The sequence below is a fragment of the Carassius auratus genome, chromosome 8, assembly GCF_003368295.1.
Source record: "Carassius auratus strain Wakin chromosome 8, ASM336829v1, whole genome shotgun sequence".
Taxonomy (NCBI): Eukaryota; Metazoa; Chordata; class Actinopteri; order Cypriniformes; family Cyprinidae; genus Carassius; species Carassius auratus.
The window spans coordinates 29,348,702-29,466,230 of NC_039250.1; the positions used below are offsets into that span (position 1 = coordinate 29,348,702).

Here is a 117,529-nt window from a genome sequence, read left to right on the forward strand (position 1 = left end):
TATATCATTAGAAGAATGGCATCTACTCTAATATTAGTCTGTTTCTCTCTTGTTCCGAGGTCACGTGGCCACCATATCCAGTCTGTATCCAGATCAGAGGGTCACTGCAGTCACCCGGATCCAGTACTTATCCAGACCAGATGGTGGATCAGCACCTAGAAAGGACCTCTGCTGCCTGAAAGAAAGCGGAGACCAGGACAGCTAGAGCCCCAGATACAGATCCCCTGTAAAGACCTTGTCTCAGAGGACCACCAGGACAAAACCACAGGAAACAGATGCTTCTTCTGCACAATCTGACTTTGCTGCAGTCTGGAATTGAACTACTGGTTTCGTCTGGTCAGAGGAGAACTGACCCCCAACTGAGTCTGATTTCTCCCAAGGTTTTTTTCTCAATTCTGTCACCGATGGAGTTTTGGTTCCTTGTCACTGTCGCCTCTGGCTTGACCAATTCACTTTATTGAGGCATACTGCCCCCATCTGTTATGGAATGTGGAGTATGACTTGATTTTTTTTGCCAAACATTACAGATGGCACCTTTAAAGCGCTATATAAATAAAGGTGACTTGACTTGACTTGACTTGCAGAGAGTTTGGTTTATATGCATGAGTTCAGAGGCTAAAAGCTTTGGGTTTTAGCCAAGGAAGGTGCATAGTTTTTTTACATTCAATGAACCATGATTCATTAATTCAGCTTGTGTACGGTCTGTAGGGGCTCAGAGTGGTGGATGCCTCCATTATGCCCAGCATGGTGAGAGGGAACCTGAACGCTCCCTCCATAATGATTGCTGAAAAGGCAGCGGACGTCATTAAAGGCATTCCCACGCTCCGTGACCCTGGAGTTCCTGTTTACCGGCCCACAGCTCTCGAGATGCAGAGATAAGATGGATTTGACCGTGCTGGTAATGTGGGAGAATGAAACACTTAAATAATGTTGGGAGGCCTAATTTTCCTGGTTAAAGTGAATAATTTTGTCAGATGTGCATGATTACAAAATCTCATTCTTAATGCATTTAATGAAGTATGAACTGACATGATCTTGATCATTTTCATGAGATTCTCTCCATAATTATCTTAATGAAACTTACCTATATCACACGCTTTAAAGAAGAGACATTTGCAGAATAGATTTTTCCAGTTTTCATCTCCACACGATTAGTCTGACACAATTATGTTTATAATTAGAAATAATATATTTCAGCTTCTGAGCCTACAGTAGGAACCAAGTATCTGTGCATATAACTTTAATCTTTACACTGAGAGAGAAAAAGATAATTTTTAGACTTCTTATGTGTTCTTTATTCTGGTGGAATGGCTTTTTTATATTTTATTCAGTTATAATGGAGTAAGAAAAAGAAAGTAACAAACAGTCGACAAATTTTAACAGATTGAAAACGCTTGTAAAATCACTACAACAGATGATTATCTTTTAAATAATAACTGTACCTTTCAAAAAGAATAAAAGTATTAAATTATAAAAGTTTCCTGATGGTTGACTTGTCCTAATAAATGTCCAAATGTAGTCCATGGAGATGACTGACACTAGCACGACCTGAAATAATCATTCACACAACACAAATGACCTTCACTTCATTGCAATAATGCCAGTAATCTACACACAATCTTATGATGCATATTTGCATTTGATTATAGGTAAAATACCATTTTAAAAAAATGAATATAATTGTTTTAGTTCATGCCTGGATAATTCTCAAACTACGACAGAAACCATACAGACATGTTCCTTCGAAATGAAAGGAAATCAGTTTTGTTTCTCAAAACACTGACATAATTTATCCATTCATTCAACATACACAACTTTTAAAGCCTTTGTAATCAGACATTTTGTCAAAAATAGATTATCACTTTTAAGATACTAGATATTAAAGATGAAGGCAGTTGAAATTTATTCTAAGTGCTAAATTTAGAAAGGAAAGGTTGGTGGTTTACATCAAACAGTTTAACATCACAAAGACAAACATACAGTAGTTTAGACACAGCATGTGCTAAATTACCCGTTATTCCTTACAGACTCAAAAATCAACATTCTGTCATCATTTACTCTCTGAACCTGTACGAGGTCACATCTGCCTTTAAGCTTAAAAAAAGATTATAGAAGTAGTACAGCCAGAGCGATTAGCAAATCATTCTGACCAAAGCATTTGTTCACAAACTTAACATCGCACATTCATGAACACAGCTGGAGTGTCTAGGCTTGGGCTGATGTTACGATTCCATCAAATGGTCTACTGTCGTCTCAATGCTGTTGAGCGACAACAATATAGCACACAACCTGTGGACTATTTTCATATTATGCCTTTTATATCACTGGTTCTTTTTGAATCACTGACATGAGTCTCTATACAGGTTTGGTCAGAACATGATGAAAATATATGTTGGGTGAACTATTTATTTAATTTATATAAGCCTAAATGTCATCGGGTGTGTGAGACATAGACTTCATCATCAATTAAAAAACCAATGAGACGGATTAACTCTGAAAATAAAAACAAGTTGCTGTCTGACCAGCTGAAGGAACTGGAGGACCAAAGCAGTTTAATCAGCATCGAGGCAGATATGCTCACACTAATAGTTAAGCACAATCAAGCAGACTCTACAACTCGAGCGTTCATAGTTTTGATATGTTTAGTAACTACTCTTAGAGAAAGAAGCTGCTGTTTCTGGGAGGTCAGAGAGTCAGATGGCAGTGAGACTGGCTCCCGATAAAGGAAGCAGAAACAGCTTTTGGACAGTAAAGCCCTTTGTAAGATCAGTTTGAGTACCTGAAATCTACAGTATGTGTCCACTTAAAATGGTGAGTCTGTGATGCAGTAATATTTGAACATTAAGGGTGTCATATTTTATTGACCTACAGTCTAATTAGTGATTATTTAAATGCCTTAGTTTGTGCATTTTACAGCCATATATACTCAACAGACCAGTGTAGGGAAATATCAGAAATTTACTTTTCTTCCACCACCAAAACTGGCATCTTGCATTATTTCATCAAGTGAAAACGGGGGTATGGATAATTTACCTTTCCATTTATGTGTTAACCCAAAAATTATTCACTCACTTTGTTTCCAACTTTTTTCTTTCTATCTGAAACACAAATGATGTCAGAGCTCTTTAAGTTCAGAGTCTATATCATTTGTGCATAATTTAAATTTGCATTTGTGTATGCAAACAAAGATGTGATGCAGCAGATGTTAAGTCAAAGATGGCAAATGTCACCAACTTAGACACTTTGAATGTGGAAAAACTGGAAAATTTTAATTTGAAATATTTAAAATATATGTATTTCAATTTCCCAGCTAGGAGGTATCCTTGTAAAGTTTTTACCATTGTAATTGCCTTGCATGTGTGAATTAAACTCTTGACTCAAATGGTGAAAGTGCCTTGAATTGGTCTGAAGAAATGGCGTTTGGTACTTTTGACCATTTGGACTTTGGCGGGTAAGTTGGTTAGGGTTCTTCAAAGGTCCAGCACATGCATAGATTCAGAGGAAAACACTTTGGTCAGCAATGCCATCACATTTGGATCTTGCTGGAAATTTCCCAAGATCACAAAAGGTTTGCTTACTAAAGGAAAAAGTCCAAATCTATTGGTCCATGTAATCCAGCAGATCTCTCCGTGACACTCCTGTTTAAAGGCACAATTACCTCATTCATGAATTTTCTACATTGTTTAGTTTTGCTGGGGCATTTTGAACTCTTTATTATAATACTGAGACATAGATCATTTCGTCTGTCAGATCCTCCTCGCGTTTATTGCTTGTGTCCGTGTCCTCATCGCTGTAGTCGCGGAGATTGTTCTGACACAGGCCCACCTCGTCTGTCTCCGGCCCATGGCCTAGCGTCACATTCAGTAAATTACTAGCAGCACTTTCCATCTCATCAATTGTCATGTCGCAAGCATCTGCGATCTCATGTTTTGTCACCGTCACAAACTTTGGATCCTTGGCATATTTGCCCAATCCACCAGATATCATCACCTACAACAAAAGACATGGTGTCAGGCAGTGTTGGGAAGTAATAATATAACTTTTTGCAGTAACTAGTAGTGTATCTAATTGCTGATAAGATTTCAGTAATAACATTACAGTTACTATCTAAAAAACAGTTAGTTACATAGTTACTTTCGATGCTTCAACCCCTACTGATTTAAAGTCCAAAGATCCAATAATTGCTAGATTTATTTTCATAATTTTCACAGCTTGCAAAGGCACGTGGAGTCACCAGAGCAGCAGCCAAATGGAATATGAAAAAGCTTGCATTCAGTGAATGGAAATACTGCCATAACATTGATTTTGTGAGGAGAAAAGATGATCGAACACTGATGTGCAAGTTGTGGCATTACATGGATTGCCAACATCCCGCTGATCCTGATAAATTGTGTAAAATCTTTTTTAGAGAATGAAACATTTTTTTATGATCTTGTATGATTATTTTGATAAAATACATCATGAATATAATCGTATATGGGTAACAGAGAACTTATAGCTACAATTATTATCAAGCTACACATGACAATGTGATTAATACAACACTTTTACATATATGTTACTATTTATCACCACTGAGTGTTTGTAATAATTTCTGACTGCAATCCAAAGTGGATTCTGGTCAAATGATGAGGCAGAAATATATTTTTAGTAAAATTTATTAGGATGTAACTTATGTGGGCCGTGAAAGAAACGTAATGTAACTAATAGTGTAACTAATTACTGTTGCCAGAAAGTAATAATTAAAGTAATAATATTACTTGTATTAACTTCACACTTTTGTTTTCCCTCAACATTTAAACAGACTTGTATAACCCCCGTCTTAAGAAACTCACTCTTAACCCAACTCTTTTAGAGAACTACCAACTGGTTTCCCTGAATGATTTGTGTTCAACCAAGTCTATGCCTTCTCACACAGAACAATCTCCTCGACGGCAACCAATCTGGTTTCAGAAGTGGACATACAAACAAGATGTCTTGTTTTTCTGCCAAATTATACGTAATATCTAATTTTAAAGGGTTACTCCACCCCCAAATTTTAATTTTGTCATTATTCACTTTCCCCCATGTCGTTCCAAACACATAAAAGCTTAGTTCATCTTCGGAAACCAATTAAAGATATTCGAGATAAAAACCGGGAGGCTTGTGACTGTCCCATAGACTGCCAAGTAGCTTACACTGTCGAGGTCCAGAAAAGTATGAAAAGCATCGTAGGAATAGTCCATCTGCCACCAGTGGTTCAACCATAACGTTATGAAGGAGAATAATTTTTGTAGCGCCACTTTGGAGAATATGAGCTGAATGCAGGCAGCGTACGCTATTCTGTCAGCCGAACCACAATGATATGTTTTTTACATGTATTTACACTTTGATTTGAAACAAAATAAATAAATATTTCTAAAAGTACTGTTTTGAAATTTTTTACCAAGATATTGGTAACAACCCGACTAATCCATGCATACAAAGAAAACAATACAAATAAGTTCTGAAATTAAATTCTGTGTAAGAAAATGGAATTACCCGGAGAAAAGTATTAAACAAACATGCTTACTGAAAAAAACCTTCAAACTGGCTGTTTGAACCCCAAAACCTTCAAACTGGCTGTTATTAAGCCTCTCATCAAAAAACCACAACTTGACCCCAAAGAACTAGTTAATTATAGACCAATCTCGAATCTCCATTTTCTGTCCAAGATACTAGAAAAGGTGGTATCCTTACAATTATATTCCTTCTTAGAGAAAAATGTATATGTGAGGATTTCCAGTCAGGATTTAGACCTGAGACCATAGACCATAGTACTGAGACTGCTCTCCTTAGAGTTACAAATGATCTGCTCTTATCATCTGATCATCGTTGTATCTGTCTATTAGTTCTATTGGATCTTAGTGCTGCGTTTGACACAATTGACCAAAACATTCTTTTGCATAGACTTGAACACTTTGTTGGAATCAGTGGAAGTGCATTAGCATGGTTTAAATCATACTTATATACCCTTGGGAGATATCATCAGGAAACATGGTGTTAGCTTTCACTGTTATTCTGATGATACTCAGCTCTATATTTCTTTGCGGCCCGGTGAAACACACCAATTTGAAAAACTAATGGAATGCATAGTCGATATAAAAAATTGGATGACGAGTAATTTCTTACTGCTAAATTCAGAAAAAACAGAGGTGTTAATCATAGGGCCTAAAAACTCTGCTTGTAATAACCTAGAACACTGTCTAAGACTTGATGGTTGCTCTGTCAATTCGTCGTCATCAGTTAGGAACCTAGGTGTGCTATTTGATCACAATCTTTCCTTAGAAAGCCACGTTTCTAGCATTTGTAAAACTGCATTTTTCCATCTCAAAAATATATCTAAATTACGGCCTATGCTCTCAATGTCAAATGCAGAAATGTTAATCCATGCATTTATGACTTCAAGGTTAGACTATTGTAATGCTTTATTGGGTGGTTGTTCTGCACGCTTGGTAAACAAACTACAGCTAGTCCAAAATGCAGCAGCAAGAGTTCTTACTAGAACCAGGAAGTATGACCATATTAGCCCGGTCCTGTCCACACTGCACTGGCTCCCTATCAAACATCGTATAGATTTTAAAAAATCTTACCACTTCCGGATTATTAATCCTTCTGTAACCACTGCCAACAATAAGGTTTCGAAGGTCTTGAAAGAGCTTTTTGCTTTTACCCATCATGAAATGTTTCTTTTGTGACACATGTTGGTTTCTTCTGTGACACCTTTTCATAGGCCATCAGCTGGGACTGAACCAACTGATATTAATTTCCACTGTTAGGGGACAGGAATGCTTTCTAATTACTGATAGATTTCAGATGGTGTTTTGGCTTTCCTTGCCTTTTTGCATCTCCCTTTCTTCATGTGTTCAATACATTTTCCCTGTGTCATTATACCTTATTACACAGAACTTAATTTCTGAACTTGTTTGTTTTGCTTTCTATGTATGGACTACTTGGGCTGTTACCGACATCCTGGTGAAAATTTCATGTCAACGGCAGCTTTAGAAATATATTTACTGAGGAAAAAGGTGATGTGTTCAATACTTATTTTACCAGCTAGTAATGAGCTTCATTAGTTTAGGGTGCTTTCACACTGGCAGTTTAGTGCGGAACGGGGCACAGTTCCCATGAAAAATCGCTAATGTGAACGCTGTCATCGGACCCTGGTGCGCACTGGTTCAGGAAATAAAAGTATCCTGTTCATGCATAGCACTGTCGATATCATTGTTTCCTCAAAGAGCTGAGGTTGATTCCACACACTCCTAAAAATCCAAATTGCTGTGCATAATAGCACCAAAATAACAAAAAATTACAACTATGCTCAGTCGTGTTGTGTTCTTCATGGATTTTCTGTGTGCATTTGTGATGACGTAAGGTGACTGCAAACGCACCTGGGTTTGATATAGCTATTGAGTGTGAAATCAGACCAACGCTGTGGGCAGCGCCGGGAACAATCGCGCATGGGCTCGGACCGCAGCAAACGAGCCCAGTGTAAAAGCCCTCTAAAACAGTGCTTCCCAAACCTGTCCTGGAGGGCCCTCCGCCCTCCAACTATTGTATGTTTCCCTTATCTAACATACCTGATTCCACTCATCAGCTCGTTAGTAGAGACTGCAAGATATATATAATTGATTAAATTAAGTTTTAAATTGACTTGATCTAAATACTGACACTATATTGTCTTTGAGCTGCTTAACAGCTGAATCTGAATTGATTCTAGTATTCTCCTGTTAATCTCAGTGAAGCTTCTTTGACACAATCTGTATTGTATGATGTGCTATAGAAACAAAGGCAAATTGTCTTGACTCTCAGGGTCTGTTTACACCTAATCACTTCATGTGTTTTTTCTGATCAGATAGCTTTCCGATCATGCAAATGTCCTCTGAAATGCTTTCGAGATGCATTTATCATGTGGTCTGGGCTGCATTCCAGATGATGCATTCCAACTGCCCCGAATGAAACTGAAAGTATGTCTCAGATGCACAGCACACAATCATCTTTATTAAAAATAGTCTTTCCATTACAAATACGGTGCTCTCTCCTATCGAAGCCTTTGATCTTGAATTTAGCTGATAATGAACAAAATGCAGCACATATCTGTTGCTTTTATTGACGTGAACTCCTTTAATTTTGCATATAGCGTGGGAATTGAAGACCGGATTTATATCCGTTTTGCAAAGACACATTTATGTGGCCAAGTGTAAATGGAAACGTGATCTGATAGATAGCTCATCAGAGAAAACGCATGAAGTGACCAGGTGTAAATAGGAGCTCAGGGTCAGGCAGCATCACTCACGGCTTCCACCAGGCTTTGAGCGCTGCTCCGCTGCTGCAGGTGATGGCCGCTCAGTCGGGGGGGGACCTTCAGGAGCGAGGGGGAGGGAGAACGTGTCGACCAATCAGAGGCCTGATGGGAATTCCAGAAGCCCCTGTGAACCAATCCCGGAGTGCTGCTAGCGCTGACCGTGGTCTGAATCAGAGGAGTGTAGGGTGGAGGCGTGGCCGGAGGCGTGACCCAGGAGCGGATGGAGCGAGTCGGAGAGAGTCGTGTTCTACTCGATTCTTGTCCAGTCGCCGTCTTCACCTGCACAAGAAAACATGATGCCAGTGTTGGGGAGTAAAAATTTACATGTAATTGTAACAATTGAGTTATTTAATTACAAAATAAATGTAACTGTTACAGTTTCTGAGAAAAATTTAGTAAAGTAAAGTTACTTATGAAAATGTTAAAGATAAAGGGTCTAACACTGAATATTTTCACACAAAAAAAGATTTGATTGATTTCTTTCCCATATTAAACTGACTGCTCTAAAATATGAAACTCCAATAAGACACATGCATGCTTTATTTCCTATTTGGGTTTATAAATATGCTCTACTTTGTTTTTTAATATTAACATATTTTTTCCCAAAGCATGGTTTCCTGTCACAGCTATTCAAATATCTGATATCAAAAACAGTATCATAGCTAATAAACTATATCTTGTGATTTAAAATCTGTATTAAACCAAGAACTATCTCAAAGTAAAAAGTGGTGCTAAAGTTTGATTTTGTGTAGGCTGTGCTTTAATATTAAATTATTATAATCTTAATTTAAGTGATGAAGGATTTTAAAAGTCTGAAAGCAACCCTGCCTTCTTCACATGTCTGAAAATGATTAACAGTTGAAAACATTCATTAGAAATGTATAAACGTTATCAAAAAGTAATCAAATGTAATCAAAATTAAATAGTTACACTACCTATTACATTTAAGATAGGGGACTACTTATCTGTAACCCATTACATTTATAAGTTCCCTTCCCAACACTGCCCATCATGTACATGTCCCAGGTCACTGCTCTTAGTCTGTTATTTTGGTGACAGTGTAGGGGGTCATGTCTTTATCACCTGATGCTGCCGCAGGACCGATGGATGCAGGGGGATCTCGTCCTGGCTGTTCTGTTTGCGCAGACACTCAAAATGGAAAGCGGGTTTGTGAGAGGCTGTATGGAAGAATGCACATGCATCAATAGATTAATATTTATTGTAATGGAGGAATTTACAATAAACTAACAACAACTATAGCTATTGTGAGAAATCTTTGCCCTGAAGGCTGAACCAGAACAAATTCACACACAATTATGTTTTTTCTGGTGTTACTTGGTTTTTCTTTTCTTTTTTCTTTTATTCTTATACGACCCATATTAAGATTCTTGTGCACTAACAGAAATATGATTAAGTTTTAAGATTAAGTTTTATTTATTCTGTATTTCAAAACATTCTGATGTAAGTACAGAAGCCGCTATAATCCTATTAGAGATCAAAACTACATTTATAAATTAATTATTTATTTGTGTAGAATTTGTATTATAATAAAGTATGTTAATTGCTGAATTTTATTAAAACATGTTATATGTTAGCTCATGTTATATACGACACATTCTTCAAATGTGACCTGTATTAAATGTATTTCTAAAATGACAAATAAATGATTTAAATATATTGTACAGTGACCGAGAGCTCAGCATGCGGCACCTTTAAAAAACACATGCAAAGAGAAAAAGCACCAGCAAATTATGAAAACATCTTCATCAGCACGTGCTGCAAACACTCAAAACACAGCCAGAAACATGCTGCAAATGCTCACAACACAAATACAGAAGAGCTCAATTAGCACAGACCACAACAAAATTACCCCAACAAAATAAAAATTAAGCGCTTTTGGCGTATTGATTACCATTTGTATGACCACAGTTCTACATATACCATGGTTAAATTACGGTTAATATAGTAAATATATGGTTAATTTATGCATGGTTACCATGGTTAAACTGTAACCATTTTCATTTTCATTTTTATTTATTTTTTATATAATACATTTATTTATTAATTAATTAATTTTAATAGTAAAACCAAAGGCAATGTTTAGGTTTCCTAATGGAAGTTGTAAATGTTAGCCAGCTTAACATAACCTTTCACAGTTAGAATAACTGTGTATTTCACCCCCCCAAAAAAACAAACAAACAAGGAATCACATGAACAGGATTTTAAAATTAAAATAAAAAAGCACACCTATCAAAACAACCATTGATAAATACTGTATGTCCCAGCCATGTTCATCACTTTGCAGTTCCCATTAACACAGTAACATTGATAGAAAATATATTTCTGAGACACTGACATTAATGCTTTATATATTTGGAAGTGAAGGACCTGTAGCATAATATATCAGTGTATCCATCTATCCATTTGTGATCACAGCTTGTTGAGGAACCTTTCTGTCTGATGTTTTATTTCCACAGTAATGCTAGTTCTCACTTTTCTAGTAAGTTAGTTCCAGTGTGTAGAATGTTTTCTAATATCTCACATTGAGTTGTGGACAGCAGGAGTCGTTTTGAGGACCTCTGGGGCTGCTGGGATATGAGCTGCTCACCATCATCACAGACGCATTCACACACATCCTGCTGTCCAGCTGGAGCACCATCACTCAAAGCGTCCTGAAAGAATGACCTTCAAGAGGAACCAAGAGAAACTGAAGATAACAGCTACTGTTGATTTACCTTTTCAGAAGAGTGTTCTCTAGCAATACCTGTCTGTAGCCAGCATGACATCATCCTCGTTAAACTCGTCTCCGCTGAAATACTCCCCAGAGTTCCTGTCATCATCACTGATGTCACCAAGGGTGGAGTTCTCCACGTGGATGATGGGATATCCAACAGCACTGATGCTCGGCCTGCAAAATCAAATCATTATTTACTGTCAATGATCTTGAACTTTAACAGAGCTACTGAGCTTGATGCTTGTTACTGATGCATTATAGAGATGTAATTCTGATGAACGAGGACATTGAGGGATATTCTTGTGAAAAACAAACATTTCAAAATAGAATGAAATATCTTAGTTAAATTGTAATGTGATGTAGTTCTTTATTTTAGTCTTCATTTTATTACATTGTGTGCTTTTTTTTCTTTCTTTTTTTTAATACTGCAATAGACTCCACTGTTGGGAGTTTGTTCCACACCAAGGAACTGTGAGTGATGTTTTTTAAATGTGACAATATTACAGTCTGAAGAGGCTTTATCAGGCAGAAAAGAATTTAGCATAAATCTGCATGAGATGCAGTTGTTGATATGATTGTTAATTTATACATCAATAAAGAGAGCTTTAGCATCATTTCAACTGCTTCTCCTGAAGCTTATTCTCTATTTCTGTCGCCGATGGAGTTTTGGTTCCTTGTACTGTCACCTTTGGCTTGCTTAGTTGGAGAAACTACATTTCTGTCAGTATTGTCAACTTGATTGCACAGGCCATGGCTTCCTGTTCCACAGGATTCAAAATATAAAGAACACAAACGCCAAATTCCTTTAAACATCCATCAAAAGGAGAAAAACCAAAGAATATAGTTCTGATTTGCAGAATAAGATTTTCAAACTTCACAAAACAGTTGATGTACGATAACGTGGGCTGTAAGGAAAGAGGTAAAGCATCCCAACCTCCACCTAGTTTGTTCTCTGAACTGTGAATAAATGGACGTGTGGCTTGAGAGCGTGAGAACAGTGTCAGCTGTGTCAGAGATGCCAGCCTTGCTATGGCCAGTTTGCCTCATATTTATCTAGTTTACCTAATTAGAAAGTCATTTTTCTTAGTTTTTATGATTTTGTTTTCTGTGGTAGCCTCAGTGGTACTGTGACCTCTCACCTTCTGGAGTGAGTCCTGAGCTGTAGTTCTCCATCACTCCTGAGGTTGAGGTAGGTGTTCAGAGAGGACACCAGGGTCCCAGAGAGCCGCCGGCAGCGTCTGTGCCAGCCGTTGGGAAAGGCAGTGACCGCTGGCACGTTGGCATTGTTGATATTGGAGTTGGATGATTTGTCTGACATGGACGGACAGTAATTTTGGGAGGAGCACAGAGTAAGCGGGAGCTGCAGAGGACGCTGTGTGACGCTGCCGTACTGATCTCCACTCACATGATTCCCAAACACAACCCCATTCCTCTGCACACACAGACAACAGCATCAAAAACAGTTCTGCTAGATGTTCAGTCATTTCATTTGAAATTATATACACTGACTTGCTTTCCAGTGTAAAAAAAAAAAAACATAACTTAAATTTAAAACATGGACCTGGGAGATGGGATTTTTTTGACCAGTTTAACTGCCCAGGACAAACAAGGGATCATGAAACTATCAAGAATCATGTGTTAGTGAACTTTTTAAATGAATAATTTGTGTAAATTTAGCAATTGGATTATATATTTGTGTTATGAAATTGCTTATTCAGGGCAGGACTACATAAACAAATTACACATGATACGTTTCTTTTTTCTTTTTTTTTTCTTTTTTGCTAGGTGTATGCATATTAATGACCACACCTGTATAGACGGTTTCAACGGCATCAACATAAACAAACGTTAATGCGCGTGATCGCTTTTGTGGACCTAACTTAACTTCCGGTAGACTCCAAATAGAATCAATAACAACAGCCAAGTCTCTAGAGTAGATATTTTTTGATAACAAACAAAATGTGTTTTCTGTGTGGATCAGGCGGACTTAATGAAAATGCTCATTCATTCTTTGCCAGCAGGAGATGTTTTAAAGCATAGACATAAAGCGCGAGAAATAGAGGTTTCCCCAGTAACAGCTGTAAACGAAGCAGAGCTGGTATGCTCACACGCTGCTATCAGGCATATAACATGCAAGTCTTCCTTCAGAAATACAGCGATATAAAAACACCCGTGCCTCGTTTTGATATTTAAACATAAATGTAAGGAATTATTATTAAACGTGAAGTACGTTACGTAATGTTACGTTACTCATGTTTATTTAACGAAGCCTTTTTGAAAATCGATCAGTTTTAAAATTGTGGCGAGTCTCCAAAAATAAATAAATGTATGGGAAACACATCCGGCAGCACAACCACCTGAGCCCAACTTCAGTCTACTCATCACCTTGGCTTTAACTGCGTTTGTAGATGGCACCGCAGCCAGACCGATATAACACAGACCGGAAGTTAACTTAGGTCCAGGCGCGTGCGCCCGATGAAACCGTCTATATGTATTGCACCCTTAAAAGGGCAGCGTATCCTGGGGCATACAAACATTTGAGAAGCTGTGGGGAGAAGGAGTGAAAGTGTAGAATGTCTTGGATTCATTTTGAAAGGGTGTTTGTTGTGAATATTTAGATGAGGTATTCTTTGTTTAGCTCACAAGCAGGAAGCATTTAAAAAAGTTTGGCCACCTGTAGTGGGAATTCTACTCATCCTCCGATAAAAGCAAGGGTTCAGCCAGTAGTGGGCACTAATGCAACATAATCAACATCTGAGTCAATGAGGGGAGGGAAGTAAAAAAAAGTGGAACACAGCCCAGCTCTCCCTGCATTAGAAAAAGTACTTTAATTAAAAACTAAAGTAGTTCATTGGGAATTTGCAAAAATTGCTTTCCAGTTGAATTAAATACCTTTGCACAATCTTTACACTGTGTTCACAGCTTGGAATCAATCCCATGATGTGGTTTACAAGCACAATGATCTAATACATATTTACACGTGCACTGATAAAGACTGAAGTGTTTTACCTCGTATATCTCTTCTTCCTCGTGGAGGTTGATGTCTACTAGACCTTCATCCTGTAGATCACATGATATGGCTCGACGGATCTCAGGGCCGATATCATGCAGTGTGCGCAGACCAGCCTGCAGGAGACACAGGTGATCAAATAAAAATAAAACAAGAATTTAGGAAATGTATTCATTTTAAGTGTTTAAAACCTTTAGTTCATCAGGGCCCAAAGTTTTTTGAGTTTAACTTTAAAGATTTTAGATTTAATATATTTCTCCAGCGGGTCAATGAATCACTGTTACCCAATTAACTTCCATCGAGAACATCTATCACAAGCGCTGTCTGGACAGGGCAAGGAACACCATCAAGGATGCCTCTCATCCTAACCATGGACTCTTCATCCTCCTTCCACCAATCTAACCTGCACCTGCTTTATTACTACACGGGTCACAGTACTTTACATACTGTACATGCACTTACACTACTCCTTTTTGCACAGACTGCACATTGTTCAAGCTATTACACTGTAAACTGTCTAAAGTTGTTACTGTACAAAGCACAGTAAACTATTTCAGTAACACTTTAGAATAAGGTTCCATTAGTTAATGTTAGTTAATGTATTAATTAACATGAATAAACAATGAATAATACATTTATTACTGTATTTATTCATCTTCGTTAATGTTAGTTAATGAAAATACAGTTATTCATTGTTAGTTCATGGTAATTCACAGTGCATTAACTAATGTTAACAAGCACAACTTTTGATTTAAATAATGCATTAGTAAATGTTGAAATTAACATGAACTAAGACTTATAAATGCTGTAGAAGGATTGTTCTTGCTTAGTTCATGTTAACGAAAGTAGTTAACTAACATTAACTAATGGAACCTTATTCTAAAGTGTTGTCACTGTTTCTATAAAAATCTCATTGCACTACTGTTATTTTGCATAGAATACATTGTTTAACAATACTATTGCTCACTCATCCAACTGTATTTATTACCACTGTTCTTACGCTGCTGCTGTTCATAATGTACATATAATCCCTACATTGCATTCTTATTTATATTCTGTATATTCTCTGCTCAATACTGTATATATCAACTCCACTGTACATTCTGTAAATCATAGCTTCACTTACTCTGCACTTACAGTATACGTCTATAAAACACTATATTCTTGCACTTCTGGTTAGATGCTAGCTGCATTTCATTAGCTCTGTACTTGTACTCTGCATAATGACAATAAAGTTGAATCGAATCGAATCTAATGTGGTTTTATGTGTTTTTTTTTGTTTTAGTTTACCTGGAGGGCGGTAGTGCTGTTTAAATAGGGTTGGCATCCCACAAGACCTTGCTCTTTGCGCTTCCTGAATTTCCTGAAGTAGTCTTGTATCAGGAAAGTGGCATAGAACTTCCCCACAGTGATTTCATCATCTAAACTCACAGACCACACAAAAAGCCAAAAAGTCATTCTTGTTATGCAGTACATTTTCATATGCCCATGATATATGCTTTAATACACTGAAAATCATAGTAGTAACTGATAATTTGTTTAGAATGTGGTTTCTTTAATCATTGTTACTGTACAATTAAGTGAAGACAGGAGTACATTTTAGTTCACTGGTTTGAGTTCTGGCCAGGAACTCAAGAAATGCATTTGCTTCCTGTCTGTAATCAGGAAGGGGGAGCGTCCAGTAGAGGAACCAAGACTGAGAACCACAGCGGAGGGACCTCCATCACCCATATGGGAGGGAATACATAATTATGACCTACTGATCACCTGTGAACATCCACTCATCTCCCAAAACATTTCCCACATCCTCAGTACCACACTGTAAAACCTGACAAGTAAACTTAACTCAAACCGTTTGAGTAAACAGATTGCCTTGATTTAAACCCTGTAAGTTTTAAAACTTTGCATTCAAATAATTAAGTGATTAACTAAGTGCTGATTGAGAATTAGTGATGAACAGCTGCTGTTAACAAACAGAACCACTGAAGAAAAGAGAAACACAAGAACTACTACAACTGACTTCTGACACAGACTTAGATGAAATCAACTGAAATAAAATACATGAAATCTCTCAAGATCTGATTAAACAACCCCACAAACAGCATCACCAGCTCCACTTATTAATAACCAGACTGACTTTATTTCTGTCAGACGTCTACAGAAGATCTTATTGAGAATGAACTAAGGTTTAGATGTTGATTTATTGTTTCATTTGAAGTAACCATGTTAGAGATCAGTGTTTGCTTTAGTTGGGCTCTTGATCCTTGATTTCTGTCTTAGTCTTTTCTCTGGCTGTTATAACCGTGTGTTTCTGAAACACATTTGTTGTAACTCAAAAGTCCAGAAGAAATGCCATCAGGTGTTAACCTGTACCTAGATGTAGGTTGTTATACTTTATATCGGTGATGATAATCATCAATTATTGAACTGCTAGGAGTCTAATATCTGATGAAATAGGGGTGTTGTGTAATTTGATTGGTTATAGTAAAAGTGATTCTAAGAGCCAGTGGTTCTGTAATAATCAGTTAATACAAAGACTTTCCAAACAGTGTGGTCTTCTACGGTGTCAAACAGTCACACACAGACATCAATAATCAGAATATGAACCTCAACAATGGTGACCATAAAAAAAAAAAATGCTGCAGAGCATGCTGGGAGCCATGGATGAGTTTTGTACTACAATAGTACCCAGCATGCACTGCAGCATGTTTTTTTGTCACCATTGTTGAGGTTCATATTCTGATAATTGATGTCTGTGTCTGACCAACTACTGGGATGGAATACAAATGTATGTGTACAAAATGTTTATGAAGTCATTTTTATATTAACTGATTACCACAGACTCTTAGGGTCACTTGTATTAGATTCACTTCTACTAATTGCACATTTGTTTCCTTATTAGATTAGACTCTGTACAGATCAATATTTGTGAACAATAATGAATAATTATCATCACCTATATGAAGAATAACAACCTACATCTAGATACAGGTTAACACCTGATGGCATTTCTTCTGGGCTTTTGAGTTACAACAAATGTGTTTCAGAAACACACAGTTATAACAGCCAGAGAAAAGACTAAGACAGAAATCAAGGATCAAGAGCCCAACTAAAGCAAACACTGATCTCTAACATGGTTACTTCAAATGAAACAATAAATCAACATCTAAACCTTAGTTCATTCTCAATAAGATCTTCTGTAGACGTCTGACAGAAATAAAGTCAGTCTGGTTATTAATAAGTGGAGCTGGTGATGCTGTTTGTGGGGTTGTTTAATCAGATCTTGAGAGATTTCATGTATTTTATTTCAGTTGATTTCATCTAAGTCTGTGTCTGAAGTCAGTTGTAGTAGTTCTTGTGTTTCTCTTTTCTTCAGTGATTCTGTTTGTTAACAGCAGCTGTTCATCACTAATTCTCAATCAGCACTTAGTTAATCGCTTAATTACTTAATTGCAATATATATCTTCTTTCAATGAACTCAACTGAATTAAGTTCAGAGTACTCGTAACTGTTAGTTTTTTCAACTTAAATGGTTTAAGGCAATCAGTTTCCTCAAATGGTTTGAGTTAACATAACTTGTCAGGTTTGAGTGAGGCTGTGTCTGAAGTCAGCTGTTGTTCCTTTCTCTCTTTTCTTCAGTAATTCTGTTTGTTAACAGCAGCTGTTCATCACTAAAGCTCAATTAATCACTTAATTACTTAATTGCAATGTATATCTTCTTTCAGTGAACTCAACTGAATTAAGTTCAGAGTACTCATAACTGTTAGTTTTTTCAACTTAAATGGTTTAAGGCAATCGGTTTCCTCAAACGGTTTGAGTTAACATAACTTAAGGATATCTGTTTACTCAAACCGTTTGAGTTAAGTTTACTTGTCGGGTTTTACAGTGCACCAGATCATACAGCCTCCATTACTCAAGGGGTAACTGATAAATTGAAACAAGGTGGTCAGTTTCACCACCCCACAAGACAAAACCACAACAAGACATTCAAAAAAGTACTACATTAAAATTAATGAACTGTACATTATAAAATTGTTGAAAAAATGGTTATAATGGTTATGCTGATACCACCTCTCCTAAACACAAGTTCCTTGATACAGGACATGTGTGCACGAGTTCCTGATATTCCCTATACATCAGTGGACAGCAACGGGCAGCCCGCTGGCCAAAATTGTGTGTGTGTGTGTGTGTGTGTGTGGGCATGTTTTTGTGTCATATCAGGACACAACTCTGTATAATGACATGGGTATGACACAGGTATTACAAGGAGTGGGTGACTTATGAGGACATAGCCCATGCCACCATTTTTCAAAACGCTTATAAATCATACAGAATGAGTTTTTCTGAGAAAGTAAAAATGCACAAAGTTTCCTGTGAGGGTTAGGGTTAGGGGTAGGGTTGGTGAAGGGCCATAGAATATACAGTTTCTACAGAATAAAAACCATTACACCTATGGGATGAGCACACTTTGTGTGTGAGTGTGTGTGTGTGTGTGTGTGTGTGTGAGTGAGTGGGTGGGTGGGTGAGTGAGTGTGTGTGTGTGTGTGTGTGTGTGTGTGTGTGTGTGTGTGTGTGTGTGTGTGTTTTACCTCCAGCAGGTGGCACTACTTGGTCCAGGAGTTTCATGCTAGTTCTCTTCCAGATCTTCTTGATGACGGCTCGTAACTCCTCATTGGCTTGTTCCAGATTCCCTGAGAGACACAGTCAATGAAACAGTTAATGACACACAATTCACACCCACACAGACACGTGAAAGTCTCTGTGTTTAAAATCTTTACCTTCAGTCTTGATTTTCAGAGCAGTTCTGACCAGAGCGAACAGGGTTGCATTGAACATGACTGTACCGTCACTATTAAGTGGCATGTTCATAGCAACCAACCTCTTCGAGATATTAAGAGAAAGAGAGGAGAGTTTAGATGTGTTTAGTCTGTGTGCATAATGCAACTAATGCATGTGATATGTATTTTTAAACTTCCTTTATTAATGTTATATACGCTTTAATAATACTATTTCACAAGGTTTAAAAAGTCCTTTTTTTATTTCAGCAGCTTACAGATACTGAAATTGCTACAGCTTTAATAAAAATTGCAGCTATATTTGTGACTCTGTACATTTTATATGCCTTAAATCATATTTTGTTTTTTGTTTTATATGTCATTGCCAATTGCTGTAATATTGTTTTAGCATTTTTTTCCCGTTCATCCAGTCTAAGTATTATAAGTGATTACTTTAACCAGAAGTGTTTTTTAAGTGCATATAAAATAAAACAATGTTCTTATTTAAATCTATATTACTGTTGAAATCAGTCATTACTAGGACAAGCACATATTTACCCCAAGATACAAATATTTAGAATTACAAGTAGTAGTTTAATAGTATCAATAATCCTATAGAAAGTTTAATTTTGCCCCACATACTTAACATGTACATATTAACAATATAAACATAAAGAGATATAGTGATTTGTTTGTTTAGGCTCAGAATTAAGAGTTTTGATTAGCTAATATTGTTCCCCGCTTGTTGTTAATGTCTCGGTTACCTATGGTACCCCTCATTTCCATCAGCTGGTCACTTCAATATTGTGTCGAATGACACATCATTAAGAAAAGGACAATTAAACAAGGATTTCCATAAATAACTAAGACGTTCTCATTCATTAGGTCACTAAAACCTTGCGTCGAAGTACAGATACTATGGGTTCATATACTAAGTCCACAACTGGCTGAATTAAATTACAAGTTTATGATGGCACAGATACTGACAAGACCAAGACCAGCGGCATGTCACAAACAAATGCATATCATAAGCTTTAAATGCATAGGAAGTATTACCTCCCTTCTTTCACTTTGGGAGAGCTGCCATATAATGGAAGAAGTCAACTCAGCCAGAAGACTTTTCCTCTGCTTAAAAATTCTCAATAAAATTCAGCAGCTGGTGAACCTGGTTGTAATGTTGGGATATGTTGAGATGAGAAATGAACACTATATAGACCACATCCTACAGGAAGGAAGGTAACATGTAGAGATGCATCCTATAGACTTGCTGAAGGAAGCACTACATATGGAAGGTTTCTATGGTGTAGGTAAGAACAATCAAACAATACCTGGCACTACACTAAACTGATTGGAGAGGCTCAAATAGATCTTTCTGTAAGGCCAGAAGGACCACTGAGAGATCCCAAGAGGGGATAAGATGCAGTGTCGAACACCAACCTGGTGGTTGATATAAGCTACTGTCGCTGTGTTGTCCAGTTGGACTAACACATGCTTGCCTTAAATCAACAGTCAATACCTACTCATGGCCAGAATCACAGCCAACAACTCCAAGCAACTGATAGGCCAGTGCAGACGAGGACCTATTCAGGTACCCAAAGCTGTATGCCCTTTGCACACAGCACCCCAGTTTGAGTTGGAAGCATCCGTTTTCGCAACAATGCATCTGGACATCTGTTGTAAGAGCACTACTGCCGAAAAGGGGAGGACATTGTTCTGGTAAACCTGCCCTTTGAAGGCAAACTGAAGGGCTGCAAAACCCTTTCTTCATCTCGGCTGGGGGAGTAGGCTCTATCACGTTCTTTGCTAGAAGAACAGCAATCTCCTCTCAAAGGACAGCAGCATTCTCTCCTCAATACAAAGGTGAAAAAACGCCACTGAACATTGGTAGTAATGAATTGTGTAGCTGAGTTAAATGGGTCTGAGCAACCAGCGGGACAGGATAGGGAGAGCTATCCAAGTGTCCAGACACCAGGCCAATGGCTTCAGTGGAAATACATTGCCTGTGCAACAATGCCCTGCTGGAATACTGTGTGTTCATCATGACGCAAAGTGCTGGGCGAGATACACCTTACTCCTCGAGTCTGTTGATGAAGCCACAGTCGTACACAACTTCTGACTTCACAACAGACCTGGTGCATCAGATCTTGAGGAGGCAGTGTAACCCAGGGAAAAAGGAACTGCTCTTTTGTTGAACATTTGGTGGCTGTCTGCCATCCACTTTCTGTCCCCCCATCGGAAGTGGATCTTTGCGGGTACGAAGGCCCTCCTTCCTGGGTTGCTCATCTCAGGATCACTTTGAAGCCTTCCAAGGATTCTTAGAAGGCTGATGGCAAGCTGGCAGTGCCACCTACATGTGTCCAGATAGATGTTATTCAGGTTTGACTGTCAGTGCAGACTGATGAGGGGCCGGTGCAGGGACAGAAGGCTGACCCCATGATGAGGAGATGCAGGTTGCTGTTCTGGGTGTCCAAGGATAGAACCTGGCCTGTGTCAATGCGGTATGCATCTGCTTCTGAACTGTCAAGAATTTGTATATGAGCAAGGGAGAGACTGCTGCCTGTACTATAGATTCAATGCAGAGTTTTTGTAGAGGTGAATGAAGTGCAGATTCAGCTGCATCAGCGCCTAAGAACATTTTTATGCCAGGATATCTGGGGCAATTGCTCTTTCAGAGGAATTTTTCTCACAAAGATCGCAGTTGAAGCACTCAGGCACACACTCACCAGACCTATCTGTGTATGACCAAGGGAGAGACCACTGCCTGTGCTACTACCACTGCTCACCAATTTCCAGTCCCTCCAGAAAAACGCGATTATGCGATCGTCTGATTTAATGCATAATCAGCCAAAGGCCGCATATTTATGCGAGGTCGCATTTTTTCAAATACGCTGCTCTTTTGCCGCATACATTGCAGATTTCAGAAAGCAAAATATGCGGGGCTAGCATGATTTCATAATCCCTGTATTTTCGTTGCAAAAAACTCACATATATATTGCAGAAAGTTGAAAAATGTTGTGTTTACTTCACACAAGTAAAGCGCCATTTCCCCCCTATTGCCATGGGAACCTTATTAAGTGACGAAATTACGTGACGTGAACATCATCTGCAAACCCCGCAGTGAAACTTGAAGCACGCAAATCATTCTTATTTGCCAACAAAAATAAGCGCAAAAAAATGCACGAAGCAGTTTCCCGATTTGTTACTTGACAGTGGAGCCAAATTGTACTGCAAGAACTTGCGAAAACTGCGGTTTGATGAAACAGAGAAAAAAAGGTGATTCCCCCAACACCCCCTTCTCACTAGGCTACTAACACTGTTGTAGTTTCATTCAGATGTTGATGCAACTTTACAGTTGTAATATTGCACTTTTTTTCTTACAGAACAGTACCAAAAACTTACAGTTGTAATTATATTAGTAGTATGTAAAATAATTTACGTTGCAGTAAGAGATTGCAACTTAAATATTCTGTGATTTAGTATGCTCGCTTATCATAGGAAGAAATAAGAAATTACTCCTTACATTAATGTAGTAGCCTAGTGAGAAAAAGGTGTTGGGGGAATCACCTTTTCATCAAACCACGGTTTTTGCAAGTTCACGCAATTTCTTCGCATTAAATTGCATGCAATTTTTTAAAGAAAATGTGCCGCAAAATCAAGGATTTTTGCCCGCATCAATCACACAAAAAAATCTGTGTTTTTCTGAAGGGACTGAATTTCATTGACCTTTTTTTAAGTAATGTCAGAGCTGTCTGGGATCTCCATACAAACCCCTTTTGTCGTAACTTCGACACAACATTGAAGTGACCAACTGAAAGGGAATGTTTTTCTTGCAAAAAAATTGTGGAAATGAGACAAAAAATGCAAGCTGCAAGTGTGAAAAAAATTTATTCACTTAATTTAGCATTACATTTTGCAATCGCAAAAAATCCTAGAGAGAATTTTGCTTAGTATTTTAAAAAGGAAAATGTATGTCTCTGCACATTCTGCATATGTCTATTTGCATGTGCTTTATGTGCTTCATACCTTGCAAGCCACTCTATGAGGACACAGCTTGCCAAAGCCCAGAGGTGGTTGAATCCTGCGCAGTAATGTCACCACATCTAAGTGTTTTATACGGCCCCTGATACACACACAATACTCACTGTCAAATAAAACACACACAGGGTGATCTAGAAGTACTGCATCTTTTGGATATATACTTGGCCTCAGGATCATATTCCGACCAAATCCTCTTAAATTCATCTAAATGATGAGGTCCAAGAATTGACCAATCACGCGTCAGGTAGTCAAAGTTGTCCATGATGACAGCGACAAACAGATTAATGATCTGGAGAAAAAGAGCAATAATAAAACTGAGCAATATCATTTATGTCAGATTAAAAAAAAACAAAAAAAAACAATTATTACAGAGTTGGAAAACAGAGCAATGTTGAAGAGAAAAGAACAAGATGTCGTAGGAATAGATGGATGATCTTTATATATGCTTTTTGAAATGTTTTGAAGTACCAGAAAAGCACAGAGCATGTAGAAGCTGATGAAGTAGAGGATAGCAAAGTTGCTGCCACAGGTTTTCTCCTCTCCAGGGTTATAGTCGGACTCAGAGTCACACTGTTTGCCCGGCAAACACGCCAACATGATCTGCTGCCATGCCTCACCCGTCGCACATCTGACATACAGTACAAGAGGAATTAATGAAAGACTGTCCAGTACTTTTGCATATTATTGCAATTATTGGCAAATTCATTTTGTGAATTTATTATGAATTTGTCCTAAATAGTATGGTTAATCACGGACAGCCACCAAACAGATATGCAATTTAACATTTTGTATATTAGGTATTCAGATTGATGAGATGCACAGCCTGACAAAACTTAGTTATTAAGCAAAGAATTACTAGTTGGTTTCTGACTAAATTTTATATTTTTAATACATAAATGCATAAATGGTGCTAGCTCAGCTTACTGAAAATATTGATTCACCTTCACGTTTTTTACTAGTTAATACTAATTGGTAAACACACTCTATTTATAGTAGTATTATTGGATGGTATTTCACTTAATTTACACTGCTTTGATAAAATGAATATGAATATGATAACATGCAGCTTTTGCCATTCCAGTAAAACTCACTTCACTAAACTGAAATTCATCAATGTTCACAAACACACAATATTCTCATGAACACACCTGAATAGCAGGAGCACAGCTTGAGGAAAGGTCTGGAAATTATTGTTACGATTAATACTGGTTCCATCCACCATGGCAATCTTGCCGAACACCTAAAATAATAAAACATCACATTACCATAATAATTGACAACAGGTTTATTACATTACACAAGCATATGATTTACCTGCATTCCAATGACACCATAGATGAAGAATAGCATGGCAATCAGCAGAGCCACATATGGAAGAGCCTGAGAGACACAGAGGAGGAAACCCATCTTCATTATTAAAGGCAGGGTAGGTGATTTGGTTCAAACATTTTATTTTGTTTATGCTTATTTTAAAATCTCTTCACATCCCGATAGCAATCACTAAGTTAAGTGGTTTAAATTTATTTATATGTATTTATATAATCTTTGGAAGGCATAGGACCATAAAATGTTTTTCCAATCAAAATGTTCAGTCCAAACAATACGATAGGCTGTCATGCTTGCCTGACAAAATATATTTTTGCATACCTCGATACGATATCAATAAATAAACCCTTACAAATAAATGAAGTCAAACATTACATTTACAAAACTACTAATTGCAATTTTGTATTTTATTAATCTGCATTCCAAGTTACTCCTTTATACTGTATGTACTTGTTTACTAACAGCTAGTCACAGACATAACCAACTTATAACCAGCTCATGGCCAACTATGGACCAACATAAACCAGCACAAATGAGCTGCCGTGCTGCCACACCTAACCAGCATATACTGATTTATTCAAACAGGGTGGTTTTTTACTATTGTGGTGCACTCATTTCTTTGTGTTGTGGCTTGTTTCCGTTGTGTTGTGCTACTTTCTTTGTTCCGTGGCTTGTTTTTGTTATGTTGTGCTAATTTCTTTGAGTTGCAGGGCAGCTTGTTTCCGTTGTGTTTAGGCTTGTTTCATAATCTTGCAGCTTGTGTTTATTGCTTTTGCTAATTTTGTGTTGTAGATTGTTTTCATTGTGTTGTGCTAATCTTGTTGTGTTGCGGCTTGTTTTCATTGTGTTTTGCTAATTTCATTGTTTTGGGTTTTGTTTCCATTGTGTTGTGCTAATTTTGTTTTTGATGTCATCTGATGCAATAAAGCCTCTCTCACTGTATCTCTCACTCCAAAAACCCATTTACATTGAGGCAAAATGTCCCATCTTTAGCTACTAATTATCTATTATATTAATATATAAACTGTATATAATATAATATATAAGCAGTATATGAACTGGCAGCTAACATTAAACTTTGCATTTAAATTAATTTAAATATATACATATACAGTACATTTACATTTAAGCAGAAGCTTTTATCTAAAGCAACTTACTAATGAGGACAATAAAAGCAGTCAAATTTAACAAAAGAGGAGCAATAGAGAAGTGCAAATTACAAGTCTCGGTTAGCCTAACAGTACATATATAAGGTACATAAGGTATTTACACAATGGTGGCCTTCAGCAGGTCCTTCTCTGCATTACATACAGAGATGTGTATGATAGATGTGTAAGGGTATGTAGTTTACAGTTGCTTAAATTTGAAAAAATTAAAAGCTAGTTTTTTTATTTTTATAAATAGATTATTGAGTTTCTTGAAGATGGCTAAGGACTCAGCTGCTTGGATTTGAGTTGGGGAGGTCATAACAACAGTTATGAAAAAGTCAGTGTAAGCGATTTTGTGCCTCTTTGAGATTGCACAATAATACTCCGTTCACTTGCAGAACGCAAGCTTCTAGAGGCACATAACTCTGAAGCAATGAATTTAGGTCAAGGGGTGCAGAGCTAGTGGTGGTTTTGTAAGCAAACATTAATTCTTTGAATTTAATGCAAGCAGCTACTTGTGTAGCCAGTGCAAATTGATGAATAGAGGTGTGACATAACGTTCTTTTCGACTCATTAAAGATTAATCTTGCAGAGTCATTCTGCATTCATTGTAGAGGTTTGATAGAAGTGGCTGGAAGACCTGCCAAGAGAGCATTGCATAAGTCCAACCTGGACAGAACAAGAGCTTGAACAAGGAGTTGTGCAGCATGATCCAAAAGAAAGGACCTGAACTTCCTAAATTTATATTAAGCAAATCTTCAGGACTGAGCAGTTTTTTTAATGTGGTCTGAGAAATTCAGCTGATCCTCAATCACAACTCCAAGGTTCTTGGCTGTCTTTGAGAGAGTTATGGTTGATGAGCCTAAATGGAGGTGAAATGTTGATAAGTGATATGTTTGTTGAAACCACCAGCAGTTCTGCCTTAGACAGGTTGAGTTGAAGGTGATGGTCCTAAACAATAATTCCAATAATCTTTACACATTGATGTGTAAAGACACATCAATGTGTCGTCACAAGCCACAGGGTTTAGTTTGGTTTTGTTTGTGTATGTTTTGTTTTATTATTATTATTGTATGTTTTAGCCATGATTCCCATCCACTTACATTATAAGACTGATAGACTGCAATGGTCTGAGCTAAAAATCTTGGTTTGTCTACTGAAGAAACAAAGTCACCTACATCTTGGATGCCCTGGGGGTACGCTGATAAACATAAAATGTTCATTCTTGGGTGAACTCTCTCTTTAAGAGTGAGGAGGAAGTGATCTGAGGTGTGCAGTGGAGTAACCAGCACATGATCAGTGGAGCAGTGGCGTGTGTAAATAATGGTACAGTGGTTGCCTGATCTGTGAGTAGCAGTAGTTATCAAAAGATCTCAAAATCTCTATATAAATATGCATATAATAATAAAAAAAGCTTTTAAATCTTATGTTTTCTTTGAGTACTTCATGAAACTACATAAATGATTAAATTCAGTTTATTTACTAGCGTACTCAGATATTTTCTTTCTGCTGCCTTCTCAAACATTTGCTAGAACAGCATTGTTTATTCCTGCCTTGTACATGTGTATAAGTATGGTTCAACTCTGAGTTGACAGAGAAAGTTTATATCAAGCTTTGTGAGCCCTGTGAACCTGATCTAAACCCGGCTGGATTTGTTTGGTTTGGTCAACTCTAAACCTGCTCTAAAACTCAGTTTGTTCAGATATCTTTATGCAATAGGCCACAGATATGCTAAGATGCTTCTTGTTTTGTTGATGCTAAGATGTTGATCTCACTGTGTCACAGGAGTGCAGCAGGTGTGAGTAGAGAAAATGAGGAACGAGAATGAGTTTAATTTCTATGGATTCTGAATGAGCCGAGTGAAATGGATTTGAGGAAACCGCAGGGTTGAGGTCAAGGCTGTAGTTAAAACACAAAATGTTTAATTTATTAGGGCATTCCTCAAGTGGAATGGTTTTGATTGAAGTGAACTCTGAAAAGTGAACAGACCTTGCACTGAATTAGATTAGAGACAGTAAATGTAAGTGGGTTCAAGATCATTGGTCTTTAAAAAAATGGTAGGGTCTTTCCACACAAACATAAAATGGTTCAGACGCTCGTGCAGAACAAACTCAACTGTGTTTGGTTGCTTGGTTTGCCAGTAACACAGCCTCTGCCTCTCTAAGTGGGTGATTATTCACCAATGAACGCTGCTATAGTTCATTGGTGAACTATATCCCAAACCTTTAGCTGTCAGTCAAAACTCTATGCAATTTAACATGTACTTCTATTATATTCTTATTTGTGCTACCAGTTTTTGTTTCTTTTAAAAGATTTTTCCAACATCTTGCTTTGAATTAATACACCTAAGCTTCAGGATTTGTCCTAAGCATTTTAACCACAGTCAAAAGTTAATGATTTTGAGATGATGAGATGATGATTTGAGACATAAGGTGGCGCAAATGAACTTGAGTGTTGAGTGATGCGACTCGTTGCCAGATGGGACTTAATCCCTAATGAGTGTTGAGTTTTGGCACTTAATGCCAAAACTGACCAATCACAATAAAGGATTCCAGACAGTCATGTATTAAGTTGCTTTATGAAATGAGCGTACCTGAAATGATTTGATGAAGGTCCACAGGAGCGTGCGAATGCCCTCTCCTCTGCTCAACAACTTCACTAAGCGCATCACACGAAACAGACGAAAGAATGTGATGGAAATTCTTGCACTGCCTTCAGTGTTCTGAGAAAAACACCAGACAGCATTCAGACACAGTCCATGTTAATGAGATGCAATGTGTTTCCACTCTCTACTTCAGTGTGTCTCTGTCACACATCGCTCAGTGTGTGTGGATTGTGTGTGACGAGTGTGTGAACAGACCGTGCATTTGAGTGTTTTAACCCTTGCATCATTCCCTGGTCATTGTCATGCAGAGTTTGTGCATGCACTGCAGGCTTCACATTCCCAACAACAAATGCTTAAAGGTCCATATTCATAACAAAGAGCATCTTTTCAAGACAACACACCGGACATCTTACCCCTGTCTATACTGCAAATACAGCAGCTTCTGTTTGCTTCAACAAATCAAAGAGCTCATATTAAAACTCACAACCTAGTCTTTATAGCAATGTATACTAAAGTCAACATGCTGTATACATAATACACTCACTTCAGTGTATATTTAGTATACATACTTTATTATATATAAAAAATAATAAATGTTGTTCATTTCAATAACTGCACATAGTGAGAATGAGAATATTTATTAAACCTATTAAATCTGGAAGCTGGCTGAAATTTAGCTGAAGAACAAACACTGTATTTAGTAACGTTGCTCCTGTTTGTATCAGCAATAAGATTGTGGAACATATTGCACCTTTCCTTAAAATAACCCGCATAAGCTTCACTTTTAATATTTGAAGAAAAAAAAAAAAAACAGACAGAGAGAGATGCTGGGCTTGGATCATACTTTTACTTACATTGATCTCCGTGATTGCAATGTCAACGATGCTACCAACAACAATTAAGGCATCAAACGTGTTCCATGCATCGGCAAAATAGTGCTGTGGACACCCAGCGAAACAGAGAGATGAGAGAGGAGAGAAGGAGTGGAAGAAAGAGATGAATTGACAAAGAAAAAGACAGAAGAAATCAGAGTTACGATGCTGCAGCCTCACACAGAAAGAGCATCTATTTCCCCATTACATTACTCTGCATATCATTCACTCATTCTGACCCTACAAAGGGTCGTAAACCACTAACGTTTGGACTTGTTTTGATTGTCATGTATCTTTGTTGTACAGCAGCTGTTATAAAAGTCTCCATCAAGTCTCTATCTTTCTATCAAGTTGAGAATGGGCATGACAATTTCCTACAAGTGATCATAGTGAGAAATAAATTGCTGTTTTTTGAGGGGCATTGTGTTATTTTTGACAGTGGGACATTCCTGATGGCCAACTACCTAACAAGTGCACTATAACTAGGGAGCAGATTGAGACACATCCTACAATAACAACAGCTAGACAGTCTGGGTATTTATTTATAACAGGCATGTTTTTATATGATGAACCTCATAATAACATGTACATGACACATTTCATTTTATTCCACATTACTTAATTTCTGAACTTGTTTGATTAGTTTTCTTTGTACGTATGGATTACTTGCTGTTACCAACATCTGGTGAACATTTGGTCAATAGCACCTTTAGAAATATATTTACTGAGAAAAATGGTGACGTGTTTAATACTTATTTTACCTGTATCATCTATATAGAATCTATGATATCATCTAACACGTTTCAGCATTTTGCTGTCGCTCAAATTATAAAACCACGGTTTTCTCTAGATATAAACAAGACTTGCTAAAAGCATATTCCCCCCTCGAGTAAGAGTGTCAGATACATTCATAAACACAGCACGCTAAAGGGCGAGAAACACTAAACAGACAGAGCCAACTAGCAGAGGTGAGGAAAAGATGAAGAGTGAGGGTCAGACAGACGAGAGGAAAGTCGGGGGTCTACCTGACTCAGAATGATGTCTACTACGCTGCCAATCACCACCACAGCATCAAACCCATTCCAGGGGTCCACACAATAACCCTAATCAGACAGACACCAGCGAGGGGAGGACAGGAGAGCAGAAGGGTTAAACATCACAGGACGGGGCACAAGCACTCTCACATCACTACAGTATACAGTATAGCCAGACAGAAGAAAGACGAACCTTTGGTTTGAAGGCAACCAGTTTGAGAATCATTTCGACTGCAAAGACACCCGTGAACACCATGTTCAAAATGTCCATCCCATAATTGAAAAGACGTGACTGGCCGTGATGCTATATACGATAAAGATAAAATAAAAACAAGAATTTTGTTTTTTATGTTGAATTACAGTCCTTAAAACTCATTCAGAGAGATCATGTCTTATAATTCAAAATGGTTGACAGAAATCCAAACAGAAAATATACAATTATTCCCTAAAACTGCAGTAGGGAACTTTTGTAAAAATATATTTTTTTACATATTTGTTAAACCTGTCATTACGTCCTGACAGTAGAATATGAGACAGATAATCTGTGAAAAAATCAAGCTCCTCTGGCTCCTCCCAGTGTCCTATTTCCATTTGCCGAAACTCCATCGCTCCCGGTAAGAAACAACCAATCAGAGCTGCGGTCCGTAACTTTGTTTGTGTTCAAAATGTAGAAAAATGTATATAATAAGCGAGTACACCATGAATCCATTTTCCAAACCGTGTTTTTAGCTTGTCCTGAATCACTAGGGTGCAGCTATAATAAGTGTTTATATTCGGACTATTTTAGATTGCTTCGGGGATACCGCGGCGGAGTAACCCAGTACCTTTGTGATTCTTCATAGACATAAACAGAGAGAAGTAGTTCCGGCTACGGTGTTCTTCCGCAAGACGCAAGCAGTTCTGTTTATTAACCGCTAGAGCGTCAAAAGTTACCTACCGCAGCTTTAAATGTCAAAGAAGCAACATTGTACTACTCTAGGAATCATAACTTGTGCTGGATTTATTGCATATGTTTGAATAGAGCTGGGGTGTTCAACCTGTAGAGCGCACACCTTAAGGGTAACAGTACTGCTTAAATAATATTTCTGTAGAAATAATGTTTTCTATAGTTGTAGTTTCTATTGAACTCACAGTAGGTCTGTCATGAAAGATTTTCCTTCCTGTACTTGATTATTGTACTCATATTTATTAATTCTCATATTCAAGTGAAAAGTATACATGAAAGTTAATAGTTGGACTATCAAACCAGGAGTGATGTGTCTTTATTGTTTGGATTGAGTTTTTTGCAAAAGGTGATAGTGAACACGGGGTTAGTTGTGACTCATGGCTTAAATATTTGCACACATGCATAACAAAATGTACAGAATTTACTGGTTGCCAATATATAGAGAAAAAAGTTTGCCAAAATTCAAAAAATCTTTTGAAGATATTGCTGAACAATTATTTAACCATAGAAAAGGTAAATTTCTGGTTGAAGTTAATTTTCATCGCAGTCTGAAGTATTCATTTCAATTAGACAATTCTGTTATTATTTTAATCTCCAATCTGTTATTTATCAGTTTAGATAACAACTAGCAGAAGACACTAACCAGTTTAAAATTCCAGTTGCACAGATGGGAAACATTATTATTAAACTATTCTATTCTATTCTATTGCTATTCTATTTTTTTTTTTTTGAAAAAGTCCATAATTGTATTTTACTGATCAAACATTTTAGTTTGTTTTGTATATTTTTCTCATTTGATCAGATAACATTTTAACCTGTAATATAGTTATATTACAACATACCAATCCTATGGGGCATGTTTTCACATGTGGATTTATGGAAACTGAGAAAGTCAAAAAGTGTAAGGTTGTGCCCATCTGTTTCCTATTCCTGTTGTGTTTGTGTGAAAGTGCTGGTGTTTAGATGTGTCTGCTCACCTGAATGGCCAGACACAGTGTGTTGAGAACGATGAGCACAAACATGACATACTCAAAGCCCGTGGAATTCACCACATACCAGAACTTATACTGGTATGGGTTTTTAGGGATGTATCTCCTCAGCGGACGGGCTTTCAGAGCGTACTCCACACACTGGCGCTGTCAAAACACACAAGAAAACTCACACCGCCATCTTTAATTCATATCCTAGCTGGATCACTATAACATCTGTATGAGCTTGCAGACCTGGTTCTTGTCCAGTTCACAGTTCTTGTACTCTTTCTCGCCCTGCTCCTGAAACGTGACAATGACAAAACCCACAAAAATGTTCATCATGAAGAAGGCGATGACGATGATGTAGATGATGAAGAAGATGGAGATCTCCACACGGTAGTTGTAAATGGGACCCATGTTTTCCTTGTTTGAGTCGATGGCCTTGTACAGCAGGCTGCAGGAGACAAAACACACTAAATGGAGCAATGGATTCAAACTAAATGTTTGGGAAGTAATTAAGTCTATAATGTTTTATAGTCACATCCTTGCAGACCCTTGTGAAAAAGTACACTTAAGCATTATAAAAAAAAAAAAAAACATATTACAAAAATACAGTATTTTAATTAAAAAATATCTACTTAAGCTTAGCTGAATTCAATGACTTTAGATGCTTAATTGAATGTTAACTGCAATTAAATGAATTATTATACTTTAGTTGTATATTAAATGCAGTTAGCTGAACTAGTAGCAATGAGCAGTATAAAAACCATTACGCCTATGGGATGAACACACTTTACACAAAAGCAAACGTGTGTGTGTGTGTGTGTGTGTGTGAGTGTGAGTGTGTGTGTGTGTGTGTGTGTGTGTGTGTGTGTGTGTGTGTGTGCGTGTGTGTGTGTGTGTGTGTGTGTGTGTGTGTGTGTGTGTGTGTGTGTGTGTGTTCTATGGTCTTACGCTGGCCAGCCCTCAAACGTTGAGACGGTGAAGAGAGCCATCATTGCCATCAGCACATTATCAAAGTTAAAGTCGCTGTTGTACCAGATCCTCTCACGCATTTGTGGCAGTGCCGTCTCACCAATACTGTACACGATATACGTCCCTCTAGAAAGACAAGAAGATGGTGTAACACACGCAGAAACTGTGTATTCACTGTAAAACACTTCATTCACTCACTTGCAGTCCTCAGGACTGGTCTTTGCGTCATCAGAACAGCGGTAGAACTTCCCCTGAGGACAACACATTTTCAGCACGTAACAATGAAGACGTTTGTTAATAGCATTTGTTAAAGTGAAATCTTGCTTTGCTGGAGCACCTTAAACAGCTGCACACCGATACAGGAAAACATGAACTGAAGAAGTGTGGTGACAATCATGATGTTCCCAATCGTCCGGATGGCCACAAACACACACTGAACCACATGCTGCGTTGGCAGAGAGAGAGAAAGAAAAGAAAACGGGTTTGTTCATTTGTGCTTTCTACAATTAAAATGGTAACAGTTTTAATCTTAATATAATTGATATGACAATTTTTTTTGATATTTTACTTTCATAAGAGTTCATTGCATTAAAATATACAGGAATTGTCCAAACTCAAACACTTCCTTCTCACTACAGCGATATCGTTTTGCTAATATTTCACACTGCAGTTGTTCAGTTATCTATGGAAACTCAGAAGATATGAAGTCAGAACTGTGAGATAAAAAGTGGCAATTAACTTGTTTTATTTTTTATTCTGTGGCAGAAACAGGCTTCCATAGTTATCAAAGCATTTTGAAATAATGCATTCAAAATTATGGGCCCCAATGAGTAGATTAATCTAAATAATTAAAAAGAGTTAGCAGATATTAAGCTGATGGCTAGTTGTTGGCATGTAGTTACAAATGTACTTTTAGTTAGTAGAATGTCAAACGTGGACTATTAAAATGAAGTGTTACCCTTTTTCCAGTCAACGTCAAATAGTCTTTGTTATCTGTTACATTATATCACCTTCAACCATCTACAATGTCCAAATAAACTCAGAGCATATGTTTAAATAAAGGATGTATACTCTCACAGCTGCCACTTTTGTGTCTTCTCTGCACCTTGTTTCTAAATATAACCAATCCTGTAGCATCTTTACACAGATCTTCACAATCTTTTGTATCTGGTGAGCTTCACATTATACATGTAGCTGTGTCAAACAGAGATAGCAGTGCCTGACTTTGAGTCCTTTGGCTCTGTTGATGGCTCTCAGAGGACGAAGCACACGCAGAATCCTCAAGATCTTCACCACTGAAATGGCCGATGATCTGCCGAACATGAGCACAGTAACTGACTTCACATGTACAGAATGAAATAATCCAGCAGTGCATGTGGCGATATGTACGTACTGTATGCCGAAGGAAACGAGGGAGACTCCCACCACCAGCAGATCCAGCAAATTAAAGTAATTTCTGCAGAAAGCTCCTTTGTGAAGGAAAGCACCAAACGCAGTCATCTGATGAACACAACGAAGATGAGTGTATATTGGATGTATATCTGTGTTAAACAACTATTTAAAAGTTTCTATGCATTGGAAATGTAAAGTTACTTTTCACCAAGCCAATAATGCTGCTTGAATCTGATGAGTGAACTAAACTGCTTGAAGCTCAAGGAATTATTACCAATTGTATTTATTACATTTAGATTTAATAGAAACGGTAATCAATAAAACTGAATTGGGTTGTAAATTCCTCTCCAACTCAATAACCCCAAATAAGAGACTAGTAAAGCACATCTTTATAAACTAGAACAGGTAAGAGAGTTAAAGCAGATGGAAATAAACCAGGAGTCTTTACCTTCAACAAGATCTCCACTGTAAATATAGCAGTGAAGGCATAGTCAAAATAACCGAGAACCTGCAACAAAAAATACAGCCAGTCCAAGTTATTTTATTTCTGCAGCTCCTTGACAATCCATGTTGTTTCAAAGCATTAATATCTGCATTAAATACATTTAAGTTAGCAGCCAAACAGGGCTGTGCAAGGTTTCAGTAATGAAAGAAAAAACATCTTGTGAGGAACCAGACTCAGCTGGACGAGCCCATCATCAATGTGCACTGGCTAAATATTACCTACCTAGTTATTACTATCTAGTTAATAGCCATGAAAAAATTCAGTATGGTGTTAAACCTGTTTAAGGTAAATGCTATCTAGATTATATTACTTGTTCCCTGGAATAGGTAAACAGTGAATCTGCATTGGAAGCATCTTGTGAATTCCTGTTTGGAAATAATTATTCCTCAAAAATGTGGACATTAAAATAAGGTTCAAAGACTCTAGTTCAATGAGTCTAAATGAAGTTGTGTTCAAAAGAAGACATTTTTCTCATATTTGTGAATTGTACACTATTAAAAAGAACAGACGACTGTTTTTCTTGACTGTCTTACAATGTTTCGGGCGGAGAAGTTACGGATGGGGTCCTCGGCTGCCAGCGAGACGGAGCTCAGCATGATGAAGATGAGGATGAGGTTGGTGAAGATCTGATGATTGATGAGCCGATGGCATGCCACACGGATCCTGCGTTACACACAGAGGTGAAACAAACAACAGTGTGTGAGAAGGAACAATGTGGAAGTCCAAAAGATGATTATGAGATGAAAAGAAGCATTCTCGAGGTGTGTGTTTATAATGTACTTCCAGTCTTAAAGTATACTTTTAAAAACTGCACTTGAAGGTTATGTAAAAAAGAATAAAATATAAGGCCACTTATATTACTTGTATTACTGTACTTAAACTACTGTAAACTTACACTTCAAAAACCAAAGCTCTGTAATAGTGTCAAATTAAAAGCATTAAAGTACATTTAAATCAGTATTTTAATCTTATGTTGTGCTTGTATGTAAAAGAGCAGCATGAACATTCTGCTAAACATCTGCTCTTGTTACCACTGAAAAAAATGTTCACAAGCATATTTATCTCTTATTTGTTAAAAAATCATATACAATGATGACAAAGCAAAAACAGAGCTGTCACTGTTTTGTAAATCTAAGTATTCAACTGTCAAAAGTATTTAACTGGTTGAAGCACCTTTACAGTCTCAAGTCTTTTTGTGTTTAATGCGGCAGGCTTTGCACCTCTGCATTTGGCAATTATCTGTCATTTTTGTCCTTGCCTCCTCACCTCTAAAGCTCTGTCAGGTTGGATGAGGGCCGAAGGTTCACTTGAAGTATAGTAACATCAACATGCAATATGAACGCAATATGAGCTAAATTTAAATTGTCCCAGATAAGGGTATGAATACTTATGCAATGGAATCATTTAAGTTTTTTATTTTAAATAAATTAGCAAACTGTTTTTTGCTTTGTCGTTATGGTTTATGGAGTGTAGACTGATTTGATTTGAGTTTAACATAAGACCTGCGGTTTTCAATTCCAGACCAATTTCCAAAGAAAGAAGGGGTCTGACTACTTTCACAAGGCACTGTACTTCTGTTGAAGCTTGTGTAGTAATCTAGCTTCTACTTTAAACTTGCTATTTTGTACTATGCATATGTTCTACTAAATTGCTTGTGATGTTCCTCTGTCTACTAAATAAAACGTCTACTGACATTTAGATATCAATAAAGTCATGGAATGGGGGTGACCAACTGATGGTAGAAGTCTCATTTCTGAGTGAACTATCCCTGTAAAGATTCGTATGACCTACGGGTTGGTGTTGCTAAAGATGAAGAAGGCGCTCCCCTCTGGGATGGGGGGCATCTTTTCTCTGAGGCTCAGCTCTGACAGCCTCGGCGGCCGCGGGCCTGACGGTACCTCGGGCTCGTCTTCCTCATCCTCCTCTACATACAAACACAATCACAGCGATCAGAGGACATTACTGGAGCTCATGTGCAGAGCTGAGAGGTAAATACTATTAGAGGTTCACCTGAGGAGTCAATCACGTCCTCTGTCTGATCCTGATCGCCCTCCTGATCACCAGATGCCTGCAACCAAAGGACCTCAGTCATCTGCTCATTATAACATAGTGAATGTTCTGGTATTTTGGTAAGATTGTCCTGCCAGGGCTTACTGGGTATGCGCACATCAATATCGCATCCTTTTTCTCATGCTGAATAACTATAATTATTGTATTTGCATTACTATAAGGGGTGGGTTTAGGGATAGGGCAGGTATAGACGTTAATATACGGTGGTTCAACCCTAATTTTACAAAGATACAATAAAACTTTTTGTGCGCAAAGAAATCAATAATAACAATTACTGAACAATTACAGCAATTCTTCTTCCTGAGTTAATGTCTTCTGCCATTTTGGAGCATACCCCAGAACGTCATTAACATAATTAGCATTGTTTACGTTTAGCATGCGTGCTGTCTACTGAACGTAAACAACGCTGATTATGACGATTACATTATCTGAAGAAGAATGAAAGTCTTACAGGTTTGGAACGACATGAGAGTGAGAAATTAATGACAGATTTTTTTGGTGAGGGAGAACTAACCCTTTAATAAAACACAACCTAAAAATGTATATTGTTGGTTTCCGGCCTTAGCTGTATCCCTTCTTAGCCACAACCTTAAACAACAAATAATTACTGTATTAGCTTTAAATGTAAAATCTGACAGGGTATCACAGATCGACAGAACATAAACCCTGTCCGTGTGGTAGTTTGACCCTCAGCAGTTTTTTGTGATCATGTTCAGCCACATCCCAAAGAAACAAACACATGACTAGTGAAGTACTCCAGAGAGAGATGTCACCCACCTTGACGTCTCCATCGTCCCCATCTCTCTTGTATATGCTCATACTCCTACACAAAACACACTGTATGTTAGCAGATGTTTGTTCTCAGTATCTGAATAAAACACTTCTCGAGGAGTCAGAGAGGGGCACTCGCCTGCTTTTCTTCCTCTTGTTCCTCTTCTCTTCCTCTTTCTGGGCTGAGTTCAGACTTTCAGCATCTGCCAGGTTATCCACAGCAATGGCCAAGAAGACGTTCAGTAAGATGTCTGATCAGACGTGTTAAGAAATTAAAAGGAACGCATTCAGTTCTCTCCCAATCAATACTAGAAAGTAAAAGATACTTATTGAAAGTGTACAAATACAGGGCTAAACAGACAAAAAGATACAGTTTCCACAGATGAAGAGGATGATGAAGTAGATGCACACGAGCATCCCTGAGGAGGAGGGTCCTCCATACGCCATGATCCCATCATACATCACTGTATTCCAGTCCTCACCCGTCAGGATCTGACCAGCAAGACAAGATGCACATCTTTACAAATGGGCTGGATGTTTTTTAATAACTGAACATGCTACTTTCATGCAAACTTAATATTCATGCTGTAAACTATCCAAATATTGCAAAACAAGCTATACATTATATCATATGCATAATGTGTGTGATTGTAACAGATTGTTATACTGCATGGTATTTTATGATTACAGTAAGTATTTGCAAAAGTATTCCTTGGTACTTCAGGAATTGCACAGTACTGTCATTCATGCCATGGTATTTTATGGAAGGCAGTGGAAGAACATGAACAAGTCTTTGAAACATGCATGCATGTTGGTGTAAATGAAGTAATACTGTTTAAATGTTTTGGTAATAGTAAAGACTTACGCATTGTAAACAAAAACAAAAAAATCCTATTTGGCTGTTAAACTATCAAAGTATCTTAAGAATGGTTGAGCACTAGATCAGCCTATCAGAATGATTCCTGAAGGATCATGTGATCCTGAAAACTGGAGTAATGATGCTTAAGATTCAGCTTTTCCATCATATGAATACATTTTATTTTACGTTATATTAAAATAAAACGGTTGTTTTAAATTGTAATATTATTTCACAATATAACTGTTTTAACTGTAGTTAAAAAATAAATCTAGTCTTGGTGAGCAATAGATTTCTTTCACAAACACTAAAAACTCATACTAACACCAAAGTTTTGAACAGTAGTGGACACACACACACACACACACACACACACACCCACACACACAGACACACACACACGCACACCTGAAAGACAGTCAGCAGGGCTTGAGGAAAGTTGTCAAAAGTGCTTCGTTTGGTAACAGTCTCGTCAAAGTTAAACTTTCCGCCAAAGAGCTGCATGCCAAGCAAACTGAAGATGATGATGAAGAGGAAGAGCAACAGCAGAAGGGACGCAATGGACTTCATGGAGTTCAGAAGAGATGCCACCAGGTTACTCAGAGACGCCCAGTGACTAGAAAGAGAAAAAAAGACTCAATACGTGACATTTGAGTTATTAAGTCACATATTGATTCTAGTCAACAAAAAAACAACATCTGTTACAGTTATTTCAACAGAACTTTGTCTTGATTTTGATTTGTATCATCTCTTCAAGAGCAATACTACCAGGACATGTGTGAAAAAAATGTTTAGTAATCTATCTTACTTATTTTAACTGGCTCTGCAGAGAGACTTTTACAAACACTTGATGTTATGCACCAGCTGCCATATATTTCTGTTCGATATGTCTATATTTTGACTAGTGACACATCAACAGTGAAGTGTGAGAAACAAATATTAGTCTGATGAGAGAGTTGGGTAACACTTTAGTACAGGGACCAGTTCTCGCTATTAACTATTTGTTTATTAGCATGCCTTTATTAACATATTGGCTGTTTACTAGTATTATTAAGCACATTACCTGCATTACCATATTCTACACCTCTAATCCTACCCAATAACTAAACTAAACTATTATTAAGCATTTAATTAAGAGTTTACTCAGGCCCAAATCATAATCAATGGGAAGAGCTTGGACCTTAAATTAAAGTGTGACTGAAAGTTGTCATGCTGTCCTTACAGTGATATGAAACCAGCTGATCATATGCACAGTTTCTCACCGTGTGACTTTAAAGATCCTGAGGAGCCGGACGCAGCGAAACACTGAGATGCCGAGAGGAGACATGATCTCAATCTCCACGAGGATCGTCTCCACAATGCCTCCGCAAACGACGAAGCAGTCGAAGCGGTTGAAAAGGGACACAAAGTATGCCTGCAGCCCCAGACTGTACATTTTTATCAGCATCTCGCTTGTGAACAGGGCTAACAACACCTTATTAGCCACACCTGCAAACAAACACAACAAGAACAAATGAGATATACACACACTTACATGTCCACAAACAACAAGTACTTGTCAACATATTCTAACTCTACATCTACTAATACTCTATTAATAACACTCTAATGAGAGTAAGTAGACATTTAGGTGCAACATTACTTAGTCAACAGAACGTGTTAAAGGAACCATCAAAATAAAGTTTTGTGTCATCATCCAAAGCTGTATCAAGCAAGAAGAGTTTCAGTCCCTCACCCTGGACCTCCGTGAGCCAGTCAGGCTGGTTATAATGTTCAGATGATATTGTGAGTGTATTGAGGAACACCAGCAGAATCACCAGCCAATAGAAGACGGTGGATTTGACCACAGCTCGGCACTTCCTGCGACAAAACCTGTTCCAGCAACGCCAGCGGCTGCAGAGATAGGAGGTGATTGGACAGCACTGCCAGCGTTACACACTTTTGCACAATTAATTTACATGAACACATGCTGTTTAGAGTGTCCATGCATGCGATATGGTCAGAAAACTGCAATGAAATGCAAAGCCCTTCGATTGCATTCATAACAAACACAACGTACACAGCAAACATCAAAACGTCTCGACAGATTCACTGACACACAACATAAAGAGGTTTAAATGTTCATAACAACATGCACACACACATTGACGTGCAGAATGATGAGGTGAAATGACATCAAAAAGAGAAAAGAACAGCAAACACACACAACTGGAGCTGAATTCAGCTTCGAACACACACTGAGCTACTGACCTGAACTTCGACTTTGTCAATTTCTGACTGAAAAAGTGAAAAATATGGCATCACTTCAAGCCACACTAGGAGCTGATGCAAAACACTTCCAGCAAGTGACAACTAGTTAACATTTCGTTAGAGATTCAAGAGCGGGGAGTTTCTGTGGAGGTTATCGCAGGCACAAAAGGGTGCGGAGAACTTCCCATATAGCTGTATAGAAGGTATAAACACGGAGTGCTTACCAGATGGGCCCACAGCAGACTTTCTCATCTTCTCCTGGGTTTTCTGTGTTCACAGACTCTGTCTCACTTGTGGGGATACTTGCTGCAGAGACACAGAAAACACATCACTGTGCACAAGAGAGCCAAGCCTGCACTACTACAATGCAACGGGAGTGCTTTTTGGCTAACAGAAACTGTAATAAAACATATGAATTTATTTAAAATGCTATAATGCTAAATTGCCCCTGCCTCACCAGCTGTACGAAGAACTATCTTAACTCTAGGCAATGCAAATAAATTCTCCTTTAATCAATCAGAGGGCCCACAAGGAGGCCCCCTCTCTGTTCCTCTCTGGTATCTTCATCTAATTTGCTTTCAAGAACATCACTGATCAGCAAGCTGGACTGCAGCAAGCTTTCTGTACTGATTTGTTTCAAAGTACACTGTTTATATCCTAGCTACATTCCAGCCATTAAATGATGCTCCCTGGTTATTGCAGTGCATTGTAGAAATGAGTCATTCTGTGTTTCAGAACAATTAGGCTCTACAGTAGAAATCCTTTGCCAGTGTCCTGACTTATGATATACTGAGCTGACCGAGACAGACAAAGAGAATGACATAACATGACTGATTAACAAAGAACAGAGACCAGGAACAGAAGGAGCAGGAAACAGTGTGCAGAGACCGCATTTCCACATATTCATCTGTTTATAAATTAGCGATATAACAATTAGCTCTATTTTAAAAAATAAATATATTGTTATAATAATTTGCAAAAATACTGTTTTACTGTATTTTTGGATCAAATAAAATTAAATGCGCTGTGTGGACCTACAGAAAAGAAGGTTTTGTCTCTTGCAGATATTCTTTGCAATGTTGTTTTAATGGAATATGTTGCTGTGCATATGAAGTGTCTATCACACTCAGACAGACAAGCTGAACAAAATTTACCATGAGTCTCAGTGGACTGACTGAACCAGCCCGAATTTCCCGTGTTCTTCCTGTGGGTGAGATCGCCCAGCATCACCCCTTCAGTTCACAAGCAGGTCACATGCATTCAAACAGAGAGGAGCTATGAGTGTCTACTGCACAAAAACACAGCAGCACTACAATACTACAACACTAGGGATAGACAGAGAGAGAGAGAAAACAAGGAAATGGGAGAAACAAGAAGGACACAGAAGGTAGTTTTGCTGTTCTGATTTAATATTAAGCATAACAAAGCAAAGACTAAACAGAAACCTACAATCACACTTTCACTATAAAGCCAAGCAACACATATTTAGACTAATGCAAAGTACATAATAAAGAGGTTGGGCTACAAATTATCATTATCCTTCATTTTGGACTGTACATTTTTCATTGTGGTGTATATTTTTATCATCAACATAATGTTGTAACTATTGTTATTCTATTGTTATAACTTATACTATAATAGTCTATTGTTATACAATTGTTATACACTACGCAGACTAAAGCTACAAACAAGTCACTACTGTGCAGACTCAAGCTCTAAATGAATCACCACTGTGCAGACTATGGCTTCACATTAATCACCACAGCACAGATCAAGCTCCACACAGATCGCCACTGCCCAGACTCTGGCCCCAAATGAGTCACCACTGCGCAGACACTGACTTCAAATGAGTCACCACTGCGCAGACACTGGGTCCAAACGAATCACCACTGCCCAGACTCGGGCTCCAAATTAATCACTACCGCAAAGACTCTGGCTCCAAATGGCATTATGTTTGCAAGATGACAGCAGCCATAATGAGATATTTTGGCTTGACTTTTCTATAGTGGAAGTAAGTGGAGACATGTCATCTATCTTTTTTTACAGGTAATGATTTGATCACACTGGAGAAATATTGGAATGTAAATTCTATCCATCTAAAGAATATCAAGAATCCAAGCTATTGACAGGAGAAAACCACAGACTGTGTCACTGAATGATACAATATTTATAAATTATAATAAATAATTGGTCCTGCCAGAAGAAGTGCAAGAAAACGTGTATCTGTTCCCTCTATAACATCTCAGTGAGTTTTTATGAGGTTTTACACGTACATTAAATCAAATTTTGCGTCTTCTGACATTTCAGCATAGATGCGAAACTTAATGTGGATGGAGAGCATTTAAAAACAAAAACTCAGTTTTCAAATGTATCCAGATTATTGTAGACATATCCTAAAATGTATTACTGCAAGCCACGATCTGCTTACTGACTAATACTGTGTTTAGACTGAACTACAGCACAGCTCGCATAAAACATGACCTTTAAAATATAAAATATAAAAATATAATTATAAACCACTCTTTGTATCGTAAATAATATAATGGAACAATACTTAAAATAAGTAGTAAAACAATCTAAATGCAAAAAAGTATTTCAAGTATTTTCTATGAACGATTATAAAGTTACATAGTTTAATAATAATAATAATAAATTTAATTTAATATAGCACGTTTAAAAGTTAATTCTCAAAGTGCTTTTCGCTTAAGAGGATACTAAGATTAAATGAGCCCCAAAAGTAGAAAGGTAATAGTAAAAACACATAAAAAAATTTGTACAGAAAAACAATAACCCATTCCCCAGCATCTTATAAATCTGTATAATCTACACATTCCAAAAAAGTTGGGACAGGTAGCAATAAAAAGGCTGAAAAAGTTAAATGTACATATAAAGAACAACTGGAGGACCAATTTGCAACTTATTAGGTCAATTGGCAACATAATTGGGTATAAAAATAGCCTCTGAGAGTGGCAGTGTCTCTCAGTAGTCAAGATGGGCAGAAGATCATCAATTCCCCCAATGCTATGGCAAGAAATAGTGGAGCAATATCAGAAAGAGATTGAAGTTATCATCATCTACAGTGCATAATATCATCCAAAGATTCAGAGAATCTGGAACAATCTCTGTACGTAAGGGTCAAGGCCGGAAAACGCCTCTAGGTTACGAATGTAACCCTAGTTCCTTGAAGGAACGAGACGCTGCATCGAACGCTTTGGGGAAATGCCTTTGGCAAGATAAACTCTGAATATCGTGTGCAATCTGTCCAATGGAACAGCATGACATCACAGGAGTGACGTAGGGACCAGGAATCTATAAAGGCATGTGCCATGCAGCTGACTTCAGCTTTGAGTAGGGAAGCAAGCGCAGGCAGGGGTGCCGGGAGTATGGCTATGCGTCAAAGCCTCTGGTTCCTTCGAGGAACTAGGGTTACATTCGTAACCTAGAGGCGTTCCTCTTCAACAACTCGAGCTGCATCGAATGCTTTGGGGAATAATTTGCCAGCGCTGCCAGATGTACAAGCCACTGCCTAGTGTGTATCCGAAGAGCACAGCTAAGGCAAGAGGACAGAAGAGCCAGGAGTGGCTCGCTTATCAAGATTGTAGTATCTGGCAAATATAGAGGGCCTGGACCAATCCGCAGCATTGCAGATGTCCAAGAGGGACACACCTGCTAAGAAGGCCTTAGAGGCAGATATACCCCGGAGTCTTGGCTCCCAAAGGAAGGGGAAGACCAGAGGACTCATAGGAGACGTTGATAGCCTCAACTATCCAACAACTTAAGATCTGCTTAGAGACAGGAAAACCCTTTTTAGGATGACTGTAACAAACAAGCAATTAGTCAGATTTTATCCACAGGGCAGCTCCGTTGGACGTATGCGTCCAGCGCTCGAACTGGACACATACAGTTTAGCTTCTCCTGGTCTGGCTCCTGAAAGGGAGGAGGGCAGAAGCCCTGCAGTACTATGGGTTGCGGCGTAACAGAGGGAACTTTAGGAATGTAACCCGCTCGAGGGTATAAAATGCTTTGGCCATACCAGGGGCAAAGTCTAAGTAGGTAGGGGCCACGAGAGGGCCTGAAGATCTCCAACTCTCTTTAGAAAAGTAATAGCCAGTAATAGGGCAGTCTTAAGGGTCAGATGTCTATCTGAGATATCATGAATCAGCTCAAATGGAGCTTTACAGAGAGTTAACCCCGCAGAGAGCCTAGCTTGGAGAAACTCAAGAACTGTACCAACTGGGCAGTTAGCAGGGTCAAGCTGGCGGTTTCTGCACCTAGAGGTGAAGAGCTTCCACCTCAGGGCGTACAGTTTCCTCGTAGAGGGCGCTCTGGAGTGGAGGAGGGTCTCAACAACCTCGGCTGAGAGACTGGAAGCTATGAACTGTGCCCCCTCAGGGGCCACACCCACAACTTCCACAACTCTGGGCGAGGGTGAATTATTTTGCCCTGCGCCTGAGAGAGTAGATCTGTCCTAATCGGAATCTTCCATGGAGAGCTGTCGAGGAGAGAGATCAGATCTACAAGCCATACTGGGCCCGGCCAGAACAGGGCTATAATAGTAGACGGACCATGTCCCAGCGTACTCTCACCAGAACTTCCGGGAGCAGATCGATAGGGGGAAAGGCATACAGATGAAGCCTCAGCCTGGTTTGTACCATAGTTTCCAGTCCCAGAGAAGCTGGTTGAACTAGAGAGAAACAGAGGGGATATTGCGATATCTCTTGTGTCGCAAAGAGGTCCAAAAACTTTCCATATCTACTTCACCACTTCGAGGTGAAGCCCCACGGGCCTCTGCCCCTGTCTCGACAGTATGTCTGCTCCCACAGTCAATCTCCCAGGAATATACACAGCTCCGAACAAGAGGAGTTTTTCCTGGGACCACAGAAGGATCTGGTGTGCCAGCTTGTACAAGGGGCGCGAATGCAGATCTCTCTGGTGACTGATATAAGAGATTGCCAATGTGTTGTCGGTGCGCACCAACACATGGTGACCTCTCGGGTCTGGGAGGAAATATTTCAATGCTTGATGCACAGCTAGCATCTCTAGACAACTGGTATGCCATGTCAGATGGTGACCGCTCCACAGATCGCGGGCAGGGTGGCCATTCATGACCGCACCCCATAGATGCGGTCATGCGGAGATAGATGTGCCTGCATCGTGATCGAATCCCATACTATGGCTAGATAGGTGGTTCTCTGAACTGGAGAAAGTACACTCTTCTTGGCGTTCAGTCTCAAACCCAGCTCCCCCATATGTGCGAGAACGACATCTCGATGTCAAATCGCCATCTGCTCTGATTGAGCTAAAATCAACCAATCATCGATATAGTTCAGAATGCGGATGCCCTGCATACATAGGGAAACCAGAGCCGCATCTACACATTTCATGAACGTGCGGGAGAGTGAGAGTGCAAGGCCGAAGGGAAGTACTCGATATTGGTAGGCTTGAGGTGAGACGGGCACTGTGTAATGAGGTGGACACCGCTCTAACCCAGTAGGGGCCGCCCTCTGTAGTCGTGACTAAAATGCGTCATGACTTCTTGGCCGTGGACCTCCCAGCCTGAAGTACGGCTCCATTGGATTCGGATTAGGCTGGGAAGTCACTGGCCCAGGGCATTGCTTCAGCCTCTGGGCCCGAAGCACGGAACATTGGCGGCAACGGTCTGTTTGTATGCGGAGGGGGCTGCTCCCGCCCAGCAGTCTCTCCCGTACATCTAACTTCACGAGTTAAATAACTGTCATTATATTCCTCAGAATATAATGCAATCAAACAGTCAGACAAGTAAACACGGTCTGGATTGTGATACAATACACATAGAAGTTATATATTGAACTTCTCGAAGTTAGATAACCGTCATTAGATTCCTCAGAATCTAATGCAATCCAATAATCAGACAAGTAAGCACGGTCTGGATTGTGATACAATACACATTGAAGTGATGTATTAACTTCTCAAAGTCATACATTTTCTCAATTTAATGTAATCAAACAATCAGACAGGTAAACACGGTCTAGATTGTGATAAAGTACACATTGAAGTGATAGAACTAACTCCTCCTTATTAAATAGAGCTTAAACAACCAGACAAGCGGTCGGGTGTGGAAAAATTCACATCAAAACTGAAAATGATGTAATACACGCGTTGCCTCAACAGCGTGCGAATAGCTTAGTCACACAAACAATATTAATCCCCTCAGAGATTAAATAGCTGCTCATTAACGCTGCCCGTATAATGTTTGGCATAATACTATTTGTTGTATACTGGTGCTTATGCAACTTTATGTTTGTGCAACTACAAGCTTGCCGACGCCCCCTGTTCTCCGCCTCTAATGTTTAGCTTTGTTGAGCAGGGAGGAACACACAATCTGAAACGCGGTCTGGATTCACCCTTCAAATGCCTAGTCTTAGCTTTGCTCTTTGACATACTATAGCTACTTAAAGGCTACTAATAGTGACAAACGACAATAAATAAGACTGAGAAGACAGAATGACATGCACACACAGAGCGCTTGCTGAAAGACAAGAAGCAAAATTCAGCTGCATGGCACATGCCTTTATAGCTTCCTGGTCACTACGTCACCCCGCCCGCCCGCGACGTCACGCCCTTCCATTGGACAGACTGCACACTTGATCTTGCCAAAGGCGTTTCCCCAAAGAGTTCGATGCAGCTCGAGTTCCTTCGAGGAACCATACTGGATGCCCATGATCTTAGGGCCCTTAGAATGCACTGCATGACATACAGGAATGCTACTGTAATGGAAATCACATCATGGGCCCAGAAATACTTCCAGAAAACATTGTCGGTGAACACAATCCACTGTGCAATTCGCTGACAAAAAATAAGCCATATCTAAACATGATCCAGAAGCGCAGGCATTTATCTGAGTCAAGGTTCATTTAAAATGGACTGTGGTAAAGTGGAAAACTGTTATATGGCAAGACAAATCAAAATTTGAAGTTTGCATGAGTGCGTGTGGCATGCGCAGCTTACACATCTGGAAAGGAGCCATCAATGCTAAAAGGTATATCCAAGTTTTAGAACAACATATGCTCCCATCCAGACATTGTCTCTTTCAGGGAAGACCTTGCGTTTTCCAACATGACAATGCCAGACCACATACTGCATCAATTACAACATCATGGCTGCATAGAAGAAGGATCCGGATACTGAAATGGCCAGCATGCAGTCCAGATCTTTCACCCATAGAAAACATTTGATGCATCATAAGAGGAAGATGCAACAAAGAAGACCTAAGACACTTGAGCAACTAGAAGCCTGTATTAGACAAGAATGGGACAACATTCCTATTCCTAAACTTGAGCAACTTGTCTCCTCAGTCCCCAGACTTTTGCAGACTGTTATAAAAAGAAGAGGGAATGCCACACAGTGGTAAAGATGGCCTTGTCCCAACTATTTTGAGATGTGTTGATGCCATGAAATTTAAAATGTACTTTCTTTTTCCCCCTTAAAATGATACAGTTTCTCAGTTTAAACATTTGATATTTCATCTATGTTGAATTCTGAAAAAAAAAGAAATTTGAAGCTTCCACATCATTACATTCTATTTGTATTCACAATTTTTTTACAGTGTCCCAACTTTTTGGAATCGGGGTTGTATTATCTGTATAAGTAAGTCTAAAAAGTGAGTTTTCAGAGATGATTTAAATGCATTAAAAGATTCTGCATGTCTTTCACTACAACTTACAGTGCGATATGCCTGTGATTTTTTTTTTTGCTCAATATGATGATAAGTGCAGTGTGTTTGCTGCAGTTGAATATCTCAATAAGAGATGTCTTTGGTCCCAGATGAAACAGATGTGGAGGATGTAAAAACATTTAGTAATTATAATATGACTGCATGGTGAACCTATGGACCAAACTCATATTTAAACATGGTCTCCATGCTATGTACACATATCTATACTTAAAGGTAAAATTTTGCTATATTATTTGTGTTCACTTCAACATTGATCCCCCCAACATTCAACATTGATTTGTGTCCACATGTGTATTGATCCCCTCAACCCCCTACTGTTAGATTACATTTTTGCCCTTGATTGAGCATATGCATAAACTTGATGAAACACTTACATTTAACTATGATTAAATTTTCTCATATGTGTGCGAATTGTGGCATGGATTTCAACAGACCTTCAGACAGACAAAAAGAGGAGATACAAATGAGTCTTGCATTTTTACATACGGCTGCGTTTTGCCTCTTGATCTCCCTCCTCATCATTATCAGGGTCGATGTCCTCAGCTTGTGTGATCCAATCCAGATATCCCTTCAGATCCTCCTCAAGCTGCTGCTTCTCACGCAGTTTCTGGAAATCTCCACGAGCCTTGGCCTTCTCACGCTCCTTAGAGAACTCTCTGTGGTGCACAGATGCAGTCAAATTCACACTAGCAACAATGTACTGTACAGAAGAACTCATGTATAGATATAAACTAGGGATTTTTTTGTTTTGATTATGGCCCTTTGAAGAGCGCTTCTATGAAATTACAGAAATTTAATGTTAACAGCATTTTTATAAAATAACTCACCCACTTAGAACACCCAATACTAGATTGAGGACAAAGAAGGAGCCAAAAATGACCAGACTGACAAAATAGACCCAAGGCAACTCGGAGCCCATAGCATCATTCATCTGAAACACAAAGACACACAGCAACTATCAAATTAACTCATGTTACCAAGTCTGCCCTTACAAACATAAATATGGCAACAAAATATGGCCAGTGCTGACTATACTTTTTATGTCAAGATTTAAATTTAGATGTAAAATAAGAGAACATGCAATTGTCCCCAGGCAGCGTTGACTAATGAAGTTTCATAGCAAATTAGATGTGATGAGTAAGTGGTTGTCATGATCCAAGGAAACACAATACCCAATGCTATATTATTATTTGAACCTTTATTTAGGTTAAATGCAAGTCAATTGAGAACATGTTCTTATTTTCAGTAACAGCCTGGCAGAAGAAATAATATAAATAAAACATACTGTACAAACATACAGTGCAATACATAAAGCACATAGAAAAAAAAATAAGACCTTAGTTAAAATTTTTACAGGTTGAAGTCAGAGCACTAACTTGTTTTTTTTTAAATGCACATAATGGAATATTTTTCTCTAGTTTCAATAGCTTTTGCAGCACTTTCAAATTATTTGGGGCAGTAAATTCAAAAGCACAACAGGCCCAATTGGCCCAGCCTCCTTCTCTATGCTTTTCCCCCAATCGCTCTGATCAATCAGGTCATCAGTCGAGTCAGGGAAGAGAAGCACAGAGTCCTCCTGGTAGCCCCACTCTGGAGTAGCCAAGTTTGGTCCTCAGAGCTATTCAGGCTTTGCACGAATGCCCTATGGCCGATTCCCCTGAGACGGGACCTCCTCATTCAGGCGAACAGGACAATCTGACATCCACAGCCAGAACTCTAGGCTCTGCACCTATTGTCCCTCGATGGGAGCCTTTAAGTCTCCCGGGGACGTGCTACACACCATTCCTCAGGCCAGAGCTCAGTTTATGAGACGCCTCAACCCTGTTGAGTGTGACGTATCTCCATACTCTCGGACGATCTTTAAATCATCCTGGCCAAATTTGCCCACTGGCCTCTGACCATCATGGTCTATTAATTGGCTTCATCACATTATCTGCTCTATATAAAAGTTCTTTATAAACATAATAAATTAGAATTATTATAATTTATGTGCAGCAACCGCCTCCTCCAGAGAGCGAGCTTGCCATATCCCTTTTCTTCAGCACCGTCAAAGGAGGTGAGGGCAGCAAAATTAGAATAGTGGAAGTTTATTGTGAACTTCTGGGAAAAAACTGCATCAGTCCCTGGTGTTCTGTTCGATCAGAAATCAATTTTACTACATTAAAGTATGTTTTGTTAATTAAATAAAATGTTTGCTTATTTTCAGATCAATGCATATTAAATTTCTTCATTCAAATTCATCAACTCTTTCTTATTGTAGTATTAAGTATATAAAAATGCTGAATAAATATACATAGTCTACTGATCAGGGGTCTCATTTATAAAACTCTCCGTAGATTTCATCCTAAAAGTGTACGTAGGCACAAAAGCTAGATTTTGTGTATGCACAAAAGTTTTCATATTTATAAAACCATGCGTAGACCAGAACTTGTGCAGAAATCCCATTATAAATACCAGTCAAGGGAAGATACGTATATTTCCACCTCGTCTCCTCCTCAAAATAACCATATATGGAGCATACAACGCCTAGTTTTACTATACATAACATCATCTGCATATCATTACTATGCATATTCCCATCCATGCGACACCATATTTAACACCATTTAAGCTTCAAGACATTAAGGAAATATAAGTTATGCTATTTGTGCCATACACAATGTTTATTGTTAAAAATCATACAGCATCCTTGTTATTTAAACAATTAAAATCAAATTTAATTGATGCAGTTTTGCTGATAAGGTGAACATCTTTTAGTTATTTTAGCCTATATTTATTGCAGTGTAAATAAAATTGCCTGACTTGGCGATTGGCCTATTTTAAAAAGAAAACTTGCAAATTACCATTTTCTTTAAGTTGTATCCTTCAAATAGAGTGGCAGTTTTCATAATGCTGTGGAGATGACTTCACACGACATCAACAACTCCATGTAGCTGCGGTTGTACAGTTATTATCATTGGACTTATTCAAACCGGACAATGGACCATTCGACCACTAAATCCAGCAGTGTCTGCCTTAATATTAAATATGTAGTAAGTGCACATCTTTTCATCATTGTTCTCACTAAAATAGTTTAACATAGCATGAGATGTGCTGTTCAGTTTAAAGATGAATTATTGTGCATCTATAGCATATTATATGTGACAAGTCAGCTGCCTCCTCCCTGATTATCATTGGCACCCCATCCTAAATCACCACCCTTCACCAGACTCCTGACAGGAGTGGGTGTGAGATAAAGGAGGGTTGCTTGATGAGCCACAGCTGGCGCGGTGTGATGGGGAACACCTGAAGGAAATGGAGCCTCATAACCGCCGCTGTTGAAAAGCCTAATGCGCCTCTCCTCTGGAGACCGGTCTCTTTCGACTTTATGTATTTTCAGTTCTTATCTCCATTAATGAGAGTGAAATATTTAATGTAAATGTGTATAATGAAATGAAAACATATTTTAAAATCATTCCTTACTTCATTACTTTTCTCACACCAGGAAAAAGAGTGTGTACGCATGGTCTAGAATGTCCATAAGGTGCGTACATATTTACACCAAGTTTATATTTTCTAAATCCCGATATGCAATTTCTATGCCTAGTATTTTGTGCATATGCAACGTTCAGAAATGAAACCCCCGTGCTTTTGATACTTAAGTACATAAAAAATCAAGTACTTTTGTACTTTTAAAAAGAAACATTGAAACATTGAAAAGGATTCTCTGGAGTAATACTTAGGGGTGTAACAGTTCACAAAATTCACGGTTCGGTTCGATACGATACACTGATGTCACGGTTCGGTTCGGTACGTTTTAGATAGAACAAAATGTAAAAACATCTCAACTTTTCAGAATGCCGCAAGCGCACCGCGGGTCATGTGACAAGAACTAACCAATCAGCTTCATCCTTTCCCGTAACAATGTTGAAAGCTCAGCCAAGATGAAGGAACAGCTGATCATAGTTGTATATGGATTGCAATTTTGAAATAAATTTAGTAGCAGAGCTAGCCTACTGCAAGCGATTTTTAGAGCTGCAAATCCATTTATCCTTTGCTGAAATTTCCGCGTCTTCATGGAGAGAGCACGTCATTGTTGCTTCGCAAAGGCAGACGCCTCATGAGCGCTTCTGCCCGAGCGCTTTGGAAAGGAGGAGAAAGACGCGCTTAGCGTTTTCCATGCGTTTTTAGGCACGATATGTGAACGGCCCCTAAGGCGCTCGCTCACTGAGCACGCGCTGAAGGCTCGTTGCAAAATGTGTAATGCATTTAACAGACCAGAAATTGAAGATCCTCCAATAACCAACAGGTCTGGTGTTTGGGTGCACTTTGGATTCCCTGTAAGCTATAATGGTGATGATAGAATGAATGGTAAATAGTAAGGTCTCATATCCGCGGCTATAATGTAAATGTAACGTAAATGAAGCCTACCAATCCCCGCAGTGATGTATTTTGCGCTGTTTGAGTCCATTGGAAATGTCTGCATAAATGCTGCGGGGATAGTTTGTTGCGTGTATGTTTCTCCTTTTTTCGTCTTTTCCCAGATATACTGACACACTAAGGTGATGTCGGCGTAAATGAGTTGACATGTTTCAAGTATTCCCGCTGGTGTTTTTTTTTTTTTTTTATTCCCGCTGGTGTACCCATATTGTCATGTAGCAGATGCGACATACCGTTGTTTTTTTATCCACCACTCTCTTGCCATCACCATTATAGCTTACAGGGAATCCAAAGTACACCCAAACACCAGACCTGTTGGTTACTGGAGGATCTTCTATTTCTGGTCTGTAAAACGCATTGGCCACCGCGTACCGAGCATGAACTGCTCGCTCACTCAGCGCGTACTGAGTGAGCGAGCGCCTGACTGAGTAGCCTAACATAAACATAAACTGGTGTTTTTTTTTTTCTTCTTCGGAGGTGTTAAGGGCGTTGCCTATTACGTCGTTTGGGTTATTGGGCTACCTTGTTGAACGCATATCATATTTCACTTTTTTTTTTTTTCAAATATAATTAATTAGTTCAACGAACCATTCGGTACATAATGCATACCGCGTACCGAACCGAAAGCCTCGTACCGAACGGTTCAATACGAATACGTGTATCGTTACACCCCTAGTAATACTTTATTGTTGTATCTGTACCTCATCTAGCACTGATAAGAAGAGGCTGACATGTTTTCCTGTGTTCTCAATTTTGCCTGTCTTCTGACTTTATCCCTTCAGTCTTAGAGGGTCAATCTCATTAGCATCTACTGAGCTCTCTGTGTGTAATGGAAAAGCGCTTAGAGCGGAAGTGGACGCTTCCAGCAGGAAAGAGCAAAGAGAATTCCAGCAACAGTGAACATCTAAATGACAGGAAGACATTGCGAGTCTCACCCAGTACAGCACGTCAGTCCAGCCCTCCATGGTGATACACTGGAACACAGTCAGCATGGCAAACAGGAAGTTGTCAAAGTTTGTTATGCCATTGTTGGGTCCATGCCAGCCATCCCTACACAGAGTGCCATTAACGGGGCAGTGTCTCCCATGACCAGAAAGAGAACAGGGAGCTGGATCCTCCTCTGCAAATGTACCTGTGTGGAGAATCAGAAATATGTGGCTTATTCTCAGGAAATGGTGGCATTTATGTACTATGTGGTGTGTATGAGTACCTTGGTTAGAATATCTTTAAGACCCATCATTTTGATGTGTGTGTGATGCAAAAAACATTTTCAAAACAGAACATGTATTGTTTATAATTTAGTCTAATGAATATGAGAACACACTGACGCGTGCCGTTCAGATAGCAGGTTGCATGCATCTTCCCAATGAACAGCTCCAGCCCGATGATGGCATAGATGATGATGACGAATAGTACAAGCAGAGCAATGTGCAGCAGAGGAACCATGGCTTTAATGATGGAGTTCAGCACTACCTGTAAGCCTAAACACACACACACAAATATTATCAGCATGTTATCAGGCTGTTCTAGCTGTGAATGCTGGGTAAAGATGTGGACGCACTTGGCACTCCTGACACCAGGCGAAGGGGCCGCAGAACTCTAAACGCTCGTAAAGCCTTCACATCGAACCCACCCGGCTTGCCACCTGACTGCCCACTGACATCTCGATCTTTGGTTACCAGCTCCAGAACCACACTGAAGAGACTAAACACACACATATACACTCATCAGTATTAACAATAATAACAGAATGTGAGTTCATGCTATTATTATCAGATTATTATGTTATATAGAACATTATAAATTAAATGTGACAGCAGAAGACGAGAAAATTGCTAAATTACAAGGGGAATTGTGTGTCATGGAGTGAACAAATGACATAAAATGAATAAAAGTCAATGTCATAATGGTTAAATCAATCATCCACCATACTATATTCTGCTATCTCTTTCCTTTGTGCAAATATCATTCAAAGTTTCCAAGGGTTGTTGTTGATGCAGTCTATAACAGACTCTGATAAAAGCTTGTGTTTTTAATTTTTTTGATTACTGGCTGGTTTTGGGAAAGAAACACGTTCACTAGCCTCTTTGGATATCATAACAACATCTTTTGACCATAACTTTGGGATGTCAGACAGATCAGACAGACAAAATAGCAGATAACAACAAGGCCAGTCAGCGCAGGAGTTTTATTGGCTATTTGGGCTGTCAGTCAATTTTTTGTTTGCAGATCTGTTGTGGTGAGCTGCATGTTTACACATATAATATATATATATATATATATATACACACACTTAACTTACTTAACTATTGCTTAGGGGTGAATAAATTATTAACATTAACAAAACAAAAAATTGTGATGATGTGACAAAAATGTGATAAACAGCCAATAGTACAAATGCAACTGCATCTATTCTTTTCTCAATGCACAACGGGTACCATTTGGATATCCAAAAATCTAATTATTTTAGCTGGATGAACTTATTTCTAATGATTACTCAGCTTTACATACTCATTACACACTCATCTGGCACTGGGGCTAGGGGGTGTCATAGATGAGATTCGGTGTGATCCCTGAGGATCCTACAGCAACACAATCTCCATCCAGCATGACCTCTGATTTCACGCACTGGGTGCCTCCTCCCTGAGAGAAGTTAATCTCATTACATCAGGTCAGAGATCCGCACTAGATCAGATTGTAATCTCTTGTGAACAGTTGCCAGCTATGTGCCAGATAAAATCCTTTCAACAATTTCCAGCTGACATGAACTACTTCCAACAGAGTTGTTCAATCATGACATCCAATCGTAGCCCAACTCAGAACACCAATTAAAACACCATTTAACACGTGCTATTGGATGGTAAACACACAAAGTAACACTACAAAACATTTAGGCATCTAGGTGTGGTGAAGACGACTTCTGAAGTTTAAACCGAGCATCAAAATAGAGAAGAAAGGGGTTTAAATGACTTTGAACATGGAATGGTTGTTTGTGCCAGACGGGCTGATGTGAGTATTTCAAAAACTGCTGATCTACTGGGATTTCCACACAAAACCATCTCTAGGGTTTACAGAGAGTGGGCCGAAAAAGAGAGACTATCCATTGTGCGGCAGCCATGTGGATGAAGATGCCTTGTTGATGTCAGAGGTCAGAGGAGAATGGGCAGACTGGTTAGAGATGATAGAAAGGTAACAGTAACTCAAAAAAACAGTAGTTACAACCAAGTTATGCAGAATACCATCTCTGAACGCACAACACGTCAAACCCTGAAGCAGATGGGCTACAGCAGCAGAAAACCACATCGGGTGCTGCTCCTGTCAGCTAAGAACAGGGAACAGAGGCTACAATTCACACGGGATCACCTAAATTGGACAACATAAGATTGGAAAAACATTGCCTGATCTGATGAGTCTCGATTGGTGCTGTGACATTCAGATGGTACGGTCAGAATTAGGCATAAGGAGCATGAAAGCATGGATCCATCCTGCCTTCCTTGTCTCAATGGCTCAGGCTGGTTGTGGTGGTGTAATTCTGTGGGGGTTATTTTCTTGGCACACTTTGGGCCCCTTAGTTACCAATTGAAAATCGTTTAAACACCACAGCCAACCGATTATTGTTTATGATCATGTCTATTCTTTTATGACTTCAGTGTACCCATCTTCTGATGGCTAATTCCACTAATTCCAGCAGGATAATGTCACAAAGCTAAAATCTTCTTAGACTGGTTTCTTGAACATGACAATTAGTTCACGTTACTCAGTCACCAGATCTCAATCCAATAGAGCAGCTTTGGGATGTGCTGGAATGATGTGTTGTTCACCTGCCTCAACTGCATCACTTTAGAGTGCCGTACTTTAGCACAAAACCTGATTGTTTTTAATGAGCACAGGAAGTGTCACGCCCCAACACAGTTATTAATGCAAAGACAGATAACATTTTTGCACAATCACAATGTTGAGGAAGCTGAAAGGCTGAACCACCAGAAGACAAAATCTGACAAAGCATTATCTGTGAACTGAAACTCTACAAAGCTGGTATTAAAATACAAACAAATGTTTCAGCAATTCCCAGTAGACTTCTGTTTAAAAAATCATTATTCTTGAGCTGAAGGGTCTGTTTATTTGACAAGTATTTTGGATTACATTCATTTATTGTGTATCTGCAAGTTAGGTCTTTTGGATTAAGGACAAGATTTGAATCTTAAGTGATATCACAAATGTTTCAAGGACTTTATATGCGTTTGAAAAAAGAGCTTAATTATATTAAATGTGCACTTGTAGTGTACTTCAAATTTTTGTGAATATTATTTTAAACTGTACTTGTAGATAACATATCAAATAATTATAAAAGGCCACTTAAGTGTAATTAAAGACAGTATACTTGTTTCTTAGCACACATTTAAGTACTTTGTATTAATGTCAGTTTTACTTTAAAGTAGAGTTAATTCATTAAATGACTTCATCATTTGACATGTTTTATATAAATACACTTATGTTGCTGTGTTGACTAACATAAAGCGCATGTGAAGTGTTTGATTCAAACTGCAACTATATCGTGTTATCTGATGTTATATTTAAAGGTTTTACATTTTACGGAATTGCAACATCATTTCAAATATATTTAAATACACAAAATACAAGTTTAAATTTAAAAAGTTTAAATTAAAGCTTGTCAGTACATTTGGCAGTACACTTTACTCATACTTCAAAGACAAGAGGAGTAATAATGAAATGACTTGAAAAGATGTGCTAAGGTGGGTTAAAAAAGCAGTTCAGATTAATACATTGAATGCATTTTCATTTAATTGCAAATAACATACACTTAAGTGTTCAAAATAATGACAAACAGTGACCGTTCACTTACCCTACTATGACGATGACAAAATCCAGCATATTCCAGCCGTTTCTCACATATGAGTTCTGGTGCATCACAAGTCCATAAGCTATTATCTTGAGGAAGGTTTCAATCGTGAAAATGATCAGGAAGGCATATTCTACTGTTTCCTGTGAAGCAATGATAGAAAAGCACGTTTTTAGTTCTATCTCATTCATCTGTTTTAATTTGAAGAACAAGAGCATGTGATTGGTAAATCAATTTGACGTAGAGAATGAGAAAAATCAATAAGCATGAAACAGCATTAGCAGATTTCATTACAATTCATTTTCAAATATATTTTGCATAAAAACGTATATATAGAGCACATCTCATGGTAAAAGCATCACATGCTAGAACAAACCCCTTTGGTTCTCATGCATTACACTCTAAATTCCACGTGTTCATATCATCTATATTGATAAGTCTGGATCTAAACAGCTCTGATGGAGATCAGATTGAACTGCAGTAAATGTGCATGCTCCCAAAGATGATGAAAGAGACTGCATTCCAATGGAGTGCATATTTGTATGTTTTGGATCAAAAACTAAAGGATATAACCCTGATGATCTTCAACATGAGATGTAAGCCTGAACCTGATGAGGACATTTTGTTGAGATTTGGTCAAAGTTTAAACAATTAGGATTAAAGCTGCATCAGATGGATATAAAACAAGCCTTTCGATAGAGAAATGAAGAGAAGATGTTCATCAAACAGTATTTTGTTGGCAAAAACAAATAACATTTTGTCTGCAAACTGAATCAAGCATCCTTACTAAAGAAGCATCCTAAAGACAGAAATCTAAAACTAACTTGCTTTATACACATTTCCACATGTGTTTAACCAGAGCTTGCTCCTCTCTTTTGGTTCTCCACTACAACAAATGTACAACAATTGTTCCTACTGTCACAGAGCAGAGATGTTTGGCCTTAGTCCTAGATGATCATTGGAAAAAAACATGATCTGAAACATGAATCTTGTTAATTCTCTGATGGTTAAAATGTTTCAGTCTGCAGCTGGTAGCCTGTATATCCTATATTATATTATTTATATATTTGAGCTGTCATTGTTAACACATTAATGCACACAATTAATTTTACAATCCTTAACCATTAAAATAATTTAATGCAGATTACTCAAAATTACTGAAGCGCAATTTCTATTCTAACCCTTTAACCCAGTTTTGCTTCTCTGCTTGTGATTAGATCAGTTAAGGCTGCTTAACCTGGGAAAGTTTTCAGTCCAATGATCCAGGGAGCAAACCCGTTCAATCAATCCATTCAAAAGAGTGGTATTATAAAGAAAACCAGTCTGATCATATTAGAGATTGCAGAGAGAACAGAGACTCAGCGAATCACAACGCACTGGATAGCTGGCCAATCAGAGCACACCTCACTTTTCAGAACGATGAGTAAAATATTGGTAAAAATCACAAAATAATGTTCTTTTTAGCATCTGCATATGACCACTTTAATAAAGAACAGAAATTATCAATTCAAGGCACATGAACTTTAACCTTTAGCCTAAACATGATGAGTCATTTTAACCATAATGAGATTAAAAAAAACATTTAAAAAATTTTATAAAGTACTGTTGAATGCTAACTTAGAAATTAAACCACTACACACAAAATGCTGCAAAAAAAATGAAATAGTGTGTTATTTTCAGATTTTTGTTTATGGCTTTGTTCAACTTTAATAAATATTTCAAAAACTGATATCTATATTTTTTATTCATATTATAAATTATCTTTATTAAATGAGAATAAGGCCGTCTCTCTGGGACCATTCAGAAATGTAATAAATGACACTGCAGAGCACAAAAACGATCAAATGCTGCAACAAAGCATGTATTGTAGAAATGTGAGAGTTATAATAAGTGTTCCTGGTCTCATGTAGATGCCCGTGGTCTTCAGCTGCAGGTGACCGGATGACAATGGCTAAGCCACAGCACTAAGAATAGCTACAATAGACTTGGATGCCTAGATTAATCCCATTCGAACAATAAAATCTCACTGCTGAACACGGCAGGCTGGACATGTCTACTCGCAAAACAAATTAGTTCAGTCTTTCATTTTCACATTAGTATACTACACTGTAAAAAATAAGTGTAATTTTAACTGTAAAATTTTGTAAAAACGCTACGGAAAAAAACTGATAATAGGTTAACAGTAAGTTCCCGTACTATATACAGGGAAAAACTGTAAAAGATCTAACAAAGCATTTAATGTAAATTTACAGTAAAATTCTGTTAATTATACAGCTTTTAGAAGTAAAAAAAAGAACAAATCAATGTATAATTTACAGTCTAAAACTGTAAACTGATATTCCCAGAATTCCCTGCGTGACACTCCACGTTTGAAAGTATTTTGTTTAAATAATCATGTTTTTAAATAGTTCTTGTTATCAGTTATGTACATTTGAGCTTTATGTTACATCTTCTGTTGCTTAATGAAAGTTTTTTGCATTATTTAAGTATCACGTGTGTTACCATGATGGTGTTTTGTGTTTCCATAAATGTGCACCTTCTATATGTTAATATATACTTCTGCTTGTGGTGAAGCTACTTGTGATGAGCTTTGATACTTCATGTGGCTTTCTCTTATACAGTACCATCTTTATTATTATGGTGGTTGTCAGTATTTTCAAGGTACAAAACAGATTTAATTTTGTGTGTGGTTGAATTTACTGGTTTATATTCACATTTTCTTGTTTGTAAATTACAGCTTTATATTGTAAAATTAACAGTTTTTGACGTAAATGTGTTTACAGTTTTCTGTATTTTTACAAAATTATTCTGGCAACCACAGCTGCCAAAAAGTTTTTGTAAAAACAACAAGAAATTTTTTACAGTGTAGAATACAAACTACTATTCCAAACATCAATTTTGGCAGTAATCCATTTTACATCATGCGCCCTTGCTTTGTCTTACAGCACTTAAGCTCATCAAATACTTCAGGTACTTTCACGTGTGGTGGACTTACATAAGCACAGAGTCTGAGGGCAAAGACAAGCTGCCTGATGACCACAGTGATACAGTGTCCAGTTTAGTTGATGGCAGCATTAGTCTAACAAAAGTCTACATGCTCTTAAAGCAATGTCGCAAAATGCACTTGTTGGCCAAAGCAACACGTTGCCCTCTAGATGGTGAACAAGGTAGATGTGCTCCTCTATTCAACAGAAGTGATGACACAGTAGTTTATGAATGGTCGTTCGCCATGTGCAGTTGGTCATGCTGACTGAACTCTGACTGGGGTTTAACTTTAAAACACAAAACCATAGTCAACTGAACCCAGTGATTGGTTTGGGAATTCTGAAGCTTGGGTGACCTTTCACAAAGACCAGCTCCTGAATATCAGGAGGTATCTTGTTTCAACCGTGGAAAGATATCGATAATACACACCATTTTTCCTCAAGTTCAAGTCCACTGAAATGAATCTACTCTCCTGTCTAGTTTGTTTGTCAGAGACAAAGACTAGATTCCATGTTATGATTGGTCTGATCGCCTGTCAATCAAACCCCACACTTAAGAGTCAATTGACAAAGTTTGATTTGGTCATAGAGTGACATCACTTGCAATCCTAGTTTTAATTGGTTAGTTCCAGCAAATTGTTCTTTTCTTAATTGTTACAACAGCCAAACAGCACTGTTTTTATCACTCTGCTATATTTGTTCAAGACAGATGGTCAGTCTGTGCACTAGGGGTGGGATTTTACACTGACTCTTTCTGCTTGTTCTGATCCCTTCAGGAATTATATAAGTGAGTCTTTACGAGTGAGTCACTGAATCACTCAATAATCTGATCATGTGATCTGAGTTCAAACTCCATGGCGTCCAGTACAGCTGAACCCACTGTGAATGTCATTTCATAGATTAGGGAATTACATTACTTTTGTGTTTTTTCTTAGATTGCCTGGATACTTATGTTTTTTGTTTTGATATCTGAAACAAAAGACAAAAACATAATAAATCATGATGAGTGCTGTCACAATCCCAGTTTTGTGTTCCCCGTCTTGCGTTTAGGACCCTTGTCTTGGTTATAACACAATCACAGTAAAGACAGATGAAATTTATGTCTAGAATTATGATTTCAGACCATGTCTCTAATGAACCCATTTTTACCTCTACACAGACTCTCAAGCAAGTAAAAGCTGCACAGAGTATCAGTCATTATAGAAACAAGTCACAGAGGCAGACAGCACTGTGAAGTGAAGCTTTTAACCACTTGTTATAGGGTGCCATGAATAATTAAGACAAATGGTCCCACTTCATATCAGGTGGCCTTAACTACTATATCATATGTCATTTTTGGGTGGGTTACAGTATAAGGGATTGGTCAACTGTGCAATTATAAATGGAATTACAGAAGTTAATTATACAAGTACAATGTAAAACATACATGTACACAATAAGTGCATTGTATCTAATGAGTAATTTAAATGTAAGTACATAATAGTTAAGCCAGCTAATATAAAGTGTGACCAAAAAAAAATTGCCTTTCTCGTAAGTCAAGGCTATGCAGTCTCATAAATCACCCCATTCATCAAATGTGAAGGCAGAGTTCAGACACATAATGCACTTTACAATTTAATGTTATGTTTGACTGTCAAAGAAACTTCATTGCATCACATTGCTGTTCACAAAAAATATATATATAATAATAATAATCTGAACAACTGATTCTCATAACACTGATTTTAGCCTTGGAAATGTGCAGAGGAGAGCAATGATGTCTGCCACAACTTTACTATGGAATTGCTTAACAATCAGGTTATTTTTAACCAAAAAATATCAGAACACTTGTAAAATATGAATCTAGTCACATGGCCTTGCTACACACTGAAGTGATGTACTGCCACCGCACAAGAAGACATTTATTATTGTACAGAAGTAAACCAGTAGCACGGGTTTGGAAGGACACGAGGGTGAGTAAATGATAACCAAATTTTCAGTTTTGGTCAAACAGTTCCTTTAAACTCAAAAAATAAAGTATTAAAGTACAAAAGTATATAATTGAACAACTGGTTGAGTGAAATAAGGGCCATGGTGTGAGAAAAGAGAGAGATAGAGTGAGAGATGGGAGAGTGAGTGAAGATATAATCCTCCTATGATCCTCTTTCATCGCCCTCCACCCTCCTGTTTACAGATGGGTCAGAGTCAACCAGCGAGAGCACACAGACAACAACTGCAAGCGTATTTGTGTTCATTTCAGATACTGTACAGCTTGTAAGGTCTGCTTCACACACAAATTTCACCCATCTGTGTTTACGAAACCCCCCATTCAGACTCCTCATAAATTAAGACACGCAAACTGTACTTACTACAGTTCAGCAACGCTCATCATTTCACACTTGTTCAAAGGGCTTTCCCAAAGGCATGTGGGGAATTGAGAATATAGGTTTGTAGGCTGGAAATGATCGATGAACATGCATGAGTGAGTGCAATGGAAATCCAGAGAGAAAGAAAGGTTAAACACTGGTGTCACTGACTCGGTTGATGCTAATCTTACTGGACAAGCCCAGTGCTGCTCAGAGCACTGGAGCTCAGTGGACACCCGACCAAATGCTCACTCTCATTTAAAGAAAAAAGACTATATATGTCACGATAACTTAACTGTATGAGGTCCAGAAAATTTGCAATCACTAGTATTTGCACCAGTTGTTTTGAATATGAGGTCAGTTCACTAAAGATCATGCATGAGATCAAACAAAGACAATCAGATCTGTTTACAATTAACTCTTTCGCCGCTGTGGACAGAATTATCCAGCTTTCAATGATTTCACTGGTATGTGGAAGGAAATAATATTTCTGAAATAGTATTAAATCTCTTTAATTCTCAAGCGATTGTGTAATTAAGCAGAGGCAAATAAAAAACAAATCCTCAAGCATTCAACGGGATATAAATCAAAACTGCCTAAAGTTACCAAATGAAATGTAAACCAAGGAAGTGGTTTAGGACTGTGAAGCTTTGATGCAATCTATATGTTTTGATCATTGATCTAAATATGAATCTGACGTAGTCTTTGGCAAAAAGAAATGTTGTTTTTTTTATGAACTTACCCACATTCAAGTGTTGCTAAAATACAATGCATGAAGACTGAATAAAGCAGACATTCTGTTATTTCTTTTAACATATTGCATGTTTATACAGACCAAAAGTTTGGACACACCTTCTCATTCAAAGAGTTTTCTTTATTTTCATGACTATGGAAATTGTAGAGTCACACTGAAGGCATCAAGTGCTATTTGACCAAGAAGGAGAGTGATGACCTGTCCTCCACAGTCACCGGACCTGAACCCAATCGAGATGGTTTAGGGGTGAGCTGGACCGCAGACAGAAGGCAAAAGGGCCAACAATGCTAAGCATCTCTCGGGGAACTCCTTCAAGACTGTTGAAGACCATTTCAGGTGACTACCTCTTGAAGCTCATCAAGAGAAGGCCAAGAGTGTGCAAAGCAGTAATCAAAGCAAAAGGTGGCTACTGTAGTGGAAGAAACTACAATGACATATTTTCAGTTGTTTCACACTTTTTTGTTATGTATATAATTCCATATATAATTCCACATGTGTTAATTCATAGTTTTGATGCCTTCAGTGTGAATCTACAATTTGCATAGTCATGAAAATAAAGAAAACTCTTTGAATGAGAAGGTGTGTCCAAACATTTGGTCTGTACTGTGTATGCATACAGGAAAATACGCTGGGGATCATGAATTTTTTGTGAAAACGATTAAAAATGCTAGCGGTTGCTTGCCTTGGGTGTGACCAATCCTGGAAGCACCAATTACACCACATCTGTCGGTTGACAGACCAATCACGACAGTCCTGCCTCCCTCATATATATCATTGCTAGCAGTCTCTACTTCATCCCTGTTCTCTTTCCCGTGGAGATCCTCACTGGAAGCTATCCTCAGCAGATCCTTGTAAAAGTGTCCACTTAACTGTTCATGGACGAGCCGCATTTTAGAGACGTCGCTGAACACGACTGCTTTTTTGGGGGAAAATATCCTCTGTTAAAGTGAATATTTTCTTTCTGCTATATATATCTTTGCGGTGGGGACCAGTGCATCAAGGCAGTTGAGCAGTTACAGCTCCTTTCTCTCCATGTCTGATCTTGACTCCCGGTGTTCGCATCTTATACCAGTCGTCCTAGCGTGAGTCCCAAAATTAGGGATGTCCAAAAGTCATTGCATATCTCAACCTGTGCTCATCGAGGGGAGCAGAGCAGAGCTGTGCCGCAGCATAAGACTGCCCTTGGTGGGTAAAAGATCCCAGTGGTTGGGTTTGCTCATCAGAGGAGGAGAAGGTGGGGTTCCTAATGCCCCTTTCTGTGTCTGCAGTGACAAATATACATCAGCAGTGCAACTTACACAAAAAGGATGGGGAAGCCTTTGAAACTTGTCTTCCCAGGAAGCCGACTACTCGGCCCACCCCAGCCCGGCGTCCAGGGTTTGCCTCTGCTTCCAGTGGGGGACAGTCAGGTTACAGAAAGCCAAACCCAAACCCAAGCAGGGTACAGAAAAAAAAATCTAAGGAAGGAAGTTCTCTTGTTGGAGTGTGGGCACCAGTTCAGCCATGTTGTTTATCTCCACTCCTCCAATGGGGTTATGCAAGAGAGAGGACATTTTAAATTGTATTTCTCATTTTAAAGAAATAAAAATGTTTCCTGTGTATCCAGGCAGTGGGCCAAGGGCACAGATTTGTGTGAAAATAAAAACCAAAAATACACACATTACATGAAATTCAGAGCGGCAACTCCCAGCTCTGGATTAGCATAACCTCAACAAACACCTCAGAAAGTACAAGTTAAAACTGCTCACAATAACAACATCATACAATGTTATTCGTCCCAGAGACTGGTTCACATCTGAAGGACACTTACTTCTTCAGCCTACACATTTTTTTAAAGTCCCTTTCGGTTTGGCATAAGCCCCAAGAACTCATGAAATGTATAGAGGCAGCTCTAACACAACTGAGAATAGTGGGTCTCAGAGAGACAATCTCCTTCTCTCAGCACTGTCACGGCAGCAGATACGAATCTGCTTGTGTCTCATTTAAAAGGCTTAGGCTTCAAAATAAAGGAGAAGTAAAGCTGCTTAGTGCCCACGCAAGAAATAATTTACCTGGGTCTCAGGCTGAACTGAATCAAGCATTTGCATCAGAGGAGCGCATCAGGTAAATTCATGGTTGTCACTCCTTTTTCCAAAAGGGGAAGAATTCCAGACTATGTTTACATCTTCTAGGGCTGATAGCCTCAGAAGTGGCTGTAATCCCATTGGGAGTGTTGCGAACGAGAGAGTTTCAATGCTGGGTAGCGGCACAGCACTTTTGTCCGAAGCACCATCTCAACCAAAATGATCATCATATTGCTTGTGCACTCTTTGCTGCAGAAGAGATCAGGCTTTTGCAGTAATGCACTACTGTTCAGTTTCTTAACTCCACACAGACACTATTATAATATCCAATGTTAACTGTTAACGATCTGTCAGTCACAAACTGTTTGACTTCGCCTATGGAATTTTTTTTAGACGACTAAGCGACTAAAAAATTTGGGTCGACAAAGCATTTTCTGATTGCTGGCAGATAACCGGTTATATATACAAGCCAACACGATTCTCGCATTTGGTGCTCAGAATTTTTTTATTATTTTGGACTCTAGATGAGATGCTGGGGTGTTGTACACAAAATCCATGCACGAAATACAGACAACTGATTATTTTTGCTCCATTCCATACGAACATTGTCTTGGCTGTGAAATGTTTAAATGCACCCTTCTCGTGAAGTTTCGGTGTACTTGTCAGGTGATTAGCATGTTCCAGCACATTGACCCACGGTTCAAGGTTAAAATTTTCTAGTATCATTTCTTGATCCCCTTAGCCACTCATCTCTGCCATCACTCTGCTTGGCAAAAGGCAGAAATGGTAAAGCAGCTGGCAGGAAGCAGCTGTTTCTGGTGCTACACTAAATCAGTTTGTGCTGATGTGGGGGAAGGGCCGGTGATCAGACCGTATGCAGGTCACTGTGGCATCAAGTGCTTCATTAGTGATCAAGCAAGCTAGATGCCACAGAACAGGCAGTTGAAGAGACCTTGTGGTTGATAGATACAGTACCTAGCCTTGCATGGTTGAAGATGGAGAACACAGAAAACTGTGTTTCAGTGTTTGCGAGTGTGGCTCTATCAGTAGTCATGATCAATGTTATGACAGGCCCAATGAAATTAATAAAAGGCATAATGATAGGCATACAAACAGTATTCTACATTCAAACAGAAAATCATGTGCTTCAGACATAAACTTAAGTCTCAAACTACTACAGCAGCCACAAGCACTGCATTTGACACTGGTTTCAATTACGCAGTCTCCAGGTGTGAAGTAGTTGAAGTATTGCTGCTAATGGAGCTGTAAGCAGTTATTATAAACTAGATCTATAAGCTAGATACCTATAAACTCTAAACTAGATACTAGGAATTAAAAAAGTTATTTAATCTGTAAATTAGTTGAGTTTTCCATTAGTTTGTGCATTTATAGGTTTTGGTTCAAGTTCTGCTGGAATTCAGAGTAAAAATGTGCAAAAGCAAACAAAATTATAAAGGACAAACATTATTTTACAGCACTGTATGCTTTAAATGCACTGTATGCCAAATAAAGTAGAGTAAATGATGTTGGATATATCGTGAGCAGGATGATTTCAGCACCATGGACAGCTCTGATCGCCTAAAGTAAATGATCCAGAAAAATAAACCTGTAAAACTCTAGGCTGACATTATTTTATGACATTTATGTACGCTGTATAATGTATATGATCCATTACTGCATTAGACAAAGTGCACATATTCAAGTTTTCTTCTGTATAGTGGTTAATGTATGTGGGATGCTGTTGATTCCAATATATAAATAATGTAGAAAATGGAAGGTTAGGCTTAAAGTGTTAGTATGAAATGAGATGTCTGAATTCATATTCAGATACAACTGAGATATGAAAAATAGAAGTTTTCTTTCTCATGAAGCTACTTCCACGCATAGCAATTAAACAGCATCCATTTCATATACCTGCAGACACAAACATGAGCAGCATGGATGAGCACCTTTTGAGTGTTTGCAGATTCGCCTTTGGTCTTGTGTAATTCCACTCTAATTCACTCATCTAATCTCAATAAGCAGAAACTAATCCCACAACACAGCCAATGAGAAATCAGAAGAGACGTCACAGTACTCACCAAATCATGATTAGTTGAGTTGGAATCGTCTTCAGGAAAGGGGATGTAAACAGCTAAGGCCACACAGTTGGCAAATATTGACAGCAGTATAAAGATATCGAAAGGTCTGGAAATAATGTTTAAGGAGAAAAATTATAGTAGTAACATGCATTTCACAAATGATCCCAACACATCAAACTTGATTAGAAAATCTCAAAGCTGTAACCTATGTCATGGCAGAGATATTTTGTGGCATTTTAGGCTCAATTTGATGTCATTCCTTCGTGACTAGTAATTGTTTCCAAACATTCCCACTCCACAATACTGGACAGTCCTGCCCCCCTTTCATTGCTCCCTTGTTCCAGTTGCCCACACTACCAGGCCGTCAATGTAAGTACGAAAATCATTCTTAATTATTTTAAGATGGTTTGCCTAATTGGCTTGCCAGGTTAAACAATAAACAAACAAACATTATGAGACACAATTGCACTGCTATCTCCAAAGTCTCCACTTCAAGGGCAGTCCTTTGGAGGTGAGCAGAACACAGGGATATTCCATTCCCACTGGAATATTGTTCTGCACTCTTATGATTTTCCTACTGTGGATCACTAAAACAATATAATTTTTCTTCACATAACAAAAGTCAATGGGGTTCAAAAGCTAGAAAAAAAAAAAAAAAAAAAAAAAGACATGAGGGTGATGTAAACTGTGCTTTACTCCAAGTCTCACTGAATGAAGTTGGACCCCAATATCATCAAGCCTCACTGGCGTTTTATGCATTTGGCAGAAGAGAGAAAACTAACCGGCTCATTGGAAATACGTGCTTCTTCCTATGTTTTTGCAGAACTTGTACCTATCATACGAAACGCTGCCATTTCCAGTTGAAATGAACACTAAAGACAGTAAAACTCTGACAACTTTTATTCCTTTTCACACAAATTATGATTTCAAAGCTTGTCCAAATGTCCAAAGCTTCATTTAAGAAAGTCACATTTTTGCGCTCACACTTGTAGAATATTTTGTTGTGTAAAAATGTAAAATGCTGCATGATTTGAAAACTGATACTTTTGAAAACTAGCATCACATCTAGAGCTTCATATGCATGGGTTTTCTAACAGAGTAGGTTGCTCAGTGGCTCACTTGAGAGGTGAAGCACCGAGAATCCTGAGAAACTATGGTTCCCGGACATTTTAATTATTAACTTTTGCAATGCGTGCTTGAAGCAAAGTAATAAAACGCTGCTATACATACCTGTATCAACATAATAAAAACGTGGCTATGGTCACGTACTGAATGTGTGTTTTAAATTGAACCTGCCACCAAACGTATAATAGGGCACATAATATCTGTGTTGCAGAAACATCATCACAAGCATGTTTTCAATGAGCGTGGGTTGAAAGAAAACCATTTACTTACATTTTATACTCTCCCTTTACATCAGTGGTCTCAAACTAAATTTCCTGGAGGGCCAACACCTCCAACCAGCTCCAAATCACACCTGCTTGGAAATTTCTAGTGATCCTAAAGACCTTGATAAGCTGAATCAGGTGTGTTTGATTAGAGTTGGAGCAAAACTGTGGCCCTCCAGGAACTGAGTTTAAGACCACTGCTTTAAATCAAATAGCCAAGTCGATATCTCCAGACATGTACATTAACAGCTTTCCTACAGTAGAGTGTAACCGAAGATCACCGTCCCCACTGATATAAGGATACTTCCACTCCACTAGGTTAATGCACGCTCTGCGCACAGGATTATTGAGAGTCAGGCAGAAAAGTGCTCTTGGAGGTCTGCTATTAGTGGTGCTTCCCTGTTTCTTGCTTTTGGCATATTGCTGGCGTTTCCTCTGGGCGAGCGAGCCGGCCGGAGCAGTGCTTGCAGCAGCAGAGAGGTTCATGGTTTTGGGGGTGCCCTGAGACTGTCTGGTGGCATTAATCGCAGCCTGCCAGGAGAGCGCAGCGGACTGGGCCGGTGAATGATGGCTGGTGACCGGCGGTACTTCTGACCAGACGGGGGGGACATCACTAGAGACGGGGGCTCTGCTGCCACTGGCATAGTTTGCCCCTGAAAATCAGACGATAAAGGGAAAAATAATAATGACTAGTCTTTACATTTACATTATATTTAGTTATTTAGCAGATGCTTTTATCCAAAGCACTTACAAATGAGGATAAATAGCAGCACTCAAAACCAACAAAAGAGCAATAAAAAGAAAATGCTATGACAAGTACCAGTTAGCATAGCTCAGTACATGTAGCAATGAACATGTACTTATATATTAGTTGTGTCAAATGATTAATCACGATTAATCACATCCAAATTAAAGTTTTTGTTTACATAATATATTTGTGAAAAATATGTTATATTTGTATATTAAATATATTGATATATAATATAAATATACACATTTAAATACATGTAAATATTTTCAATATATATACTGTATGAGTGTGTATTTATATATACATCTTAAATATACACAGTATACACACATATATAATGTAAACTAAAAATGTGTCCGTGGCTGGCATCAGATGATCTGAAGTGGGTTTGTATGTTGGATTAAAAACATCTAGGTCACAACTGTCCTGAGTTAGTTTTTATTTTTTTTATTTTTTTTTTTTAAATCTGCCCTACAAACCAAATAATATGTAATATATGTAATATTAAATGTTTCCATAAGTAAGTAACTATTATTGCATACTGAATAGCATTTTAAAGGAAGAGAAACATTGTACCAACAAATATCAACATCGATTGTATTATTTTACAATTCAGAGTATGAACATTTTCAAAAAGTCAAGAATTTAAGTTAAAAGTGTTCTCTTTCACTCATCCACATTAACATGAACAAACACATCACTAGAAAGCTGGAAACACAGAATTGGGTATAGCCCGAGACTGAAGATGAGTCAAACGAACGAACATGTCTGCAAACATTAAGAGCTTAAAACTAGAGATGTCTGCTCTCTGCTAGCTTGGTTGTCTTCACACTGAACACAAGAGCAAGTGTGAGTTATTCTGTTCACACAGGTGTCTTCAGGTGTAGTTCATCACATTATCTACCCTACAGTATATGAACAAGCACCACTAACCAGAAACAAAACAAAGTCACTCGGTACAGTCTGTCTGTATTTTCAACACTAGATCTATATTTCTAGCACTTCAAAACAAACTTCTCTCTCTGTCAGTTGTTTGACACTACAGATAGCCTGCTTTTTGAGGCCACTACATAATACGAACTGATTGTGTAAAGCAGCTTGTGATACTCAATGTCAAAGATGGACACTATATTTCAAAGGTTCATCAGATATCTACTGCATTAGGAATCTAATGATTTTCCTTATATATCTTTCAGTTTATATTTTATACGACATCTGCTCGAACCTGTGACTATAATCCTCGCGCATAAAGACTAGTATGATGCGCACTGATTTCTACACCGCTTTAACACGGACATATTCTTCACTTTTACTAGTTTAATAAAGACCTTTTAATATTAAACGAATTTGCAATGCAGAAACTCGTCCATAAGTCACATCTAGACTGTGGTGTTTACCTTCAGTCGGTTCCTCTGGCTCGTCCATCCCCTCCACATTGAAAATGTTTTATTATTTGTTATATTCCAGTTCACGTGGCTGCGTTAAACCATCTCATCTATCGTGTTTTGACTAGTGTGTGTGATGATGCTGATGCTGATGAGCGCATCTTCGCAACATCCGGGTGTCGAGGACGCGTTTCACTCCGCGATAAAGATTAAATCCGCTGAGCGCCATTAGAAGCGCTCACTCATGATGCTGTCCGTCGCCTCGAAGATCCCTCGAGCACAGTCTGTCGGGATTGTTAGTCCGTTCGTCACAGCGGAGCGCATTAGACCCGAGCGCAGTGTGTCCGTGTCCCGCCCCCGCGCGCGCGCTGCAGCTGTGCGTCTGTTTTAAATTAAGGCCGTGTTCGGGGAATATGGTTGCCCGGAATATTCAATTACCTTTGCAGGACATGTAACAGGCTTTCAACAGGTCACCTAGCCTCTCCCAGGCTTTTGACATGTTGCTGATCTAGGCTGTATTTAGTTCAGACCTTTGGCTTCATAAAGTCAAAGTGATGTATATTAGAATTTTAAGATAAAAGTAAACGAATATAAATCTTACCTCGTATTCCCAGTATGAACGCCATTCATCTCTCTCACTAAAGCAGCTCATTCACTGAATGCATGCTGTTTTCTGCTCATTATTGTCAGAAATGGAAAGCACAGAGGAGTGTAAGGGAGTGTGGGGTTGGATTACCTGTTTGGATCAGATAATCCCCCATAATAATCCTCTGACTCAGACCTTCTGTGCACTGAGCTATTCTAGAGCGGAAGTGAGTGAAGCGCATCCACTACTTCATTAAAAACTGTTCTGATTATGATCGTGTTTTACCATAAACAATCTCAAATGCAGCCAACGTTACTGGAGACAAACGTAAAATAAGAAGTAGGCCCTACAGTATATTTTAGGATATGTCTATATGCAATGCAAAATGTTTTTTTTTTCTTAACCTTGCTTGGTTTGTTTTCATAGTTGTAATTGTTTGTTTTTTATTTTTACCTTTTATTTTTACCTAAAACTCGCGCGCACAAAACGTGACCGTGTGTAACAGCGACCTCTCGCGGTTCCTTAACCCCTTCAGACCTGAATTATGTTTCAAGTTTCTGAACAATATAAAAGTAAATTTTCCCAGCTCATGAGGCTTCTATAAATGAGACCGAATACAAATATTAAAAAATTCAATACTCTTTCATTGTAATTTTTCTGTCCATTTCAATGGATGTCAGGTCAAAACAGGGGTACTTCACAAAAATATACCATTATGAAATACAATAATAAACATAAAAATTGTTAGTCTATACTTTAAGCTTCTTCTCAAGGTCAAACACTTGAAGATTTCAGTATAACATTTCAACCTTAATTTTGAGGTTTTTGCTTTACAGATTGCACATTGTGTGTAACAAACTAAATCTTATAATGAATCAATATGATCATTTTAGAGTCATTTTCTGTGTGCATCTTTCTTTTTTTATCAAAAACTTGAACATTATAACATTTCATCTGGCCGTCATTCCCTTGCCCCTCTCTTTTGTCCAGCTTCATCATTAGAATTGTTTGGCCTCCCTCGTTTTTTTTTTAACCCTGGGGCTTCCCAGAATGCACAAGCACTTCAGCCACATTCATTATGAATTCAATAAGATCCATGATTTTCTGTGGCTGACTTCCTTTGTGTTCATTGTCCCTGTGAAACTCAAGCCAGCTGTAAAGTCTGATTGGTTGATCAAGCTTGTCCACCCCTCCCATGGCCTTGCTGTATTTCTTCACAACCTCTGGACGCTTGACCTTCACAAACTGCCTCTCTTTCTTATCCCACCTCTCAACTTCGTCTTCATCTCCAACACTAACAAAGTTGGAGGTCAGCATAACAGAGCGGTTATCAAACCACTTCACTAGAACAACTTTTCCATCACTACTTCTAACTTCATCATGGTTTCCCCGCGTTTTCTTAGACATTTCCTTGTCTGTCTTCACTGGAGGATTTGCAAAGCGAAAGTTTTATGGTCACATATTTCCTTGCCAACAAAGGTCCAGGTTTTACACTTTGTTTGAAGTAGTTATACATTTTCATCTGAGCAACAGTAGTCCTTTGTACAGAAAAAACAAACAAAACACCAGTAAAAAAAAAAAAAAAAAGGCTTGTAATGGCTTTTGCATTTGAGAGTTAAAATAGTCAAATAGTTTTTGGGCCCCAAAGTCCAAAGGAGTATGTGAGTAATTTTTCAAATAAATATTTATCAGGCAGCATTTTTTTTTTTTTTTTTTTTTTTTAGCAACCTTCCCCCTTTCATCAATCCCAATCCAACTAATATAACTAGTCAAAGAATGGGACAGGGCCACAAAGAGCCAATAAAGACAAAAGGTCAGAGAATCTGGTTCATCTTAAAATTAAGAGATCAGGAATGTCTCGCTACCAACTTGGATTGAGAGACTCTTTAGTCTGATGTCTTCACAGTTACCTTAAATACTAAATACATCATACTTCACATTAGTTTTTTATGTGATGCTATGTCAGGACATAATATCAGCAGATCTTAAAGAGATTTTTTCATTTGTATTCCCACAGTACCCATGTATGACAGAAGGCTATAGATACTGTCGAGGTTTTCCTCTTGAAGTCTGGGCCATCTTAATATTGTGCTTAACATAAGTATCTACTAAAAACAAACACACATAATAATCAAAACATCTTCATTATGAGAAGAAAACCACGTTTTAGTTGTCTTCATGTCCCAATCCTGCCAGGATCTTCCTCAATCGTTAGACATCAACACTCACCAGAGGACTGAAGCTGGACTCGCTGGCAGTCAGTCACATCCATCAGTTCTCATGACCGGCACTACAAATAAAACACACTCTCAGTCACGCTAGATACTACAGACCACTTCACTGCTACTTACCTGTCTGATGATCCTCTTTACCTCCATCAATAATCCTGTTACCTCTTCCAAGTCGATCTCCAGTCTCCTTGATCATCTCAAGACCAGCACGTTCTGCAAGCATGTATACATTTGTCCCAGCGTGTTCCCCTTGTATGTATGTGATCTTCAGAATCTGTGAGCAAAAGCCTCAAAGTTATCAATAACGTCTATTCTCACAATCTACGATCTCAAAAAACATCTCTGACCTGTTTTAAGATTGTGTTCCTGCACGGGTGGTAATATTTACCAGGTTTGAGTCTTAAATGATTTCCTGATCATTTCTGTCTGAGACTGAACATGACAGAAGAACAGACCAGGACCACAGGGCAGGACCCAATCCTCACCAATATTCGGTAAATCATTGCAGTCCACTTCAACTACAAGTTGTCAGACAACAATGAGAACCTCACACTACTGGAGTGATCCACTGCTAATGTGGTCCTATGATATCTGGAGCAACAGGGACATCCTCAAGTTATGCATGCTTCTGTTCCAGTCTGTCTCCAGATGCCAATCATCAGAGACGCAGAAGTATAAATCAGCCTTAACACCTTCCAGGCCAGCCAGGAACCTTGGAGTTGTGATTAATGATCAGTTAAGCCTCACAGACCATATTGCTACAACTGCCCGGTCCTGCAGATTTACCTTATACAACAGCTATCAGAGCAGGCCACACAACTACATGCTCTTGTTCTCTCCAGACTAGACTATTGTAATGCTCTCTTGGTGGGCCTTCTGACATACACTATCAAGCCTCTGCAAACGATCCAATATCCATTCCACACATACTCCTCAAAACAGATCCATCCGCGCTGGAGCTGCACCAGAGCACAGCCCACACAAAGAAGATAGTACCACAAACAGAGATGGCAACAAAAGAGGCAAAACATACGGACTCCAGCTTTAATAATGACAGACACAGAATTGCATCATGTTTCATGTCATCATGTTTTTAGTGTGTTCAAGGGGATTAAAACATACATTATCCATGTGATTAATAGTAACTAATAAGAAATAGTAAATGTGTAAAGTTGCATAAGATCAATCTAACTTAGTGTCATATCCATATAAATCATTTTGCTGTGGATTTCCCAACATTGCGTTCTTTTTTCCCTCTTTGACTTCTCTGTTGTTGTTATTCTGTCTTTCATGTTTCTGTGTTGTTCAGTTGGAACTTTCTCTTCAAAATGGTGGCCGCACTTCCGGAGCGCCACCTAGCGGCTGTTACCCAAAAAACATCACAGTTTCTCCTTTTTGCCGGTTGCTCAACGGAACCATAAGCGAACCCTGGTCAAAGCACGGACCTAATAAAACGGCCACCGGAAGTGTTCGTCCTGGAATGTGTTCCGTGTATGCACAGCGCAAGGATGGAGTGTGTGAATAAAGCGGGTCAGCTCATGAGTCTGGCGGCTCTACAGCAGCATGACCCCTACATAGTGAACCTGCTGGACGTCGCCGGACAGGTCGCGCTCTACACCTTCAACTCCAAAGCGAACGAATGGGTGAGACTTCAGAACGCGACGCCACACGAGCGCGCGCACGTCAGTTAGCCTGCAGTTGCTAATAGCAACGCTATCGCTCAGCATCTCTGTATGATGGTCTGCTGTATCTGTGTGTTTATAACACATTATATCAACTCATCAGGAACATACAGCAGTTATGAGAGCGGGAGGGGGTCATGATAAACAACAGCTGTTATGATTACTGGCGTCATCTGATAATAAACTAATCTGAAATATCACATCCTGTCTCAAAGCAGAGTCTAATGCAAATCAGCTTTTATCTGACGCTACGCTTGTATTTCTGTTTTTCTCCTGACGGGAGGTCATTATTAAATATGAAATCTGTTTGCAAACTTACACTTCTCTCTCACTGCAGGAGAAAACTGAGATTGAAGGCACTTTATTTGTGTATGCGAGGTGAGCCATGACTGACTGAACTGTGAAGGCTTATTATGAGTCGCTATATTATCAGTAACCCATCGATCTGGGACTGTTTCCTGCAGGTCTGCATCTCCTCATCACGGCTTCACAATCATGAACCGTCTCAGTACAGAGAACCTAGTGGAGCCGATCAATAAAGACCTTGAGTTCCAGCTGCAGGACCCTTTCCTCCTCTACAGGAACGGAAACTGTGAGTAAAGACACCGATCTGCTCTGCATCTGTTACAGTGTTATCTGCAGTGAGAAGGAGCCTGTTTGACTCCCTCTGAATCAGCTCTTCTCTAATAAAGTCTACTGGATCGTATTCGATGGGTTCAGAGATTTCTGTCCTGTGTTGTAGAATGAATTTGTGCTTCTTCCATCTAATTGTTGAAGCAAGGTCACAAGATTTAAACGAGTGAAATTAAAACTTTTTTTCAGGCTAGAAATGAATAAGGCAAGATGAAATGAAAATTCCAGAAATCATGTTTTTCCCCCTTTTTTCCTCTTATGTGAATTCTGTTGTATTTATAGTGTCTGTGTCTAGTGGAAAATGTTTGTTTGTAAAAGATTTAGTGCGCAATAATTAATTCAGAGAAATCTAATAATTTCTGAATATTATAACTTATAACACCTTCAGGTCACTGTCAGTCTTGTTGGTTGTGAAATGATTAATACGTAGTCTCTACAACTTTATCTGCATGCAGAAAATACATGCACATATATATCGTGTATGTCTTTGCCAAACGTAAACAATATTGCATAAAGTTGTAATCTGCTGAAGGCATGAAAATATTAAGATATTATGAACATCAACTTCATGATTTGCTGTAAAGCTGCTTTGCCAAAAGTCAAATATTCGACTGATGTTTTACTGTAGCCGTACACACGTCTGCACACTCACACACGGGCTTCTGTCTCGTGGAAGAGTTGAGCTGTATTTGACTGTGTTTCTGTGTTTCAGTGGGCATCTACAGCATCTGGTTCTATGATAAAGCCGACTGCCAGCGGATCGCACAGCTCATGCTGCAGTGAGTATCTGTGTGTTAACAGCAGTGAACTAGTGTCTGAGCAGACGGCTGACCGTCACCGGTGATGAGGACGCTCCACTCTGGATCAGTGTAATCTCACTGTGGGAACGCTCTGGATGAGTGAGGAAGCCTGAATCGCTGCTGAATCAGTCTCTCTCTGTGTGTGTGTGTGTGTGTGTGTAGGATAGTCAAGCAGGAGGCGTTGCGAGCGTCTCCTGACAGAGGTCCGAGCAGCAGGACCAATGGCTGTGTTCAGAGCAGACCCACAGATATCCTGGAGCTGCTCAGCAAGGCTAAAGAGGAGTATCAGAGGGTAGGATCATCATTATTATTATTATTATTATTATTATTATTATCATCATCGTCATCATCAACCATGGCTCGTCTTCTCCCAGTTTAAAGGGAGTGGTGTGTTCACAACACACTGTATCAGAGTAGAGATACAGCAGTGTATATTCCACGATGGTATTTGTCATGAAAAACCTAAACACAGAAGATTTTTGTTTAAATTGTGAATGAGTTGTACATGGAGCGTTAGTAAAGCGTGCTCCTTCATGATCACTGAAGCGGTCACAAGCTCTGAGGTCTGCTAAACTCCTGATATGATCAAATAAAACCTGGTTTGTGTGTTCAGACCGCACTGTAAATCTCTCATATACCGCTGCATGAGGCTGTAACGAAAACACCGGTGACCACACAGAACATGTGATCAGTGTTGAGTGAGGAAGTGACTCTCATTGGGCACTCTGTTCATGTTTAATGCTTAGAAAACATTTTTTTAAGGATGCACAAGTGGCAGTTCAGTGTGATAACAGACCTTGAGTGACAGGTTGTGTGTGTGTGTGTCTCTCTCCAGAGTCAGTCGTCTGACACAGATGTTCAGGGGAGCTCAGAAGCTGCTCTGTCTCTGGAGAAGAGAGAAGAGGTCACCGCTGCTCAACACGAGAAGGTGCTGCTGATCTCACTTCTGCTAGATCTGTGAAAACACTGCTCTTCTATCACAGTCTGTACTGATCATCTCCACACGAGATGTAGCAAAGCCCTCGAGTCAAGAAAAACTATGTTTAAAGGGTTATGGTTAAAACCCTCTGTTAAGGACATTACAGTTGTCATGAAGTGATTTCCATAAAAAACAAAAAACATTTGCAGACAATGGTCAATATACACAAGTTTTTAGACGTCAGTGTGTGTGAGATCGACTCATGAATAATGATATGTGACATGGTCTCCTCTCCTCAGTCCGGTCCCTCGGTGAAGCAGATCACGGTGGAAGAGCTCTTCGGCAGCTCTCTGTCCAGAGAAGTGTCCCAGTCGAGCAGCTCCAGTGTGGGAGAGGGCAAGCGTGGGCCTGTGTTCGCCCCTCTGTGTCCCTCGGTGGAGCCCCTCCTCGCTCCTCGTCTGTCTGCTGACCCAGGAGCCCCGGCGCTGGTCTCTCTCTTCCAGAGCTGTGGCACCCGAGACCCCAGACCAGCCGCTTCAAACACAGAGGAGAGGTCCAGCGGTCCGTCTGTGCAGCGAGGTTCGGCTGCGTACAGGAGTCCTCTCACAGATGGGTTCATGCCCGGCCCGCTGGTCACCCCACAGAGCTTCAGAGAGTCCACCTGCAAACTTCCAGGACCCTTCACGGGAAAGACTGCATTATCTGCTCCGGTCAATACACCGAGCAGCGTCTTCATGGTATGTGTTTCTGTTTGTTTTAGTGCAAGTGCAGAACATTGTTTCCTGCAGTACAGTATTTATGATCATCAAAATATGTTCTGGTTGATCTGATGAACCTGTGGTTACGGGCAATCGCTGTCAACTAGGCCTAAATAATGATGGAAAGTGTTTTAGTAATATTATTATTACAGTTATTAGTTTTTAAGACATGATAAACAGTTAACCAAAGTTCCTCTTGATCGTTTGAGAGCTCATTGTACTATTAAAAACTAACAACAGTTTTAAGATCTGAAACTCACTGGATGTCTAAGAACAGCTTGTATTGAAGGCAGTCTGCTAAAACAACAGCTTGTGGAATATTCTACTCTGATGTAATAGTGTGGATAAGCCCCGCCTCCGCCACCAATACTACATCACTGTCTGTTTAGCCCCGCCCAATAATTCTACATCTGTTTGTTTAGCCCCGCCCACCAATTCTACATCACTGTCTGTTTAGCCCCGCCCACCAATACTACATCACTGTCTGTTTAGCCCCGCCCACTGATTTGGGCATGTATAGTGTTTGCGAGCATATATTGTATAGGAGCATGTTTGATGTATGATTTAGGTTTGTTTATTTCTGAATGTAAATGCACCCAAATTAACACGAGAACTAGTTTTCTTTGGTAGTCCTTGCCAGGTGTTATTAGGTGTAAAAACTAGAGAAAAGTAGTTAATGGATAACAGAGAGTGTTCCATTGAAAATAAAGCTTTAAAGGTGTCTGTGGTTTCCTCTCTTTGACAGAGTAAAGAGGCGCATGCGTTCACACCGTCCTCCACTCGGGTCAAACCCCTTCCAGTAAGTGCGTCTGAGAGCATCGTCAGCTTTGGTGTGTGTGTGTGTGTGTGGTGGCAGTAACTGATGTGTCTGTCCTGTGAAGGCGGGGCCAGCTGTTCAGGGGGAGGAGTCTTCACTGCTGCTGTCTCCTAATGTGTTCCAGCACTCAGTGATCAAGACAGCCGAGCCTCTGAAGATCCCGGCGTCCCCCACGTCTCCCCCAGCAGACCTGTACAGTCGCACCCAGCTCAGAGACACACTCATACATCTCATAAAGGTACAGACATGCTCACAAACCGACCGTGAAGAAAGACTCGTCCATCAGATCACTTTGGTCTTCAATTGTCTGCCTCTGTCTGTTTGCAGAATGACGGTCGTTTCCTCAGTGCAATCCACGAGGCCTACACACAGAGCCTCTCTAAAGGCCTCAACAACATCAAGTTATAGCCACAGCCTGAGAGAACTACACGTGTGCGCTGGAGCGTCTCAGATTCACTAGCTTTCCCACATCTGCCAATCTCAAAAAAAAAAAAAAATGTTTCTGTCTGTGACTCCCAGCACAATTAAGTGCAGTAGTGTAAAGGGACTTGTGCAATACGAAGCATTGTCTCTGGAGAATTGCCTTTCCTTCATGATCCTGCCAGGCGCACAGATATGATGCAGACTCCCAGTCTCCAGTGTTTTTCTGTTCAGTCAGTATTGTGTGCAGCACTGGGATTCTCTGAGCTCCCGGCACATGAATTTTGTGCACTTATTGTTTTTGTTTTTACCAGCTTGGTGGTTTAATTTGGCCAGAAAATGAATAAAGGTTAGTAGAGTTAAAAACCATTTCTCTTGCCCCCACAGTTGAACTCTGGTGTGCAGGTAGTAGACTCTAAACATCAGCGTGTACAGCTATAGTAGTTTATTTAAAATGAGATGCATCAAATCAAGATTTCAGTGTTCCTGAACTACAGTGTCTTGCGTATCAGCTGTTTTAAGACATTATTCTGCTCTTCTGTGTGTATGTAAGCTACAGTAGGTGCATCTGATCGATCATTAAGAGTAGAATTACATGTTTTCTGCTTGCACTACTAACTAGTTCATGGTTTGTTAGTTTGGACAGGAATTTTGTGTTTTAGAATTCACTCCAGGTTTCTGGTCTTGCTGCTTGTTTACACTATAAAGAAAAAAGCTGACTTGAAAGGAAATTTCATTGTTTTGTTTTTTTTGTTTTTGGTAGTTTGCTTTAATCACTGAGTATTGTAGATCCTCACCACAAATTAAAGTTGTTATCAGTGTTGTGACCGCTGCAAGGCTTCGTGCTCATTTCACGCATGCAGAACGTCTCAAACACATCCGGATGCTCTGACACAATGCTTTGTCTCAAGTTCATGCGCTAATAAACTATTGATACAATATAAATGATAGTTTGCATTGTATAATAGTGAAACTTTGACACAGCAGATCTGCTTGTATAACTCAAGACTGTGTTTCTTCCTCTAATAATCATGTTTAATGTTTTAAATCAGTTTTTCACGAGTCTGTGCCATTTATGAATCGCTGTGATTGAAATATTTATGTTGAGAGCTGTTGAGGTTGTGATATATGGATGAAGAGAAGGTTTAAAACAATGCTATAATCATATTCATCCCTTAAATATAATAATATGATTAGCCAGAACATTAAAAGCACTGACAGGTGAAGTGAATAACTTTTATCACATTGTTACAGTGGTACCTCTTAAGCTGTGGGTTATATTAAGTATATCAGGTGATCAGCTGGCCTCTTCTACACACACACACACACTCTTTCTCTCTCTCAAGTCCAGTCTGTTCTGCCCTCTGGCTGTTAACATCTCTAGATTAAACTCTGTGTATCAGTCTCTCCTCTCTTCCTTCTCTGTGAATATCTCCACTGCTGAAACAACATACTGACACAACACATTGAACAACTGTTCTGACTCTCACACACTTTTCAAAACCGTCTCTTCTCTTCTCTGTCCTCCTGTTTCATCGACTCTTTCAGCTGATGGCTTTGGCGTTTTATTGATGAAGAATATAGCAATGACCATTTCCCCTCACCACAGACCAGTGATAACTTCATAGCTTATTTCTTCAATTAGTTCTGATTAGTATTTTCTTTTCTCTTTAATTCAAAAGCTATGTCTAAAAGGGCAAACATTTACCATTTCAGGTGATTATCAGCCAGTATTATCTTAAACAGCCTGCATAACACTTCATCTTTTATTACATGGGATTTTGACCAAATATGTTTAATATTGATTTTTGTAAATCGTTGCAACAAGACGGTAAAACTGTGTGTGTGTGTGTGTGTGTGTGTGTGTGTAAAATTACCGTTTTGGTCATATAAGATAATAATAATAATAATAAATACCAATATAAATGAGCATCAAAAATATATATTTTTAAGAAATCCCATGTGGAGCATGGCCCTGATCCCAGCAACAGTCTCACCTTGTTCCTCCTCACCGGTCTGCATCCCTGAAGAACATAAAGCAGACCTGTGCTGAGATCACCTTCATTAATCACATGAGCATCAGAACTAGACCATGAGCGATGGGAGGATGTGGAGGAGGCAGTGATCTCGAGTCGAAGTCTGTAAAAGAGTTTGGGAACAGAAGCTTTATCTGAACTGCTCCAGAGATGCTCGGACTAGAGTCGATACGATCCCACTGATGTTACAGAAGAATACAATAACCCTGGATTCATCTCCTGTGTTACCAGCTGATGGTCAGCTGCAGGAAAAAAAGGTTAATTGTTCAAAATAACAATATAACAATAGTTGTTTAGCAGTATTTAGGTCTGGCATATTTTTCAGTTCTTCACGTATTTCCAGATGGACCCAACATCAGATAACACAGCTGTAGTGGAGGGTGATGACATTGTTCACACGTAAACAAACTTTAGCACACCCAAATAATGATATTCAGCTCCCACTAAATAAAAAGTGTCATCATCATCAGGTTTGGAGAAATGTAGCATTACATCACTTGCTCTGCAGTGAATGGGTGCCGTCAGAATGAGTCCTAACATCTGATAAAAACATCACAATAAATCACATCACTCCAGTCTATCAGCTAACATTTTGAGAAGTGAAAACTTTTTTTTTTTTTTTTACTTTAAACCCACACACACTTGTTTAGATCAGTTTTGTCTTGTAAACGCTGCTTGATCTGTGCAGATTTCTCTCCTGATTCAGGACAGATACCTGGAGAAAGAAACATTTAGCTAAAGGTCTTGTATTTTAGCCAAGAGCAGTGGTTGAAGTTAAAAATGTCCTGATGGATTTGTTAAAGCTTGTCTCAGAAGGACTGGAGTGCTCGACTCTCAGCTTGTTTTAGTTTCTGGTGAACTATTGCTTTAATATAGAGGGGATCGTCTACAATAAACAAAACGAGGATATAATTAACCTCAGAATGATTCATTCAGATCTTCATCTTTCACTCTTTATAACAGGAAACAGGAAATGCATGTAATTCAGCCGAATAGAGCCACTGTACAGCAGAAGAAAGACAAGACTTGGATTTAAAGACGAGCTGGGTGTAATCAACATGATGCTAAATCTTCTTCAAACTGGTCCAGAACAGGATGAAATGATCAGAATTTAAGTTTCAGATACACTTGTATCCTCCTGAGACCCAGCTGAGGAGTTTGTGTCTCTGTAGTGGACATTATATTTGAGATGTTTCATGTCAGTCTGGATGCCGTGTGGAGAGCACATTTGGGGTTATTTCTCTCCAGAGAGAGCGAATGTTTGTTCGTTTCTTCCTGACCTCTCCCTCTCCTCGGCCTTTAACGATGGCCGAGATAAAACTCTACATCTTCATGGAAATATAGTTTGTAATTATCATTTAAATCTGATTGATTTTAAACTGGTTTGTCATTAATCAACATCTCAGGAAAATGTGATGGGGTAGAACGAAACCGGTCATGATCGCATACTGTTCCCCTGAAGAGACACAGGGACTAGAAGCAGGTTTATTACACATTTTGGGAGACAAAACAATTGAATAAGAAAATAAATTATATATCAATATTCTATAAAGAATCATCCATATGCAAAGAATGGTATAACACATCCTTCAATCAATGTTGTCTGTTTTGATCAGTTTTCTCCACGAAAATATAAAGACAAGCAGAACTGTTCGTCTCCGAGCAAAACAGCAGCATTTCATTTCCCAAAGGGATGGTTCAGTTTTATTTATTTTTTCTAGATTTGATTGTGTTTATGGGGTGCAGTCTAGAGTTTTTAATATATATACACACTGAACAAAATTATAAACGCAACACTTTTGTTTTTGCCCATTTTTTCATGATCTGAACTCAGAGATCTAACACTATTTCTATGTTCAAAAACAAAAGTGTTAGGTTTATAATTTTGTTCAGTATATATATATATATTCTTGTTAGCAACTTTCTTGAATAAAGTACATGCTTCTCCTCTTTTCAGCATCAGTGTGTAAAAGGAAACAAATCAAGATATGAATATGCAAGAATATAAATGGTCTGATGGTCTTCACGTGGGTCAGTTCATCTTCCTCAGTGCAGACGGAGACGCTGTTTTTGGAGGAGGCCTGTGTGATACTAATCAGAGACCTGAAGTGAAGGAAGCTGTGCCCAGACATTGCTTTTGAGTTTGTTGGTCCCTAAATTGTTTTCAGGTTTCAAGTCTCTGAACCTACACTATGAGGACATGCAGCTGTGCCTGTCACTGTGTGTTTGAGTGAGAGAATGGTATAAGTGTTTTAATGTATTTTTTGTTCTCATAGAAGTGGTAATGAAATCTCAATAGTGCAAACTGATTAAAACACTACCATCATGCTCGTATAAACTCATGAGCACAATCTCCGTCCTCTGTGCTCTTCTGAAGGGAATCCACTTCTGATCTTCATCACTACACACAAGCCAGTCAACACAGATCTGTACCGCAAATTCAAGATAAACAAATAATTATAATAACCCTGGATTGAGTCATACTAATTACCCCAGATTAGGTGTGCCTCCTTTGCAATTTTGCCTTTTTCCAGTGATTTTTGTACATCTACACCGAGTGTTTCCCTTGCCTTGGCTGGAGATGCTGGGATGGGCTTCAGCATTGCCATGACTCAACATAAGACAAGCATCTTATCTTTCACTTTGTCACAATATGGGGAAGAAAATATGTGTCACCATTTCTGTTTCAATGCAACTTCAATTGCTTTCCCAGTTTGACTGTTTTAAGACCAATTTTGATTAAATAAATTAGACTTACTTGCACTTAGTTTTCGTCACAAGCTCGTCCAGTGGAAATGAGTACGGTACGGTGTGGAAGTCACACGTCTGACCTCGTCACTGATGCACCCAAATCATCTGAGATTTAGTTTGTTACAGCAACTTACCACTCTTTTAAGCTGCTCAGTACAGTGCTAGGACATGCTTTCAAAGATTTTATGTCTTAAAAGAAAGTAGGGGTGCCATGAACATTAGGGTTTAGGGTTGACCGTGTTGAAGATGTGTCACCGAATGAGTTTATAACCACATTTCATTTCTTGAGAAGATGCACTGTTGGGGCAGCGTCTAACCCTGTAAGAGACTTCACCTCGGTATCTTTGCATGATGGTCTACCATTACTTTTAACCATTTAATGACAACCAGGGTTGGGATGGTGGCTCTCACGACCAATTCTGGGGAGATTACCTTCAAATTGTTTTTCAATACTGATTACAAACCACAAGATATTAATATAATCTGGATTACTTGTATTAGGTACTGTATTCTGATTACTTTTAGATTATTTTTGACCTGATTTATTTAAATGGAATTATGTCGTACCAAAGGGATTAAAAATTGTATTGAATATGTAGTATAATATAATTACACGCACTAAACTATTGTGCAGATAATGATACAGGTCTGGTCTCTTTTAGATTGGAAGTCCTGAGACAAACAGGCAACACAACTGGACGACAAGACAAAAATCACACACAGAACAAATGTCGAGTGACTTTTTATTTGTATTACTGACTTGAGCCAGCATGACTACTTCTACACAGACGACCCTCTAGAAAACAATACTTCAACTCCACTAGTTCAAGAGTAAAGGACCAATTAAAAACCAAACATTTCTCTCCTCTTCTTTTGTTTTCTTTTTTGTCTTTCGAGTTCTAAGTTTGTTTTCGGTTCTGTGTACAAGTCTCATAGCTGAAAGAAACATGCATATGACATAATAATGCACATTATAAAGTTCAGTATTGACCACATTTCAAATTAATACAAACAAATGAATGTTATTTCATATAAAGGTATCAAACTTATAGGTCCTTATAGATCAATACTGGAACACGATAAGAAGAGTTTCCAATAATAAGCTTCCACAGCTAGTTGAATATCACAATGCCATCACTTCCAGCAAACAGAAAACCTCAGTTACCACATAACGTCCTTTTGGTTTAATTGCACTTTATTTAGTTTTATCCTCACTTCCCGACTCTATTTATTAGTTTTACGCCTCAACAAACAAAATGTGACACTATCTGCTTGTTGATGCAACACGTTTTCTGTTTCCTGAATTTGTAATGCTCATATAATAACCATGTGAAAAATGTATTAAAAACAAAAACAAAACAATTGGACAGAAAAAGACACAAGCTTTCTCACAATTGTTAACAATACTATCAATATCACATGACCTCAGCTACCTCACCATACAAAGCTAGAACACCACCGGTCTCCGACACAAAACACCGCGCAGGTTTCGTGTCTCAACACATTTGTTCATATTGAGGCAAACAATAACTCCGGCTTCAAACCATTTGACAAAAAACATAACATTTTCTAAAACCCCTGAATTTGCTATTTGGATCACTGACCTGCCGAATTCAGCACAATCTGTTTTATTTCTCTAATATTTAATATCGTCACACCCTTGAACACAGAACGAATGTCTTCTGTACTTATTGCTGCTGCTAAGTTTAAAACAAGTCATCTGCTGTTCTTCCTTTAGGAGTGAGGAAAATAAAATACAAAAACTAAACGCTAAACTAACGATTCTCTCTTCAAAGAACAAAAAAGGCACTAATGGTCAGAATGAAGATCATAAACGAAAAACAAACCAAATTGAGGGCAAGGTAAAGCAGGGCAGACCCTCGTCTCGGCGCTTCTGATCCTTTTAGCCAACCCAAACGTTGTACCCACACTTGGCACGATACACAGAGAGAACTACAGCATTCCAATTTGGAATTAATTCATTTCCTCTTGTACTGAATGCAGAAGATCAGTGACCCACGGAAAGCTCGAGTGAAGGTGCTTGAAACACTCACAATAAGGTACAGCTCTGAATTCATCCAGGCTAATGTCAATATATTTTAATATTCACTTGGTTACTGTTAATTCACGCTTGATCTAATGTTAGTTTATACAACGTTATGAGACGTATTCCTGTATAAAGTAACGATACTAGATTAATAAACGCTGCATTGGTTGTTATTCGAACCTTATTGTTGAGTGTTAGGAAAAAATCCATTCAGATTTTTATCGATTTGCTGGTTTTGTTTAACCAAAGTCTTCTGATTCGATTAAGCCACAATTTATTTATTTTTTTGTTCACTTTGAAATATTAGTATTTAGACAAAATAACAGTGATAATAAATAGACGAAAGCCCAGCGTTAAAACGTGGCCGTAAAAAATGTGTCAGTGTGAGAAACATAACATTTCAGTAAAACACACAGATATACTCTTATGGATTCATTTCATAAAGATGACAGCACTGGAGAATATGGATCATGTGATTATGAATACATGACGAATACTCTTAAAATAGTAGTGTAAAATACGTGAACGGACTCCTAGACCAGAACACCTCAAACTATAGACTAATATAACAAAGCAATATGACTTTATATTAAAAGATCAAAGCTTATAAAATCTCAAAACATCAATGAATGTCTTGAGGAAAAAGAACGTTAGCCCATATTATTATTATTTAAAAAAATTTGTAGTTGAATTTTATTCATTAAAGTTTTCAGGACTTTGTGACCTCTGGCTTCCCGTGTGTGTAAAAAGAGCCCAAATGCATCTCGTAGCTCCAAGACGGTTTACTGGGTTTGTAGGCAGTGGTGCAATGTTGAGTTCCAGCTCAGGCTGAACGTTACTGCAAAATCGGAAAACAAAGAAATAAAAGCCGTTAGCATTGCGTTGAACGTCACGCAGCGGCTGCTCAAGCGGCGTTCCAGCAGAACTCCATGGAAAACCCGGATTAGTCAGCAGAAGCCAAACGCAGCACAAGTGATGCGAGTGTGGAAAAGAAGGACAGGATGCAGGAAGCCAGAGGTTCTCACAAGAACTAAAAACCTCAACCTCACCAGGTCAAGCCAAATAAGTAGTGAAGTTAATGAGTTGTACAGCGTTTTTGACCAGTCAATGGAGAAACATTTGGCGAAACTACCAACCGACCAACTTTCTTTTTTTTTGATTGCTAGACATTTCGTCTTTTTCTGTGACTGGTCAATTAAATTCCAAAAGAAACATCAATAATGTGATGAGAGTGGGCAGTGCCGGAGGCATCCCTTCCCATACCGGGAGTCGAACCCAGGCGGCCTGGTAACAACCAGGAATCCTAACCACTAGATCATATGGGAACAGACCTGGCTAGATTAACTGAATTAACATGAAAGATGCATGTAATTTTTAGTTAACACTGCTATTTAAAAATACAGCGATTCAGAGAAGCCATTCATTAGCCCATTTGCAGCAATTCATGTATTAATCGACATTAGCTTGCAAATAGACTATGAACTTTTATTTCCGTTTGTCTAAAAACCCTAGCTCGGCATCGACCGCTTCAGTTGTGTCAATCTTTCACGTGATGCAAACACAAAACGGTGAATGCAATCTATATGGAGATTAGAGATTCATATCATATACAGATTACAAATGTGAAGGTTGATTGTAACTAGGAATAAATGATATTATCATGAAAAGCTGATTCAGGATGTTTTAAGCAAGCCAGAGAAGGAAAGCCTGAAACTTTGAGTCTTTTGTTTGCCAAAAAGAGTAATTTGGTTTGTCCTTCTCGTCTTGAAATGAGACGGCCACGCTATTTAGAGCACAGAAACGACAGATAAGGCCTCTCTAATGTTTCATCTGCAATGGAAATATGTTGACAGCACGTGGCAAGCCCTTCACCATGACTTCACCATGTAAAGCCGTGTGTGCTCAAGTAAACGTAATCGAGTCTAAGACATATTAAAGCTCTCAGTTCTGCAGCCAGACATCTAATGAAAAAGCAAGCCAGAAGCCCACTGGGTTCGTGGCACATTCTGATTTATGAACACGCGTCGTTCCCGCCTGCCTCACGAGTGACATTGTTAAAACACACACACACTCTCCAACCCGTCAAGTTTTCGTTTTTGATGTTATTTCTGTTTTCTTGCAAAAGCAAAACAAAAATGGCATACTTCTAGGAGTTTTCCTGCATATCAACAAGGCAGGGAGGAGATTTGCATATTTAGTTTGATCAGGCATGTAAACACGAGTTACCTGATTGGACGGGCTGCTGATTTCAGAGGCAGGAGAGAGATGGACAGAGGAAAACGGGCAAATGGCTATTGACTTGTGACCACAATTCAACAATCCTATGGCTAGCACTCTCATTCACGTCTAATCTAAAAACGCTGCCTTGAGCTGTAAAATTGTGCAATTGGGTTTGGTGCCGCTAGCAGAAATACACTTCACCTATAAGACTAAAAGTTATTTCATTCTGCCCTTAGCTAGCACTACAACATGCACCTGGCTACGAGGATGCTAGCAGGCATGACCATATTTAGCCCTAAACACACGGACACAGGTTAGCACACAGCAAGCAAGAGAGCGCGAGAGTGGAGCTTTGTACAACGGCTGATGAGGCTCACGCAGCTTCAGTCGCAGTAGATCTTGTACTTCTCGCTGCAGAACACCACCGGCGTTCCCAGGAGGCCGTTGGGCTCTGCTCGACCCCCGCAGGTGGCGGCGGCCGGGTGACTTACGTGGGAGTGGGTGGGTTTCCCGCGTGAGGAGGCGGTCTTAGAGCGGCCATTGGCTCCGCCGCGGCGGGTCTGCTCGTGGTCGAACTCCAGATCCTCCAGGCGTTGGGTGAGCGCCAGCTTCTGCTGGATGGCCATACGGAGGAGGGAGTTCAGTGTCTTCTTCTCATCCTCCGCAGCAGCCAGCTGCCTCTGCATCTCATCCAACTGAGTCACATACTCGTCACAGCTGAGAGACAGAGAGATGGTTGATACATTAGAACTACAAAAAAACATTCCATTTTGGTAACATTGTCCATAAGGCCCTGTTTACACCTGGTATTAAGAAGCATTTTTGTCAGTCAGATCATAAGTGGACAACACTAATTGGGGTGTGAAAGGGGTGTGAAAAGTTAAACACATTTGACCAGACTGCTTTCATAATGTGAACGGAAATGTGTCCTAACAGCCACTAAACGTGCCTCCTCTTTACATACTGACCTAATTCTTAAATATTACAGGACATGTTGGTAAAGCACAATAGCAAGACAGTATTAAAATTTTGCCAGCTGAAATCCTAAGTCTGGTCTGAAGGCAAAAAACAACCAACATGTTCTTGTTTTATTCCTGCTTCGAACTCAAACCCAAAGCATTCGGCGTAGTTTTGCAGCTGTGCCAAGGGCTGCTGCTCTGTGTCTCTGTAATCTTCCTGACTTGTCTCAATTCCCCAGGAAAATCCAATAGATCAAAAAAAGTTGATGCTGTAACAAACTATAAACTCTCAAAAACTATAAACTTTTCTATCAGTTTAGATATGGCTGCTCCTTTATTCTTATAGACAATTAAGGAGCACGGTCCGACAATATGGTATACCTAGCACACTCATGCCTTAAAGAGAGCAACCTGGAGAATGAAGAACATCTGAAAGGTATTTCATATTGCATGGAGGGAAAGTACTTCTAGTAGAAAAGCTCTAAAACTGCTAGATCTGCTTACTTTAAATCTCTTACTTTAAAACACATCCCACAGGCATTATTTTCAATACATTGGGGGCCAAGTGAATAAAAAAAGACAGACATTCCCCAACAGCACAGTAGTGATGACTTGATGAACTACTTTACTTTCAAGATCGATACTAATAGAGATAAAATTAACCATGCAGCCTTCAGCTACAGTACTACATCAGATAGTCCACTTTAGATCCCCTGAGGAACAACTTCACTCATTCTCAACTATAGGAGAGGAAGAATGGTATACGCTTGTCAGAACCTACATGTTAAATCCTATTCTAAGCTACTAAAAGAGGTGCTTCCAGAAATCATAGATCCTCTTGTGAATATTAATAATTTCTCAATGTCATTAGGGTGTGTCCCTAAAACCTTGAAACTGGTTGTTAAGCCTCTCATAAAAAAATAAAAAATAAATAAAAAAACTTGATCCTAGAGAATTAGTTAATTTACTCCATTTTCTGTACAAAAACCCCACAAAAGGCAGTATTCTCTCGCAGCTAAGTTCCTAAGAGCTAAATGGTATCTGTGACGGTTTCCAGTCAAGATTTAGATCGTATCATAGTACTCAGATGGCTCTCATCAGAGTTACAAATTACTTGGCCTTATCGTCTGATCATGGCATTTTTCTGTTAGTGCTACTGGATGTTAGCACTGCGTTTGATACTATCAACCACAGCATTATTTTAGAAGACTACAAAATTACGTTGGTATTACTCGAACTGCATTGGCATAGTTCAAATCGTACAAATTGTGACCGCCATCAATTCTTAGCAGTGAATGAGGAGTTACATTGATCACAAGTGGAGTATATGGAGTACTTCAAGGCTAAATACTAGGACCGCTGCTTTTCATACTTTAGCTCCATGTTTCCTGACGATATCTCCCATGGTTAACTTGTAGTTATGCTGATGACACTCAGCACTATATTTCTTTGTGGCCTGATAAAACATACCAATTCACAAAACTAACGAACTGCATAGCTGATATAAAAAAAACTGGTTTACTAATATATTCTTACTGCTAAATTTAGTTTTCATTATTGGACAAAAACCCTTGCATGTAATAACCAGGCATGTGAACAGCTAGAGACAGTAAAGAAGGAAAATCTGACCATGCCCCAACCCAAGCCCAATCACTCATTATTAAAAACATTACATACTGTTCTGTAAAAATAAAAAGCAGCATTTAATAATCATGACAACAGCAATATAATAATATATTATAATAAAGTACTATATTATAGTAAAGTATAAAGAATTGTTGTTATTAGTGCCTGCCAACAGTTTGGAAACCTTCCAATTATCAATGATTTTTAAATAACTATCTTCTGCTCATCTGCTTACACTTTAATTGTTTTGTTTGAGAAGAGCGTGTTGCCATGTACCAACCATTAAACACCAACTCCTCATTTTCTATCTCTTTCATTTCTTGGATTTAACGAGTTATCCGAGTCAAAGCGTTACAACTTATTCTACAGGCCTGAATCCACATATGTGCGCGCATGCGTCTGTGTGTGTGTGAAATACGTTACTGAAGTGAAATAGCTGGGCAGTTTGATAGAAGAACTATAAAAGGCCAACTAATAAATTTAATAATAGTTCATATTATTATTATTATTATAATTTAATAAATTAATAGGAGAATGAGCCTAATATGGTCTTTACTATCAACAGAGACACCTGCTTACGTCGATATCTATGACTATTGTCGATACATTCATCTATCTGCACAACCCTATTAGATAACCGGCTTTACTGACGAGATGCACATTAATTATCGGCCGATATTTATCGTGCACCCCTATTTGAATGTTCAGGATATTAAACCATACACACATGATGGAACAGACAGAACGATTACGGAGCCACACCTTCCCTAAACTGCTGTTATATATCTACACCTTAAAGCACAGAGTGTGTCAGCACATGCTAAACACCACCCAATACACCATAATCACTACAAAACATGCAATTACCACCCTACAGTCATTATAAATCATAAAACCTGTGATTTTCTCAAGGGTGTGACTCAGTCCTTCTCAGAAGAGCAGCTCTGGAAATCTCAAAGGACAAATACAGAATTGTACTTTTTGGCTAGTGAAAGCCAATTAAACCGAATTATAATGTGAATGATATAGTTTTTTCAATTAAAATGTATGATTAATGAACTGTTACTTGGTTTTCCATTACTGAAATCTGATGGATGTTATCAAACAGTTGCTGCAAATCAGAGCCTCCCATTTACTTAATGGTGACCCACCATTGGTAGATCTGCTTGTTTGTGTAGCATAACTCAGTTTCTCACAGACATGAACTTTGAACAAGCCTCAGTCTGGCAAACTACGGCGAGCCCACTAAAGTGTGTGTGTCTGAGACATAAAGACACAAAACCTCACAATAGAAATCAGTGCAGCTTCATTTGAGATAGGCCCCTGAGAACAATCGTCTCTAAATGCAGGGGTCAGGATTTTCCCGGGAAAAGAGGCCGGGGGTCACACAAGAACCCATCTGCAGCTGTATGAGTGTGCGTGAGAGCGAGGAGCCATGGGATAAAGAGGCGTGAGGCTGTTATTGTGAAATACATCTTGACACACATTCACCTCAGCCACTTTTCAGCAATGCAGGAAAGAACATCTCAGAAACAAAGAGACCGAGAGAGTGTGAAAGATTAAAAATAGAAAAAACAAATCAACTATGAACCACACAAAACAAAAAAAGGTGAAAATGTTTTGAAATCCCAGACAGACACACACTCAATAATTAAAGCAGCTCTCACAATCTCAGTAGTCCCAAGATAGGCATCATGTTACGCAAAACAGACAGAAATCTTTTTTTTTTTTTACTTGTGATTTTGGGGTGCAATATGACTGAATAGCTCGAGCTGTGATTTAAAAGATGTTTGAGACTGTGGGAAGAGAATTCAGCCCCCAGTCTGACAATCTGCCCTTATTAACATATAAATACCCCATGGATCAGGCCAATACAAAACCTGGAGCCCCCGAGCAGCTGAGAGTCTGTGGAAAGCTGCTGATGAGATCTTCCCACTGAATAATATGTGCTAAAACGAGGGTTAGTGAAAGAACGGTTTCATCGTTTTGTTCATTAACAGCATGTATGAAATTGAACTCTCGCTGGAATCTTGGTAGTTGTAATGCTCATTAATTTTGGGTGGGTGCTCCTAACGTTTTAAAGTTGGGAGCACCAGTGCTACAAAGTAAAAGAGTAAATTTTGAGCCTTGTTTGTTGAAGGATGAGAGAAAAGGTTTCACACATGTGTGCAATTCCTCCCTCCCTCCCTGAAACACGTTAAGCACAGAGGACTCATTGATGGTGTTCACGTGTCAGGAGAGTCTGATTCGACACCATATGCAGGAAAGACTTACCTGTAGATTTACTCTGATCCACACCTGCAGCGGAGACGCTGGATTAACTGCCCCCCATCACTGGGAGTGTGATCTCACAACACAAACCTGTGCCTACTGACATACATTATCTTAATCTGGTCAAAAACCACCAACTTGGACAGCGAGGGTCCCTATGACCTACATGGAAAACAGACAGCTACAGTTTGGTTTTCACACAGAGAACATCTCACGTACTTGCTACAAACCGTCTCAACAGTGATTCCCACAGGATTATGTGAAGGAACATGACCCCGGAAGAAAGTTTTGTATATTTTAAAGTTACATTTATCAGGTGCACATTTCCTGATCGAGGGCAACATTTTTACTGACTGAACCGATTTTTATTTTATTTTATTTTAATTATTTTTTTAAAAGTCTTGGCATTGACTCAGACGTGGACTTTAGTTTCCCACTCCACAGTATATTAAAACTAATGTTTTTTGGAAGCTAAACAATCTGAATAATAATAATTATATCTAAAGTAGTGAGAAACGTCTATGATCTACAAACTGTTAAGGGTCTGGATACTACAGGCAAACACTGGTACCCACAAGAGCAATACAAAGTTAAAATAAAAGCTGTAGAGCCTAGATTTGTGTGAATTAAAGACCAAGATTTTAGTTTCTTCTGTGTATAGTATGTTAATCTATCGTGTGTTTTAATGAATCTGTTGGTGCGTGTGACTCATACCGCGTGGCAAACATGGCCCTGAGCGAGGAGAAAGTGGCTGCGTCCTCTTTAAGGGCTTTGAGCTCATTGCGAAGCTTCATCATGGTTTCAGTCACCATGGCCTTCTCGTTCTCGTATTTGCTCTTCAGGTTGGCCAGGGCCACCTCAGCGGTCTGGACAACAACAACAAACAAACACACTTGTTAATGTTTATTATATCTTCATATATTTACATAAATAAATAGGTAATATTGTAATTAGGAGTGGAACGATAAATCAATTTGTGGATTGCTTCTGTAATCCACCGAATGCGCTGCGATAGACTTCAGCTGTTTAAACTCAGCTCAGTATCGATTCAAGAGAGAATTGTGATGCATTTGGAAAACCGCAGAATTTATTCACAAACTGATTTATTGTTCCACCACTAATTGTGATGCATTTAGACATTATAATTAGCTCTGACCTGCTTGTTGGCCTTCAGGACGGTTCTCAGTGTGGCTATCTGCTCCCTCTTGGTGCTGAGGAGTGATTTGAGTTTGAGGATCTCCTCCACGCTGGCCTCCTGGTCTCGGTCCGCCCCGAGGCCCAGCTCCAGGGAAGCCATGCGCTGGCGCGAGAGCTCGGTGGTGCGGTCCACCGCTAGCTGCAGGTGTCTGATCTGGTCACGGATGATAGCCACCAGGTTATAGATGTTCATGGGCTCTTTGCGGGGATCAGCCACCGGGGACGGGACGGAGGAGACCGGAGACGACGCTCCGTCGCTGGGGAAGAGTCCTCGGGTCAGGAGGATGGGCGAGCGGCGGCCGCGACCGTCAGTCCCTGAGGTCTGAGTAACGCCAGCCTTACCTTCGCGGTAGAAGTCGAGCATGATGCGGTTGGGCGTTTCGTTGTTGCACATGCACACGTGATGGTAGAGGTTGGCCAGCTCCTCGCTGAAGGTGGCAAGCTCGTCCTGTGCGATGTTAAGGCTGCCCTGGGATTCGCCTGCCACTTCGCTGGCTTGCCGTAGCTCTTTCTCCAGCCGCGCCAGCTGCTCGCGCTCGACTCTGCTGCTGCGCTCCAGAGAAGTCACCTGCGCACCTAAAGATGCAACCTGGCACTCCAGCTGCGCCCGCTCCTCCTTATACTGAGACTGACACGCTGAATGTTCGGCTGTTAATGTTTTGAGCTCCTCCTTTAGTTGACTCGCCTCAGACACAGCGACCTGTAGCAACGAAACAATCAGCAACAGATTTTTGTTAATGTCTTGTGCCACATATGAAGACAGCACAACACCCTTATATTTCTATACCTTGTACTTGCACTCCAGGATCTCGGGGCCGTTGATGTCCACCTCATAGTACTCACTGTCCTCGTGGCTGTCGCGATCTTTCTCGTTGTCCAGAGCGGACTGGCGCTCTTTGCTGGCCTGGAGTTTGCGGACGGCGTTGAGGTTCTCGGTGAGACGGCTGACCTTCTCGTGCTGCTCAGACAGCGCTCCGTGAGCCTGCTCCAGCTGCTTCTGAGACTCCTGCAGGGTCGACAGCAGCGTCACCTTCTCCCGCTCCACCTGCAGAACAGGAGACGACACACCACATGAATCGTTTCATCAGCACCACACAATCGGTTTGATCCCACACTACAGCCTGCCTTCGACAGTCTTCACCTGGAGAGATATTGTGGAAGCTCTCTTGGGATGGGATGAATATTATTTAGTATTTTAATAATACTTCAAACACCACACCAGCGGAAACTGATTTCAGTGAGCTTTGAGTTACTGTATTAGGTATTGCAGGACAAATGCATGTGGCACTTGTTGGAAGGGCAAATGAAGATGATGTTTTTAAATTGTCTCTTTCACTCATAATTCAGTAAAGGCAGAGCCTCCTTCGAAAGCATGTTAATTACAGGACTTGCTGAAACGAGCAGCGGTGTGTGATCTGTGTTAACCTGTACTGACACGAGCCAAAAATGTGGCTGTTGAGATGGAGTCCACACATGAATTTTTGGCTCTGTACTGTACTTTGCGGTTAACAGTTTAATTGTCTATTTTGTTGATGTCAGTTACAGTGCAACTGTAATACAAAAACCTAATGATACTACACTGAATTGACCCTTTTTTAATTATAAATCTTGGGACATAAATCTTGGGACTCGACTCAGAACTGTTATGATGTAAAAAATAAACTGCAATTGTTCACTTTTAAACTTCTGTGATTTATAAGCTGAAATAAGCTAATGTGTGACATTAATAATGTGAACGCTTTTGCACAAAATGTGGATGTTGATATTTAAGCGATTTCATGTTACTAAAAAAATAATCTTGTAACGAAAATGTATTCAAAAGTAAAAGTGTTCACAGATGTCTGGGTGTTATGTTCACTCGAGATGTTTGTTTGGAAAATCATGTCGTTTCAGCTGCTCTTTCATTGTGTCTGGAATGGATTTCTTGATTGATCAATGGGAGTTCAAAGGTCACGAGGGTCTGATTACCATAATGGCTGGAAGGTGCTGCTATCTCTCCTATGGTTTTGGGGAATGGAGTGGACATCAGCACTGGACAGCGCAGTATTCATGAAGACGACCTGCACAAGGTCAGTTTCTAATGTGACTCCTGACAGATGGCTGAACTAACAGCTCTGTGTCAGATGAGGCAGGCGCTCAATGCTGCTTCCACTAACAGGATTTAAACAGTCCAGCTGTCAGCCAATCAAACACAGAACTACAGACTATGAAACTTACCAACTTCTTATTAGTGCTGAAATGACTAGTTGACATTATCGAAAAAATTAACAATTTAAAAAAGAAAAAAAGAAAAAAAAAAAAAGTGTCAATATTAGGGATGCACGAGATTGGATTTCTGCCAATATCCAATATTTTTCGGTGTGTTCGAGCGCAGCTTTTTGTCCGACACTGCCAACGCAAGGCAACAATGAGGCAACAACACTAGTTCTTTTAAATCGGCTTTGTGTGTCCTTGCCAATACAGATAACATATATTTCCTTCCTTTCCAAGTGTCTCCTGTGCAGAAATTATAAACAGATTATTTTTAATAGATCGTAGGAGACATCTTGAAGCGCTACTTGCTGATTAAGGACCTTTGAAATAATCCTAGAAGGTGCTTTTTAATTGGGTTTGAATCAAGTATCAACCAGAGACAAGCCTCCGTTTCACCTACTCAGCATCCATTTTTGAATCTTTCTCGCGCTAATCGAAACACATCACATGAACTCTCGTTTACCTCGCAAACCAGAGCGCAAAACTGAGCCCGACCCAAGCCTGTGTAAGATTATATAAATTAAGCCTGAACCCGACCGAACGCGTAAGGTCCCATCAGGTTCGGGCAAAGGTTTTCAGCTCTACTTCATGAGCATTTGATCGTTTGATTTGAGTAAAACTAGCATCACATCACATACACAGAACTGTGAAGGTACGTCAACCCGTCAAAATAAAAGTCTGGTTAAAGACTATTGTTCAGCAGAATGTACATAGCCTACCACTAAAAAACAAAAAAACATATTTTTTTTTAGGTTTTATCACACAACATTTCTTCCATGTCTTATTTTTAATAGTAAATCCCGTTTGTTTACCAAAAAGTTAATTTTCAATAATTAAAAGAAAATTTATGTTTTATGTGTTTAATGTGCATCTCAGAAAATGCTTTATTTAAAACCCCAACTGAATGGCACTTAAATGCACTTAATTCATCTGTCAACTTCTTGTCATTGTTCACAGTACAAGTATAGACAGAGAAACAATGGGTAATAATTAAATGTTTATTTTTGATGTATGCATTGCATCCTATGCATTAAAAAATACATTTTTTTTTTCTAAAAAAGGAAACTTAGTTGTTCATTTTAAGAGGAGTCTTACTTTCTCTTGCATAATTAATATTGCACTTTAATTAAGCAAAAACACATTTTATCCGATTACTCGATTAATCGATGGAATTTTTGGTAGAAGCAGTTTTTTCATTTAAGTTTGTTTCTTACCCATATGGTTTATAAAAGGAGATGTTCAGCAGAATGATGCATCATTCAGTTACTTTTTCATATAGAAAACTAAATGGTGAAGAAGAGGGTTTCTCTGTCTGACAATTAATTTTGTGTGGTAAATTTATTTACTTGTTAACTGTAAAAAAATATATATATTTTAACTAATTCTAATAATTGTTATATTAATCGATTATCAAAACAATCCTTTGTTGCAGCACAACAAGGTATATCATAAACATGCCTCCATAGTACGCCACATTTCTGCCTTTGAGCTTGCCATATTTCTTGGCAGTCAACAGCAGATATCTTAGCCTACCTTGGCTGTAAATGACGTCACCTGACTGAACACAGTGAATACAGCAAACATCTCATCATCTCACCTGCAGCAGCTGTTGTTTGAGCTTCTGGATCTCGGAGATGTTGAGCTCATTCAGCAGATTGTCCACGAGGCTGGAGGAAGGGTGGAACAGCTCTCCTTTCTTGGGCGTGGAAACACGGTTGTCATTGCTGTCGATCTTGTCAAAGCCATTCTCGTAGACCTGGAGGGGTTCGTCGTTGTTGGGCTCGAGTGAGGTGTCGTCGCTGAACTTCAGCCCATCGAGGGAGATGCTCAGAGGACTGTGATACATCGAGTCTCCGATGGTCATGTACTGAGACAACTCCTTTCTCAAGGCGGCCTGTAGCAATGGACACCAAAGAATAGCATTAAATCAGACCTCATCTGAAACAAACACTTTCTGAAGAAACCCATGGTGCTTGTGCTGTGGGCGGCTGATCTTTGGTTTCTGGGTTTTTTGAGTGGGTTTAACATGTTACCAAGCAGCTACGGAGGAGTTATTGGTGGTTTCAACCACCCTCATGTCAAGTCCTTAAATATAAATAGGACTGTGTTCCTCGTGTTATCCAAAAACGTCCAAAAACACAAAAGTAAATGGCACACACAAGTTGTTTATTGATGGAAATGTGCAATGTCTGCATTCGCTTTAATTTAATTATTAGAAATATGCCACAACAATCAATTAGAAATCCCAACTTATGATTCAAGTTCCCTTGTGAGTGTGACATTTATGCATTTAGCAGATGCTTAAAAGCGACTTACATTGCATTCAGGCTAACAATTTTCTCCTAACATGTGTTCCCTGGGATTTTAACCCCTAACCTAGGGCTGCACGATGTGTTGTTTAAGCATCGATATCGCGATGTACAAATCCACGATATTCACATCGCAGGATGTGCGATGTAGGTTGTCGTAGTTGATCCGTTATTCATTAACTGTACGGGCCAAAGAGCGCGCGCGAGAGAGAGAGAGCACGAGCGCGCGGCCGGCGACACACTAGATGCTTGGCGCAAGCGTTTCAGCTGCGTGGCGTGTCCGTTTTTAATTCGGCTCCGATGTTAACAGGTTAGAGCTTGCAGACTGCCTGCGTGAGACGCGCGTCCCAGGCGTGGCTCAAGCCGCGCGGAAAACACGTGCATCCTAGATATAGAGCTGACGCCTATTTATATTGCATCTGTCACCGGCCTGAGAGAGAGAGCGCGAGCGCAAAGCGAGCCCCGGCCGCACGCTCAATGTCTTCAAACAACACGAGCGCTGTCTTGCTCTCTCTCCCTCGTGCATATTAATCAATTGACACGATGGTGTCGATGTTTAAATAATTTAAAATGAGAATGTAAGTGTGCTCACCCCATTTTTGTTTGTAAGAAATGTTTTTATTTCATATCGCAAAAAAATAAAATATCGCAATGTAAATTTTTCCCAATATCGTGCAGCCCTACCCTAACCTTCCGCTTGCAAACGCAATCCTCTACCACTAGAGCTACAGGAACACTTAATTAATGAAAGCATCCCATACCGGCCACCACAAATGTATAAATACACGTAGAAACATGGGGATAAGTGATTAGAGACAAAATTTACATCATTGCTCATTTTGCATCGCCCTGCACAAATTTACCTCTACTCGCGTCTTTGTATGTAATCTACTCGCGCGAATAAGTACATTTGTGTCTGGTGTGAACACACTATTAAACTACACTGGTGCACTCTAAGTTTAATGGTGGAAACATAAATGAAACAAAGATAACTGTGTCCCCCAGTATTCAATCGTTCTCAGTGTTTATTTATTTTAATAGAATATGTTTTTGAATTCCAGCTTATTTTAAGGAGAGGTCACACTACCCATAAAATCTAGCTGTAAATAATAATAACAACATAAAAGAGAAAGAAAAGCATGTCTTGCCTTCTGTTCCCTCTCAGTCTTGATGGTTTCCAGCGCCTCCCCCAGCTGCCTCTCAGCGATCTCCTTCAGACGGATGGCGTCTTCCAGCTGGCTGTTCAGAAACTGGGTATCTTCCTCCAGACGCCGGATTTCGTGTTTCAGACCCTCAAACTCCACCTACAAGACATTATCACGGTCTCCAGCTGAAACTGCACTGAACTCATACAGATTACAGACGGCAGCTGAAGGTTACCTGGCTCTGCTTTAAGACAGACACGTGCTTCTGCAGGGTGATGTTCTCCTCCTCGAGCTCGCTGTAGTCCTGCAGCAGACGAGCCTCTCTGAACTTGAACTCCTTGATGTCGTCGCGCAGACGAGACCTCTGCAGCTCCACCATCTGACTGCCCTGGAGACAACAGAAGCAGATGCTGAGCGGGTGCGCTCAATACTCTCAAATATTATACACATTAAAACAGCTGTGTATTTATGTTAACATGTCATTTATTCCTGTGATCAAAGCTCCATTCCTCCAGTCTTCAGTGTCACATGATCTTCAGAAATCATGAAAATATCCTGTTCTGCTGCTCTAGAAACATTTCTGATCATTACCAATGCTGAAAACAGTTGTGCTGCACAATATCTTGTGGAAACTGTGATATATATGTTTCCAGGATTCTCTGAGGAATAGAGAATATAATTTATTTGGACTAGACATCTCTGAAACAATAACAATGTCTTTATGGTCACTTTTGATAAATTGCATTTATCTTTGCTGAATCGAGTACTCCTATCTTTCAGTAAATGAATCAACCTCTCGGGTTGTGAATGGCTGCATGCCTCGCTCTAATCAACCACACGTTTATCCTTTGACCTGCTTGCTTCGGTTTAATCGCTCCATCTGTACCCCTCCCTCTCTATCTCTCCGTCTTTGCACCATCTGCTCAAAACACATTTGATTTCACCTTTGGCTCATTAATCCCGTCCAGAGGACTGTGCCATTAACACACATCTCTTTAACACCATCTGTCTTTCTGTTTATTTATTTTTGCATTGATTTTACTAATATAAAGGTTTATATTCTTCATTTCCTTTTCATCTTTTTCTGTGGTAAAGCAGAAAAACACTGTACTACAGATACTGGTTTAGTATCAAAACATAAGATTAATAGTATTATGTCTTTTTGAATTCATTAAATGATGATAAAAGCTGGTCAGCACAACAAGTCATTTATAGTTGAATTGGATAATTCTGGTCTCTGTGCATCCGTACAGCATTATAAAATGGGTTTATGTATTTATCTTTCCTCACATTCAGTTCTTTGGGCGAGGTATGGCACATCCAGTCAGTGGTGCAGACAGAGGCGGGACACTTGCCCGACCCCTGACCCCTATAAATATAAAGCCAATTTGCTAAATGTAACACATCTGCGGCTCACAGTTTCAGATTTAAATAGGGGTTTTCAGCATTTTTCCAGCAAGTGTGTCAGCAATATTTCAGGTTGCACAAATATTAGGCTTTACTTGAAACCATTTTCATTGGCGACACAGAAAAAATAAAATAAAGAAAAAATATATAAAGAGTAATATCACATTTGTGATTATGCTCACGAGCTAAAATTCAGTAAAATAGCAATGTGATATTACACAACTATATCATATCTTACAAATATAAATGAAAAAAAACTTGCTTTCATAACTTTCTAAGCTTTCTAACCGTATTCTAATAGCTTCATCCCACAGGGACAGCTTTTGGACTCTCAATACGTGTTTTCATTTGTTTTCTTCAAAGTGAGTGAGGAGTATGATAATATCAGCTTGCATATCGTTAAAACAACAATTACAAAACTATCAAAAGCTAAATATAATGCACACCCCTCAACAAATACTTGGTTGAAACATCTGTTCCCTTTATAAGAGTCAATTAACCGAGCACATCTTGATTTGTCCATTGTTCCCACTCTTCCCATCAGAAAGTGCTCCGGATTGACATTGCTGGGGTTTTCTTGTGTACAGCGCTCTTCAACTCACCCCACATTTATTTGATTGGATGTTGGTGCTCCTTCATAGAAATCTGTGAGGTTTAACTGACTCTGTTGCTGTCAGGAAGAGTTTTAATAATTTGAATGAGTGTACCATTACACACGTCATGAAAGCATGCTGGACGCTTTCATTTCAAAAGAATAAACTGAACTATAAAGTTTGCGGTTTATGTAATAAACTGACAGCGGTGAGAAAGCAGCAGTTAAGAAAGCATCTGCTTACAGTGATGTGAATGCTTGCACACACTCTGCAGTTCAGTACTCCAGTAGAGTCCAGTCACCTCACATTTATCAACAGTATATAGTGCTTTATGTAATCGATAGCCTTAAATCAAGCAACTTTGCAGCATTAAACATAAAAAAAAACAGAGTCTGTGTCGCTTTTTAAGTTGATTTTCTGTTATAAAGCAGCTTTTTAAGTTAGCTACTGAATCTTTTTATAAGTGGGGAAAAATATAATTTTATTAAAATTATAGTTTGGTTTGCAGAGATCAAAGCTGTTTTGATTATCGCAACCATACAATGTATTTTAAGAGAGAATATGTTGTGAATAAAATAGTTTTTGTTTCTTATCCGTATGGTTTACAAAAGGAGATGTTAATCAGAATGATGTGTCATTCAGTTACTTTTTTATTTAACAAATAAAATGGTGAAGAACAGAGTTTCTCTATCTGTCATTTCGTGTGCCAAATATATTAATTGTAATTGCATATCTTTTTGCAAAAGCTGAAGTGATTACCTTTATTTATTTGTTAAAGTAAAATAATCAACTATTAGTCGATCAATCATTCTAATAATCGTTAGATTATTTATTATCCAAATAATCGTTAGTTGCAGACCTATTTCTTATTTGATGTATTCCTCAGCATGTGAGCATCCTAACGGTCCAAACACAGGTGGAGACTGACCTCTCTGAGTTCCTGAGAGATGGTGGCGAGCCGATCGTTCTCGGACTGGACGTTGGTCAGCATGTTACGTGCTTGTCGCAGCTCGGTCTGCAGCTCTTGCATGCGCTGCTCGTAATACGCCTCCTTACAGGCAGATTCCTGGATCAGCGACTCCTCGCGGCTCTCGCCGTCAGCTGCCACCTTCTTGTGGTTGGAGTGGGCCTGTCCAAACGCCTGCACAACACAAGCAGGATACAGAGATTAGAAGAAAAAGACCGCATACCATGCAAACTCTGCACTCAAAAGTGTGGAAATCATATACTAGAACCAACGCAGCAACAAGTCAAGCCACTTTTATTTCTATAGCGTTTCATAAAACACAGACAATTTCAAAGCAGCTTCACAGTAATAAACAGAAACATAGCAGAATTACTGCAAACTTCAGGTGACAAAAGAGAAAGAAAGAGGTTTTAATCACACTAAGTGTACGTTTTTAAAGTCTTTAGTTAAGACGAGCATTTCTTCCATATAAATCAGAGGAGAAAAAAAATGTGTTATAGTTTTTTTTATTTATAGAAAATGCTAAATTCTAATCGGTATCAACTGGAATGTTCATATCTAATATACTCAAATTGATATTTAACACATTAGAATAAAAAATGCTGGGGTTAAAAGGTTGTTGTTATCTGTGTAGGTTGTTTCTAATCAGGTTAGAACAAGAGAACAGCCGTCCTGTAACAGGCACACAGCAGCACAGCTCAGTACGTTTATTGTTCCCACAATCATTCTTCTGATCCGACCGGAGAAGAGGAGGAGGAAGTGTTTCCTTAGGGTGAGTGTTTCCTGTGTTTCCTGTGAGCTCAGGCACCAGGAGAAGCAACTTTGTTTTTAACAATGCTGAATTTAGTGAATTACTTTAGGGTACCCCATGTAAGTACAGTATATTTTAGCACAGTTATTATCATCATATGTATTTTTACTTTGACCTTGTCACATTTTTTTTGACACCTACCTTTCATCTTCACTTGTTAGATATGTAGATATTTTACTTAAATCTCCTGGTCTGTGACATGCTAATATATTAAATGACTGAATGTGAATGACTAAAATATCTCAGCAATCTGCCGTTACAGAGAGATCGTAGTACAGTGCTACAGTGCTATCAGCTGCAGTTCTAAGGCTGCTATTTTATTTATTTTGTATTATCATCATCTCTATCATGGATACACTCATGCTACATTATAGCTCTTTATCATCATGGAAGTGTATTATTTGCACACATTTTAAAGCCTTTCTAAACCTTTCGAACTGTTTTCCTCGCACGCTGTTCTAGCGTGTGGTTTTCTGAGCGCTCACACTCAAGTTCTCGTTCATGTCTTATTGTGCTTTAACTGTCAGAAACACACAAGGTTCACACAAATACAGTAGGTTATGTCTTAATTGGGACAGGGAAAAACATTATGTTAGATCTGTGCATTCAGTCTTAAAGTGATAGCAGCCTAATATATCTGCTGTTGTCCTTGCAAAAATCATTGCTTTTGACTGAATAACTTCTGTAGCTTTAATAAGAATCAAAGCATATTATTTCATTTATGCCGTCTGATTATTAAATATGATTACATTTCTTCCTTGAATGCTACTGTTAAATAGACCTACTGTACCTTAAATAAAAGCAGTTTATTGCATTTTGCCTAAATTATTTGTAGTGTTTTTTTGTTTTTTGCCATGTAGGGCTATATTTTGGGAAATTCATTTGTGCTGCTCACTAATCTCTGCCATATCGCCCAACCCAAGTTTCCCCCAGGATAGGGCTGTGGTTTAACGGTATGTACCATGTGATAGTAGACATGCCTCAACTAGAAGAGATTCTGCTTTATCATCCATGCTGCGAGAGGTGTTTGTGCAGACTTCTTTATTTCATAGCAAAACAGAAACAATGAGTAATAGCTGTAGAACATCTGTTAGACTGAACATGGTGATTATATGCCGTTTGCAGCAATGTCACAACTTGCCACACTGTAGTATTCAACTAATGTCTATCAAAAGCACATGTCAGCTATTTCACATTAGATTCATGTGTAGCTCATCTGACACTTTCAGAGCCTCAGAACAATCCTTTTTATTACTTTGTTTAGTTTTAAACTTGTGATTCATCTTTTTCTTTGTTTTTCTATTGAGATTCACATTTAAAAAATACAATTATAAAAACAAAAATTTAATCTTAATAGCAATATATACAGTTAGCTTGATGATGATGATTTTGGTCATCATCTTGAACAAATAACAGTTAGTCTTGGTCTTTAGCCAAACTAAATTCTGCACCAGCTAGTTGTTTCTAACCAGCAGAACAAACTCAAACACCTTCTGTTGGACTAGACTTTGGTCAATATGGGATCACACTATTTCTACTTCAGTTTCGCCTGAAGTATGTCAGGCTTTAGTGACTAACAGCGATCTGTTGAGGAGATGAACAGCATAAGGCTGGTGTGGATGCACAGTGTTACCCTGAATATCATCTCGTGCTTTAACAGCTGTGAGCTCCTAAACAAACGCTCTGTAAACCTCCCACATTGATGGATAACCTGTTTGCTATGTGGGACACCTGCTAGCAATAGGACCACTCCTGAGTTTCTCAACACAATGACTACTTTAGCAGATTTGACACAGTGAAGAGAACGCTCTTAGCGTACCGCAGTCCTGTTGTTCTGCTGCAGGGACGGATAGCTGGCTCGACAAGAACAACTAAAGCCCACTAACCGGTTTCCACTCATTTTCATAATCAGTAAGCAGTAACTTTCCTATAAGTTTAAACTGATGTGTACCTTTTATGGGCATTCTTTTATAAAGACTAATGTTTTTAATTTTAACTTTTTAAAATGTTTGCATCATCTTTTGTCTCAAATTCTTCTTATCAAATTCAGTTAAAATAGCAAGACATTATAGAACTGTTACCAATCAAATTAAATCAGGATCAACGAAATGTGTTTTCAGAGGTGACAGAGTCGGTATCTGAAGAGTCATCTGGATTCATTTACACAGACTGTTCAATGCAGGACAAGTGCAGCTAACCTTACGCTTTAAAAACAAAATGTTCAATAGTTTGTTTTTTGTTTTTTTGGAGGGGGGGGTATACTTTAAATAAACTTAAAATCAGCAGGAATTGACTGCATGAGTGATTCATTGAGTCATCCATTTAACTGTTTCACTCAAACAGCTGATGCATTTATACAAACATTTAGGCAAGCCGCCTCTCGAGGAACCCATGACTTCTGGGTTATTGTCATATACATGTTCAGAAGTGAGTTGTGTTCACGTTTGACATTAACCCATTGCACACCGTGAGGCGTCATGTAAGCGTGTTGTGAAGCTCACGCTGGAACGATGTCCTCTGCTCTTCTAACACCAGCTCCACATGACTCTGTGAAATCAAAAATCAGAAACAACCCGTTTTCTTCTTCTTCCCAGACGAGGAGAACAACTTTATTTTCACCCCCGGTCCAGCTTGATAACACTGTTCTCCCGGGTCACAGCGACTGCAAACAGCGCAGTACATGTGTGAACATCTCACATCTGCACGTCTACGCCTCGCTCGCTCTTAAAATCATAATCTGATGTGTTTGGGTTTTCAGGTGATGTTTCCTCCGCCTGATTTACTAGTATTTTTAAACAGGTCCTGTTCACAAATGATCACTAAACTGGAGCATACTGTACATGTGAGAGCTTCTGCACCCCACCAATAACCAAAAAACCCTGCTTGTCCTGTTAAACTCCTCAAGGCAATGTAGGTCAAGCTGACTGTGATCAACGAACAGAAGGAGCTGCGAAAGAGAGACAGTCTTCCAACAACAGCAAACAAACCGATGAAAGTTCAGACTAGAATGGACTGGTTTTGATAATCTCCAGGGCTTGTCACAGATAAATGATAACAGGCCACAACAACATTCTTTGTTTCTAACTGACCCCTAGCACTTCCTCGTTTAGATGATACCAGCAGCTCTCTCTCTTATTCTGTGTGGACTCAGACTCTGATGAGAGACAGAGGCGTGTTTATCTTCTGCATGCTCCACATTCCTCTGAAGGTTGAACCTCGCTCGGCCGTTGAGGCGGGACACAGACTCCCGCACTAATTCAAAATCAGGCCGGTCACATGTCACAATCACTCTGAGCTGAGAGAGTTACAGTCTACTCATTAAACCACTCATGACCTACGTCAAATAATACTGACAGAGAAGAACAACATCATAAAGAGCTCAATCCACAAAGTGACCATGTCTTTTCACTACAGCTGCTACACTATGGCTGCTTCCCTGTCAGTCAAACACACACACACACACACACACACCTACCTGCAAGATGACACTTTTACATACACTCTAGATCATAAACATCTTACAGACATTTCATAGAAAACGTCACACTGCAGATAAACAAGCACTCTTCAGGAAGCAGACATCAAACAGACGTGATGTACGTGCGCTATCAGGGCAGATTTACAGACATGATGGTTTTATGGTCCTCCATTTATATATATATATATATTCTTTCTTAAATATATGCAGGCACGTGTTTGTATTCATACATAAATATACACAGTATACACACATTATGTAAACGAAAAAATATTTATTTTGGATGCGATTAATCGCTATTAAACGTTTGACATCACTAATGAGAGAGAGAGAGAGAGAGAGAGAGAGAGAGAGAGAGAGAGAGAGAGAGAGATTACTACTAGAAACGGAATCAAATTCATGAATTTAGGGATTAGCCATCTGCTCCATCAGATAACTTTTTTTTTCCAACGACTGCGGCACGCACAGAATTATGGGACATCATATTAGGAAAGTGACACATTTATGAAAAATTCGACCGGGTGAAGGAATCATCGGATAGGGACCGTGTTTTCCATCTTTCTGGCTCATCTAATAACACAATCAGTATTTCATCGTGTTCAAAACCCGCTGGAGGTCATTCCTTCATATCAGACACACAATGGCGTCATTTCTCCCTTATCAACTACTCGATGGCGTCAATTCACCACATCTATCACGATTTTTTTTTTTTTTTCGCCCTGTCGTCGACATAACGACAGCATTCTGACGCCAGCTAACACACAATGTCAGCCGCAGCGCCGCGATCGCGTTACCTCTCTGAGCTGCTCCAGCTCCTGGCGGACGCTCTCGTGCTCCGCCTCCAGCTCGTCGTACTGCTGCTTCAGCTGCTGCTTCTCCTCCAGCACCGCGAGCCCGTACTCCGCCGCCTGGATCTTCTCCCGCGTGGTCTCGGCCAGCTCCCGGGACAGGCGCTGCACCTCGGCCCGCGTCGCGTCGCGCTGCTGTTCCGCGGACATCTTTATAACGGCAGACGCGTTCAGATTCTGCTGCCCGCGCACCGCATGATCGCACTGTCGCCCGCCGTCACTAATAGACTCCCGCCGGTGTGTGTTTCAGAGGAGCTCGTGCTGTGTTTGTCCTAAAGCCGCGCCATGACGCGGTTCCGTCGCCTCCGCTCCGCTCCTCTTCTCCTCAATAACATGAGCGGAGGAGAGGCTGTGCTTCACTGAAGGAGCTGCCAGAACGGGGCTTTCCTTCACTGACGAGAGGCTTTTTGTGGGAGATGTAGTTTAATCCAGCGCATTTTGTGATGTCACGAATGGGGAAAAAACTCGTTTCCCGTCATTCACTGTGGTTTGCCTGCGGATACCGGAAGCTCTGTGAACCGGCTCCCTGCGTGTGACGTGGAGGTCTCCGTTGAGTTCAATGGACATCTCTATTATTATTATTATTATTATTATTATTATTATTATTATTATTATTATTATTACAGTTATTAAACTGAGCAGGGTTGTGCTACAATAGCTCAAATGATGTGGCTTATTCCGGTAAATTAAAATAAAAAAAACAAAACACAATCAGACGTCCTCATACGCCCCTAGGTGTTCCATAATAACATATTCATAACTCTGAGGCTCTTCTTCCACAAACGCGACGCGTAAAACGAGTCGAAAAGAATAAAATATGCCACTGCGTCGGATCTACTAAGAATAGCGAAATAAAGCTTCATGAATCTCCGAAGCTTTTCCCTGGTTAAGAAAATTATAAAAATCCCTGAGAATCGACAACAGCGCCACCGGCTGCCTCCTAAAACACACAGCAGCATTGACGTGTGGAAATATAATGCATATTTTGTAATAATGAAAAAAAAATCTTAAAGGGGTCATGAACAGCCTTTGTTATTTTGTACTGTTCTCTGTGGTCCACTTATAATGTTATCAAGATTTTTACATCAAGAAACAAGTAATAGACTATTTTCTGTCCTGGTTTTGCTGTTTTTTGACTAACGACAAAAGTTTTGAGTTCTGAAACTTACAGAAACTTAGGATTTTTTTTTTCTCTGTTCATGAACACTTTGAATAATGTTCTGTTTGTGTGTGAGTGAATCAACCAAGTTAGCAGGAGTCTTTGAACTAAGAACCACATCTTACAAACATGTATAAAACAAGTGAATATCTTATACTTGCTGCACATATTAAATGTAAAAATGTAATGAGTAATGACATAACGTGTGACACAAGTTGACTTACACATTCTCTAACGGTAGAGACCCTCGTATATGTCCCAATAATTAGACCTGTGCTGTGTCTGAAACTGTTAATTATTTGAGGGAACAGCCATTTGTAGTGTTGTCTGAAACCATAGTGGACACCATCGAGTGCACTTATTCAATCTCATGCAACGCAGTAACAAATGTAGAACCGATGTACACTCAGTGGCTAGAAAATATCCATAATGCACTGTGAGGATTGTGCCGAATTAAATCCTGCGTCGCGGCGTATGCAGCTGAATCATCATCACCATTCATCCATTAACTGCCTGTCCAGTATGTGTACAGCGTAATATCATACAGCTCTTTTAATTGAACATTAAGAGGTTAAATAAAATATTATACAGGTGCTGGTCATATAATTAGAATGTCATCAAAAAGTGGATTTTTTTCACTAATTTCATTTAAAAAGTGAAACTTGTATATTATATTCATTCATTACAAACAGACTGATATATTTCACATGGAGTTGATCAGTCTGTGGCACTGCTCAGGTGTTATGAGAGCCCAGGTTGCTCTGATAGTGGCCTTCAGCTCTTCTGCATTCTTGGGTCTAGTATATCGCATCTTCCTCTTCACAATACCCCATAGATTTTCTGTGGGGTTAAGGTCAGGTGAGTTTGCTGGCCAATTAAGAACAGGGATACCATGGTCATTAAACCAGGTACTGGTAGCTTTGGCACTGTGTGTAGGTGTCAAGTCCTGTTGGAAAATGAAAGCTGCATCTCCATAAAAACATATATATGGCTGCATTGACCTTCGACCTCAGAAAACACAGTGGAACAACACCAGCAGATGACATGGCACCACAAACCAACACTAACTGTGGAAACTTTACACTGGAGCTCAAGCAACGTGGATTGTGTGCCTCTCTTCTCTTCCTCCAGACTCTGGGACGCTGATTTCCAAAGGAAATGCAAAATGTACTTTCATCAGAGAACATAACTTTGGACCACTCAGCAGCAGTCCAGTCCTTTTTGTTTTTAGACGCTTCTGATGCTGTCTGTTGTTCAAGAGTGTCTTGACACAAGGAAAGCGAAGCTGAAACCCATGTCTTGCATACGTCTGTGTGTAGTGGTTCTTGAAGCACTGACTCCAGCTGCAGTCCACTCTTTGTGAATCTCCCCCACATTTTTGAATGGGTTTTGTTTCACAATCCTCTCCAGGGTGCGGTTATCTCTATTGCTTGTACACTTTTTTCTACCACATATTTTCCTTCCCTTCCTCTCTCTATTAATGTGCTTGGACACAGAGCTCTGTGAACAGCCAGCCTCTTTTGCAATGACCTTTTGTGTCTTGTCCTCCTTGTGCAAGGTGTGAATGGTTGTCTTTTGGACAACGGTCAAGTCAGCAGTCTTCCCCATGATTGTGTAGCCTACAGAACTAGACTGAGCGACCATTTAAAGGCTTTGCAGGTGTTTTGAGTTAATTAGCTGATTAGAGTGTGACACCAGGTGTCTTCAGTATTGAACCTTTTCACAATATTCTGATTTTCTGAGATACTGAAGATACTGGGTCATTTTTAATTTGTGTATATATTATTATTGTAAATGGTAATCTCTCAACACCTCATCTGTTCCTCCACTAGAAGTATGTAATGTATGCAAATACCATCCAGATAATTTGTAATTTAGGGCAGTGGTTCTCAAAGTGTGGTACTCGGGGTCACTCTACAGGTATGCAGAGGAATCACTAAAATAAAAAAAAATTGATGTTAAAACATATTACATTTTAATCTAAAGATGCAGTCCGTAAATTTTGCATCTTTTTCGGCATCTCTGTTTGGAAACCTGGAATTATCTTCCTTGCGTGGGAGATTCCTTGCGTCAGTCACCGCACTGCTGTGGATATTTACTGTACTTCGCAATCACAGATTCTAGCCTTCGTCTTGGATTATGACCCAAATAAGATTTTTCACTGTATATTGTCATCTGAACTAGTACCTAACAAGTCTGCTACATTTAATCTGACCTACTGAGGAAAAAGCATTACCATAAATCTCACTACCAATGGTGTTTAAATCTAAAGATCAGATAGCTCATATCACATCAAACCATCCAAATGATTATTAATGTTATACTTTATTTTCAAATGATTAATGTTAACAAAATCAGCATTGGTGACTATAAGGATAGTGTATATTAGCATGTAGATTTCAATTCTAATCTAATTGTCATACTCTTCAAATTTCATATTAAGAAATTATTTTAACCCAAAAAGCAAATTATCGTCCCTTCGATCTGGTTTTCTTTAAAATACAAATCTTTGTAATCCCAGGCTATCTGAAATCAGAAGCAAATTTATAACTGGAATATAATTTAATTTCGTTCACATGTGTTTCATAAACACATAATCCTTTCTGGATTAAAATATGACATCGAAATGATACATTTAATTATTCTAGCTGCTGTGAGAAAAGGCTATAAACAATTTTTTTTTTATTATTTACCTGTTTGTGAGCACAAGTGCAGTTAATGTTTGAACTACAGTGTTAAACTGAGAACAACAAATATTCTTATTAGGAATAAAACTGCCTATTTTCTTTAACTGTGCAGAGCTGTATCTGAACAAGTAAGCCTCCTATCATTATGGTGGTGCTTGGAGAGCAAATATTTTCTGAGGTGGTACTAGGTATAAAAGGTTTGAGTCCCACTGATTTAGGGTATGTTCACAGAATGTATCATTTTATCAACAGGTTGGATCTGATTGACAATATTACTGAAGGTTTTGTTCACTGATTAACTTCTGACAGTTGTTAAAATCAGAAAACTCTCTAACCATTAGGTCACAACTGCTGCTTTGTTTCTCCACTAGAAGTAGAGGCAGCCATGGCCAAATGGTTAGAGAGTAATTCCAAGGTCGTGGGGTTCGAGTCTGAGTACCTGCAGATATTGTAGGTGGGGTGAATGTACAGTGCCCTCTTCAGCCTTCAGTAACCACGACTGAGGTGCCACCGACCCCACAGTTCATCACTGCTGTGTGTGTGCACTTGGATGGGTTAAATGCAGAGTATGGGTTACCACACTTGACAGTATGTCACGACTTCTTCGATATTCTTGATCTCCATCAGAGGGCTGTTTCAATAAGGAGGTTTAACCAACTCTGAATTAAAACTCTAAGGCCATTTCCACACGTACACTGATATTTTTATAAACTGAGTTTTTCCTTTTCCCTTTAAAAAGAAATCTCTTTCCACATGGAAACGCAAACGCATGCTATGAGGCACTGTCAAGAGCAGCGATTTTCAACTCCATTCCTCGCGCCTTCCCGCTTTGCATATTTTATGTTTCTCTTATCACTTCAGACATTTGTCTATTTGACCGTAAGTGCCCTGTGAAGTGGACATCACCAGATATTCACCATTATTCCAGTTCAAAGCGAGCGTGTACAGTGTGCAAGACGAGAATTTAAATTGTCTTTATTTACAGAGGTATATTATGTCACACTTCTCTAGTAAGTTTCATCTGTGTGTGAAGACGTTGCAGGAAGCAGTGCAAATCCATGAATTAATGTTCAGAAGTGAAGTAAACTTTAGCAGATTTCCCCTGCTCATGTCAATCGGAACACAGTTCATTTGCGTAACAAGCTACAATCTCCAGTTTTGCTTTCTACACGACAACGATGCAACCAAAATTTTTGAAAATCGTCCCCCTGGCAGGAGTTTAAAAAAAAATTCAGTGTCAGTGACAAGGTGCTGCGTTTGCGTGTGGACGACCGAATACAACACATAGAAAAAGCTGCGGTTTAAAAAAAAATACCCAGGTTTGTGTGAACAAGGCCTGAGTTGACTTACCCTGAGATGGGAAACTCTGAGCTAGTTCAATCCACTCTGAGTTTAGTACTTGCACCTTGACTATCAGAAGTTATGATCAACAGATCTCTGAAATATTGATTCACCACTGCAACAGCACCCAACTAAAAGACGTCCACATACCTCGAGTTAATGCATAACTTTACTTCTCAATCACTGTTATAATATCAGAGGTGAAGGAATCAGAGGTAAGTATGTGAGCAGCGTTTTCAAGCAGCCCAGTGCTATACTGTAAGTAACTCAAGGCAATTGATATGCCAATGCTGATGGGGGCTCATTCAAATCCCCAAAGCTGCATGGCCATTGTACTTAGCACCCCATCCTGTGGTAGAAGTATCCGTGGCACTCGGTACGAGCCACATTGCCACGCTCATATAGAGACTTGAGCTAGTGCTGAATCCGCCTCATATGAAGCAGTGCAAGCAGCATTACCTGCAGCCAGCTCCCAGCTGTGGCCTAGGTGGATGCTGCTGCGGCTGTGCGGGGGTGTAGGAAGCCGTGGGAGGGCGCCCTCAGTGACAAGCAGGTGGAGGGGTGAAAGCAGCAGTGGGCCACTGGGCTGCATATACTTGATAGCCTCCATCTGTTTCTGGGCAGCCGAGAACTATTGGGCAGTTGGTCTCCTGCATATCTGCCAGATACCACCAGAACTTACAGGGTTTCCTCTCCAAGTGGAAGCACTCCTTGGACACAATTGCATTGCAACAGTGTGCTCCACTGGGGGGATCTTTGTAACTAACCTCAATGACTCGGGACACATGGGCCCTCTCCACTCAAGCCTGACTGCCTCGGCAACCCGGAAAGGTATAACTGTGAATTCTGGGTCAGGCTCAGGCAACAATACTCTCCCCGAAGGGAGCAAGGCAGCCGAGTCCTTATTCCCAGATGCCAAGGTAGTCATCCTGTTACAGTGGCAGCATGGCTCATCCATGAAAACAGTTTCAGCTTCCTTAATGCCCAAACATGAGGCAATGATCGTGACTGTTATCCGGTGCCAGGTAACTATAGCATCCAGAAGCACACGGGTGAAATGCCATGTTATATAGACTCAACATCACACCAGTGTTGGCTTTTTTAGGGAAATGTTCTCTTTTCATCACACCAACACTCTGTTTGAGGCTATGAGTGTGCACAGTGTCCACATAGTCTGACACTATTTTCACATAATTAAAAATTCTCTAATCCAAACTGTTACATTTCTTATTTAAAGTGAAATAAACATCTGACATGAAGTTAGTCAACAGCAAGAAGGCGGAGACTCAGAATGGGGGGAAAACTTGCACCAATGACAGATGAAGAGGCGATGGTCAAGAATTGAAGAATTTTAAAATCCAAAAATAAAATAAAAACTTTAGCTTTTTTTATTTGTAGGAAATAAAGATGACCATATAGATTGTGAATACTTTTAGTTTATTTAACTGCTGTGGTTACGGCATATATCTTGTACCCTTCCGTCGGTCTTCCTTCCATTCTATGAAGTAAACATCTTCATTTTCGGAAGCTGTGATGATGGATGTATGTGTCATCAATGCATTCAACCACAATGGAAATCCTGAAGGAAATCTAATTATTGGGTTATTTCACAGCAGTAAATTATCAAGTGAACATCATTTATCAGATTAGCCTAAATTAAACCGATTTCTACAACACTGACCTGCAGTCCTGTGAAACCCCTCTGTGATGTATTTGTGCTCAAGAAACAACACAACATCAAGAAAAAGTGTGTGAGAGATGTGCATTTTCCTTACCACTTACAGCGGTCTTACTAATGTGCTCTGCATCTCCAATGTTTTAAAGAAAAGTACCATTTAAAAATGGTACTGCGCAAATGAATATGTATGTAATTTGATCCATGTTTTTCTTATTTTTTCAAATTAACTACCCATTGAGTAAGAAATAAAAAATATATCAGATAATCTTTCTTACACTATGGCCGACAATTTTTACGTTTGACCTAAAATGCACTTAGATGCACCTCCAGGAAACAAGACTAAATATCTTTTTTTTTTTTTCACATCTAGGAATTTTTTTATATTTGTACTTAAAATAAGACAAAAATGCACAGTAAAAAGGTATTTTTGCAGTGTGAATGAATGAGGTATTTAAACATTGCGTATGCTTTAAAAAGGGGGGTGAGACCAAAAGAAACTCTAGGTTTACTGAAGAAAACCTTCTCCAGACCAGGTTAGGTTCACAGAATTAGTTACAACGATAACAAGTAACCTCTCTTTCAGAAACTGTCTTGCCTTAACCTGCTGTCTCTGATTTGACAAACCTCCATTCTGTAATGGAAAATCCAGTTTCCTTCATTTCAGGGTTAACTTATTCAGTTTTCTCTTAGCCTCCTTTCTGAACTTCCCAAATAATGATCCCGGTGTCGGCGGCGCCAATGACCTTGTGGTAAATTACCATCTCTAGGTCTTTTGCCAATCCTGCTCTCTCCACCCAATGCTTTCCTGTCATCACTCTACTGTCCTATCCAAATAGAAAAGGCAAAAAAGCCCCCATGTTAATGCAAGAAAGAGGTAACCCTAACGCTTATCCAGGAGTACAGCGGACTCCTCTCGAAGAACAAACTCAGTTCATCCTGGAGATTGTCTGAGAGCACTAACATCTACTGTAGCAGTGAGTACTGTGCTTGAAGGAATCGAAGACCAAATCACAACTTCCAGAGACCGGTTCTCAGTAGCCATGTTGTAACCCAACTGTTCTGTGTTCTTGCTTCACCAAATTCAGTTTACTAATTACGTGATGTTATGGTCATTAAGACAGAATTTCAGTTTTGTTGAGCACACCGCAAATGTAGTCCATCCCATCTAACTTTGGTTTGTTTCCATTTCTGATGAGGAGTTGACTGGGCGGGTGAGAGCAGAAGGTTTAAAAAAATAAGGGCTATGCTAATCAACCTAAATCCTTTTATTAATACTGGATCTGGCAGTTTGATCAGCTTCTAGTTATTATTAAACAAGCACAAACTGCAAAAGTGTATGTACACTTTATTCGTGTCTGAATTCAGTGCTTCAGTTGGTCTGTTTGTGGACCAAGCTTGGGGAACAGTGCTATATTTAGCATTTTGTTTGTCCTTTCTCCCTTTCAAAAAATGTGTGTGAACGGTCTTTGTATCAAAAGTCCTTTATTGTAATAACCCGCCTGACCAGTTTCATCATCCATCTGTCAAAATATAACATTCAGTTGTTCATCAACA

General features: G+C 39.2%; 3 protein-coding genes across 7 annotated transcripts; 1 reads left to right on the forward strand and 2 right to left on the reverse strand.

Moving 5' to 3' along the window:
- Positions 1-527: 527 nt before the first annotated feature.
- On the reverse strand, positions 528-71,689 carry cacna1db (calcium channel, voltage-dependent, L type, alpha 1D subunit, b). Of its 4 annotated transcripts, XM_026270675.1 has the most exons (48): positions 71,359-71,689; positions 69,515-69,863; positions 67,823-67,928; positions 57,599-57,738; positions 54,296-54,438; positions 54,063-54,215; positions 53,670-53,866; positions 49,143-49,246; positions 48,802-48,971; positions 41,756-41,833; positions 40,826-40,907; positions 40,602-40,628; positions 40,087-40,244; positions 39,614-39,839; positions 38,760-38,967; positions 37,867-37,987; positions 37,635-37,746; positions 37,502-37,547; positions 36,665-36,722; positions 36,446-36,578; positions 35,188-35,317; positions 34,598-34,657; positions 34,151-34,257; positions 33,982-34,069; positions 33,095-33,202; positions 32,956-33,008; positions 32,737-32,883; positions 32,035-32,236; positions 31,789-31,947; positions 30,059-30,169; positions 29,857-29,934; positions 28,814-28,897; positions 27,948-28,076; positions 24,195-24,260; positions 24,029-24,120; positions 23,349-23,508; positions 23,042-23,169; positions 22,866-22,962; positions 18,846-18,948; positions 18,657-18,758; positions 15,358-15,488; positions 14,067-14,183; positions 12,197-12,489; positions 11,088-11,231; positions 10,866-11,008; positions 9,407-9,501; positions 8,315-8,602; positions 528-3,990 (listed from the first exon to the last, which is right to left on the reverse strand). In XM_026270675.1, the coding sequence occupies exons 1-48, from the start codon at positions 71,384-71,386 to the stop codon at positions 3,715-3,717; spliced, it is 6,330 nt and encodes a 2,109-aa protein (XP_026126460.1). In that variant the 5' UTR covers positions 71,387-71,689; the 3' UTR covers positions 528-3,714. The 4 variants fall into 4 exon arrangements, with proteins under 4 accessions (XP_026126460.1, XP_026126463.1, XP_026126461.1 ...); XM_026270678.1 differs by lacking the exon at positions 41,756-41,833; XM_026270676.1 differs by lacking the exon at positions 29,857-29,934.
- A 3,913-nt stretch (positions 71,690-75,602) lies between these two features.
- Positions 75,603-81,028, forward strand: LOC113107873 (mRNA-decapping enzyme 1A-like). Its single transcript, XM_026270679.1, has 10 exons — positions 75,603-75,806; positions 76,183-76,223; positions 76,310-76,437; positions 77,191-77,257; positions 77,441-77,570; positions 78,114-78,206; positions 78,497-78,934; positions 79,701-79,754; positions 79,837-80,010; positions 80,100-81,028. Exons 1-10 carry the CDS (start codon positions 75,657-75,659, stop codon positions 80,178-80,180), a joined length of 1,356 nt encoding a protein of 451 aa, XP_026126464.1. The 5' UTR covers positions 75,603-75,656; the 3' UTR covers positions 80,181-81,028.
- A 4,677-nt stretch (positions 81,029-85,705) lies between these two features.
- Positions 85,706-109,522, reverse strand: LOC113107874 (BICD cargo adaptor 2). 2 transcript variants are annotated; one of them, XM_026270682.1, is made up of 10 exons: positions 109,057-109,522; positions 103,935-104,147; positions 101,242-101,394; positions 101,010-101,165; positions 99,150-99,446; positions 96,087-96,344; positions 95,259-95,999; positions 94,817-94,968; positions 89,738-89,963; positions 85,706-87,864 (listed from the first exon to the last, which is right to left on the reverse strand). In XM_026270682.1, the coding sequence occupies exons 1-10, from the start codon at positions 109,258-109,260 to the stop codon at positions 87,862-87,864; spliced, it is 2,403 nt and encodes an 800-aa protein (XP_026126467.1). In that variant the 5' UTR covers positions 109,261-109,522; the 3' UTR covers positions 85,706-87,861. The 2 variants fall into 2 exon arrangements, with proteins under 2 accessions (XP_026126467.1, XP_026126466.1); XM_026270681.1 differs by having other exon boundaries at positions 85,706-89,963.
- Between the last annotated feature and the right edge of the window lie 8,007 nt (positions 109,523-117,529).

Excerpts from the sequence above, each read along its gene's own strand:
- cacna1db (XM_026270675.1), bottom strand. The coding sequence starts at position 71,386 with ATGGACGAGCCAGAGGAACCGACTGAAG. Across the intron at positions 57,739-67,822 it reads ACTCAACTAATCATGATTTG|GAAACAGTAGAATATGCCTT; the intron begins GTGAGTACTGTG and ends ATTGCTTCACAG. Across the intron at positions 33,203-33,981 it reads ACAGAGCCAAAGGACTCAAA|CATGTGGTTCAGTGTGTGTT; the intron begins GTCAGGCACTGC and ends CTGCCAACGCAG.
- LOC113107873 (XM_026270679.1), top strand. The coding sequence starts at position 75,657 with ATGCACAGCGCAAGGATGGAGTGTGTGAATAAAGCGGGTCAGCTCATG. Across the intron at positions 75,807-76,182 it reads ACTCCAAAGCGAACGAATGG|GAGAAAACTGAGATTGAAGG; the intron begins GTGAGACTTCAG and ends CTCTCACTGCAG. Across the intron at positions 77,258-77,440 it reads ATCGCACAGCTCATGCTGCA|GATAGTCAAGCAGGAGGCGT; the intron begins GTGAGTATCTGT and ends GTGTGTGTGTAG.
- LOC113107874 (XM_026270681.1), bottom strand. The coding sequence starts at position 109,260 with ATGTCCGCGGAACAGCAGCGCGACGCGACGCGGGCCGAGGTGCAGCGC. Across the intron at positions 96,345-99,149 it reads TCAAACAACAGCTGCTGCAG|GTGGAGCGGGAGAAGGTGAC; the intron begins GTGAGATGATGA and ends CCTGTTCTGCAG. Across the intron at positions 96,000-96,086 it reads TCCTGGAGTGCAAGTACAAG|GTCGCTGTGTCTGAGGCGAG; the intron begins GTATAGAAATAT and ends TCGTTGCTACAG.